The sequence below is a fragment of the Haliotis rufescens genome, unplaced genomic scaffold (assembly GCF_023055435.1).
Source record: "Haliotis rufescens isolate VD_foot unplaced genomic scaffold, xgHalRufe1.0.p SCAF_53, whole genome shotgun sequence".
Classification (NCBI taxonomy): domain Eukaryota; kingdom Metazoa; phylum Mollusca; class Gastropoda; order Lepetellida; family Haliotidae; genus Haliotis; species Haliotis rufescens.
In genome coordinates, this window is record NW_025964257.1 from 443,628 (window position 1) to 554,943 (window position 111,316).

A 111,316-nucleotide genomic window follows, 5' to 3' on the forward strand; every position below is an offset into this window, starting at 1 on the left:
TATGATTGTGGGTTCGAATCCCGGTTCGCCCCGATTATGTTTCTAGGTTTGTCAGCACCATACCCGTGCTCGTTGGTTTCACCTTAGTGGTAATCGTCTGAGACCTGCATCACTTCGGGCTTTCCTCCCACATTAAGCTGACACACCGTGATATAACTGGAATACTGTTAAAAGCGGCGTTAAACCCAACTCACTCACTCACTCACTCAAAACAAAAAGTTCTGGGACGCTTTTGTGCAGAACCATGAATGGAAGCAAATCTCAACGAAGTTAAAATTATGGTATTTCCAAATGGATGTCCCCTCTGCATAAATGAAAAATGGTTTCTTGGAGAAGAAATAGAAATTATCCCCTAAATTGTCACGGACAAAGGCTAAACATTGTTTAGCATAACAAGCGAGAAAAGCTGTATTCTCAATTGACAACTATCAGAAACATTTTGGATATGCAAGTCATAATGCTCTTTGTAACATTGTAGATGCTCGGACGGTCGGGTAGCCTAGTGGGTAAAGCGTTCGCTCGTCGCGCCGAAAACCCGGGTTCGATTCCCGAAGTGGGTACAAAGTGTGAAGCCCATTTCTGGTGTCCCCCGCCGTGATATTGCTTGAATATTGCTAAGTGCGGCGTAAAAACAAACTCACTCAGTCACTGTTAATGCTATCATCACAACTATTCTGTGCTATTGGTCCTACGTATGTGGAACCGCTTATTGTAACATGAGAGAGAGTGTGCACACGAGATTCTTTAAATCATTTCTGAGAGTTTACAAGTATACAATGCAATATCGTTATAATATATGTACATTCAGGGCAGTTAAGTACTGGCGCAGAATGACACAGGTACCACAGTATAGACTTCCCCACCAAGCATATAAAATAAATAAAACTCTTGATGATAATGGTAAACATACATTGGATCTTATATGAAAAATATTTTATTAAGATATGGTTTTGAATTTATAAAGCTCTCTCAGGACATTGGCTGCATCTCATCATTGAAAGGGGGGCACGGGTGGCCCATTCGTCGGAGGCGCCGCGATTCGCTGTGCAGAGTTGCGTCCCTTGGGCACGCCAGAAACCTATTATGGTGGGTTCGAATACCGGGTCACCCCGATTATGTTTCTGGGTTTGTCAGCACCATACCCGTGCTCGTTGGTTTCATCGAAGTGGTAAGCGTCTGAGACCTGCATCACTTCAGGCTTTCCTCCCACATTAAGCTGACACGCCGCGATATAACTGGAAAATTGTTAAAAGCGGCGTTAAACCCAACTCACTCACTCACTCACTCACTCATCATTGATAGTAATACTCAAACAGGGATTTTATGACTGATTCTTTCAATATAGGCATCAATCCCTCGACACTTCATCTAATCGTAATTATTATTCTCAGTTTGAATCTTAACTAAATGTAGGAACCTATTAATCTTGTGACCTTCTCTCTTACCAACAGAATATATTAACCATGTTTCGGTGTAATAACTTCAGACTTGCTGTTGAATGCGGCCGCCCTACAAACACTCCATAGACCACCGCCTCCGTGGTCTGATGGTAGAGCGTCCGCCCAGAGAGCGGAAGGTCCGGGGTTCAATGCCCAGCCGCGTCATACCAAAAGACGTTAAAAGATGGTACTTGTTGTTACCCTGTCTGGTGCTCGACATTAAGGGGCTTAAACAAGGATTGGTTGGCGCGGAGTCAGTATACTGTGTCTGAGTGGGGTATTCATGTTAAACTGCGGCATGGTATCTCAGTGAGCTAGCACTATAAATCTGCATCAGTCCGGACTAGTACAAACAGCCACACACACATACACATACATGCACGTCGCTATATAAGTGCAATAATCTTGGACGCGACGTTAAACCCCATTTCACCTCACCTCCATATACCGATAGCTTCTGTTTGTTCTGCCATTCAAGAGGCTTTGGTCATATTGAGGATGAATTAATGTGTTGTATACATGTGACACCTATTCCCAACTGAGAAGAGAATGTCTCGCTAATCATCTCATAAATCCACCAATAACTGAACATTTGCAAGTCTTCTGTCAGCCGATCGCGACAATATCGATAGTGTTAAATGTTTGATTGTCAAAGACTAGAGACTAGAAGCATCATATCGCTGAATGCGGCGTTAAACAACAACAAAAAAACGAACGAAAAATCCCTGCAACACAAAGTGTACTTTTCTCCAACCGTTTATTCAGCACATACATTTAATCATTTTTCCCATCTTGTTTGTATTATGGTCCTAGGGCCGAAAGAACTGAATAAAGTACATTTGTCTGAGTGAAAACAACATACCATTCTGATAACCACACACTTTCATTCAACACGCATGCGCATGCGTCCTCTTCACAACAGTTGTGTACTGCAGTTATCTCCATTACACCAATCACCTGGCAGTGGCGGGGGCTTCGTGGGGTTTGAACGTCCAACTCATGAAGTAACACATGGGCTCATGCGATTAAATAAATTACCTTCTTGATATTAAAATACTCGTGCACATGGTCAAGTGGGCACACTCACACACTGATATTGAAAAGCCTATCATGATATTGATGAACACGTGATTCTGATTGGTCATAACAGGATCTGATCCCATCGCATGCCGTTTCACATAGAGTGAGTGAGTGAGTGAGATTTAAGCTGAGAATAATGATTACGATTAGATGAAGTGTCGAGGGATTGATGCCTATATTGAAAGAATCAGTCATAAAATCCCTGTTTGAGGATTACTATCAATGATGAGTGAGTGAGTGAGTGAGTGAGTTGGGTTTAACGCCGCTTTTAACAGTATTCCAGTTATATCACGGCGTGTCAGCTTAATGTGGGAGGAAAGCCCGAAGTGATGCAGGTCTCAGACGTTTACCACTTCGGTGAAACCCACGAGCACGGGTATTGTGCTGACAAACCTAGAAACATAATCGGGGCGAACCGGGATTCGAACCCACAATCATAAGGTTTCTGGCGTGACCAAGGGACGCAACTCTGCAAAGGTGAGGTGAGGTGAAATGGGGTTTAACGTCGCGTCCAAACTCTGCAAAGCGAATCGCGGCGTCTTAGACGACTGGGCCACCCGCGCCCCCGTTTCACATAGAAACCGTATGAATACAACCAGAGACCATTTAATTATATGGTCTCTGATACAACGAAATCCATATCATACAGCGGCTGCCAACAACTCATTGGAACTGTATACGCTCGACATTGGAACAGAATCGAATGTTTTTAACGTCGATTAACTCCCCATCCCACGTCCCCCGCCTTCACAACAGCTTGGCTTTGCCTCTAGGGGGCACTCAGCCTTTCTCGTCCCGTGCGGTGTCGTCTCCACCTCTCCGCAAGACACACCAGGCTCGCTTGGGCACCACTGCTTCAGTTTCTCTACTCCGCCATCTTGCACCTGACCAGAAGAATAGGCCGGGCCAACTCTGCCCCAACAGCTTGGTGAAATCTTCCCGACCCGTCTGCATAGGGATTTGCAGCAGGTGCCCCGAATCTAAACAACCACTCCTGCTGTGGTAGCATCTATTTACCACCCATACCTTCATAACGTTCTGATCATCAAAACTGCAGATATAAACCTCCGTCGCTCAAGTCTTGACGTCCGCTTTCTTTTGATCTCATGCTGCTGCCATTTCACCTCAGTTTATGAAAAACCAGTCCTCCACCCAGGAGATCATAGGCTCTGTCATCTCCTGATCTGATTGAGAACAAAGTCAAGCTTGCTGTAGAATGTCGTGTCGTACTCCCTGTGTCCTGCCCGTTCCCGTCTGGTCTGATCATGGTACCACTCTTCCAGACACGACAGGCCAGCCGGCTGGAACCCCTCCTCGAACTTGTTGGCAAACAGATGTCTCTTCGTGATCAACTGGGCGACGTCACCCGCCCCCAGCACACAGATTTCCCTCAGGTACTTGCCCCGGCAGTCGTCTTTGTAAGCCAGCAGGCCGTGGTCCCAGTTCTTATATCGAGCAAGGAATGGTTCAAGGCGTGGAACACCTGCAAAATCAGGGAGATAGTACCATTACGTGACATTATGGGCAGTGTGTGCTGTGTGTGTGAGTGTGTGTGTGTGTGTATGTGTGTGTGTGTGTGTGGTAGATCGGTGTTTGTGGGTGGGGGAGGGTATACGTGTGTGGTTGGTGTGTGTGTTCATTCGATGCCCCTGGTATGCTCGAGGTGTAGACACTTACTCTTGAATGTCCCAGGTATGTTGAGGTCAGGGTGTAGTCACTTACCCTTGAATGTCCCTGGTATGTTGAGATCGGGATGTAGACACTTACCCTTGAATGTCCTTGGTATGTTGAGGTCGGGGTGTAGACACTTACCCTTGAATGTGTTAAACTCAAACTCCTCCTGGCTTCTATAACATTTAATCCACACCATTCAACATGACATTACACAGCCATGTGCGCTTGTCTCGTCAGCGAGAGGGACACACAGACAGCCTCGCTACGTCACAACCAAAGTTAGTTTTCACTACTCGTGATATAGGTAGTTGCGTATTTGAGTAATCTTGACAAATTCCCCTTTTCTTTTAAAATGACGAGCAAGCGCACTAATTTAAAATATGGTTATTTACAGTGACATTGATTTAAAAATACTAAAATATAGTCCACATTTTTTTCTTCTTTTCCTTTTGTTGTTATTATCACAAACATGATCAAAAATACAATTTTCACTAAATGTTCCATATTCACCAAGTCTATGTTGTTGTGATCATGAGTTGTCCACTCTTGATGGTTTCAAGGAGCTTCATGTAAGGTGCGCCTTTCTTTGTTAGGCAATCTGACAACTGGTCACAGGATTGAACCCATACTACCTTAGAGATCTCACCTCTCTGTAGCATCTGTTTGATGCCTGCTATATCTATCCGGAGACGCTTCTCACTGACGGTCTTGGTGGAGTGCACATTTTCATAAAGTGACTTATTGTCAATATAACAGTCTATTGGCACAGCATTTTTCTTAGATCCATTGTGAAGGATTTCACTCAAGAGATGGCCTAAATAACAAACAGAATCCAGACCATCCACCATGGCCAGGGCCTCGGCAGCAAGAGTACTCCTCACTACTCTTCGTATCTTTGTGGCTTTCCATGCAAGAGGACAGCATTTTCTGTCTTTTCCAATCAGAAAAATGATATATCCACCTGCACTGGATACTCCATCACTAAGATTTCCATATGAGGCATCACTGAAAACGCCAAGTCTCAGATCACATGGCATACCCATGTTTTGGAAACGTATCTTGCAGTCATCAGACTTCACCTTTTTTACAATTTTGTTGGCTTTTATCAGGTCTTCTACTGTTGGTTCTTTGATGCTTGTGCTCAGCTCCAGGGAATCAAACATGATGTCAGGCCTGGTTTGGTTAGCGATCCAACTGATCTGGCCAATAATGCTTCGCATCTGTGTAATTTCCTCATCTGTCAGATGAGCACTTTTCTGAGAGGCTCGTGCTGTGCTTACAGGAATCTTTGTCAGATTCTCTACATAGGATAGCTGGTCCATTGTAATGGTTCCTTCCTGTTGGTGAATCTCAAGTCCGATGTATCTAAATATTCCATGTGCTTGTTTGCTTATTTGAAACATCTGTCTCATTTCGTCAATCACTCTCTTCTCAAAGTATTCTGTTCCTGCCCAGATAAAGTCATCCACATGCATAAGAAATAGACCAGAAAGCTTGTCATTGTCATACCAGTAGAATAAGGCAAGGTCAATTTCTGATTGTCTGCAATCCAGTTTCTTTAATTCTTCACAAACTCTAAAATACCAGGTTCTTGAAGCATCGCTCAGACCATAAACACACTTTTCTAGTTTCCATAAGCACCCATCACCATCAGATTCTCTTGGAGGCTTCAGGAAGATTTCTCTGTCAATCTTTTTTCCCTGTAGGAAAGCAGCTTTAATGTCTATTGTTTTACACTGCCATGACATTAAGCATGCCATAGCCAAAACTGCCCTAAGTGTGTCTTTCCCAGCTGTTGGCGAATCACTCTGAATGTTTTGTTCTTCTTCAAACCCACGAGCTACCAGTCTTGCTTTCACTACTTTCTTATTTCCATCCATCTTTTCTGTCACCACCCATCTAGTGGATATAGCTGACTGCCCTTGATCAGGTACTTCTTTATACACTTTGAATTGTTTCCAGTTTTCAAGCTCCAATGCCTTGGCGCGTGTGACATACTGATCATCATGTCGGGAGGATGCAATATTAACTTCTTCAATGTTGCTATCAGTTTCTCTTTCAAACTCCTGAACCTTTTGCCACTGACTGACATCTTTTTCAAAATTCACTGATTTCATATCTGATTCACCTCTTTCACAGACATTAAACCGCCCACGGTATTTTCCAGTTGCTTTTCCTCCTCTACTAATGACTTCCGCTTCCCTCCACATATGGTCTTCCTTGAGAATATATTTCACCTTGTCATTAAGCTTTGGTAGATTTGGTAAACCATCAGCTGTGTGATTTTCAACTATCTCAGATGGGCTATTTCTCCTTGATGGACTCTGTTCATCCTCTAATAGCATGTCACTTTCCACCATCGCAGAACTGGTCCGACTACTCTTGGTCTTTTCAGTTTGAAGTGGCAATGCATCTGCAGAACTGCTGGTCTCTTTGTCAACACTGTCTTGGCTATCGGACTGTTCAAATTCTTGACCAATTTTTAACAGACGACATGTGGGGACTCTAACATAGGTACTTCCATGACGAATAAACACAGTTTTCCCATCTTGACCCAGCACCTTCCCGGGACCTTTCCAATGCTTTTCCTTCATGAAGTAAACTTTATCACCAGTTTGATATACTGACTCTGATGGCCTGATGTTATGTCGTAAAGCCCGTCTAATTCTTTCAGATGACTCAGCTTCAATGAAGGCTTTCCTTGCAGCATGTAGTGAGTTTAGGTGTTTTGCAAACATTTCACTTACAGTGGTACCTTCCAATGCAGGTGGTCTATCAACAAGAGTCGATGGCAGGTTTGGGTTAGCTCCAAATACAAGCTGGTAAGGACTCCATCCATGCACCATCTGTAATGAGTTCTTCGCATTAATCGCCCACACCAGTGCAGTTTCTAGATCAAGTCGTGGGTTGTCAGTCATAACTTTTGAGACACAGTCATCAACCACAGCATGGTTTCTTTCACAGAGCCCATTTTGCCAAGGGCTAAAGCTAGCTGTATTCATTACTTCCACATTCAGGTTTTCCGCCATGTCCCTATATTCTTCATTAGCGAATTCTCCACCATTGTCAGCTAGAAATTTCCTGGGTGTGCCTAGTCCACTCCCGACCCATAATTTCAAAATTTGATCAATGACGACCTCTGGAGTTTTCTTCCTTATGACAGCAGCCAGACTAAACCTTGTGGCCATGTCTATGAGATGAAGGAAGTAGACACCGGTCTTCCAAAACTTCAGATCCATTGCTACCACTTCGTTAAACTTTGTCGCAAGAGGGAGAGAAACAACTGGTCGAGCTGGTGTCTTCTTGAATTTGAGACAAACATCACATTCCTGAGCTACCTCATCAACCAGTGCCTGATTAGTATCGTCCTTGATCCCAGCATCCTCCAGCAGCATCAAGAGTCGTCTACTTGATGGATGCGCAAACTGTCTATGCAGTTTCAAAATCTTTTTCTTTTTTTCTTGCCTTGACTGCCTACTTTGGGAATAAAGGACCTCGAAGGTTTGATTCACGTGCATTGTAGAATGTAATATCGGGATACAGTAGTGCCCTGACGACGTACATTGCAGGTTGATTTCCTTTCCAAAAATCGAGGCTCTATCATTTTCTAAATCCAGTACAACTTTCGCCGCTTTCATGGCTGGTTTTCCAAGTAGAAGAGGAATATCACTTTGTACCACATCAGTAGTTATTGTACAGTTGACACCTGCTATCTCACATGGGAAAGTTACTTTTGCAATAGATTTGAGGAGTCTCCCTCCCCCAAACTTGAAGATAGAGTCACTTTTGGTTCTATTTACTTGTCTCACTTTGTCATCCTCAAGTGTGTCTATATAGCAGTTCATCCAAGCTTCACCTGCAACTGTAGAACTGCATGCACTGTCCAAGACTGCAGAGTTTAAAGATTCATTAACAAGAACCTGTAATTCCTCACCCTTATTACCAGTAAACAACACAAATTCTTCTTGTTTGTCTTGAAACTTTCTCTTTTCCATACTTTCATATGAGTCCGGGCAGTCCTTGATGAAGTGATAAACTGACTCACAAACCTTGCATCGAAGAGGACGTCCATCATGTCCAATTGGATTCTGTACTCGCTGGTTGTCATATGGTTCACTTCGGAATCTGCGTCCGTGATTGTTTCTTGCCTGTGGTCTGCTGGAATGGTTGTTGTTTCCTCTGCCAAAGAAACCATATCCACGTCTACCCCTTCTACTTCGAGTAAAGTAGGCAGTTTCCTCTTCCTCAACATTGGTTGTGTTGGTTGCGACATAAGTTGGTTCTGTCTTTATCTGAATAGCACCACTACCCTCAGATGGCGGCATCGCTTGCTTGCCAAAGAATTTCTTTAAGGACATGGCTGTTTGTTTAAACAATGTTGTATGATTTTCGTAGTTGACACCAGTGAGAACAAATTGTCTGTCCTTATATTCAAGGCAAGCGTTTTCTAGTAACTTGAAAGCAAGCACTGATTCTGGAAGACTCATGTTAAATTTTTTTGTTTTAATGTATAGCTTTTCAAATTCAGTGACATATAAGTCCATAGACTGATCTCTTGATCTTTTGTACCTGTCAAACTCTGTGTACACATCATATGCTTCTGAAAGTTCATCTTTCTTGTAAATATCATCCATAAAAGATATCAGTGTATTGACACCTTCCTTTTTGTTCAACATTCCAACACCCAGTTCATTGAATACCTTGTCACGTATCAAAATGACACCTTCATTCTCAGGTAATGATAGCGCTATAGCTGGCCCTTGTTTATCTTCAGGCAAGTCTGTCACTGTCTGCCACACTCTGACTTCTTCAACCCACCTCCCGTATGGCTTAGATTCCGTAAACACGGGTGGCACTCTGTAATTGCCCGACGCCATTTTCTTTTGTTTGTTTACTCACGCTGTCGCTGTAATTCTTCAAGCTTCTCTACTCACACTCTCTCGTAACCACGCTCTGCTACCATGTTAAACTCAAACTCCTCCTGGCTTCTATAACATTTAATCCACACCATTCAACATGACATTACACAGCCATGTGCGCTTGTCTCGTCAGCGAGAGGGACACACAGACAGCCTCGCTACGTCACAACCAAAGTTAGTTTTCACTACTCGTGATATCGGTAGTTGCGTATTTGAGTAATCTTGACAGAATGTCCCAGGTATGTTGAGGTCAGGGTGTAGACACTTACCCTTGAATGTCCCTGGTATGTTGAGGTGGGGTTGTAGACACTTACCCTTGAATGTCCCTGGTATGTTGAGGTCAGGGTGTAGACACTTACCCTTGAATGTCCCTGGTATGTTGAGGTCGGGGTGTAGACACTTACACTTGAATGTCCTTGGTATGTTGAGGTCGGGGTGTAGACACTTACCCTTGAATGTCCCTGGCATGTTGAGGTCGAGGTGTAGACACTTACCCTTGAATGTCCCTGGTATGTTAAGGTCGGGGTGTGACACTTACTCTTGAATGTCCCAGGTATGTTGAGGTCCGGGTGTAGACACTTACCCTTGAATGTCCCTGGTGTGTTCAGGTCGGGGTGTAAACACTTACCCTTGAATGTCCTTCGTATGTTGAGGTCAAGGTGTAAACACTTACCCTTGAATGTCCCTGGTATGTTGAGGTCGGGGTGTAGACACTTACCCTTGAATGTCCCTGGTATGTTCAGGTCGGGGTGTAGACACTTACTCTTGAATGTCCCTGGTATGTTGAGGTCGGGGTGTAGACACTTACCCTTGAATTTCCTTGGTATGTTGAGGTCGGGGTGTAAACACTTACTCTTGAATGTCCCTGGTATGTTCAGGTCTGGGTGTGACACTTACTCTTGAGTGTCCCTGGTATGTTGAGGTCGGGGTGTAGACACTTACCCTTGAATGTCCCTGGCATGTTGAGGTCGGGGTGTAGACACTTACCCTTGAATGTCCTTGGTATGTTGAGGTCAAGGTGTAAACACCTACCCTTGAATGTCCCAGGTATGTTCAGGTCGGGGTGTAAACACTTACCCTTGAATGTCCCTGGTATGCTGAGGTCGGGGTGTGACACTTACTCTTGAATGTCCTTGGTATGTTGAGGTCGGGGTGTAGACACTTACCCTTGAATGTCCCAGGTATGTTGAGATCAGGGTGTAGACACTTACCCTTGAATGTCCCTGGTATGTTGAGGTCAGGGTGTACACACTTACCCTTGAATGTCCCTGGTATGTTGAGGTCGGGGTGTAGACACTTACCCTTGAATGTCCCAGGTATGTTGAGGTCAGGGTGTAGACACTTACCCTTGAATGTCCCTGGTATGTTGAGGTCAGGGTGTAGACACTTACACTTGAATGTCCTTGGTATGTTGAGGTCGGGGTGTAGACACTTACCCTTGAATGTCCCTGGCATGTTGAGGTCGGGGTGTAGGCACTTACCCTTGAATGTCCCTGGTATGTTAAGGTCGGGGTGTGACACTTACTCCTGAATGTCCCAGGTATGTTGAGGTCCGGGTGCAGACACTTACCCTTGAATGTCCCTGGTGTGTTGAGGTTGGGGTGTAAACACTTACCCTTGAATGTCCTTCGTATGTTGAGGTCAAGGTGTAAACACTTACCCTTGAATGTCCCTGGTATGTTGAGGTCAGGGTGTAGACACTTACCCTTGAATGTCCTTGGTATGTTGAGGTCGGGGTGTAGACACTTACCCTTGAATGTCCTTGGTATGTTGAGGTCGGGGTGTAAACACTTACTCTTGAATGTCCCTGGTATGTTCAGGTCTGGGTGTGACACTTACTCTTGAGTGTCCCTGGTATGTTGAGGTCGGGGTGTAGACACTTACCCTTGAATGTCCCTGGCATGTTGAGCTCGGGGTGTAGACACTTACCCTTGAATGTCCTTTGTATGTTGAGGTCAAGGTGTAAACACCTACCCTTGAATGTCCCAGGTATGTTCAGGTCGGGGTGTAAACACTTACCCTTGAATGTCCCTGGTATGCTGAGGTCGGGGTGTGACACTTACTCTTGAATGTCCTTGGTATGTTGAGGTCAGGGTGTAGACACTTACCCTTGAATGTCCCTGGTATGTTGAGGTCAGGGTGTAGACACTTACCCATGAATGTCCCTGGTATGTTGAGGTCAGGGTGTAGACACTTACTCTTGAATGTCCCTGGTATGTTGAGGTCAAGGTGTAAACACTTACTCTTGAATGTCCTTGGTATGTTGAGGTCGGGGTGTAGACACTTACCCTTGAATGGCCCAGGCATGTTGAGGTCGGGGTGTAGACACTTACCCTTGAATGTCCTTGGTATGTTGAGGTCAGGGTGTAGACACCTACCCTTGAATGTCCTTGGTATGTTGAGGTCGGGGTGTAGACACTTACTCTTGAATGTCCTTGGTATGTTCAGGTCGGGGTGTAAACACTTACCCTTGAATGTCCCAGGCATGTTGAGGTCGGGGTGTAGACACTTACCCTTGAATGTCCTGTGTATGTTGAGGTCGGGGTGTAGACACTTACTCTTGAATGTCCTTGGTATGTTCAGGTCGGGGTGTAACCACTTACCCTTGAATGTCCCTGGCATGTTGAGGTCGGGGTGTAGACACTTACCCATGAATGTCCCTGGTATGTTGAGGTCAGGGTGTAGACACTTACCCTTGAATGTCCCTGGTATGTTGAGGTCAAGGTGTAAACACTTACTCTTGAATGTCCCTGGTATGTTGAGGTCGGGGTGTAGACACTTACCCTTGAATGGCCCAGGCATGTTGAGGTCGGGGTGTAGACACTTACCCTTGAATGTCCTTGGTATGTTGAGGTCAGGGTGTAGACACTTACCCTTGAATGTCCTTGGTATGTTGAGGTCGGGGTGTAGACACTTACTCTTGAATGTCCTTGGTATGTTCAGGTCGGGGTGTAAACACTTACCCTTGAATGTCCCAGGCATGTTGAGGTCGGGGTGTAGACACTTACCCTTGAATGTCCTTGGTATGTTGAGGTCGGGGTGTAGACACTTACTCTTGAATGTCCTTGGTATGTTCAGGTCGGGGTGTAACCACTTACCCTTGAATGTCCCAGGCATGTTGAGGTCGGGGTGTAAACACTTACCCTTGAATGTCCCAGGCATGTTGAGGTCAGGGTGTAGACACTTACCCTTGAATGTCCCTGGTATGTTGAGGTCAGGGTGTAGACACTTACCCTTGAATGTCCTTGGTATGTTGAGGTCGGGGTGTAGACACTTACCCTTAAATGTCCCTGGTATGTTGAGGTCGGGGTGTAGACACTTACCCTTGAATGTCCCTGGTATGTTGAGGTCGGGGTGTAGACACTTACCCTTGAATGTCCCAGGTATGTTGAGGTCGGGGTGTAGTCACTTACCCTTGAATGTCCCTGGTATGTTGAGGTCGGGTGTAGACACTTACCCTTGAATGTCCCAGGTATGTTGAGGTCGGGGTGTAGACACTTACCCTGTAATGTCCCTGGTATGTTGAGGTCAGGGTGTAGACACTTACCCTTGAATGTCCCAGGTATGTTGAGGTCAGGGTTGTAGTTGAGAGTTGAGAAGTAGGTTTCGTCAGGTATTTTTGTGTGTCGGAGCCACTTCTGCAGGTCTTTGGCCACAGGGTCGTGGACGGAGAAGTTGACAAAGTGTCTGTTGACGACGATGTGGACGGAACCAATGACAGGACGGAGACCATGTGGAGCACTGCCTGCGCTCCAGAAACGCCGCATGTTCTCATTGTATCTGGAACAAGTTGGATGTGTTACTGGAACAGTGATTTCACGGGGAGTCAGCAACATTCGGAACTCAAGCTCAAAAAGACATTGGTATGGTGCTGACAAGTTACGGAAAATGGTAAAGGGGAATATTGGATTTGAACCTACGATTATAAGATCCTTGCATGTCTAAGGGGCGCAACTCTCCAAAGTAGTATGTTCGTGTAAATCAACTGACAAGTTACGGAAAATGGTAAAAGGGAATATTGGATTCGAACCTACGATCATAAGATCCTTGCATGTCTAAGGGGCGCAACTCTCCAAAGAAGTATGTTCGAGTAAATTAACTCTTAGTACATCTGTGAATCACTGATTCACCGTACTGATTACTTATAATATTCTCAGATAAATAATAAACGAAAACACACACATACGTAAATGTTCCCGAGTTGAGGAATGGTGAGAGCGCTTGTGTTTTTTAACCATTGTATATGGCTTCAGACATTTAGCACTGGGGACAACATGAATTGAATTCACAAACTGCGGTCATGTTGGGAATCGAACCGCGTCTTTGCAGTGACACGCCAACCACTAGACTACCCCTTATGACGTAACATACAGACCTCGTTGCTGTTCCCGCCACGTCATTGGCTCCCCTGTAGGCCTGAAGGATCTTGACGAGCTGGTAGTTGGTTTTGAGTGGAAACTCCTGGCCCGTCAGATTGATGAAGTACCGCCACTTCCGGTGCTTCAAGAGGTCTTCCATGCATATCAGTTCCGGTTCAAGGACGGAGAATGTTCCCCACTTCACGTCCACTTGACGGGAAGACAAGAACACGTTGTCAAAACACGCCGCCAGGCGGCGCATTTCTTCCAACATGGCCGTGGACTTCCTGTCTACATGGATGCAGTACACATTGCTTGGGCGGTAGACTGCTCGGATAAGTCTCTCGGCTTGATGACTGTTCTTGTACACAAGGATGCTGAAGGCGATGGGGAACTCCATCTCTTCCTTGCTCACGTCGAGGATATACCCCTGGGTCTGTTTGAATGTTTCACAGGACGCTATGGGCGGAAGAACAGGGGGGTTCGGTGGAGCCTGAACGGATATGGCGTTGTATATCTCGGTCTTGTTGCCCTGGAATAACGCTGTACAGTTGACGTGGAACGGGTGGGGCGGGACGGGGACGAACATGAACTCAGCGCTTTGTTTCGCAGAAATGATCATGTTCCTCACCCTGTCCTCCTCCCAGTAGACGATGTAGTAGATGACGAAGGTGATGACGGCCAGCAGGAAGAGCGCCTTCCAGTGGCGCCGCATCTTCCTGTCAAACACAAGCACAGGGTGAATGGATGGACTAACGTTTAAGGTGACAGGATGGACTAAAGTAAAGGTGACTGGATGGAATTAAGTAAAGGTGACTGGACGGACTAAAGTAAAGGTGACTGGATGGACTAAAGTAAAGGTGACTGGATGGACTAAAGTAAAGGTGACTGGATGGAATTAAGTAAAGGTGACTGGATGGGTTAAAGTAATGGTGAATGGATGGACTAAAGTAAAGGTGACTGGATGGACTAAAGTTAAGGTGACTGGATGGACTAAAGTAAGGGGGACTGGATGGACTAAAGTAAAGGTGACTGGGTGGACTAAAATAAAGGTGACTGGGTGGACTTAAGTAAAGCTGACTGGATGGACTAAAGTTAAGGTGACTAGATGGACTAAACTAAAGGTGACTGGATGGACTAAAGTAAAGGTGACTGGATGGACTAAAGTAATGGTGACTAGATGGAGTAAAATAAAGGTGACTGGATGGACTAAAGTAAAGGTGACTGGGTGGACTAAAATAAACGTGACTGGATGGACTAAAGTAAAGGTGACTGGATGGACTAAAGTTAAGGTGACTAGATGGACTAAACTAAAGGTGACTGGATGGACTAAAGTAAAGGTGACTGGGTGGACTAAAGTAAAGGTGACTGGATGGACTAAAGTGAAGGTGACTGGATAGACTAAACTAAAGGTGACTGGATGGACTAAAGTAAAGGTGACTGGATGGACTAAAGTAAAGGTGACTGGATGGACTAAAGAAAATGTGACTGGATAGACTAAAGTAAAGGTGACTGGATGGACTAAACTAAAGGTGACTGGATAGACTAAAGTAAAGGTGACCGGATGGACTCAAGTAAAGGTGACTGGATAGACTAAAGTAAAGGTGACTGGATGGACTAAAGTAAAGGTGACTGGATAGACTAAAGTAAAGGTGACTGGATGGACTAAAGTAAAGGTGACTGGATGGACTAAAGTCAAGGTGACTGGATAGACTAAAGTCAAGGTGACTGGATAGACTAAAGTAAGGGTGACTGGATGGACTCAAGTAAAGGTGACTGGATAGACTAAAGTAAAGGTGACTGGATGGACTAAAGTAAAGATGACTGGATAGACTAAAGTAAGGGTGACTGGATGGACTATAGTAAAGGTGACTGGATAGACTAAAGTAAAGTTGACTGGATAGACTAAAATAAAGGTGACTGGATGGACTAAACTAAAGGTGACCGGATAGACTAAAGTAAAGGTGACTGGATAGACTAAAATAAGGGTGACTGGATTGACTAAAGTAAGGGTGACTGGATAGACTAAAGTAAGGGTGACTGGATAGACTAAAGTAAAGGTGACTGGACAGACTAAAGTAAAGGTGACTGGATGGACTAAAGTAAGGGTGACTGGATTGACTAAAGTAAGGGTGACTGGATAGACTAAAGTAAGGGTGACTGGATAGACTAAAGTAAAGGTGACTGGATTGACTAAAGTAAGGGTGACTGGATAGACTAAAGTAAGGGTGACTGGATAGACTAAAGTAAAGGTGACTGGACAGACTAAAGTAATGGTGACTGGACGGACTAAAGAATGTCCTTGTCTCGGGCTACATTGCATGGGACCCGTTGTAGCTATCTCAGCCATACGACTCGTCTGTCTTCGTTTAGGTATAAAAGAAACAATAGCCGATCGGGTCCCTATGGATACAGCTTTGCAAATTGCATTGTAGGAGTAAATGAGTGTGGTTTAACGCCCGATTTTTTATGCAATACTCCAGCAATATCACGGCGCGGGGCACCAGGAAGGGGATACACACGTTGTACCGATGTGGGGAATCAAACCCAGGCATTCGGCGTTAGGAGCAAACGCATTACCCACTGTCTACCCATACTGTGTAAGACAGCTTCACTGGACTAGATGAGAAGATGCTTCGCTCGTGGCTTTGTACGACGGCTTAGAAAGTACCATTGGCGAAACATAGTTTTTTCTCCAACATGATCAGAAAGAGGTTGCATAAAACAAGACAAAGAAAACATGATGCGAGCGGTGTACACATGTATTCTATTTGAAAGATGTGCTTAATGCAGTGACAAAATAAGTTATAGCAGGATCACTCGGGGTACGTGGGGTTTTATGCGTCCCGCGTTAGGTTTTATACAACGATCCTTCCAATGACTCGGAAAAAAGCGTGCGGCTTTTGCTTTGAAGCGGGGTATAAGGGATATATTCTGCCTCTCAGAAATCCACGTGCAGCCTGACTTGCTCGTGGCGGGGTATAAGAGATTTATTCCCCCGCTGATGAGGAGGGTCATCCCAAAACACGACAAACATCCGTTAGGGTCATTATTTTAAGGACATTAGTGCATCAAAAAACTATGACCACCCAACCCCCAACCCACATCAAGCCCACCCCTCCGTCCACACTCCAGGCATTCCACAAGTAGGAATGACAAGTTGTGCACTCTACTTTCCTTCGTATGAGTGGGGTTTACAGGATTTAGATATGCTCCTCATTCTTTGATCAACGGAAATGTGTCAAAGGCCATTTATATCACAAATTGAGGTCAATATTCAATGAGAAAACAATGTGTGAAACAGGGTATTTCTATGAGTGAGTGAGTGAGTGAGTGAGTTTGGTTTAACGCCGCTTTTAACAGTATTCCAGTTATATCACGGCGTGTCAGCTTGATGTGGGAGGAAAGCCCGAAGTGATGCAGGCCTCAGACGTTTACCACTTTGGTGAAACCCACGAGCACGGGTATGGTGCTGACAAACCTAGAAACATAATCGGGGCGAACCGGGATTCGAACCCATAAACATAGGTTTCTGGCGTGTCCAAGGGACGCAACTCTGCACAGCGAATCGCGGCGCCTAAGACGACTGGGCCACCCGTGCCCCCCGTATTTCTATGAATACATGCCACTTTTTTATGGATGGCAACTTTATTTCTTTCTTTGTACGACGTTTTAGAGTTACTCCTTGCTCCTCCATCAGGTGAATTCATTCATTCAAGGAGCAAGAAGTAGCTCTGAGACGTAGCTTAAAGAAAAAAAGAAGTTGCTATGCATAAAAACGTCTCTTGTATTCATGTTCTCCAAACTTCTAAATGGCTATAAAAGATTTCCGGCTAGTTCTACAATTATTACGTTTATTGTTCGCGTTACAGTACGCATGGGGGGCACGGGTGGCCCAGTCGTCTAAGGCGCCGCGATTCGCTGTGCAGAGTTGCGTCCCTTGGGCACGCCAGAAACCTATGATTGTGGGTTCGAATCCCGGTTCGCCCCGATTACGTTTCTAGGTTTGTCAGCACCATACCCGTGCTCGTGGGTTTCACTGAAGTGGTAAACGTCTGAGACCTGCATCACTTCGGGCTTTCCTCCCACATTAAGCTGACACGCCGTGATATAACTGGAATACTGTTAAAAGCGGCGTTAAACCCAACACACTCACTACAGTACGCACGTCATTTATTTTGTTGTAAGACTTTTCTTTGTTAAAACTATTGGCTGATCTCAGTATAACATGATGAAGTATAGTACTTACTTCGTTCTCTTCAGCGTTATCGAGCGCTCGAATTGATCACAACATTCCGATAGGTCCGACTCTGACAGCGACACTAGTTTACGAGTCATCATGGAATGTGAATGAGTCTCGGAAGATGAATTGGTGATTTCTGAGGAAGAAGTGGCCCCTTCTTGTTTGAGGTGAGGTGAGGTGAAATTGGGTTTAACGTCGCGTCCAAGATTATTGCACTTATATAGCGACGTGCATGTACGTGTGTGTGTGTGTGTGGCTGCTTGTACTAGTCCAGACTGATGCCGATTTATAGTGCTAGCACACTGAGATACCATGCCGCAGTTTAACGTGAATACCTCACTCAGACACAGAATACTGACTCCGACCCGACCTGTCCTTGTTTTAGCCCCTTAATGCTGAGCGCCAGACAGGGTAACAACAAAAACCATCTTTTAACGTCTTTTGGTATGACGCGGCCGGGGATCGAGCCCCGGACCTTCCGCTCTCCGGGCGGACGCTCTATCATTAGACCACGGAGGCGGTCCCTGCATGTTTGAACCTGTGACCAACAACATCGACGAGAACACCCAATAGGGTGCCTATCTTGGACGCATGGATTAACAGTGATTGCAAAATCAGATTGGTTCTTATGTTTAGCTTATTTCACCTGATCACAGTATCCCGTTGCAATCTTGAAATAGCACTAAAAGATGTAGCGACATGTCATAGACTCCGTGAATACATGTCACGCTGATGATTTCAAAAATAGTTCCATTAATTAATGTATACATAAACGGTGATGAGACCCCAAACATTCAGTGATGTTATGCTCATTCGACAACACTTTTTAACCAATCAGATCAGAGAACATACCTACTTTTATGTTACAATACACTATACACATGGCTGAGTGTATTATTATACCTGGGTAGGGTTTGTTTGGGTTGTTGTAAATATAGGCCTCACAACGCGTACTTTTAATTAGGCGCAAAAGCGCCACGTTTACGTTTTCACACTGTTCCTCCTCAATCGTATTTGGGGGGCACGGGGGGCCCAGTGGTCTATTCGCCTTTGCAGAGTTGCGTCCCTTGGGTAGGCCAGAAACCTATGACTGTGGGTTCGAATCCCGGTTCGCCCCGATTATGTTTCTAGGTTTGTCAGCACCATACCCGTGCTCGTGGGTTTCACCGAAAGGGTAAACGTCTGAGACCTGCATCACTTCGGGCTTTCCTCCCAGATTAAGCTGGCACGCCGTGATATAACTGGAATATTGTTAAAAGCGGCGTTAAACCCAAATCACTCACTCCATCGTATTTGGTTTAAATATATTTATTTTCACAAAAGTGTGAAACTGGATTGGTAAACAAGCGAAGCGCTTATGTTAATACCTCTCCATTACACATAGGACATATTACAATGAATACATCAATGAAGGTTAGATGTAACAAATAAATTGTACATGCCAAGCTAGATGTGTATATTGAATACATCTATTTGCAGTTTATATTAAACATTTCATTTAACTGAAAATCTGCCAGTTTTTAATATGATGTTTTGAATAGAATCTAATATTAGGATTTCCCTCCGTTCACAAATACGAATTTCCGTATAGCACTGTTTGTAAAGAATAACCATGTTGGTACAAAACATTTCATTTCGAAGAACATAGTAATTTGTAGGGCTGTTACGATTCACTCGCGTATTCGGTGAATCGAACCGTAACTATTCATGAATTGAATTCGTTATTCATGGCCACTCGAATCGAATATTTTTTAATATGCTATCATGTATATTTACATACCCTGTACCTAAAAATATTCATAACAAGTATTTGTCACAGAAGTGACGAAATGTCCCCCGCCTGTATATACACCAAAATACCAAATATGAAGACAATCCAGCGATTTGTTCTTGAGATATCGCGGCAACACCGTTTTCCAACTCCAAAAGCAGATTTGCCTGCTGTGACCTTGAAAATAGGGTCAAGGTCACCAAAACCGACTGGTGTCTGCGGAGTCTGTATATACACCATAGTTCCAAATATGAAGACAATCCAGTGTTTAGTTCTTGAGATATTGCGGCAACAAACAGGTGGGACGTACGTACGGACGTACGGACGTACGGACGTACGGACGGTCGTGAATACTATATCCCCCGCTTCGCGCTTTCGCGCGGCGGGGGACAACAACATATTATATGCATAGATTTCTTTCAGTGACAACACTCTGATAATATTTAATTTGATAGTATTGTTTTCACTGGTCATTGTCGCATTTGAACATATACTAGTACCTGGATAAGTGCAGTGTATAAATGCATAATTTAGTAATAATTAACAAACCATGTCAAATAAATTATGATGTTATTGTTTCACTGAATATAATAAATACTTCATAAACTGCTGACTTGCTATTGTAATTGTGAATTAATATTCGTATTCGTTACCCTATATTCGTGATATGAATTGTATTCGCCTCATAAGCTTTCGTTTAACACTTCACTGTTTGAAGATTAGTTTTATACCTGAAGTCATAATTTGTGTTTTCCGAAACTGTATTGGGAATAAGCTTAGGCCTACAAAGATATTCCGGGGAGAAATGGTTATTTATTTTGTAAAACATTACCAGTTTTGAATTGTATCGTCTGTCTTTTAATGACTTACAGTTTATATCGTTGTAAGTCTTATGATGACTCGTACCCCGGACAGCGCCACGTGTGGTTCTAAGAGCATCTAAGTGGTATTTTTCCAACACGTTAGCTTGTTCATTAGTACAGTTGTCCCAAATATGACAACAATAATAACAAATTGGTAAAATAAATGATTGTACATAGTTTCTAATCGTTTCCATCGAACTGTGTACATCATACTGGCTCCATAACCATGTGAGAAAAAATCTATCACTATTTTTCATGATACTTGCACTTTAAGAGCAGTAATACACAGTCGCGATCAGTCAGAAGTAGACTAACATTTAGTCTCTGAAATCTTATATTACACAATATCCTTCTTGACTCTAAAAATATAAATAAAAATTCCCTATGCTGATTTAGACTAACATTTAGTCTCTGAAATCTTATATTACACAATATCCTTCTTGACTCTAAAAATATAAATAAAAATTCCCTATGCTGATTTAGACTAACATTTAGTCTCTGAAATCTTATATTACACAATATCCTTCTTGACTCTAAAAATAAAAATATAAATTTCCTATGCTAGAACAGAGCAAGCTTGAGCTGGCTAGACTTGCTTTTGTATGCATTTCTAGATAAAAAAATTTCATAAAATAAATATATTCCACGGTCATGGTGCAGGACTAGCTAGCTTGAGCTGGCTAGACTTGCTTTTGTATACATTTCTAGAATATTTTTTTTTCATAAAATAAATATATTTCACGGTCATGTGCAGGACTAGCTAGCTTGATCTGGCTAGACTTGCTTTTGTATGCATTTCTAGATTATTTTTTTTTCATAAAATAATATTCCACGGTCATGTGCAGGACTAGCTAGCTTGAGCTGGCTAGAATTGCTTTCGTATGCATTTCTAGATTATTATTTTTTCATAAAATAATAGTCCACGGTCATGGTGCAAGTCCGAAGGTACGAAACAAGTTATGCGCCATCACTGGCCCTGTGCATGGAAGCGTGAACATTCTCCTTAATAACGTTAGTGATTAATAGAGCGAAACACCATCAACAAACATTCACTAAACCGAACTCTCTGTGGGAAAATAAACCTACAATAATGCACACTTCTAACATACTGCTTCCCGGTTGAACAGTCTCAGCCTACCTCAGCATCCAGTAGCTTGTTGACATTTCCTCTGATGGCCGTGCCGCGATTGGGAGACTTGACACTACCATGCTCAGAATCCGTAGACACCAGACGGCAGCCTTTCCGTCAGAGCCTCGATCTGAACAAGAGTGAGTGAGCGAGATTTGACCAGCGCCGCTTTGAACAGTTTTAAAGTTATATCAGGCGGGTCAACTTGGTGACAAACATAGAAATATAATCGGGGCGACCCGGGACTTGAACCCGCGATCATAGGAGTATTGTCTAGTGGGGCTTTTGTAAAAGTGGTATATTCTCTGCTGGGGCTTTTGTTAGAGTGGTATATTGTCAGCTGGGACGTTTGTTAGAGTGGTATATTGACAGCTGGGACGTTTGTTAGAGTGGTATATTGTCAGCTGCGACTTTTGTTAGAGTGGTATATTGTCAGCTGGGACGTTTGTTAGAGTGGTATATTGTCAGCTGGGACGTTTGTTAGAGTGGTATATTGTCAGCTGGGACGTTTGTTAGAGTGGTATATTGTCAGCTGGGACGTTTGTTAGAGTGGTATATTGTCAGCTAGGACTTTTGTTAGAGTGGTATATTGTCAGCTGGGACGTTTGTTAGAGTGGTATATTGTCAGCTGGGACGTTTGTGAGAGTGGTATATTGTCAGCTGGGACGTTTGTTAGAGTGGTATATTGTCAGCTGGGACGTTTGTGAGAGTGGTATATTGTCAGCTGGGACGTTTGTTAGAGTGGTATATTGTCAGCTGGGACATTTGTTAGAGAGGTATATTGTCAGCTGGGACGTTTGTTAGAGTGGTATATTGTCAGCTGGGACGTTTGTTAGAGAGTTATATTGTCAGCTGGGACTTTTGTTCGAGTGGCCTATTCTCTGCTGGGGCATTTGTTCGAGTGGGTTTTTTCCGCAGTGGCTTATTCTCACAATCTGTAAAAAAAACATGACTATTGAGGATTAGTATCCTTTTGGTTTGAATGTGATAACTTTGTAGCAGAAACATTTGTTCTAATTATACATAAATGCTGAATGTATTAAAACTAGAACATATATTGTCCATGCGATAAGTTTACACAAAACACAAACATTACCTTGATAGCGTTGATATGCATAGGTATGTAGAGGTCTGCCCATGGTGGAGCTCAGAGCACCAGGTAAACTGCGTATTTGTGCAAAATGAGCAAATTAAATCTAGATTACCCAATTAATATGGGTTAGTTTCTTACAAATAGGCATGAAGAAATCACAAACCAATTAGTAGGACAACTCTGCGTATTGCCCAACGTAGGCTTTCAGCTGGCTTTAAATTTACTCCATTCCTGTACAGATCAAGCAGACATCACGTATACGAGAACACCACAGCATCATACTTTTCATCAGATTATGGTCTGCCCCAAGTGTGAGAGCAACATCAAATCGCTACAGATAAGCAGATATTTGCGTAATCTCCCCCCCCCCACCCCCCCCAAGCCAAAAATAATATTAAAAAAATAAATAAATTTAAAAAAAATAAAATAAAAAATTTAAACGCCAATTTCTTTTAACTAATTTGCGTACAGAAACGCATACATAAAATGAAAAACTGAAATTATAAAAACAGTACACGTAAATACCCCATAAAGATTTTTTGAGCATACGTACAACGGAGCTAATTTCCAAGCACTATTACGAGCTAATTTACTTCCCAAGTCTAAAACATTATTTCATTTCTTTTAAACTTTAAAATGTTCACTCATTTTGGGAAAAGCCCATTAAGAGATGAATAGATGGACGAAAACATATTGGTTACCCAATGATAAATGTTGAAACCCAATTAATATAGAAACCCTATGGTAGAAAATCAATTGCTCATAAAGTTATCTGGAGCTCTGTCGCTACGTCTCGCGTAGTGTAACATAAATCGCTTAAGGGACTTAATGTGACAAGTGCCTTGGGGCAAACTATGAACAGATACAAATTAGAAGTCGCCTAAAACAGCATTACATGTAGAATTGACCCGAGAAGACCTGGGGTAGAATAGGTCTTCAGCAACCCACGCTTGCCGTAAAAGGCGACTATGCTTGTCGTAAGAGGCGACTAACGGGATCGGGTGGTCAGGCTCGCTGACTTGGTTGATGCATGTCATCGATCCAAATTGCGTTGATCAATGCTTATGACATTAATCACTGGATTTTCTTGGCCAGACTCGATTATTTACAGACCGCCGTCATATAGCTGGAATATTGCTGAGTGCGGCGTTAAACAACAAACCAACCAACCAACATGCAGAATTCCTTTTTTCAAAACGTCTTCTCTCCCCCAGCTAACCAACAACGTTGTTACAACGTTGCTGAAAAGTTGTGTGAAAGTGACGTTTGGAAGCAACGTCGGTTTAACATTTTTTCATGACGTTCGTCCAAAACGTCCGCCCAACGTTCTATTAAAACATTGCCTGAACAGTGTGTGGTGGTTTGGATGTAACGTTGGAATACAAACGTTATTACATCGTTGTTTGTTAATATTATTGAAATATTACTTATTACATTATGAATTATATGTCATATATTAAGACAGATAAAACAATTCTTGTTTTAAAACGTCTTCTCTCTATCGTTGGTTTTAAAATACCCCCAAACTTTGAGTAAAAATATGTAAAATATACAGAAAAATACTCAATATGTTGATAGGCGCTGAGATAGGTTCGTGGTTAAAGCGTTCGCTCGTCACACCGTAGACCCGGGTTCGATTCCCCACATGTGTACAATGTGTGAAGCCCATTTCGAGCGCTCCCCGCCGTGACACTGTAATATTTCTATAAGCGGCGTAAAGCCACACTCACTCACACGTGTGTAAATACTCAATGGCGGATAGGGAAATCTGGAGCCGTGAGAGCGTGACATTTGTGAAGTCAGTAATTTTCCTGTACACCCCGCGTACCTCTCAATCTGAGTATATACCGTTTGTACCTCTCAATCTGAGTATACACCGTGTGTTCCTCTCAATCTGAGTATATACCGTGTGTACCTCTCAATCTGAGTATACACCGTGTGTTGCTCTCAATCTGAGTATACACCGTGTGTACCTCTCAATCTGAGTATACACCGTGTGTACCTCTCAATCTGAGTATATACCGTGTGTACCTCTCAATCTGAGTATACACCGTGTGTTGCTCTCAATCTGAGTATATACCGTGTGTACCTCTCAATCTGAGTATATACCGTGTGTACCTCTCAATCTGAGTATATACCGTGTGTCCCTATCAATCTGAGTATATACCGTCTGTACATCTCAATCTGAGTATATACCGTGTGTACCTCTCAATCTGAGTATACACCGTGTGTTGCTCTCAATCTGAGTATATACCGTGTGTACCTCTCAATCTGAGTATATACCGTGTGTACCTCTCAATCTGAGTATACACCGTGTGTTGCTCTCAATCTGAGTATATACCGTGTGTACCTCTCAATCTGAGTATACACCGTGTGTTGCTCTCAATCTGAGTATATACCGTGTGTACCTCTCAATCTGAGTATATACCGTGTGTACCTCTCAATCTGAGTATACACCGTGTGTTGCTCTCAATCTGAGTATATACCGTGTGTACCTCTCAATCTGAGTATATACCGTGTGTTGCTCTCAATCTGAGTATATACCGTGTGTACCTCTCAATCTGAGTATACACCGTGTGTACCTCTCAATCTGAGTATATACCGTGTGTACCTCTCAATCTGAGTATACACCGTGTGTTGCTCTCAATCTGAGTATACACCGTGTGTACCTCTCAATCTGAGTATATACCGTGTGTACCTCTCAATCTGAGTATACACCGTCTGTACCTCTCAATCTGAGTATACACCGTCTGTACCTCTCAATCTGAGTATACACCGTCTGTACCTCTCAATCTGAGTATACACCGTCTGTACCTCTCAATCTGAGTATACACCGTCTGTACCTCTCAATCTGAGTATATACCGTGTGTACCTATCAATCTGAGTATACACCGTCTGTACCTCTCAATCTGAGTATACACCGTGTGTACCTATCAATCTGAGTATATACCGTGTGTACCTATCAATCTGAGTATATACCGTGTGTACCTATCAATCTGAGTATATACCGTCTGTACCTCTCGATCTGAGTATATACCGTGTGTACCTATCAATCTGAGTATACACCGTGTGTACCTCTCAATCTGAGTATACACCGTCTGTACCTATCAATCTGAGTATATACCGTGTGTACCTCTCAATCTGAGTATACACCGTCTGTACCTCTCAATCTGAGTATACACCGTCTGTACCTCTCAATCTGAGTATACACCGTCTGTACCTCTCAATCTGAGTATACACCGTCTGTACCTCTCAATCTGAGTATACACCGTCTGTACCTATCAATCTGAGTATACACCGTGTGTACCTATCAATCTGAGTATATACCGTGTGTCCCTATCAATCTGAGTATATACCGTGTGTACCTCTCGATCTGAGTATATACCGTGTGTACCTATCAATCTGAGTATACACCGTGTGTACCTCTCGATCTGAGTATATACCGTGTGTACCTATCAATCTGAGTATACACCGTGTGTCCCTATCAATCTGAGTATACACCGTGTGTCCCTATCAATCTGAGTATATACCGTGTGTACCTATCAATCTGAGTATATACCGTGTGTACCTATCAATCTGAGTATATACCGTGTGTCCCTATCAATCTGAGTATATACCGTCTGTACATCTCAATCTGAGTATATACCGTCTGTACATCTCAATCTGAGTATATACCGTCTGTACATCTCAATCTGAGTACAGTAAACAACGGTTATAACGAACTCAAAGGGACTATTAATTTTAGTTCGTTATAACCGTAGTTCGTTATAAGCATATATACAGTATAATACAGCAACTAGTCGGGACTATAAAGTTAGTTCGTTATATCCGTTAGTTCGTTATAAGCGTGTTCGTTATAACCGTAGTTTACTGTATATACCGTCTGTACCTCTCAATCTGAGTATATACCGTTTTGACCTCTCAATCTGTGTATATACCGCGCGTACCTCTCAATCTGAGTATACACCGTGTGTACCTCTCAACCTGAGTATACACCGCGCGTACCTCTCAATCTGAGTATACACCGTCTGTACCTCTCAATCTGAGTATATACCGTCTGTACCTCTCAATGAGAGAAATACCGCCCTATAACGAGGGTGAACAGTAGCTAGCTGACCAACGGTAAACATAGGACCTTTACGTATGTCTGATATATCCACTCTCATGTCCCGCCGTGTATCAGAATCAGACAAATTGAACACGAAACTTACAAATGAGATCAGTTATGTCTCCCGGCTACATTTAAAACGCTATAACGAGGAATACAAAACCACGCAATGATGTTGTACATCAGTGATCTAACTCCAGTTGGCTTCACGGGTAAGTAAATTCAGGTATCCAGTGTCTACCTTTGTAAATACAGGGTACAGTGAAGCGACTCGTCAGCAGCCTTGAAGCGCTTCCACAATGACTACCTTCAATACAAAAGCATGACTCTAACATCCCCGTTATAAGACCAAACCCCCCTAATATTCAGTGTCAGGGAATATTTCGCTTTTAGTTACACAACACGTGTCACTACACCCATAGAGAACTAGCGTGACCCACCTGACTGTCACGGCTCACCCCTCCCTCTGTTACATCGTCAGCAGCATCGTCCCTGTCGCATCAGCGCAGTCTGACGCTTCGAGCCTGCTGCGTTTGAGCGGCCTCTTACAGGATTTCCGGAAACCGTGTTGTTCTCGGCTAAACGTTTACAGTTGTTCAACAAACGTGAACTCAACAGTGGGAATCTCCAGGGGGAGTACGTGCTCAAACCGGTTTGGGTTACCGTTAGTTTTAGTTGTACATCATCGTTTCTTGTTTGCACAATACGAGGCCACAGGCCCAAGTGTCTTGTTTTTCATCACAATCGTCGTCATGTAGCTGGAATATTGCTGATTGCGGTGTTAAACACGCACACACACACACACACACGCACGTACGTACGTACGCACGCACGCACGCACGCACGCACGCACGCACGCACACACACAGAGGTTCGTATTGGTTTCATGTAATACAATTGTGATTTTATTTTTGTGTGAAATCGAAATATTAAAATACAGTTTGGCCCTTATTATAAACAGCTCCGTGTTGTACTCGGGTTCACACGGCAATAGGGGCGGTCGGGTAGCCTAGTGGTTTAAGCGTTCGCTCGTCACGCCGAAGACCCGGGTTCGATTACCGACATGGGTACAATGTGTGAAGCCCCGCCGTGATATTGCTGGAATATTGCTAAAAGCGGCGTAAAACAAACTCACTCACTCACTCACTCACTCACTCACTCACTCGGCAATAGTTGGCACAGTCTTAAGCATGAGCACTTTCTTGGGGAGGGGATGGGGGGAGGTGTGTATAATGTTAGATTTTCAAAATTCGGTTGGATAATCGATGGTTATGTTTCCGATACACATGCCAATATTAACTTAATTAAAGCAGTTTGATGTCACACAGCGTGACTGATAAAAACATAACGACGTCACGCAATTCATTGTCCGTGACGTCACAAATTGATAACATCAGGCACGAAGATATATGACTTAAAAAGGTTAGAGGCTTCTCGGTTTAACCTGTACCATATATAGAGCGATCTTAGCCTAAAAGAATCGTACGCCTCCACGTCATGGAGTTACGTTAGAGGTGAGGTGAAATGGGGTTTAACGTCGCGTCCAAGATTATTGCACTTATATAGCGACGTGCATGCACGTGTATGTGTGTGTGTGTGTGGCTGCTTGTACTAGTCCAGACTGATGCCGATTTATAGTGCTAGCTCATTGAGATACCATGCCGCAGTTTAACATGAATACCCCAATCAGACACAGTACACGGACTCCGAGCCGACCAGTCCTTGTTTTAGCCCCTTAATGCCGAGCGCCAGACAGGGTAACAACAAGTACCATCTTTTAACGTCCTTTGGGATGACGCGGCCGGGGATCGAACCCAGGACCTTCCGCTCTCCGGGCGGACGCTCTACTACTAGACCACGGAGGCGGTCAGTTACGTTAGACGTAGCCCCCATTGAGATCGGTTTGTGGGTATTTGTGTGTCCACTTGACCTGAGAGGAAGCCAACTTGGCCAAAGTGGAGACGTTTACCACGTTGGTGAAACCCACGAGCACGGATTTGGTGCTGACAAACAGATAATCATAATCAGAGTGAATCTGGGATTCGAACTCATGATAATATAATTCTGGGACCATAGATGACTGGGCCATATGTGCCAACGTGGGGAATCCATGCTACTTAATCTTCATAGGGATACCATCATTGTCTCGCAGTGCACCAGTATCTGAATACGAACTGATGTTCTGGGGATTCCAGGAGTTGGTACCCCGCAATCTCTGCTGGCCGTCCACTCCTACTTCTCGCACCACTCCTACCGCTCGTACCACTCCCACCCCTCCTTCCACTCCTACCCCTCGCACCACTCATACCCCTCGTACCACTCCTACCCCTCGTACCACTCCTACCCCTCGCACCTCTCCTACCCCTCGTACCTCTCCTACCCCTCGTACCACTCCTACCCCTCGCACCTCTCCTACCCCTCGTACCACTGCTACCCCTCGTACCACTCCTACCCCTCGTACCACTCCTACCCCTCGCACCTCTCCTACCCATCGTACCACTCCTACCCCTCGTACCACTCCTACCCCTCGTACCACTCCTACCCCTCGCACCTCTCCTACCCCTCGTACCACTCCTACCCCTCGTACCACTCCTACCCCTCCTTCCATTCCCACCCCTCCTTCCACTCCTACCCCTCGTACCACTCCTACCCCTCGTACCACTCCTACCCCTCCTTCCACTCCTACCCCTCCTTCCACTTCTACCCCTCGTACCACTCCTACCCCTCGCACCAATCCTACCCCTCGTACCACTCCTACCCCTCCTTCCACTCCTACCCCTCCTTCCACTCCTACCCCTCGTACCACTCCTACCCCTCGCACCAATCCTACCCCTCGTACCACTCCTACCCCTCGCACCTCTCCTACCCCTCGTACCACTCCTACCCCTCGTACCACTCCTACCCCTCGTACCACTCCTACCCCTCGTACCACTCCTACCCCTCGCACCTCTCCTACCCCTCGTACCACTCCTACCCCTCGTACCACTCCTACCCCTCCTTCCACTCCTACCCCTCGTACCACTGCTACCCCTCGTACCACTCCTACCCCTCCTTCCACTTCTACCCCTCGTACCACTCCTACCCCTCGCACCAATCCTACCCCTCGTACCACTCCTACCCCTCCTTCCACTCCTACCCCTCCTTCCACTCCTACCCCTCGTACCACTCCTACCCCTCGCACCAATCCTACCCCTCGTACTACTCCTACCCCTCCTTCCACTCCTACCCCTCGTACCCTTCTCTCGTACCCTTCTTACCACTGTTATCCCTCGTACCACTCCTAACCCCTAACTATTTGTGATGAAATCTAATTATGATATGTGTGTACTCCAAAACAAAAATGTTTAAAATAACACATGTATATAAGTATGGGTACTGCTTTGCAAAACATCTTCGACCTTCTCTTTCTGGACCTGTAAAAAACGTTTGAAGTACAAGCGTCTGTGTTAGCTGGCAGGAAGTAATATTTCCTGTCTGTCGAGGGAGTCCTGTCAATACACTTGAAGCGGTGTTATTTATACAGCCACAAGACTCCATTCAAATTGAACTGATTTACGAGAAACCTGCTTCAACTTTGAAATAACAAGATGGATACATGCAGTCAGTTAATACGCTACCTGATCTAGTGAAGGAGAGGTAATGTTAGAAAACACCAACTTCCTCATCGCAACGAACTGCAGGAAGAATTCGCCATCGGGCATAAGGTAACGTTAATCACTCATCATTCATCACTCATCACTCATCATCGCTAATGGATTCTATATTTAGTCATAGAAGTATAATTATGCATCATGCATTTGTATTATGTATCTCTGGTTGGTTGGTTGTTTTGTTGTTTAACGCCGCACTCAGCAATATTCCAGCTTTATGACGGCGGTCTGTAAATAATCGAGTCTGGACCGGACAATCCAGTGATTAATATCATGAGCATCGATCCACGCACGCAATTGGGATCGTTGACATGCATCAACCAAGCCAGCGAGCCTGACCACCCGGTCCCGTTAGTCGCCTTTTACGACAAGCATGGGTTGCTGAAGACCTATTCTACCATTTATCTCTGACTAAGTTATCTGTGACTAAGTGATGTGTCTTATTTGATTCAATTCAAAAACAGAAAAACAAACAAATTCTGGGGTTGAATGGGTACCCTGCATCACATCTTTTATTAATAATGTTTATTGTTTCAAAGTCTGGTCTTAATTATCTGTAATTATCCTGTTCGTGTCTTCCCTTGTGACATTAAGTTACAAGTCAAACATTCACGCCCTGGTGACATTAAGTTACAAGTCAAACATTCACGCCCTTGTGACATTAAGTTACAAGTCAAACATTCACGCCCTGGTGACATTAAGTTACAAGTCAAACATTCACGCCCTTGTGACATTAAGTTACAAGTCAAACATTCACGCCCTGGTGACATTAAGTTACAAGTCAAACATTCACGCCCTGGTGACATTAAGTTACAAGTCAAACATTCACGCCCTTGTGACATTAAGTTACAAGTCAAACATTCACGCCCTTGTGACATTAAGTTACAAGTCAAACATTCACGCCCTGGTGACATTAAGTTACAAGTCAAACATTCACGCCCTGGTGACATTAAGTTACAAGTCAAACATTCACGCCCTGGTGACATTAAGTTACAAGTCAAACATTCACGCCCTTGTGACATTAAGTTACAAGTCAAACATTCACGCCCTGGTGACATTAAGTTACAAGTCAAACATTCACGCCAGACAACTTGGAGATATGTTCACACTTATCTCCCTACACACGGTCACATGTCGCCTCCGGTGTCTCCCGACAACTGAGTGAGTGAGTTTGGTTTAACAACATTCCAGTTATATCACGGCGCGTCAGCTTAATGTGGGAGGAAAGCCCGAAGTGATGCAGGTCTCAGACGTTAACCACCAAGGGGTGATGGCTTTGGCGGATGCTCTCTCAAAGTCAGTCTGCAAGATTTCTGGTTGCAGGGTAAGTTTCTGTGTCTCGGCTTCACGTCTCAGATTAATACTTGCGCATACATAGATTCTGTCCATAATGGTAAACATGGGTATCTTTATGGATGTAGATGTTAGAAAATAACACTGCCTCACAGGCACAACATCACTAACACAACGTCACGAACACAATATCACTAACACAACATCACTTAAACAATATCAATAACACAATATCACTAACACTGCATCACATACACAACGTCACTGACACTGAGCTGAAATACTTTAAATGTAACTGAAACACTGTAAAATTTTACTGAAATACTGTAAAATGTAACTTAAATACTGTAAAATGTATCTTAAATACTGTAAAATGTTACGGAAATACTGTAAAATGTAACTGAAACACTGTAAAATGTTACTGAAATACTGTAAAATGTAACTTAAATACTGTAAAATTTTACTGAAACACTGTAAAATGTAACTTAAACACTGTAAAATGTTACTGAAATACTGTAAAATGTAACTTAAATACTGTAAAATGTAACTGGGATACTGTAAAATGTTACTGAAATACTGTAAAATGTTACTGAAATACTGTAAAATGTTACTGAAATACTGTAAAATGTAACTGAAACACTGTAAAATTTTACTGAAATACTGTAAAATGTAACTTAAATACTGTAAAATGTATCTTAAATACTGTAAAATGTTACGAAAATACTGTAAAATGTAACTGAAACACTGTAAAATGTTACTGAAATACTGTAAAATGTAACTTAAATACTGTAAAATTTTACTGAAACACTGTAAAATGTAACTTAAACACTGTAAAATGTTACTGAAATACTGTAAAATGTAACTTAAATACTGTAAAATGTAACTGGGATGCTGTAAAATGTTACTGAAATACTGTAAAATGTTACTGAAATACTGTAAAATGTATTTGAAACACTGTAAAATTTTACTGAAATACTGTAAAATGTAACTTAAATACTGTAAAATGTATCTTAAATACTGTAAAATGTTACGGAAATACTGTAAAATGTAACTGAAACACTGTAAAATGTTACTGAAATACTGTAAAATGTAACTTAAATACTGTAAAATTTTACTGAAACACTGTAAAATGTAACTTAAACACTGTAAAATGTTACTGAAATACTGTAAAATGTAACTTAAATACTGTAAAATGTAACTGGGATACTGTAAAATGTAACTAAGGCATTGTAAAATGTAACTGAAATACTGTTACATTTAACAGAAATACTGTAAAGTATAACTGAAATACTGTAAAATATAACTGAAACACTGTAAATCATAGAGTAGATACTTTAAAACATAGCTGTGGTAGTGTAAAGCCAACGGTTAGAACCAGTATTGGTCACTACAAATACGAGTGATGGTGGATGCAGGTGATAGAGGCCTCACGAGGAGTTAGTCACGAGCTGGTCACGTGACTGCGTGAAGTCGTGAGCGGCATGGTACATACGTGGTCGACCTGACACATCTGTTGTAGACTGGCTCCGTAGTGTAGGCTTTTAAAGTGGTGACTAAGGGAGACTGCTAGTTGCTGTTGAAAAGAATATACCACTCAACCTTTGACAGGGGTACTGAGATGAAGTTTGGTAATGGTGGGTGCATTTTTTATAACATCACATCCAAGCAATCAGTCCCAATCATTCCCACCCGGAGACCCGTGAAGATCCGGGGTAGAAAAGGTCTTCAGCAACCCATGCTTGCCGTAAAAGGTGACTATGCTTGTCGTAAGAGGCGACTAGCGGGATCGGGTGGTCAGGCTCGTTGACTTGGTTGATCAGTGTCATCGTATCCCAATTGCGTGGATCGATGCTCATGGTGTCAATCACTAGATTTTCTGGTCCAGACTCGATTATTTACAGACCGCCGTCATATAGCTGGAATATTGCTGAGTGTGGCGTTAAACAGACAAACATTCCCACCTGGACTACCAGGGATATCCCTATCAAAAGTTGAGAGATATAACATTTCCAGGTATGTTCCTATACACTGTAGACTATTAAACACCACGATTTTCGCAGGTGATATTCATAACCTAAAGAACCAAAACTAACTAAACCACCGAGGACAACTGTACTGCCTGATCATTCATTTCTGACCAATGAAGATCCGGGGTAGAATAGGTCTTCAGCAACCCATGCTTGCCATAAAAGGCGACTATGCTTGTCGTAAGAGGGGACTAACGGGATCGGGTGGTAAGGCTCGTTGACTTGGTTGATGCATGTCATCGTATCCCAATTGCGTGGATCGATGCTCATAGTGTCAATCACTAGATGTTCTGGTCCAGACTCGATTATTTACAGACCGCCGTCATATAGCTGGAATATTGCTGAGTGTGGCGTTAAACAGACAAACATTCCCACCTGGACTACCAGGGATATCCCTATCAAAAGTTGAGAGATATAACATTTCCAGGTATGTTCCTATACACTGTAGACTATTAAACACCACGATTTTCGCAGGTGATATTCATAACCTAAAGAACCAAAACTAACTAAACCACCGAGGACAACTGTACTGCCTGATCATTCATTTCTGACCAATGAAGATCCGGGGTAGAATAGGTCTTCAGCAACCCATGCTTGCCATAAAAGGCGACTATGCTTGTCGTAAGAGGGGACTAACGGGATCGGGTGGTAAGGCTCGTTGACTTGGTTGATGCATGTCATCGTATCCCAATTGCGTGGATCGATGCTCATAGTGTCAATCACTAGATGTTCTGGTCCAGACTCGATTATTTACAGACCGCCGGCATATAGCTGGAATATTGCTGAGTGTGGCGTTAAACAGACACACATTCCCACCTGGACTACCAGGGATATCCCTATCAAAAATTGAGAGATTTAACATTTCCAGGTATGTTCCTATACACTGTAGATTATTAAACACCACGATTTTCGCAGGTGATATTCATAACCTAAAGAACCAAAACTAACTAAACCACAGAGGACACCTGTACTGCCTGATCATTCATTTCTGACCCATGAAGATCCGGGGTAGAATAGGTCTTCAGCAACCCATGCTTGCCGTAAAAGGTGACTATGCTTGTCGTAAGAGGCGACTAACAAGATCGGGTGATCAGGCTCGTACTGCATGTCTTCGCATTTCAATTGCCTGGATCGATGTTCATGATGTCAATGACTGGAATGTCTGGTTCAGACTCGATCATTTTACAGACCACCGTCATATAGCTGGAATATTGCTGAGTACGGCTTTAAACAACAAACAAAACAAACATTAATTTCTTCACAGCAAACAGGCGTGTTAACAGGAACCACGACCTGTTATCATATGACTGTGAACGTATCCTTCCTAGTTCCGTGCTGAATCATTGCAGGAGAGCTTGAGTGTAAGTGATTTAGGTGTAACCCCCTTTCAAACAGTGATATGACAACGCAAGTAAGGACATGATGTATGGATGAACAACTTCATTATTGCCATTAGGAGCCACGTTTCGGTGTAGGTTCTGACACCGTCACCAAGCAAGTGATGTTCAGAGTATGGATGAGAGGCATGGATACAAGTGTGAGGCAGTGATACTGAGGGTGATATAAGGTAAAGTTCAAAGGATAAGTACTGGGTTTTATATAAGGTGAAGTAAAAAGGATAAACACTGGGGTGATATAAGGTAAAGTACAAAGGATAAACACTACTGGTCATATAAGTTAAGTACAAAGGATAAACACTGGGGGTTATATAAGTAAAGTACAAAAGATAAACACTGCAGGTCATATAAGGTAAAGTACAAAGGATAAACACCGCGGGTGATATAAGGTAAAGTACAAAGGATAAAAACTGCAGGTCATATAAGGTAAAGTACAAAGGATAACACTGCGGGTGGTATCAGGTAAAGTACAAAGGATAAACACTGGGGATGATATAAGATAAAATACAAAGGATAAACACCGCGGTCATATAAGGTAAAATACTAAGGATAAACACTGCAGGAGATATAAGGCAAATTACAAAGGATAAACACTGCAGGAGATATAAGGTAAAGTACAAAGGATAAACACTGCGGGTCATATAAGGTAAAATACTAAGGATAAACACTGCAGGAGATATAAGGTAAAGTACAAAGGATAAACACTGCAGGAGATATAAGGTAAAGTACAAAGGATAAACACTGCAGGAGATATAAGGTAAAGTACAAAGGATAAACACCGCGGGTCATATAAGGTAAAGTACTAAGGATAAACACCGCGGGTGATATAAGGTAAAGTACAAAGGATAAACACTGCAGGTGATATAACTTCAAGTACAAAGGATAAACACTCCATCGATTCAACTCTTTTTAGTCACATGATGATATATCCACACCGGAGCGCGTTCCCCCCGATATCCCCTGATAAATAGACCATTTCCAGCAGAAATATTCCGAAACCCTCGCAATGAGAACAAGATAGACATGCATTGCCTTTGTGCGAACACCTGGTGTCATCACTAGTCTTCTTTTACGCCGAATGGAATCTGTTTCGACAGATCATTCTTTGGCGTTGAGGTTTCGAATTCTTAAGAATGGCGTTTTCGGAATAAGGAATGCATAATTGGACTTCCATCAGTCTAATCACTGTTTCACAATGAATGTAATAATACTGAAAAGACGCATTCATTACATGAATACTATTTGGGCTTTATTGTAAGTTCTCGGACCTCTTAACGGTATGATGGTTAGTGAGTGAGTGAGTTGGGTTTAACGCCGCTTTTAACAATATTCCAGTTATATCACGGCGTGTCAGGTTAAAGTGGGAGGAAAGCCCGAAGTGATGCAGGTCTCAGAAGTTTACCACATCGGTGAAACCCACGAGCACGGGTATGGTGCTGACAAACCTAGAACAGAACCGGGGCGAACCGGGATTCGAACCCACAATCATAGATTTCTGGCGTGCCCAAGGGACGCAACTCTGCACAGCGAATCGCGGCACCTTAGACGACTGGGCCACCCGTGCCCCCTATGGTGGTAAGAGTGAAATAAGAACCTGATTTTGAAACGTGCTTGGTGTAAATTGAAAATACGTGAGTTACCTCCCTTCCTATAATCGATCTACTTTGTTTCTCTGACAGTTTAACTGACTGGGCGAAGATCTTAATTTTATCTCAGACTCCCAAAATATTAGATGGACGGGTCCATAAACAAATTAATTATGAATGAAGAAGCGTCATATAAGTAAATAAAATAAGGTCACTTTAACACGAACGATCATTGTTTCTACTGTGTAGTTTTTTTAAACAGAGGGTGGAGCATTGCAAGGTTGATGTATTCGCCCTTTGTTATTTCTATATGCTACATACATTCGAACACAAACTCTGGTAATAGAAATTCATCTATAACTAAACATTAAAACGGATTATGATTAAATGGACTTAACGTTTTTATGTTTCAAAATTCGTATGGTAGACATTTGTGACGCATCAAATTTATCGCATCAGTGACTAAAGTATGTGTAATGAGATTCGCTATTTTGTCTTGTACCATATGTTCACGTGTTTGGTCAGGGGAACGCTTGACTTGCCTTTGGGACCGCCTCCGTGGTCTAGTGTTAGAGCGTCCGCCCGGAGAGCGGAAGGTCCGGGGTTCGATACCAAAAGACGTTAAAAGATGGTAATTGTTGTTACCCTGTCTGGCGCTCGGCATTAAAGGGCTAAAACAAGTACTGGTCGGCTCGGAGTCAGTATACTGTGTCTGAGTGGGGTATTCATGTTAAACTGCGGCATGGTATCTCAGTGGACTAGCACTATAAATCGGCATCAGTCTAGACTAGTACAAGCAGCCACACACACACGTGCATGCACGTCGCTATATAAGTGCAATAATCTTGGACGCGACGTGAAACCCCATTTCACCTCACCACCGCACCTTGACTTGCCGTTGCGTGTGATTATGACTGTTGCCACCAGTTGGACAGGATACCTGATGTCATCACTGCTTGATAATGATTCACAGACACATGGTAGTTACACAAAAAAAGAATCGTAAAAAGAACTTATGATTTCTTATGATTATGAAAAGGATTCCGTCGCTTTTACTTAAAAATTACTTACGAATTAAAATTTTTAAAATGCACGTAATCTATTTGTGTATACAGAGCGTAATGACGAATTTACGTGTATTGTGGTCAGAAATGAAAGTCACAGTTTAATTTTTTTCTTTTTGTTCACGCTCCGTAAGTTTAAATAAAATGACACAGCTGACCATCCATATCAAAACTTGTGTAGTGTATTTATTCGATGTGAATGTACAAAAAGAACCATGTCATCTTGTACATGTATGTTACAAATAGTTTTCCGCTAGATGACGCGTACATTTACATACAGTACACGGATACTCATTGGTGGATCTCTTAGTCATTCATACTCCATCGCGTTACAACGGGGCAGGCGACAGTGACGAGATCTTTCCAGAGAGACTGCCTCATCCATAAATGCGAGTGATATACCCAGGCAGGATAAAGCGTCAGAGAGACGGAGAGCAAGTGAGGATGCATACACTATCGTACACCACTCAATAAGTGAGTACTAGCATGTTACAGCCATTATCAACGGCAAAGGCCCATGTGACAATACTTTAAATGGTTACTGCATATATACGTATTTAACACATTTATCATGTGCATGGCGTCGATGTATAAACCAACAACGTCTGACCTTTTTTACACACAAGCCAATTCTTTGTCGACCATCTAAACTATGTTTTTGGGCATATGATAACGTTAGCGTTATATGCGTTCTTGTAGTCCGCACTGGGCGCATGTATTGGTAGAGTCTGGCAAGAGCGGTTTAAATGTCCACTGTTTACACTTGAGCCGTTCAGCTAACGCCCTCGCTTGCTTCTTGTATTCTTGTGTGTGTGATGTAGGAATATTTCTGCATACGACATTGAGTAATTGTGTATACAATGCATGCATACTTGTATATGTGATGCATACATGCTTGTGCATACGATATATCTGTATATACGATATCTGAATAATTGTGTTGCAACGCATGCATACTTGTATATGTGATGCATGCATGCTTGTACCTAGATATATAATTTATATGCATACGATATCTGAATATTTGTGTATACAATGCATACATACTTGTGTATGTGATAAATCCATGCTTGTATATACGATCTATGCATACGATATTTGAATAAGTGTGTATACAACGCATGCATACTATTTATGTGATATATGCATGTTTGTGTATACGCTATATGTATACTTATACATAAGATATATACATCTTTGTGCATACGATCTGTGCAAACGTGTTTGAATGGTATATGTATAATTTGGTTTACAATATACACTTATTTGTGAATATGTGAATAATCTTATATATGGATACACGCACTTCTGATTTCTACACTTCAAGCCTTATATTCAGAGAGTCTGTCATGGTGACATACTGTTTACATGTACCGTGTACCGGGCGCCGCCTCCTCTGAGTTGCAACAGGGTCATGTATGATCTGCCCAGATCGTGTATTCATAATGACGTGAAGTGTGAGTTAGCATTTCTTGACTGAGTTCATCATTAAGGCACGCTTATGTATATCACAGTTCGGGGGCACGGGGGCCCAGTCATCTTAGACGCCACAATTCACTGTGCAGTGTTCCAATATGGTTTAAACATATTTTTATTTCAAAAGAAATCTGGATCGGTAAACAAGCAAAACTTGCTCATGTAAATACCTCTCCAGTTCCAATATAAGTTCACCCTGAGTCGCATGTTTCTAGGTTGGACAGCGCCATATATATATACCCGTGCTCGAGGGTTTCACTGAAGTAGTTAACGTCCAAGACCTGATTCATGATCACTTGCGGGTTTTCCTCCCACTTTTAGCAGACACGCTGTGATAAAACTACAAAGATTCAGATGGTGGCGGCGGGGTAGCCTTGTTGTTAAAGGGGCGGTGGGGTAGCCTAGTGGTTAAAGCGTTCGCTCGTCACGCCGAAGACCCGGGTTCGATTCCCGACATGGGTACAATGTGTGAAGCCCATTTGTGGTGTCCCCCGCCGTGATATTGCTGGAATATTGCTAAAGGCGGCATAAAACCATACTCACTCACTCACTCACTCACTTGTTGTTCAAATGTTAGCTCCACGCTCCGAAAGTCTGTGTTCGACATAGGTACAATATAGAAAGCCCTTTTCCTGGGAACCCCCGACGGGAGATTGCAAGAATATTATTAAAAGAAGCGGAGATCACTAGTTCAAAGTAACGATACTATTAGTCCAAGGTGATTATAACATTAGTTGAAGGTGAATATAATTTATATCTTAAATTATAACTACATCCAGGTGATGATATGATAGTTCCAGGTGATGATGTGTTAGTTCCAGGTGATGATGTGTTTAGGTCGCGTGATGATGTGATTAGGTCCACGTAATTAAGTGATTGTACCAGGTGATGATGTGATTGTACCAGGTGATGATGTGATTAGGTTCAGGCGATGATGTGATTGTACCAGATGATGATGTGATTAGGTCCACGTAATGATGTGATTGTACCAGGTGATGATGTGATTGTACACAGGTGATGATGTGATTAGGTTCAGGCGATGATGTGACTGTACCAGGCGATGATGTGATTGTACCAGGTGATGATGTGATTGTACCAGGTGATGATGTGATTAGGTTCAGGCGATGACGTGACTGTACCAGGTGATGATGTGATAAGGTCCAGGCGATGATGTGATTAGTTCCAGGTGATGATATGATATGATATGATATGGATTTACTACTTCTGTGACTCGATAATAGATGTAGGAACCCTAGCATATCGTGACCAGACACAGTGTCTGACATCCGTCCTTACACTCGAGCAATATTTAAAGCTTTCTTCGCACATTTACCTTCTGTTTCGGTATGTTCGTATGTTTTATACATACATACATCATTCATAGTTTAGTTCACACGTCGTTAAGGTAATTCTGGGGGCAGGGCTTGACGTGGCGAGAGTAGTTTCCCACTTCATGTTTCCGCGAGCGCTCCCCTTTGTCTTCCTCGTTGGATGTCAGATGATCAAGGTCATCTGTGTTCCGCATTGCCACGAACAGAGGCTCTTGTGGTATCTGTTGTGGGACAAGCTAGTCACGTACATATGACTGTGACAAGTATGTCAACAATGACGTCACGTAGATATAAGCCCAGCATCATGTTGACAATGACGTCACATAGATATGAGCACAGCATCATGTTAACAATGACGTCACGTAGATATGAGCACAGCATCATGTTAACAATGACATCACGTAGATATGAGCCCAGCATCATGTTAACAATGACGTCACGTAGATATGAGCCCAGCATCATGTTAACAATGACGTCACCTAGATATGTGCACAACATCATGTTAACAATGACGTAACACAGATATGTGCACAACATCATGTTAACAATGACGTCACGCAGATATGAGCCCAGCATCATGTTAACAATGACGTCACGTAGATATGTGCACAACATCATGTTAACAATGACGTAACACAGATATGTGCACAGCATCATGTTAACAATGACGTAACACAGATATGAGCCCAACATCATGTTAACAATGACGTCACCTAGATATGAGCCCAGCATCATGTTAACCATGACGTCACGCAGATATGAGCCCAGCATCATGTTAACAATGACGTCACGCAGATATGAGCCCAGCATCATGTTAACAATGACGTAACACAGATATGTGCACAACATCATGTTAACAATGACGTCACATAGATATGAGCACAGCATCATGTTAACAATGACGTCACGTAGATATGAGCACAGCATCATGTTAACAATGACATCACGTAGATATGAGCCCAGCATCATGTTAACAATGACGTCACGTAGATATGAGCCCAGCATCATGTTAACAATGACGTCACTTAGATATGTGCACAGCATCATGTTAACAATGACGTAACACAGATATGTGCACAACATCATGTTAACAATGACGTCACGCAGATATGAGCCCAGCATCATGTTAACAATGACGTCACGTAGATATGTGCACAACATCATGTTAACAATGACGTAACACAGATATGTGCACAGCATCATGTTAACAATGACGTAACACAGATATGAGCCCAACATCATGTTAACAATGACGTCACCTAGATATGAGCCCAGCATCATGTTAACCATGACGTCACGCAGATATGAGCCCAGCATCATGTTAACAATGACGTCACGCAGATATGAGCCCAGCATCATGTTAACAATGACGTAACACAGATATGTGCACAACATCATGTTAACAATGACTTCACGTAGATATGAGCCCAACATCATGTTAACAATGACGTCACGTAGATATGTGCACAACATCATGTTAACAATGACTTCAAGTAGATATGAGCCCAATATCATGTTAACAATGACGTCACGCAGATATGAGCCGAGCATCATGTTAACAATGACGTCACGTAGATATGAGCCCAGCATCATGTTAAAAATGACGTCACCTAGATATGTGCACAACATCATGTTAACAATGACGTAACACAGATAAGTGCACAGCATCATGTTAACAATGACTTCAAGTAGATATGAGCCCAACATCATGTTAACAATGACGTCACGCAGATATGAGCCCAGCATCATGTTAACAATGACGTCACGTAGATATGTGCACAACATCATGTTAACAATGACGTAACAGAGATATGTGCACAACATCATGTTAACAATGACGTCACCTAGATATGAGCCCAGCATCATGTTAACAATGACGTCACCTAGATATGTGCACAACATCATGTTAACAATGACGTTACACAGATAAGTGCACAGCATCATGTTAACAATGACTTCAAGTAGATATGAGCCCAACATCATGTTAACAATGACTTCACGTAGATATGAGCCCAGCATCATGTTAACCATGACGTCACGCAGATATGAGCCCAGCATCATGTTAACAATGACGTCACGCAGATATGAGCCCAGCATCATGTTAACAATGACGTAACACAGATATGTGCACAACATCATGTTAACAATGACTTCACGTAGATATGAGCCCAACATCATGTTAACAATGACGTCACGTAGATATGTGCACAACATCATGTTAACAATGACTTCAAGTAGATATGAGCCCAATATCATGTTAACAATGACGTCACGCAGATATGAGCCCAGCATCATGTTAACAATGACGTCACGTAGATATGAGCCCAGCATCATGTTAAAAATGACGTCACCTAGATATGTGCACAACATCATGTTAACAATGACGTAACACAGATAAGTGCACAGCATCATGTTAACAATGACTTCAAGTAGATATGAGCCCAACATCATGTTAACAATGACGTCACGCAGATATGAGCCCAGCATCATGTTAACAATGACGTCACGTAGATATGTGCACAACATCATGTTAACAATGACGTAACACAGATATGTGCACAACATCATGTTAACAATGACGTCACCTAGATATGAGCCCAGCATCATGTTAACAATGACGTCACCTAGATATGTGCACAACATCATGTTAACAATGACGTTACACAGATAAGTGCACAGCATCATGTTAACAATGACTTCAAGTAGATATGAGCCCAACATCATGTTAACAATGACGTCACGTAGATATGAGCCCAGCATCATATTAACATTGACGTCACGTAGATATTAGCTGACCATCATGTTAACAATGGCGTCACGTAGATATAAGCCCAACATCATGTTCACAATGACGTCACGTAGATATGAGCCCAGCATCATGTTAACAATGACGTCACCTAGATATGAGCCCAGCATCATGTTAACAATGACGTCACCTAGATATGTGCACAACATCATGTTAACAATGACGTAACACAGATAAGTGTACAACATCATGTTAACAATGACTTCAAGTAGATATGAGCCCAACATCATGTTAACAATGACGTCACGCAGATATGAGCCCAGCATCATGTTAACAATGACGTCACGTAGATATGAGCCCAGCATCATATTAACATTGACGTCACGTAGATATTAGCTGACCATCATGTTAAAAATGGCGTCACGTAGATATAAGCCCAACATCATGTTCACAATGACGTCACGTAGATATGAGCCCAGCATCATGTGAACAATAATGTCACGTAGATATGAGCCCAGCATCATGTTAACCATGACGTCACGCAGATATGAGCCCAGCATCATGTTAACAATGACGTCACGTAGATATGAGCACAGCATCATGTTAACAATGACGTCACGTAGATATGAGCCAAGCATCATGTTAACAATGACGTCACGTAGATATGAGCCCAGCATCATGTGAACAATGACGTCACGTAGATATGAGCCAAACATCATGTTAACAATGACGTCACGTAGATATAAGCCCAACATCATGTTTACATTGACCTCACGTAGATATGAGCACAGCATCATGTTAACAATGACGTCACGTAGATATGAGCACAGCATCATGTTAACAATGACGTCACGTAGATATGAGCCCAGCATCATGTGAACAATGACGTCACCTAGATATGAGCCAAACATCATGTTAACAATGACGTCACGTAGATATCAGCCCAACATCATGTTAACATTGACGTCACGTAGATATGAGCCCAACATCATATTAACCATGGCGTCACGTAGATATTAGCTGACCATCATGTTAACAATGGCGTCACGTAGATATAAGCCCAACATCATGTTAACAATGGCGTCACGTAGATATGAGCCGACCAACATGTTAACAATGGCGTCACGTAGATATGAACCGACAATCATGTTAACAATGACGTCACGTAGATATGAGCCCAACATCATATAAACATTGACGTCACGCAGATATAAACCCAGCATCATGTCAACAAAGACGTCACGTAGATATGAGCACAACATCTTATTAACAATGACGTCACCTATATATGAGCCCAGCATCATGTTAACAATGACGTCATGTAGATATTAGCCGACCATCACGTTAACAATGACGTCACGTAGATATGAGCACAGCATCATGTTAACAATGACGTCACGTAGATATGAGCACAGCATCATGTTAACAATGACGTCACGTAGATATGCGCCCGACATCATATAAACATTGACGTCACGCAGATATAAACCCAGCATCATGTTAACAAAGACGTCACGTAGATATGAGCACAGCATCATGTTAACAATGGCGTCACGTAGATATGAGCCCAGCATCATGTTAACAATGACGTCACGTAGATATGAGCCCAGCATCATGTGAACCATGACGTCACCTAGATATGTGCACAACATCATGTTAACAATGACTTCACGTAGATATGAGCCCAACATCATGTTAACAATGACGTCACGTAGATATGAACCCAGCATCATGTTAACCATGACGTCACCTAGATATGAGCCCAACATCATGTTAACAATGACGTCACGCAGATATGAGCCCAGCATCATGTTAACAATGACGTCACCTAGATATGAGCCCAGCATCATGTTAACAATGACGTCACCTAGATATGTGCACAACATCATGTTAACAATGACGTAACACAGATAAGTGCACAGCATCATGTTAACAATGACTTCAAGTAGATATGAGCCCAACATCATGTTAACAATGACGTCACGCAGATATGAGCCCAGCATCATGTTAACAATGACGTCACGTAGATATGAGCCCAGCATCATATTAACATTGACGTCACGTATATATTAGCTGACCATCACGTTAACAATGGCGTCACGTAGATATAAGCCCAACATCATGTTCACAATGACGTCACGTAGATATGAGCCCAGCATCATGTTAACAATGACGTCACGTAGATATGAGCCCAGCATCATGTTAACAATGACGTCACCTAGATATGTGCACAACATCATGTTAACAATGACGTAACACAGATAAGTGCACAACATCATGTTAACAATGACTTCACGTAGATATGAGCACAACATCATGTTAACAATGACGTCACGCAGATATGAGCCCAGCATCATGTTAACAATGACGTCACGTAGATATGAGCCCAGCATCATATTAACATTGACGTCACGTAGATATTAGCTGACCATCATGTTAATAATGGCGTCACGCAGATATGAGCCCAGCATCATGTTAACAATGACGTCACGTAGATATGTGCACAACATCATGTTAACAATGACGTAACACAGATATGTGCACAGCATCATGTTAACAATGACGTAACACAGATATGAGCCCAACATCATGTTAACAATGACGTCACCTAGATATGAGCCCAGCATCATGTTAACCATGACGTCACGCAGATATGAGCCCAGCATCATGTTAACAATGACTTCACGTAGATATGAGCCCAGCATCATGTTAACAATGACGTAACACAGATATGTGCACAACATCATGTTAACAATGACGTCACATAGATATGAGCACAGCATCATGTTAACAATGACGTCACGTAGATATGAGCACAGCATCATGTTAACAATGACGTCACGTAGATATGAGCCCAGCATCATGTTAACAATGACGTAACACAGATATGTGCACAACATCATGTTAACAATGACGTCACGCAGATATGAGCCCAGCATCATGTTAACAATGACGTCACGTAGATATGTGCACAACATCATGTTAACAATGACGTAACACAGATATGTGCACAGCATCATGTTAACAATGACGTAACACAGATATGAGCCCAACATCATGTTAACAATGACGTCACCTAGATATGAGCCCAGCATCATGTTAACCATGACGTCAAGCAGATATGAGCCCAGCATCATGTTAACAATGACGTCACGCAGATATGAGCCCAGCATCATGTTAACAATGACGTAACACAGATATGTGCACAACATCATGTTAACAATGACTTCACGTAGATATGAGCCCAACATCATGTTAACAATGACGTCACGTAGATATGTGCACAACATCATGTTAACAATGACTTCAAGAAGATGTGAGCCCAATATCATGTTAACAATGACGTCACGCAGATATGAGCCCAGCATCATGTTAACAATGACGTCACGTAGATATGAGCCCAGCATCATGTTAAAAATGACGTCACCTAGATATGTGCACAACATCATGTTAACAATGACGTAACACAGATAAGTGCACAGCATCATGTTAACAATGACTTCAAGTAGATATGAGCCCAACATCATGTTAACAATGACGTCACGCAGATATGAGCCCAGCATCATGTTAACAATGACGTCACGTAGATATGTGCACAACATCATGTTAACAATGACGTCACGCAGATATGAGCCCAGCATCATGTTAACAATGACGTCACCTAGATATGAGCCCAGCATCATGTTAACAATGACGTCACCTAGATATGTGCACAACATCATGTTAACAATGACGTAACACAGATAAGTGCACAGCATCATGTTAACAATGACTTCAAGTAGATATGAGCCCAGCATCATGTTAACAATGACGTCACCTAGATATGAGCCCAGCATCATATTAACATTGACGTCACGTAGATATTAGCTGACCATCACGTTAACAATGGCGTCACGTAGATATAAGCCCAACATCATGTTCACAATGACGTCACGTAGATATGAGCCCAGCATCATGTTAACAATGACCTCACGTAGATATGAGCCCAGCATCATGTTAACAATGACGTCACCTAGATATGTGCACAACATCATGTTAACAATGACGTAACACAGATAAGTGCACAACATCATGTTAACAATGACTTCACGTAGATATGAGCACAACATCATGTTAACAATGACGTCACGCAGATATGAGCCCAGCATCATGTTAACAATGACGTCACGTAGATATGAGCCCAGCATCATATTAACATTGACGTCACGTAGATATTAGCTGACCATCATGTTAATAATGGCGTCACGCAGATATGAGCCCAGCATCATGTTTACAATGACGTCACCTAGATATGTGCACAACATCATGTTAACAATGACGTTACACAGATAAGTGCACAGCATCATGTTAACAATGACTTCAAGTAGATATGAGCCCAACATCATGTTAACAATGACGTCACGTAGATATGAGCCCAGCATCATATTAACATTGACGTCACGTAGATATTAGCTGACCATCATGTTAACAATGGCGTCACGTAGATATAAGCCCAACATCATGTTCACAATGACGTCACGTAGATATGAGCCCAGCATCATGTTAACAATGACGTCACCTAGATATGAGCCCAGCATCATGTTAACAATGACGTCACCTAGATATGTGCACAACATCATGTTAACAATGACGTAACACAGATATGTGCACAGCATCATGTTAACAATGACGTAACACAGATATGAGCCCAACATCATGTTAACAATGACGTCACCTAGATATGAGCCCAGCATCATGTTAACCATGACGTCACGCAGATATGAGCCCAGCATCATGTTAACAATGACTTCACGTAGATATGAGCCCAGCATCATGTTAACAATGACGTAACACAGATATGTGCACAACATCATGTTAACAATGACGTCACATAGATATGAGCACAGCATCATGTTAACAATGACGTCACGTAGATATGAGCACAGCATCATGTTAACAATGACGTCACGTAGATATGAGCCCAGCATCATGTTAACAATGACGTAACACAGATATGTGCACAACATCATGTTAACAATGACGTCACGCAGATATGAGCCCAGCATCATGTTAACAATGACGTCACGTAGATATGTGCACAACATCATGTTAACAATGACGTAACACAGATATGTGCACAGCATCATGTTAACAATGACGTAACACAGATATGAGCCCAACATCATGTTAACAATGACGTCACCTAGATATGAGCCCAGCATCATGTTAACCATGACGTCAAGCAGATATGAGCCCAGCATCATGTTAACAATGACGTCACGCAGATATGAGCCCAGCATCATGTTAACAATGACGTAACACAGATATGTGCACAACATCATGTTAACAATGACTTCACGTAGATATGAGCCCAACATCATGTTAACAATGACGTCACGTAGATATGTGCACAACATCATGTTAACAATGACTTCAAGAAGATGTGAGCCCAATATCATGTTAACAATGACGTCACGCAGATATGAGCCCAGCATCATGTTAACAATGACGTCACGTAGATATGAGCCCAGCATCATGTTAAAAATGACGTCACCTAGATATGTGCACAACATCATGTTAACAATGACGTAACACAGATAAGTGCACAGCATCATGTTAACAATGACTTCAAGTAGATATGAGCCCAACATCATGTTAACAATGACGTCACGCAGATATGAGCCCAGCATCATGTTAACAATGACGTCACGTAGATATGTGCACAACATCATGTTAACAATGACGTCACGCAGATATGAGCCCAGCATCATGTTAACAATGACGTCACCTAGATATGAGCCCAGCATCATGTTAACAATGACGTCACCTAGATATGTGCACAACATCATGTTAACAATGACGTAACACAGATAAGTGCACAGCATCATGTTAACAATGACTTCAAGTAGATATGAGCCCAGCATCATGTTAACAATGACGTCACCTAGATATGAGCCCAGCATCATATTAACATTGACGTCACGTAGATATTAGCTGACCATCACGTTAACAATGGCGTCACGTAGATATAAGCCCAACATCATGTTCACAATGACGTCACGTAGATATGAGCCCAGCATCATGTTAACAATGACCTCACGTAGATATGAGCCCAGCATCATGTTAACAATGACGTCACCTAGATATGTGCACAACATCATGTTAACAATGACGTAACACAGATAAGTGCACAACATCATGTTAACAATGACTTCACGTAGATATGAGCACAACATCATGTTAACAATGACGTCACGCAGATATGAGCCCAGCATCATGTTAACAATGACGTCACGTAGATATGAGCCCAGCATCATATTAACATTGACGTCACGTAGATATTAGCTGACCATCATGTTAATAATGGCGTCACGCAGATATGAGCCCAGCATCATGTTTACAATGACGTCACCTAGATATGTGCACAACATCATGTTAACAATGACGTTACACAGATAAGTGCACAGCATCATGTTAACAATGACTTCAAGTAGATATGAGCCCAACATCATGTTAACAATGACGTCACGTAGATATGAGCCCAGCATCATATTAACATTGACGTCACGTAGATATTAGCTGACCATCATGTTAACAATGGCGTCACGTAGATATAAGCCCAACATCATGTTCACAATGACGTCACGTAGATATGAGCCCAGCATCATGTTAACAATGACGTCACCTAGATATGAGCCCAGCATCATGTTAACAATGACGTCACCTAGATATGTGCACAACATCATGTTAACAATGACGTAACACAGATAAGTGTACAACATCATGTTAACAATGACTTCAAGTAGATATGAGCCCAACATCATGTTAACAATGACGTCACGCAGATATGAGCCCAGCATCATGTTAACAATGACGTCACGTAGATATGAGCCCAGCATCATATTAACATTGACGTCACGTAGATATTAGCTGACCATCATGTTAAAAATGGCGTCACGTAGATATAAGCCCAACATCATGTTCACAATGACGTCACGTAGATATGAGCCCAGGATCATGTGAACAATAATGTCACGCAGATATGAGCCCAGCATCATGTTAACCATGACGTCACGCAGATATGAGCCCAGCATCATGTTAACAATGACGTCACGTAGATATGAGCACAGCATCATGTTAACCATGGCGTCACGTAGATATTAGCTGACCATCATGTTAACAATGGCGTCACGTAGATATAAGCCCAGCATCATGTTAACAATGGCGTCACGTAGATATGAGCCAAACATCATGTTAACAATGACGTCACGTAGATATAAGCCCAACATCATGTTTACATTGACCTCACGTAGATATGAGCCCAACATCATGTTAACAATGACGTCACCTAGATATGAGCCCAGCATCATGTTAACCATGACGTCAAGCAGATATGAGCCCAGCATCATGTGAACAATGACGTCACGCAGATATGAGCCCAGCATCATGTTAACAATGACGTAACACAGATATGTGCACAACATCATGTTAACAATGACTTCACGTAGATATGAGCCCAACATCATGTTAACAATGACGTCACGTAGATATGTGCACAACATCATGTTAACAATGACTTCAAGTAGATGTGAGCCCAATATCATGTTAACAATGACGTCACGCAGATATGAGCCCAGCATCATGTTAACAATGACCTCACGTAGATATGAGCCCAGCATCATGTTAAAAATGACGTCACCTAGATATGTGCACAACATCATGTTAACAATGACGTAACACAGATAAGTGCACAGCATCATGTTAACAATGACTTCAAGTAGATATGAGCCCAACATCATGTTAACAATGACGTCACGCAGATATGAGCCCAGCATCATGTTAACAATGACGTCACGTAGATATGTGCACAACATCATGTTAACAATGACGTAACACAGATATGTGCACAACATCATGTTAACAATGACGTCACCTAGATATGAGCCCAGCATCATGTTAACAATGACGTCACCTAGATATGTGCACAACATCATGTTAACAATGACGTAACACAGATAAGTGCACAGCATCATGTTAACAATGACTTCAAGTAGATATGAGCCCAACATCATGTTAACAATGACTTCACGTAGATATGAGCCCAGCATCATATTAACATTGACGTCACGTAGATATTAGCTGACCATCATGTTAACAATGGCGTCACGTAGATATAAGCCCAACATCATGTTCACAATGACGTCACGTAGATATGAGCCCAGCATCATGTTAACAATGACGTCACGTAGATATGAGCCAAGCATCATGTTAACAATGACGTCACCTAGATATGTGCACAACATCATGTTAACAATGACGTAACACAGATAAGTGTACAACATCATGTTAACAATGACTTCAAGTAGATATGAGCCCAACATCATGTTAACAATGACGTCACGCAGATATGAGCCCAGCATCATGTTAACAATGACGTCACGTAGATATGAGCCCAGCATCATATTAACATTGACGTCACGTAGATATTAGCTGACCATCATGTTAAAAATGGCGTCACGTAGATATAAGCCCAACATCATGTTCACAATGATGTCACGTAGATATGAGCCCAGCATCATGTGAACAATAATGTCACGTAGATATGAGCCCAGCATCATGTTAACCATGACGTCACGCAGATATGAGCCCAGCATCATGTTAACAATGACGTCACGTAGATATGAGCACAGCATCATGTTAACAATGACGTCACGTAGATATGAGCCAAGCATCATGTTAACAATGACGTCACGTAGATATGAGCCCAGCATCATGTGAACAATGACGTCACGTAGATATGAGCCAAACATCATGTTAACAATGACGTCACGTAGATATAAGCCCAACATCATGTTTACATTGACCTCACGTAGATATGAGCACAGCATCATGTTAACAATGACGTCACGTAGATATGAGCACAGCATCATGTTAACAATGACGTCACGTAGATATGAGCCCAGCATCATGTGAACAATGACGTCACCTAGATATGAGCCAAACATCATGTTAACAATGACGTCACGTAGATATCAGCCCAACATCATGTTAACATTGACGTCACGTAGATATGAGCCCAACATCATATTAACCATGGCGTCACGTAGATATTAGCTGACCATCATGTTAACAATGGCGTCACGTAGATATAAGCCCAACATCATGTTAACAATGGCGTCACGTAGATATGAGCCGACCAACATGTTAACAATGGCGTCACGTAGATATGAACCGACAATCATGTTAACAATGACGTCACGTAGATATGAGCCCAACATCATATAAACATTGACGTCACGCAGATATAAACCCAGCATCATGTCAACAAAGACGTCACGTAGATATGAGCACAACATCTTATTAACAATGACGTCACCTATATATGAGCCCAGCATCATGTTAACAATGACGTCATGTAGATATTAGCCGACCATCACGTTAACAATGACGTCACGTAGATATGAGCACAGCATCATGTTAACAATGACGTCACGTAGATATGAGCACAGCATCATGTTAACAATGACGTCACGTAGATATGCGCCCGACATCATATAAACATTGACGTCACGCAGATATAAACCCAGCATCATGTTAACAAAGACGTCACGTAGATATGAGCACAGCATCATGTTAACAATGGCGTCACGTAGATATGAGCCCAGCATCATGTTAACAATGACGTCACGTAGATATGAGCCCAGCATCATGTGAACCATGACGTCACCTAGATATGTGCACAACATCATGTTAACAATGACGTAACACAGATATGTGCACGACATCATGTTAACAATGACTTCACGTAGATATGAGCCCAACATCATGTTAACAATGACGTCACGTAGATATGAACCCAGCATCATGTTAACCATGACGTCACCTAGATATGAGCCCAACATCATGTTAACAATGACGTCACGCAGATATGAGCCCAGCATCATGTTAACAATGACGTCACCTAGATATGAGCCCAGCATCATGTTAACAATGACGTCACCTAGATATGTGCACAACATCATGTTAACAATGACGTAACACAGATAAGTGCACAGCATCATGTTAACAATGACTTCAAGTAGATATGAGCCCAACATCATGTTAACAATGACGTCACGCAGATATGAGCCCAGCATCATGTTAACAATGACGTCACGTAGATATGAGCCCAGCATCATATTAACATTGACGTCACGTAGATATTAGCTGACCATCACGTTAACAATGGCGTCACGTAGATATAAGCCCAACATCATGTTCACAATGACGTCACGTAGATATGAGCCCAGCATCATGTTAACAATGACCTCACGTAGATATGAGCCCAGCATCATGTTAACAATGACGTCACCTAGATATGAGCACAACATCATGTTAACAATGACGTAACACAGATAAGTGCACAACATCATGTTAACAATGACTTCACGTAGATATGAGCACAACATCATGTTAACAATGACGTCACGCAGATATGAGCCCAGCATCATGTTAACAATGACGTCACGTAGATATGAGCCCAGCATCATATTAACATTGACGTCACGTAGATATGTGCACAACATCATGTTAACAATGACGTAACACAGATATGTGCACAGCATCATGTTAACAATGACGTAACACAGATATGAGCCCAACATCATGTTAACAATGACGTCACCTAGATATGAGCCCAGCATCATGTTAACCATGACGTCACGCAGATATGAGCCCAGCATCATGTTAACAATGACTTCACGTAGATATGAGCCCAGCATCATGTTAACAATGACGTAACACAGATATGTGCACAACATCATGTTAACAATGACGTAACACAGATATGTGCACAGCATCATGTTAACAATGACGTAACACAGATATGAGCCCAACATCATGTTAACAATGACGTCACCTAGATATGAGCCCAGCATCATGTTAACCATGACGTCAAGCAGATATGAGCCCAGCATCATGTTAACAATGACGTCACGCAGATATGAGCCCAGCATCATGTTAACAATGACGTAACACAGATATGTGCACAACATCATGTTAACAATGACTTCACGTAGATATGAGCCCAACATCATGTTAACAATGACGTCACGTAGATATGTGCACAACATCATGTTAACAATGACTTCAAGTAGATATGAGCCCAATATCATGTTAACAATGACGTCACGCAGATATGAGCCCAGCATCATGTTAACAATGACGTCACGTAGATATGAGCCCAGCATCATGTTAAAAATGACGTCACCTAGATATGTGCACAACATCATGTTAACAATGACGTAACACAGATAAGTGCACAGCATCATGTTAACAATGACTTCAAGTAGATATGAGCCCAACATCATGTTAACAATGACGTCACGCAGATATGAGCCCAGCATCATGTTAACAATGACGTCACGTAGATATGTGCACAACATCATGTTAACAATGACGTAACACAGATATGTGCACAACATCATGTTAACAATGACGTCACCTAGATATGAGCCCAGCATCATGTTAACAATGACGTCACCTAGATATGTGCACAACATCATGTTAACAATGACGTAACACAGATAAGTGCACAGCATCATGTTAACAATGACTTCAAGTAGATATGAGCCCAACATCATGTTAACAATGACTTCACGTAGATATGAGCCCAGCATCATATTAACATTGACGTCACGTAGATATTAGCTGACCATCATGTTAACAATGGCGTCACGTAGATATAAGCCCAACATCATGTTCACAATGACGTCACGTAGATATGAGCCCAGCATCATGTTAACAATGACGTCACCTAGATATGAGCCCAGCATCATGTTAACAATGACGTCACCTAGATATGTGCACAACATCATGTTAACAATGACGTAACACAGATAAGTGTACAACATCATGTTAACAATGACTTCAAGTAGATATGAGCCCAACATCATGTTAACAATGACGTCACGCAGATATGAGCCCAGCATCATGTTAACAATGACGTCACGTAGATATGAGCCCAGCATCATATTAACATTGACGTCACGTAGATATTAGCTGACCATCATGTTAATAATGGCGTCACGTAGATATAAGCCCAACATCATGTTCACAATGACGTCACGTAGATATCAGCCCAACATCATGTTAACATTGACGTCACGTAGATATGAGCCCAACATCATATTAACCATGGCGTCACGTAGATATTAGCTGACCATCATGTTAACAATGGCGTCACGTAGATATAAGCCCAACATCATGTTAACAATGGCGTCACGTAGATATGAGCCGACCAACATGTTAACAATGGCGTCACGTAGATATGAACCGACAATCATGTTAACAATGACGTCACGTAGATATGAGCCCAACATCATATAAACATTGACGTCACGCAGATATAAACCCAGCATCATGTCAACAAAGACGTCACGTAGATATGAGCACAACATCTTATTAACAATGACGTCACCTATATATGAGCCCAGCATCATGTTAACAATGACGTCATGTAGATATTAGCCGACCATCACGTTAACAATGACGTCACGTAGATATGAGCACAGCATCATGTTAACAATGACGTCACGTAGATATGAGCACAGCATCATGTTAACAATGACGTCACGTAGATATGCGCCCGACATCATATAAACATTGACGTCACGCAGATATAAACCCAGCATCATGTTAACAAAGACGTCACGTAGATATGAGCACAGCATCATGTTAACAATGGCGTCACGTAGATATGAGCCCAGCATCATGTTAACAATGACGTCACGTAGATATGAGCCCAGCATCATGTGAACCATGACGTCACCTAGATATGTGCACAACATCATGTTAACAATGACGTAACACAGATATGTGCACGACATCATGTTAACAATGACTTCACGTAGATATGAGCCCAACATCATGTTAACAATGACGTCACGTAGATATGAACCCAGCATCATGTTAACCATGACGTCACCTAGATATGAGCCCAACATCATGTTAACAATGACGTCACGCAGATATGAGCCCAGCATCATGTTAACAATGACGTCACCTAGATATGAGCCCAGCATCATGTTAACAATGACGTCACCTAGATATGTGCACAACATCATGTTAACAATGACGTAACACAGATAAGTGCACAGCATCATGTTAACAATGACTTCAAGTAGATATGAGCCCAACATCATGTTAACAATGACGTCACGCAGATATGAGCCCAGCATCATGTTAACAATGACGTCACGTAGATATGAGCCCAGCATCATATTAACATTGACGTCACGTAGATATTAGCTGACCATCACGTTAACAATGGCGTCACGTAGATATAAGCCCAACATCATGTTCACAATGACGTCACGTAGATATGAGCCCAGCATCATGTTAACAATGACCTCACGTAGATATGAGCCCAGCATCATGTTAACAATGACGTCACCTAGATATGAGCACAACATCATGTTAACAATGACGTAACACAGATAAGTGCACAACATCATGTTAACAATGACTTCACGTAGATATGAGCACAACATCATGTTAACAATGACGTCACGCAGATATGAGCCCAGCATCATGTTAACAATGACGTCACGTAGATATGAGCCCAGCATCATATTAACATTGACGTCACGTAGATATGTGCACAACATCATGTTAACAATGACGTAACACAGATATGTGCACAGCATCATGTTAACAATGACGTAACACAGATATGAGCCCAACATCATGTTAACAATGACGTCACCTAGATATGAGCCCAGCATCATGTTAACCATGACGTCACGCAGATATGAGCCCAGCATCATGTTAACAATGACTTCACGTAGATATGAGCCCAGCATCATGTTAACAATGACGTAACACAGATATGTGCACAACATCATGTTAACAATGACGTAACACAGATATGTGCACAGCATCATGTTAACAATGACGTAACACAGATATGAGCCCAACATCATGTTAACAATGACGTCACCTAGATATGAGCCCAGCATCATGTTAACCATGACGTCAAGCAGATATGAGCCCAGCATCATGTTAACAATGACGTCACGCAGATATGAGCCCAGCATCATGTTAACAATGACGTAACACAGATATGTGCACAACATCATGTTAACAATGACTTCACGTAGATATGAGCCCAACATCATGTTAACAATGACGTCACGTAGATATGTGCACAACATCATGTTAACAATGACTTCAAGTAGATATGAGCCCAATATCATGTTAACAATGACGTCACGCAGATATGAGCCCAGCATCATGTTAACAATGACGTCACGTAGATATGAGCCCAGCATCATGTTAAAAATGACGTCACCTAGATATGTGCACAACATCATGTTAACAATGACGTAACACAGATAAGTGCACAGCATCATGTTAACAATGACTTCAAGTAGATATGAGCCCAACATCATGTTAACAATGACGTCACGCAGATATGAGCCCAGCATCATGTTAACAATGACGTCACGTAGATATGTGCACAACATCATGTTAACAATGACGTAACACAGATATGTGCACAACATCATGTTAACAATGACGTCACCTAGATATGAGCCCAGCATCATGTTAACAATGACGTCACCTAGATATGTGCACAACATCATGTTAACAATGACGTAACACAGATAAGTGCACAGCATCATGTTAACAATGACTTCAAGTAGATATGAGCCCAACATCATGTTAACAATGACTTCACGTAGATATGAGCCCAGCATCATATTAACATTGACGTCACGTAGATATTAGCTGACCATCATGTTAACAATGGCGTCACGTAGATATAAGCCCAACATCATGTTCACAATGACGTCACGTAGATATGAGCCCAGCATCATGTTAACAATGACGTCACCTAGATATGAGCCCAGCATCATGTTAACAATGACGTCACCTAGATATGTGCACAACATCATGTTAACAATGACGTAACACAGATAAGTGTACAACATCATGTTAACAATGACTTCAAGTAGATATGAGCCCAACATCATGTTAACAATGACGTCACGCAGATATGAGCCCAGCATCATGTTAACAATGACGTCACGTAGATATGAGCCCAGCATCATATTAACATTGACGTCACGTAGATATTAGCTGACCATCATGTTAATAATGGCGTCACGTAGATATAAGCCCAACATCATGTTCACAATGACGTCACGTAGATATGAGCCCAGCATCATGTGAACAATAATGTCACGTAGATATGAGCCCAGCATCATGTTAACCATGACGTCACGCAGATATGAGCCCAGCATCATGTTAACAATGACGTCACGTAGATATGAGCACAGCATCATGTTAACAATGACGTCACGTAGATATGAGCCAAACATCATGTTAACAATGACGTCACGTAGATATGAGCCCAGCATCATGTGAACAATGACGTCACGTAGATATGAGCCAAACATCATGTTAACAAAGACGTCACGTAGATATGAGCCCAACATCATGTTTACATTGACCTCACGTAGATATGAGCACAGCATCATGTTAACAATGACGTCACGTAGATATGAGCACAGCATCATGTTAACAATGACGTCACGTAGATATGAGCCCAGCATCATGTGAACAATGACGTCACCTAGATATGAGCCCAGCATCATGTTAACAATGACGTCACGTAGATATCAGCCCAACATCATGTTAACATTGACGTCACGTAGATATGAGCCCAGCATCATATTAACCATGGCGTCACGTAGATATTAGCTGACCATCATGTTAACAATGGCGTCACGTAGATATAAGCCCAACATCATGTTAACAATGGCGTCACGTAGATATGAGCCGACCAACATGTTAACAATGGCGTCACGTAGATATGAACCGACAATCATGTTAACAATGACGTCACGTAGATATGAGCCCAACATCATATAAACATTGACGTCACGCAGATATAAACCCAGCATCATGTCAACAAAGACATCACGTAGATATGAGCACAACATCATATTAACAATGACGTCACCTATATATGAGCCCAGCATCATGTTAACAATGACGTCATGTAGATATTAGCCGACCATCACGTTAACAATGACGTCACGTAGATATGAGCACAGCATCATGTTAACAATGACGTCACGTAGATATGAGCACAGCATCATGTTAACAATGACGTCACGTAGATATGCGCCCGACATCATATAAACATTGACGTCACGCAGATATAAACCCAGCATCATGTTAACAAAGACGTCACGTAGATATGAGCACAGCATCATGTTAACAATGACTTCAAGTGGATATGAGCCCAACATCATGTTAACAATGACGTCACGCAGATATGAGCCCAGCATCATGTTAACAATGACGTCACCTAGATATGTGCACAACATCATGTTAACAATGACGTAACACAGATAAGTGCACAGCATCATGTTAACAATGACTTCAAGTAGATATGAGCCCAACATCATGTTAACAATGACGTCACGTAGATATGAGCCCAGCATCATGTTAACAATGACGTCACGTAGATATGAGCCCAGCATCATATTAACATTGACGTCACGTAGATATTAGCTGACCATCATGTTAACAATGACGTCACCTAGATATGTGCACAACATCATGTTCACAATGACGTCTCGTAGATATGAGCCCAGCATCATGTTAACAATGACGTCACGTAGATATGAGCCCAGCATCATGTTAACAATGACGTCACCTAGATATGTGCACAACATCATGTTAACAATGACGTAACACAGATAAGTGCACAACATCATGTTAACAATGACTTCACGTAGATATGAGCACAACATCATGTTAACAATGACGTCACGTAGATATGAGCCCAGCATCATGTTAACAATGACGTCACGTAGATATGAGCCCAGCATCATATTAACATTGACGTCACGTAGATATTAGCTGACCATCATGTTAATAATGGCGTCAGGTAGATATAAGCCCAACATCATGTTCACAATGACGTCACGTAGATATGAGCCCAGCATCATGTGAACAATAACGTCACGTAGATATGAGCCCAGCATCATGTTAACCATGACGTCACGCAGATATGAGCCCAGCATCATGTTAACAATGACGTCACGTAGATATGAGCACAGCATCATGTTAACAATGACGTCACGTAGATATTAGCCGACCATCACGTTAACAATGACGTCACGTAGATATGAGCACAGCATCATGTTAACAATGACGTCACGTAGATATGAGCACAGCATCATGTTAACAATGACGTCACGTAGATATGCGCCCAACATCATATAAACATTGACGTCACGCAGATATAAACCCAGCATCATGTTAACAAAGACGTCACGTAGATATGAGCACAACATCATATTAACAATGACGTCACCTAGATATGAGCCCAGCATCATGTTAACAATGACGTCACCTAGATATTAGCCGACCATCACGTTAACAATGACGTCACGTAGATATGAGCACAGCATCATGTTAACAATGACGTCACGTAGATATGAGCCCAGCATCATGTTAACAATGACGTCACGTAGACGTATGGTTTGACCCTGGCTGAGTGCTTCAGTATCCAGGCGAATGGATCAGCCCACCGAGTGCAATTAATGTCACATGTCCACTACCCTTTTCACTACAGAAAACTCCAGAGTTTATTTAACAAAGAAGTAAAATTTGTATTTAAAAAGGAAGTTTACATAAAGCATGCGATGAAAGCATGTGACTTTCCAATATGTTAATTAATTTATAAAATATCAAGAAATCTGCATTTGGAACCTGTTTACTGAAGTACTGCCTGAACATCATGTCATCACATCGATCTGGTAAATGTTCACCCAGAACTGATGACATCAACCGTAAAGACTGCGATATATGAAAAGGTAAATGTTAAAAGTATAATATCCCTGATACAGTATTGCATTTCGGTGATGCAGTATAATGTCCCAGATAAAGTGTGACTCCTCGAATATGCTGTATATTGGTTCAGATATAGAATTACACTTAGGATATGAAATACATTACCCAAGATATAGTACCATCCCCGGATATGCAATACAATGCCTAAGATATAGAATGACAACTCGGATAAAATGCAGTATGATATCCTAGATATGGTATGACACCTCGGATATGCAGTATGATATCCTAGATATTGTATGACACCTCGGATATGCAGTATGATATCCTAGATATGGTATGACACCTCGGATATGCAGTATAAAATCCTAGATATGATATGACACCTCGGATATGCAGTATAATATCCTAGATATGGTATGACACCTCGGATATGCAGTTTGATATCCTAGATATGGTATGACACCTCGGATATGCAGTATGATATCCCAGATATAGTATGACACCTCGGATATGCAGTTTAATATCCTAGATATGGTATGACACCTCGGATATGCAATATGATATCCTAGTGAGGTATGACACCTCGGATATGCAGTATACAATCCTAGATATGGTATGACACCTCGGATATGCAGTATAATATCCTAGATATGGTATGACACCTCGGATATGCAGTATAATATCCTAGATATGGTATGACACCTCAGATATGCAGTATGATATCCCAGATATAGTATGACACCTCGGATATGCAGTATGATATCCCAGATATAGTATGACATCTCAGGTATACATGATAAAATCCCAGATATAGTATGACACCTCGGATATGCAGTTTAAAATCCCAGATATAGTATGACATCTCGGAGGTGCAGTATAATATCCCAGATATATTATGACACCTCGGATATGCAGCATAATATCCCAGATTTAGTATGACACCTCGGATATGCAGTATAATATCCCAGATATAATATGACATCTCGGAGGTGCAGAATAATATCCCATATATAGTATGACATCTCGGATATGCAGTATAATATCCCAGATATAGTATGACACCTCGTATATGCAGTATAATATCCCAGATATAGTATGACACCTCGTATATGCAGTATAATATCCCAGATATAGTATGACACCTCGGATATGCAGTATGATATCCCAGATATAGCAGGACACCTCGGATATGCAGTATGATATCCCATATATAGTATGACATCTCGGATATGCAGTATAATATCCCAGATATAGTATGACACCTCGGATATGCAATATAATATCCCAGATATAGTATGACACCTCGGATATGCAATATAATATCCCAGATATAGTATGACATCTCGGATATGCAGTATTATATCCCAGATATAGTGTGACACCTCGGATATGCAGTATAATATCCCAGATATAGTATGACATCTCGGATATGCAGTATTATATCCCAGATATAGTATGACACCTCGGATATGCAATATAATATCCCAGATATAGTATGACACCTCGGATATGCAGTATAATATCCAAGATAAAGTATGACACCTCGGATATGCAGTATCCAACAGTAGGTAGGTTATTAATACAAATAACCAACTGTATACAAGCATCTACGCATTATTTGTCCCTTGTTAAATTGATATTTAAAGTCCATCGCCAACTCCCCGGGCAATAGATAGATTTCAGTTGATTCCGTAACATTTGAATGGCTAACCAAACAATATGTTGGCGTGTTAATGTTTCCATACACCGAAAGCAATTAGGCCACGCCCCCTACTACTGTTCTGATTGGCTAAAAATAGAATGAGTTGGGTTTGTGTTGCAGTATTGGTTGGGCTGAAAGATGTCACTAATGTCGTAATGTTCCATGTGTGTGTTAATGATTAAATAAGTTGTATGTAGAGTAATTATTTTTGAAGTATTTAAATATATATTTATCATTATTTACTTCAATATGGCTTTGGGTTAATAGAGGTCTAAACGTAAAACACAAGTGTGCAGGCTACGTGTAAATACAGTGTTCACACCGTCTGTTGAACACTGTATTTACACGAAGCCTGCACACTTGTGTTTTACGTTTAGACATCATCATCATCATCATCATCATCATCATCATCATCATCATCATGAACATCATCATCATCATCATCATCATCATCATCATCATCATCATCATGAACATTATCATCATCATCACCATCATCATCATCACCATCATCATCATCATGAACATTATCATCATCATCACCATCATCATCATCATCATCACCATCATCATCATCATCATGAACATTATCATCATCATCACCATCATCATCATCATCATCAACATCATTCATGTAAGTAATCGGGACCTATACATCGTAACCAGTCTCGATTATCCCACGAACCAGATTCCATTGAGCGTAAAAGGTACAATAGCGGTAAAAATCATACGAATAGATCGCTGAAAACAGGTGTTCGCGGAAAGGATAAGCACGTCCTGCCCATCCGGTAGCACCCTCCACTGACACATTTTGCATGAAAAGGTGTGTGTTCACTGCCTGACACAGCACAGTGTTTCCTTATTTACTCATTCATTTTCAATTGCTGACAAACACCCAACGAACAGAATTTATTTTTTGTGTGTGTTCAATACTACCCATGTAAACACAAGATGATGTCGATACTGCAACGTCCATGGCATGTTATGCCGGCTTTTTGTTCTGGAGGAGAGGAAGTATTAGGTAGCTCTAGCTGATAACGAGCTGTATCTTGATGGAGCTTTAACTCCAGAACGAGGCCATGCGTCACACGGCATGATGATGATGATGGTGTTGTTGATGATGATGGGGATAATGATGATGATGATGATGGCGATGACGACGACGATGACGACGATGAGGACGACGATGATGATGATGACGACGACGACGGTGATGATGATGGTGATGATGTTGATGACGATGACGATGACGATGTCGACGACGGCGACGATGACAATGACGATGACGACGACGACGATGATGATGATGGTGATGACGACGACGACGGTGATGATGATGATGATTTTCTCCAACATTACATAGAAGGAATTGCATCATAGTGAAATATTTTGTTTCTATGATGTCATCCAGGTATATCTACAAAACCTTAAGTCAACTGGGCATATAGTTTCGCTCTGACAAACCAAGGAACTAAGCAGGGGCCTGGGACCTTTGGAAAATGGACAAACTTGAGGAACGTGCTGTGATCAAGTACTTGCAGAAGGGCTTAGCACCAAAGCCATCCATGGAGATATGTGTTCAACACTAGGGAAGTATCAAGTACTTGCAGAAGGGCTTAACACCAAAGCCATCAATGGAGATATGAGTCCAACACTAGGGAAGGATGCCCCTTCAGAGTTTAAGCGTTGCAGGGAGAGCCTTGGAGACGACGTTCGTCCTGGAATGATCCAGGGAAATCATGATAATGGTGATGGCATTTCAGCAGGCATTTCAGCAGGAAAGGGCGTATTCCATGATCACAGAAACTGTGACAATGATTAGCGTATAAGCTCGTTGGCTCCTGATATCTCATAAAAAAGCACCGGGCACAACATGTCTAGCTCTGTTTGAAGATGACCCAGAAAGGTTCTTACAACGATTTGTGACGATGGAGAACACCTGGGTTCACTATGTCTAGCCTGTGTCCAAACAATAATCAAAACAAGGGAAGCATTTGACATCACCACCAATTAAAGAAGTCAAAGAAGGAAGTCAACTGGAAGGTTAAGGCTTCCGTGTTCTGGGATGCCGAGATCTTCCAAAAGGCCACACATTTAACCAGAGGATAGTACTTGTATGCTGCACTTTTAAGGCATCGAAAGGATGAAATTAATCCTAAGAGGGGTAAGAAGCTGAGAAACGTGCTCTTCCATCTGAGCAATGCACCAGTGCACAAACCAGTGCACAAGTGTGGCGTCTAACTCCTTCAGCACCGACCTTATTCTCTTGATTTGGATCTGTCAGACTTCAACTATTCCCCAACGTGAAGAAAACAATCCATTTCGACTCGAGCGATTACGTCGTTGCAGCTGTGGACAGCGTTTTGGGCAGTCAAGACGGTGATGATGATGATGATGATGATGATGATGATGATGATGATGATGACGATGACGACGACGGTGGTGATGATGATGGTGATGATGAGGTTCGTAGGGGCGGTGGGGTAGCCTAGTGGTTAAAGCGTTCGCTCGTCACGCCGAAGACCCGGGTTCGTTTCCCGACATGGGTACAATGTGTAAAACCCATTTCTGGTTTCCACCGCCGTGATATTGCTGGAATATTGTCAAAAGCGGCGCAAAACCATACTCACTCACTCTCTTTGTGAGGTTCGAAACATATCTATCACCCTTCGTAATTTTTGTTTTTTAAGAACACGTGTAACGCTCAACTCAGACCGCTAAAGGACCCTGGTCACAACGTGACCCCTGTCCCTCGTCTCGCCCGCTGCGCACGTTAATGGGATGTTCAATTCCATTATACAAACAATCTGCCCAGCGGAGCAATTCAAACACTCTTCCCAGCGGAGCCATTCAAAAACTTGTGGGCCACTCTGGAGCCCAAATAATATAAGACTATGAGAACTCTCCTTCCTATAAGTGTAAGGCGTGTCAGTACGTGGGAGAGTGAACTAGGTTGAGATAGAGAAAGACGCTAAGTATGACATTATTATTAGCTGTACAAAAGATAGGTAGTTGACGGTTCGGTGGCCACAAACAAGATAAAAAGCTTGTATGAAGCATTGGAATGTGTTTTGCACAATAGACGCCGTTTTCGCTCCAGGGCCACACGAAAGCGTGTGTATGGTAAGAGACCACAATATCACATAACACATTACTTGAGGTATTCCTGTGTCTGGTGTGTACGTCTTCTAAGATAGAAGAGAAATATTATCATTAGGGGTGTCACGATAAATCGAAATATCGATATATTACTATTGGTAAGCACTTAAAATCAATAAATCGATTGTTAAATCAGTTTCCGATCAATAGTATCGATTTCAGTTAGGAATATCGATAGTTTCGATTTTATTTACCATATCAATAAAATACATGTACTGCTGTTCAAATTTGTTTTTCTTCTGAACATGAGTGGTAGTAATTTACTCATGGTAATGTGGTAGTTTCTTTTTCTGAAATTATTAGGGTAAAGAGAAAACAAATCAGTCATATCTCAAACTTTACTTTTATTTGTTGTTATAGTTATCACATTCAAAGGAAACGTCAGTTACAAGGTTTAATTCAACTCCAAAATCCATCTAAAATGATACACTGAAAATTATCGATATTTATCGCAATCGTTGCTTGCAATATCAATAGTTATTGCAATAGTTTCTTTCAATATCAATAGTTATTGCAATAGTGATTTCCAGACCCAATAGTCACCCCTAATTATCATCATGAAAGCTCAAGGTATACGAACCAGTACTTACACTCAATTCTTATTTATTCGGGGCGGTCGGGTAGTCTAGTGGTCAAAGCGTTCGCTCGTCACGCCGAAGACCCTGGTTCGATTTCCGACATGGGTACAATGTGTGAAGCCCATTTCTGGTGTCCCCAGCTGTGGTTTTGCGGGATTTATTGCTAAAAGCGGCGTAAAACCATACTCTCTCATGTTTATTCCACAACTATACCGCATCCGTGGTCTATTGGAAAAAACCGCTTGTCTCCGCATTGAGGGGAAAACATAGGGACTGGTCCACTCGGAGTAAGCATGCTATATCTGAGTGGGCCGGGATATCCATGTTAAACTGCAAAATGATATTTTAGTGAGATAGTTTTATAAAACCGGTTTACGTTGAGACTTGTACCAGCCACCACACACACACACACACACACACACACACGCACGCACGCACGCACGCACGCACGCACGCACGCACGCACGCACAAACACACACACACACACACACGTGCATGCACGTCGCTATATAAGTGCATTAATCTTGGACGCGACGTTAAACCCCATGTACTCCATCCCGTATCTCTACTCATATATGGGGGCACGGGTGGCCCAGTCGTCCAAGGTGACGCGATTCGCTGTGCAGAGATGTGTCCCTTCAGCACGCCAGAAACCTATGATTGTGGGTTCGAATCCCGGCTCGCTCCGATTATGTTTCTAGGTTTGTCAGCACCATACCCGTGCTCGTGGTTTCACCGAAGTGGTAAACGTCTGAGACCTGCATCACTTCGGGCTTTCCTCCCACATTGAGCTGACACGTCGCGATATAACTGGAATACTGTTAAAAGCGGCTTTGAACCCAACTCACTCACTCTACTCATATATTGACCCATCGCTACTCCCAGCAGCAGCAGCATGTAGAACGCTGTCTGTGATGAGTCAAACAATTGTGAGGGATGAGGAGAACGAAACGCCCTGCTTGGCGGATGTTAAAATGAGATGGATGACACGCGCTTCAATGTAACCTATCTATACATCAGCTTGTGTCTTGCACAATCATGTGTATATTGTGTTTATAAATGTGTCAAAATATTGTAACGAGGACGCACATGTAGACGCAGTCGTGAAGCACTCAAAGTGTCAAATTTCTGATCTTACATATATAGTTTCCCCCTGTGGGTGTAAGCTTGTCATCGCGTGACACACTCTCCGCGTTGATTCACCGACAATATTCCATCTCCTCTCTCCCCTCTTCTCTGCGATCCTCTCTCTCCTCCTCTCTCCTCTCCTCTCTCCATCTACTCTCCCCTCCTCTCTCTCCTTTCTGTCTCTCCTCTCTCTCCTCTCCTTTATACCCACCCCTCTCTCTTCCCTCCTCTCACTACTTCCTCTTCCCCTCTTCTCCCCTCCTCTCACCCTCCTTTCTCCCCTCCCCTCTCCCCACCTATCTCCCTTTAACCCTCTCTCCTCCTCTCTCTACTACTCTCTTCCTCCTCTCCCCTCCTCTCTCTCCCGCCTCTCCCTCCTCACTCTACTTCCTCTACCCCTCTCTCTCCCTCCTCTCCCTCCTCACTCTACTTCCTCTCTCCCGCCTCTCCCTCCTCTCTCACCCTCCTCGCCCCTCCTATCTCTACTTCCTCTACCCCTCTCTCTCCCTCCTCTCCCTCCTCTCAGCTCCTCTCCCCTCCTCTCTCTCCCTCCTCTCCCTCCTCACTCTACTTCCTCTCTCCCGCCTCTCCCTCCTCTCCCCTCCTCTCTCACACTCCTCGCCCCTCATCTCTCTACTTCGTCTACCCCTCTCTCTCCCTCCTTCATCTCCTCTCAGCTCCTCTGCCCTCCTCTCTCTCCCTCCTCTCTCTCCCGCCTCTCCCTCCTCACTCTTCTTCCTCTCTCCTTCCTCTCTCCTTCCTCTCACCCTCCTCTCCCCTCCTCTCTCACCCTCCTCGTCCCTCCTCTGTCTACTTCCTCTACCCCTCTCTCTCCCGCCTCTCCCTCCTCTCCCTCCTCACTCTCCTTCCTCTCTCCCGCCTCTCCCTCCTCTCCCCTCCTCTCTCACCCTCCTCGCCCCTCCTCTGTTTACTTCCTCTACCCCTCTCTCTCCCGCCTCTCCCGCCTCTCCCCTCCTCTCTCACACTCCTCGCCCCTCCTCTCTCTACTTCCTCTACCCCTCTCTCTCCCTCCTCTCCACCTCTCAGCTCCTCTCTCACCCTCCTCGCCCCTCCTCACTCTACTTCCTCTCTCCCGCCTCTCCCTCCTCTCCCCTCCTCTCTCACCCTCCTCGCCCCTCCTCTCTCTTCTTCCTCTACCCCTCTCTCTCCCGCCTCTCCCTCCTCTCCCCTCCTCTCTCACCCTCCTCGCCCCTCCTCTCTCTACTTCCTCTACCCCTCTCTCTCCCTCCTCTCTCTCCTCTCAGCTCCTCTCCCCTCATCTCTCTCCCTCCTCTCTCTCCCTCCTCTCCCTCCTCACTCTACTTCCTCTCTCCCGCCTCTCCCTCCTCTCCCCTCCTCTCTCACACTCCTCGCCCCTCATCTCTCTACTTCGTCTACCCCTCTCTCTCCCTCCTTCATCTCCTCTCAGCTCCTCTGCGCTCCTCTCTCTCCCTCCTCTCTCTCCCGCCTCTCCCTCCTCACTCTTCTTCCTCTCTCCTTTCTCTCTCCCGCCTCTTCCTCCTCTCCCCTCCTCTCTCACCCTCCTCGTCCCTCATCTCTCTACTTCCTCTACCCCTCTCTCTCCCTCCTTCATCTCCTCTCAGCTCCTCTGCCCTCCTCTCTCTCCCTCCTCTCTCTCCCGCCTCTCCCTCCTCGCCCCTCCTCTCTCACCCTCCTCGCCCCTCCTCTGTCTACTTCCTCTACCCCTCTCTCTCCCGCCTCTCCCCTCCTCTCTCACCCTCCTCGCCCCTCCTCTCGCTACTTCCTCTACCCCTCTCTCTCCCTCCTCTCTCTCCTCACTCTACTTCCTCTCTCCCGCCTCTCCCTCCTCTCCCCCCCTCTCTCTCCCTCCTCTCTCCTCCTTCATCTCCACCCTCTCTCCCTCCTCTCTCTCCCTCCTCTCCTTCCCGCCTCTCCCTCCTCTCCCCTCCTCTCTCGACCTGCCCGACCCTCTTCTCTCTACTTCCTCTACCCCTCTCTCTCCCTCCTTCATCTCCTCTCAGCTCCTCTCCCCTCCTCCTCTCTCCCTCCTCTCTCTACTTCCTCTCCCCCCTCTCTCCCTCCTCTCAGCTCCTCTCCCCTCCTCTCTCTTCCTCCTCTCTCTCCCTCCTCTGTCTCCATCCTCTACCCCTCTCTCTCCCTCCTCTCTCTCCCTCTTCTCTCTACCCCTATCTCGCCTTCCTCTCTCCCTTCTCTCTCTCCCTCCTCTCTCTACCCCTATCTCTCCCTCCTCTATCTACCCCTCTCTCTACCCCTATCTCTCCTCCTCTCTCTCCCTCCTCTCTCTCCTTCCTCTCTTTCCCTCTTCTTTCTACCCCTATCTCTCCTCCTCTCTCTCCCTCCTCTCTCTCCTTCCTCTCTTTCCCTCTTCTTTCTACCCCTCTCTCTCCCTCCTCTCTCTCCCTCCTCTCTCTCCCTCCTCTCTCTCCTTCCTCTCTTTCCCTCTTCTTTCTACCCCTATCTCTCCCTCCTCTCTCTCCCTCCTCTCTCTACCCCTATCTCTCTACCCCTTTCTCTCGCTCCTCTCTCTACCCCTATCTCTCCCTCCTCTCTCTCCCTCCTCTCTCTACCCCTATCTCTACCCCTCCTCTCTCTTCCTCCTTCTCCCTCCTCCCTCTTCCTCCTCTCTCTTCCTCCTCTCCCCTCCTCTCTCTTCCTCCTCTCCCCTCCTCTCTCTCCCTCCTCTCTCCCCTCCCCACTATCCCACCTCTTCCCCCTACCTCTCCACTCCCTCCAGTATAAGATCAATCCTTTGTAGAGCTGTTTATAGTTGCCCTATTTTAAACAGCAAACCTGAATGCATTGTATCGAAAACAGGTTATACACACATACCGGGATTCGAGGCTGGAGGAGGCTTTATCTCGATATGAGTCAACCCTCTTTTGAGCGGCACTGAGAAACCTAAAGGCACAGAATAGAAGGTCTCGCTAGAGAATGTTGTTTACGCCTCCTGAGTCGGCTATATTTACCCCCCAAAAAAACAAACAAACAAAAAAAACAAAAACAAAACAAAACAAAAACAACAACAAAAAACAAACAAAAACAAAACACACAAAAAAAACCCCAAAAAACCCCAACTTCAAATAACTAATTTCGAGTCTTGACAAGGCAAACTTCTGATTGATAGCATGAGAAACGATCAATGAAGACATCATTAGACAACGCCTACATTACATTACACGTCACACCGGATGTCACATCCCTTGGTTATCTCTCTCAGAACCTTCTAGAAAAGGTTTTCGGGAAGAGTGAGAGAGTTGGGACTCATTGTTCCTGACCACCCCCGCCCGTCCTCCCCTCTCCCCTTTCAGAACAGGTAGGGTGAATTCTTTTTTTCCCAAGTACACGACGTGAGTTTCCCGCCTTCATCATCTGATGCCCTGGCTGGTGCTCTCGTTGAAAAGCACCGTGGAATAATGAAGGGCGTCCATGTCTGTGCATACCACCATATCGTTACTGTATTTAGACAACGTGCTATGGGATAAGTCCCAGCGTGATTGTGTGTAAGTTCTCGTCTAATTATTTCATACCATCAACATGCATGCCTACTACACAACGACTACCCTTTTAATGTCTCATCGATCTTGCGATCTAATTCCGATCACTCATGGATACGAGCATCTTCCAGAGGCAAGAGTGAGTGAGTATGGTTTTACGCCGCTTTTAGCAATATTCCAGCAATATCACGGCGGGGGACACCAGAAATGGGCTTCACACATTGTACCCATGTCGGGATTCGAACCCGGGTCTTCGGCGTGACGAGCGAACGCTTTAACCACTAGACTACCCGACCGCCCCTTCCAGAGGCAAGAGGGTTAACTGACTTTAAAAGTCCAGTTTCCACCTTTGCCGAACTGGGCCGGAATCCCTGGGCTCGATCGTAGCGCCACCAGTGGTTATTACGAGTTATGTCCCTTCTGAGCCTATGGACCAATCAGATTCCACCGCTTGCACTTGTTTCAAACAAAATGGCGGCGCCCAGTCAGGACAATCTGATCGATAATCAAGATCTTTATTGTGATAAAACGGGTCTTACATCGCGAAGTGCATCAAATCACGCGAACGCCTTGATTAAAAACATGAAAAGGTTTGGAAAATATCTGTTGACAACGAGTTGGCGGTGCACATGCTTTGCAAATCCTGCCATCGATCGTAATCTGCACGACAGTTAACGAACCGGATTTCGATTTCGTTGCGAGATTTTGATTGGACTATGCATAGACTCGTTAGTCCAGTCAAAATGTAACTCCAGAATACTGCCCGATTGTGATCACTTGTCGCAACCTGGATGCGTCACAATTTTGAAGTGTTGTGCACGTACCTCTTTGAGTTTGGATTGGACATCTGCTACAGGAGCACAATGTTCAAGGCTGGTCTTATTTTCATTATGTCTAAGGGGTGGTGTGGTAGCCTTATGGTTAAAGTGTTCGCTAGCTACGCCGAATACATGTGCTCGATTCTCTTCATGTGTACAAGGTACAACATTTCTGGTGTCCCCCAGAATATTGCTGGAATATTGCAAAAAGCGGCGTAAAAACATACTCATTCCTTCCAAATGCCTAAGGGACAGTGAGGTAGCCTGGTGGTTAAAGCGCTCGCCCGTCACGCCGAAGACCCGGGTTCGATTCCCGACCTGGGTACAAGGTACACCATTTTTCTTGTCCCCCAGAATATTGCTGGAATATTGCAAAAAGCGGCGTAAAAAACATGCTCATTCATTGCAAATGCCTAAGGCACGGTGGGGTAGCCTAGTGGTTAAAGTGTTCGCTTGCCACGCCGAAGACCTGTGCTCGATTCCCCGGCATGGGTACAAGGTACACCATTTCTGTTGTCCACCAGAATATTGCTGGAATATTGCAAAAAGCATCATTCCACATGCCTAAATTGAAACCACCGGGCTATTGCCGACTCGACGATGAAGCTATTAAAAATGGGGGGCACGGGTGGCCCAGTCGTCTAAGGCGCCGCGACTCGCTGTGCAGAGTTGCGTCCCTTGGGCACGCCAGTTACCTATGATTGTGGGTTTGAATCCCGGTTCGCCCTGATTATGTTTCTAGGTTTGTCAGCACCATACCCGTGCTCGTGGGTTTCACCGAAGTGGTAAACGTCTGAGACCTGCATCACTTCGGGCTTTCCTCCTACATTAGGCTGACACGCCGTGATGTAACTGGAATACTGTTAAAAGCGGCGTTAAACTCAACTCACTCACACTATTAATAATGTACTGTGTATAATTCACACTTATCTATCTTCCATTCATGCTCTGTATGTAAAGAGGCATTGATGGGCTCGGTGGCATGGGTAAGGTAAATGGATGGAACTAAACTGTCCAGTGAATATAAACTGGAATGCATTGAATAGTCTTCAAGCTTGAGTGAAGACTTTGGTGGCGCCGTGGTTATAAGAATGGCTGTGACAGACAAGAACGGCTATGTTACTAAACATTCGATCCTGTAGGAAGACTCACTTGGTGTTTAATTCTGAGTGAATGGGCGCATTGTCAGGTACTCGTACAGATGGAGTGCAACTCGTGTCAACGAATCAGCGGACCATGCAAACAACTCGTGTGGTCCCCGCAAAGGCCACTGTATCTCAGCATTGACCATTGAGTCCCTGCATAGAACAATGGGTCCCCGTATAGAACACTGGGTCCCATCATAGAACACTGGGTCCCTGCATAGAACACTGGGTCCACGTATAGAACACACTTGGTCCCGGCATAGAACACTGGGTCCCTGCATACAACACTAGGTCCCGGCATAGAACACTGGGTCCATGCATACAACACTGGGTCCCTGCATAGAACTCTGGGTGCCTGCATAGAACACTTGGTCACTGCATAGAACACTGGGTCCCGGCATAGAACACTGGGTCCATGCATACAACACTGGGTCCCTGCATAGAACACTGGGTCCATGCATACAACACTGGGTCCCTGCATAGAACACTGGGTCCATGCATACAACACTGGGTCACTGCATAGAACACTGGGTCCCGGCATAGAACACTGGGTCCATGCATAGAACACTGGATCCCTGCATAGAACACTGGGTCCCTGCATAGAACACTGGGTCCCGGCATAGAACACTTGGTCACTGCATAGAACACTGGATCCCTGCATAGAACACTGGGTCCCTGCATAGAACACTGGGTCCCGGCATAGAACACTTGGTCACTGCATAGAACATTGGGTCCCTGTATACAACACTGGGTCACTGTATAAAACACTGGGTCACTGTATACAACACTGGGTCACTGTATACAACACTGGGTCACTGTATACAACACTGGGTCCACGCATAGAACACAGGGTCCCTGCATAAAACACTGGGTCACTGCAAAGAACACTGGGTCACTGCATAGAACACTGGGTCCATGCATAGAACAGTGGGTCCATGCATAGAACACTGGGTCCATGCATAGAACACTGGGTCCCGGCATAGAACACTGGGTCCCTGCATAGAGCACTTGGTCCCTGCATACAACACTGGGTCCATGCATAGAACACTGGGTCCCTGCATAGAACACTGGGTCCCTGCATAGAGCACTTGGTCCCTGCATACAACACTGGGTCCCTGCATAGAACACTGGGTCCCTGCATAGAACACTTGGTCCATGCATAGAACACTGGATCCCTGCATAGAACACTTGGTCCCTGCATACAACACTGGGTCCATGCATAGAACACTGGGTCCCTGCATAGAACACTTGGTCCCTGCATACAACACTGGGTCCCTGCATAGAACACTGGGTCCCTGCATAGAACACTTGGTCCCTGCATACAACACTGGGTCCCTGCATAGAACACTTGGTCCCTGCATACAACACTGGATCCCTGCATAGAACAGCTGCCAGCTCCTTTGCCCAGCATTCCCTGGTCCAATCCCAGATTCTGCCCTGATTCTCCCCTGATCCTCCCCTGATTCTCCCCTGATTCTCCCCTGATTCTCCCTAGATTCTCCCCTGATTCTCCCCAGATTCTCCCTTGATTCTCCCCAGATTCTCCCCTGATTCTCCCTAGATTCTCCCCTGATTCTCCCCAGATTCTCCCTTGATTCTCCCCAGATTCTCCCCTAATTCTCCCCAGATTCTCCCCTGATTCTCCCCTGATTCTCCCCTGATTCTCCCCAGATTCTTCCCTGATTCTCCCCTGATTCTCCCCAGACTCTCCCCAGATTCTCCCTAGATTCTCCCCTGATTCTCCCCAAATTCTCCCCTGATCCTCCCCTGATTCTCCCCAGATTCTCCCCTGATTCTCCCCTGATTCTCCCCTGATTCTCCCTAGATTCTCCCCTGATTCTCCCTAGATTCTCCCTAGATTCTCCCCTGATCCTCCCCTGATTCTCCCCTGATTCTCCCCTGATTCTCCCCTGATTCTCCCTAGATTCTCCCCTGATCCTCCCCTGATCCCCCCCTGATTCTCCCCTGATTCTCCCTAGATTCTCCCCAGATTCTCCCCAGATTCTCCCCTGATCCTCCCCTGATTCTCCCCAGACTCTCCCCTGATTCTCCCCTGATTCTCCCCTGATTCTCCCCAGATTCTCCCTAGATTCTCCCCTGATTATCCCCAAATTCTCAACTGATTCTCCCCTGATTCTCCCCTGATTCTCCCCTGATTCTCCCCTGATCCTCCCCTGATTCTCCCCAGATTCTCCCCTGATTCTCCCCTGATTCTCCCCTGATTCTCCCCTGATTCTCCCCAGATTCTCCCCTGATTCCCCCCTGATTCTCACCTGATCCTCCCCTGATTCTCCCTAGATTCTCCCCAGACTCTCCCTAGACTCTCCCCAGATTCTCCCCAAATTCTCACCTGATTCTCCCCAGATTCTCCCCTGATTCTCCCCCTGATTATCCCCAGACTCTCCCTAGATTCTCCCCTGATTCTCCCCAGATTCTCCCCAGATTCTCCCCTGATTCTCCCCTGATTATCCCCTGATCCTCCCCTGATTCTCCCTAGATTCTCCCCTGATTCTCCCCAGACTCTCCCCTGATTCTCCCCAGACTCTCCCCAGATTCTCCCCAGACTCTCCCCAGATTCTCCCTAGATTCTCCCCTGATTCTCCCCAGACTCTCCCGAGATTCCTCTAGATTCTCCCCTGATTTTCCCCTGATTCTCCCCTGATTCTCCCCTGATTCTCCCTAGATTCTCCCCTGATTCTCCCCAAATTCTCTCCTGATTCTCCCCTGATTCTCCCCTGATTCTCCCCAGATTCTACCCTGATTCGCCCCTGATCCTCCCCTGATTCTCCCCTGATTCTCCCCAGACTCTCCCCAGATTCTCCCCAGACTCTCCCCAGATTCTCCCTAGATTCTCCCCTGATTCTCCCCAGACTCTCCCGAGATTCCTCTAGATTCTCCCCTGATTTTCCCCTGATTCTCCCCTGATTCTCCCCTGATTCTCCCTAGATTCTCCCCTGATTCTCCCCAAATTCTCCCCTGATTCTCCCCTGATTCTCCCCTGATTCTCCCCAGATTCTACCCTGATTCGCCCCTGATCCTCCCCTGATTCTCCCCTGATTCTCCCCTGATTCTCCCCAGATTCTACCCTGATTCGCCCCTGATCCTCCCCTGATTCTCCCCTGATTCTCCCCTGATTCTCCCTAGATTCTCACCTGATTCTCCCCAAATTCTCCCCTGATTCTCCCCTGATTCTCCCCTGATTCTCCCCAGATTCTACCCTGATTCGCCCCTGATCCTCCCCTGATTCTCCCCTGATTCTCCCCTGATTCTCCCCAGATTCTACCCTGATTCGCCCCTGATCCTCCCCTGATTCTCCCCTGATTCTCCCCTGATTCTCCCTAGATTCTCACCTGATTCTCCCCAAATTCTCCCCTGATTCTCCCCTGATTCTACCCTGATTCTCCCCAGATTCTACCCTGATTCGCCCCTGATCCTCCCCTGATTCTCCCCTGATTCTCCCCAAATTCTCCCCTGATTCTCTCCTGATTCTCCCCGAACACCATGTCTGGGGCGGTCGGGTAGTCTACTGTTTAAAGCATTTGCTCGTCAGGCTTAAGACCCGGGTTCCATGCCCCACATGGGTACAATGCGCGAACACCATGTCTGGGGTTCCCAGTCGTAATAGTGCTGACTATGGCTAAAAGCGGCGTTAAACCATACTCAATAACTCACTCACTCGCTCGCTCACTCCATTTAGCTGAACGTGTGGCACTCAAACCAGGCTCCTTCACGTCTCTTCAGGAGAAACATGTTGCTCCTCTCTTGCCATGCACCCCACATCTAGCGTGGGCTGTTATACAACCCCCCCACCCCCCACCCCCCCAACCCCACCCCCACCCACCCCTAATCAGTGTCAGCGTCTCGCCGTGTCCTTGACACACACCTGTACAAGATGAACCCTCTACTGAGGGCCGATCTCAAGGCTACAGTATTTTTGGATGTTTGAAATGAATAGTGTGTGGGATGTGTGACTCGGGGCCGTGGTATCAACAAAGACCAGCTTGCTGAACCAGCTTGACGAGATTACATAGACACGGTATGATGACGCGACTGAAACGATACGTATATTTCTGCATTTAAGTGCTGAGATGTTCACAGAAACCGTCCAATTAAAGACGCAAGTGCATTTTCTGGCATCATAAAAGGGGCTTTGAAAAACTTTACAGTCGGCTCCAGAATACGGGGTGGGCCTGAGTTAAAGAGCCCCATGAGACGAGCACAGAAGCAGTCGCCTGTCGTGGAGACGAGCTTAACATTGAAAAACATCTTTTAATTTCACGGACCGCCTCCGTGGTCTAGTGGTAAAGCGTCCGCCCGGAGAGCGGAAGGTCCGGGGTTCGATCCCCGGCCGCGTCATACCAAAAGACGTTAACAGATGGTAATTGTTGTTACCCTGTCTGGCGCTAGGCTTTAAGGGGCTAAAACAAGGACTGGTCGGCTCGGAGTCAGTATACTGTTAAACTGTTAAACTGCGACATTGTATCTCAGTGAGCTAGCACTATAAATCAGTCCGGACTAGTACAAGCAGCCACACAAACACATACTAGTGCACGTACATGCACGTCGCTATAAAAGTGCAATTATCTTGGACGCGACGTTAAACCCAATTTCACCTCATCTCACCTCACCTCACCTCGCCTCACCTTTTATTTTCACGCATCCCGAACTTCAATACATCGCTTGAAAATATTTACATTCGACATTGATTTCATCTTCATAGCTGTCTAAGATATCCCCGACACCTGGTGAACAGAAGGGACAAGACAAACGTAAGAGCAACGAAGTAATTTCGGGATAATCGGTTCTGAGGGGTACGTTCCTAGTGAGTGAGTGGGTTAGATTTAACGCCGCTTTTAACAGTATTCCAGTTATATCGCGGCGTGTCAGCTTAATGTGGGAGGAAAGCCCGAAGTGATGCAGGTCTAAGACGTTTACCACGCCGGTGAAACCCACGAGCACGGGTATGGTGCTGACACACCTAGAAATATAATCGGGGCGAACGGGGTTCGAACCAATATTAATAGGTTTTAGATGGGCCCAAGCCTTCAAGAGGAATACCGTATTACCGGAATACCGAGTTGAGGGGGGGGGGGGGGGGGGAGAGAGAGAAGGGGGGGAGGGGGGAGGAGGGGTGTGTGTGTTATTCTATGTAATACCTTTATACTTCTTTTAGGGGCGGTCGGGTAGCCTAGTGGTTAAAGCGTTCGCTCGTCACGCCGAAGACCCGGGTTCGAATCCCGACATGGGTACAATGTGTGAAGCCCATTTGTGGTGTCCCCCGCCGTGATACTGCTGGAATATTGCTAAAAGCGGCGTAAAACCAAACTCACTCACTCACTATGCTTCTTTTGAGAAAATGTAGAAAAACGTGAGTTTACTGATCTCAGATAGAGACAGCATGACTTTTTGCAGGAATGACGTCACAAATTGTCATGACGTCATGAATAGTGGATCAGATCATCTTCATTGGAGTATGAACCTTCACAGAGTGAGGGCTAAACTGTATGAACGTCGGAGCTTGCTGTGTTAAAGATTAAAGGGTCTAAATGATCAGACAGAACGCTTCTTTATGTATTCGTGCTAAGGGTTACCCCAGGAATGTGGAAGTAGTCCGTCAGTGTTTACGTCATTTTAAGAACACGGTCTTGTGGAAAACGTATGACCGCAAATTAAGTCGTTCATACACAAATGAACGTCAATTTCGTGGTTATGTAATGACCTCTCGTCCAATGGAAAAGCCGTATATCTTTTAACTTCAAATTAAAAAAACCCTTTGTACTTGTATCGTCTAGTTCTAACGTCATCCTCCATTGGGGCGTTAGGGTAGCCTAGGGGTTAAAGCGTTCGCTCGTCACGCCGAAGATCCGGGTTGGACTCCCGACACGGGTACAATGTGTGAAGCCCATTTCTGACGTCCCCCGACGTGATATTGCTGGAATATTGCTAAAAGCAGCGTAAAACCAAACTCACTCACTCACTCACTCATCCTCCATTTTGTGTTTCAGGATAATGCAGGATGAAGTCAAGTCATGTGGCGTTTGCCGTCATCATCAGCGTTGGCACCGTCGCACTCATCGTGTTCGACGACATCCTCCGAAACGCCCTTGGAAAGGCCAAGGACGAAATGCGGACAATTCCCATGGAGTTCTCGTTTGACGATTCGCCGCTCAAGTGTAAATACCTCTTCCGTAATAATGACATAGAGATTGAGCGGGCCAGGGTTCGGATGTTAAAGGAAACCCGGATCGGACCAAGTATTGATCATGACGCCTACTCCGTCATGACACAGAACTGTGCGGATTTTAAACAGTACCGGAAGTACATCATGAACGTCACTCCGGAAGAAGAAGAGTTTCCTATAGCCTTCAGTGTGTTGATGTACAGGGACGTGGAACAGTTTGAGCGTCTGTTGCGAGCGGTATACCGACCTCATAACCACTACTGCGTGCACGTTGACAGCAAAGCCTCCACGGCTATGAGGAGGGCAGTTAGCAACATCGCCAACTGCTTTCCGAACATGTTTCTCTCGTCGAGGTCGGTGGACGTGCGGTGGGGGGAGTTCTCGGTGCTGGAACCGGAACTCGTGTGCATCCGGGACCTGCTGAAACACGGCCGGAAGTGGAAGTACTTCATCAATCTGACGGGGCAGGAGTTCCCGTTGAAGACGAACTACCAGCTGGTGAAGATACTCAAAGCATACAATGGAGCTAATGATGTTTCCGCCACAGTCTCGAGGTAGGTCATGTGATACATGGCTACATGAGTGAGTGAGTGAGTGAGTGAGTGAGTGAGTGGGTGGGTTTGGGGTGAGTGAGTGAGTTGGTTGGTAGGTTGGTTTGTTGTTTAACGCCGCACTCAGCAATATTCCAGCTATATAATGGCGGTCTGTAATTAATCGAGTCAGGACCAGACAATCCAGTGATTAATATCATGAGCATCGATCCACGCAATTGGGATCGATGACATGCATCAACCAAGTCAGCGAGCCTGACCACCCGATCTCGTTAGTCGCCTTTTACGACAAGCATAGTCACATTTTACGGCAAGCATGGGTTGCTGAAGACATATTCTACCCCGGAATCTTCACGGGTCGAGTGAGTGAGTGAGTGAGTGAGTGAGTGAGTGAGTGGGTGAGTGAGTGAGGACGAGATACTCAGGAGCTAGATCTTGCTGTGGCATCATTTCATCGCATCATATGCTGTACAATTATAACATCTCGTGTTCAGACCAGCATTCACTCAGGTAATCAAACATCGCTTTGAGCAGTATTGCCGCTATATCACGGCATGTCAGCTTCATGTGGTCGGACAGCCTGAAGTGAGGCAGGTCTTTTGACATTTACCACATCCATGGGTATGATTCTGACAAACCAAGGACCATAATCTGGGCAAATCAGCGAATAGAACCCACCATAAGCTTATCCTTGCAACGCTAAGGGAAGCAACTCTGCTTACCAAATTATGGTTACCCCCGTCCTAGCCCAGTGAGTGAGTGAGTGAGTGAGTGAGTGAGTGAGTGAGAGAGTGAGTGAGTGGGGACGAGATATTTGGAGCTGGATCTTGCTGTGGTATCATTTCATCACGTCAGCAGATATTTACTGAAGTATCCACCGTTCAAAACCATCCATATATTTAAAGAAGGGCAAGTACCAGTGTTAAGTTTTATTGATATTCAAACTTTTGTCTAATGATTGAATATGACAAGTTGTATTTTTTTGTTGATAAAATACTTCAAACTGGGAACCTGGTGAAGACATGAACTGTTATAATTGACAAATGTAGTTAGATGTCCCGCTACTGTTAGAAGCAATCTCATTAAAATCATATCTTAGTTCTCGCTATCGCAAACGACCTTTCATCCGACCAATCAATGCGTCGCTTACCAGATCGTGAAAGTGACAGTCGGAATGTGTTTTCTAATCATGCAACCTCGAAAACTTTAACGTGGGGTTAACGCGGGGTGTTCCGTACGAAAGTTACGGCCAGTACGACTGATCCCGTCAAAATCATCTCTCGCTTCCGTGGGATAAACATTTGAACGGAGGAGGCATTGCACAGTACGTAGGAAACACTGTCATACAACCGCAACCATATGTTAGACATTCCGGAATGTTCGTTTATTGTTTTCAAAATTTTATTCGAGAACTGTGTCAATATATTTTTAAAGCATAGTCTGAAATGGAAGTCGCCAGGTTGAAACGAGTGCTGTAAAGCTCGAGAAAGCTGCTTTCTAATTGGCTTCTTGTTAGTCAATTCAGTGGTCGGTCAAAGTTCGCAAAAGGTCGTTCTGACGTGACCCGTAATGGTATGTCTTAAGATCTTTGTTAAACGGCAGCGAGAACTTAGATATTATTTTGATGAGATTGTATTAGTAGTTAAATGATATAAAAGTACTACTTCAGATAAACGGGGTGTTCTAACGTTTACAGAGGCTGAACGAATTGTACTGTGCCCTTACGCGTCCGAACGTCTACTGGAAGTGTTTTAACGTGTCGGAACATTTGATCGAGCTATAAACGTGTCCTTACGTGTCTATGTGTCCGATGAAGGTGTTGACGGGTCAGAATGAGCCTTATTGGTGTTCTACCATGTCAGTACGGCGTGAGCATCAGGTGTGTGAAGACAGTCATGATCAATCTGTGCCCCTGACACGGAATCACCTGTAGTTGTCAGTTACGGGATACGAGTCATCTCATGACGACGTGGCACGAATCGCATCCCTTGCAGTGTAATGAACATGTTTTGTTTGTTTCTTTTGTTTATTTGTTGTTTAATGCCTCACTCAGCAATATTCCAGCTACATGCCGGCGGTCTGTAAATAATCGAGTCGTTGACATCATAACGAGCATCGATCCACGCATTTGGGATACGATGACATGCTTCAACCAAGTCAGCGAGTCTGACCACCCGATCCCGTTAGTCGCCTCTTACGACAAGCATGGGTTGCTGAAGACCTATTCTACCCTACAGACTGGCATTTGGTGGAGACACGGATCTGATAGATGAATTGTTGAGAAGGGGTGGGATATGTCTGTCTGAATAATATGAGTGTACTATTGCTCGTGTCAAATATACATCTGTGTTGACATGAAAATTAACTCGCCAAGCCTCTAACAGCACCACAATGACACCCCGTTGAATCGTGTCAAGCCTTTATTGAAAACGCCCACAGGTCAACATGCCTTGGTTGCTTGGTTTGTTGTTTAACGCCGCACTCAGCAATATTCCAGCTATATGACGGCGGTCTGTAGATAATCGAGTCTGGATCAGACAATCAAGTGGTTGATATCCCAACCTGCCATCAGTAAAGAGTGGGTTTTGCTATCTTGAAGGCCAACCACTCTGTCAATATGACAGCAATGTGTTCCAAGTACACTCTTCTTCCGGAAACTGCAGACGCTCATCGTCAATGTCATGTACCGCGTAACCTTCGGAGAAACCGGTTTGATGACTGCCATTCACATAAATGCCCTCGTTATAACAGAGTAAGCTTGTCGAACCTCTCACAGTCATTTTTTCCGCCTACAACATACTATATTTGGATCCGAAAAAGTTGGTGTGTGTTAGTGTGTGTGTGTGGTGGCTGGTGGTGGGGTGTGTGGGTGTGGGGTTGGGGGGGGGGGGGGGGGGGGGGGGGGGCACCTATGCAAATATGCAAATAATCGTTGATGGTACCAGTAACTTGCAATGCCGTCAGACATGTCACGTACTGTAAACACGCGTCTCCTGTCAATGCAGTCAAAGCAATGGGTACTGGGTACTCACGTTTTGCATGACGCAGATTTTCCGACTTAACAAATGCGCCAAAGAACTATACATATCGTTCATAATGGCGCATTATGGTCGCAAGGAATGTAAATAAAATATAGAGTTTAGCAGCCTGTGGTTATCTTGTGATGGTGTACTTCGCTTCAGAACTGTCCTATAAATGTTCGCGTCTGTCCAGTACAGTCATTTCTGACCACGACGTATATTGATCTTATAATCATATGATACATCCTCGCGAAATCTGACCCAATTCGAGGTGTTAATATTTCCGTGTGGACGATTTAATTTGAACTTTAGTTGGTTTATTAATTATAACTTTTACTTTAACTCTTTACCAAACTTTAGTACTTCAAACAAAATATGAGAGCAGAAAAATAAATGTCAAATAAGTGACTCCCTCTGACGATCCCTGGTACTAGGGACTGTTCTGCTACTGAATCTCATCACTTCGACAGATGGAGCTTCTATCCAGTGTTGGAAATATGCGCCTTTCCGAAGGCCCGTGGTAGGTAGATCTCGTGTCGGGCTCGTAGTTTCAAATTTGTGTGGGTGCTCATGGTCTGCGTTATTAACCTCTCGATGTATTTGTCACAATAAGCTGCCTTTTTTATAAATCAGGACGTACAGAGTTTAGTCGGGACCCGCAGCTTCTACGTCTATGGGTCTTGAAGGAGCGGTCGAGTGGCCTAGTGGTTAAAGCGTTCGTTCGTTACGCCGAAGACCCGGGTTCTATTCCCCACATTGGAACATTGTGTGAAGCCCGTTCCTGGCGTCCCCCGACGTGATATTGCTGGAATATTGCTAAAAGCGGCGTAAAACCATACTCACTCGCTCACTGTGGGTCCTGATAGCAGCCTGACAATTTATTTTATTTTTAAAACTGCTTACCCGTGGGAGGGTCCACGAACGTATAACAATACAATGGTAACCCGTGTATCGACATGGGCACGGCGGGAGAAGTCTTCACCTGTTGGTAACACCATTGTAACCGGCTGGTCGTACAGTTGATAGTTGATAAAACCAGATATATTTTATTCAATCGTGTGCGAAAGTATATGTCTTACTTGCAGGTGTTCGATACCCAAGGTGTCTGGGCACTACCCCCTGTGCCCGCTATCACGGTGTCTTTGGAGAGTGGGTGGTCATATCCCTACCATACAGGAATAGCTGTCAGTTATAAAGTGTGATACATCATTTCATCAAATGTGTTAAAAAGGCCACGCCCACTAAAATTTTGAGACAAAGTATTTCGCTCAAGGGCCTCAAATCACCTCCGTCATCATCAACGTCGTTGCCGTCGTTTTTTTGTTGACACCGTCTTTAAGATGTCGTTGTTTAAAGGGAAAATCATCATCATCATCATCATCATCATCATCACCTCCATCATCATCAACGTCGTTGCCGTCGTTTTTTATTGACACCGTCTTTAAGATGTTGTTGTATAAAGTGAAAATCATCGTCATCATCATCATCATCATCATCATCATCATCACCTCCATCATCATCAACGTCGTTGCCGTCGTTTTTTATTGACACCGTCTTTAAGATGTTGTTGTATAAAGTGAAAATCATCATCATCATCATCACCACCACCATCATCGTTGTAGTCGCCGTCCACATTGCCAAACTCATCATCCATATTCTCCTCGTCAACGTTATACAGATTTGTTTTGATAAAGCGTAAAAATGCCGTTCTGGTTTCCAGGGTTTTTGAGAATGCATATCGCTGGTGGATAGCTGGCCCCCCTCCTCTCGACATCCGACCGGTGAAGGGCGCCGTGCACATCATCGCCAACCGCCACTTCGTGGACTACGCCGTTCACCACCCGGTGGCTCAAGACCTCCTGCAGTGGGTGAAGAAGACCAAGGTGCCCGATGAGACGTTCTTCGCCACCCTCAACCACAACCCACAGCTCCGGATCCCTGGGTCATATCAGGGTAGGTAGAGGTACTCTGCTGGCAATTTGACCAAAGACTGACTGACTGACTGAGTATGGTTTTACGCCGCTTTTAGCAATATTCCAGCAATATCACGGCGGGGGACACCAGAAATGGGCTTCACACATTGTACCTATGTCGGGAATCGAACCCGGGTCTTCGGCGTGACGAGCGAACGCTTTAACCACTAGGCTACCCGACCGCCCCATTTGACCAAAGAATGCACCCTTACACTTAAACACGCCTTTGTAGATCTTAGACGTTTTCCATCTTGGTGCAGACCCGTAAAGATCCGGGTTTGAACTGGTCTTCAGAAGCCCACTAACTGGATCGGGTGGTCAGGCTCTCTGACTTGGTTGATGCATGTCATGGTATCCCAATTGCGTGGATCGATGCTCATGTTGTCAACCCACGTACTGTCTTGTCCGAACTCGATTATTTACAGACCGTCGTCATAAAGCTGGAATATTGCTGAGTGCGGTTTTAAACAACAAATAAACAAACCTTGTTTGCAGCCGATGACCACGGGTATGACCCTTGGATTCGACAAAGGGACGCAACTCTGCTCAGCTAATTGCGGTTCCTTTGACGACTCTATTTTAAGCCATGAATGTATCACTATATACTGAATTCTTACAGTTACATCCAGGCACTTGATATATTCGTACATTTGATACAATGACAGTGAACTAAACCGTTGATGTTTCATGGGTTAGACACATACGTCACCACGCGCCCCTTGCCGTAACCTGCAAGAAGTCTCGTCCCCTATCGATGAATGCATTCGTCACCACTCGCCCCTTTCCGTAACCTGCAAGAAAACTCGTCCCCTATCGATGAATGCATTCGTCACCACTCGCCCCTTTCCGTAACCTGCAAGAAAACTCGTCCCCTATCGATGAATGCATTCGTCACCACTCGCCCCTTTCCGTAACCTGCAAGAAGACTCGTCCCCTATCGATGAATGCATTCGTCACCACTCGCCCCTTTCCGTAACCTGCAAGAAGACTCGTCCCCTATCGATGAATGCATTCGTCACCACTCGCCCCTTTCCGTAACCTGCAAGAAAACTCGTCCCCTATCGATGAATGCATTCGTCACCACTCGCCCCTTTCCGTAACCTGCAAGAAGACTCGTCCCCTATCGATGAATGCATTCGTCACCACTCGCCCCTTTCCGTAACCTGCAAGAAAACTCGTCCCCTATCGATGAATGCATTCGTCACCACTCGCCCCTTTCCGTAACCTGCAAGAAGACTCGTCCCCTATCGATGAATGCATTCGTCACCACTCGCCCCTTTCCGTAACCTGCAAGAAAACTCGTCCCCTATAGATGAATGCATTCGTCACCACTCGCCCCTTTCCGTAACCTGCAAGAAGACTCGTCCCCTATCGATGAATGCATTCGTCACCACTCGCCCCTTTCCGTAACCTGCAAGAAGACTCGTCCCCTATCGATGAATGCATTCGTCACCACTCGCCCCTTTCCGTAACCTGCAAGAAGACTCGTCCCCTACCGATGAATGCATTCGTCACCACTCGCCCCTTTCCGTAACCTGCAAGAAGACTCGTCCCCTATCGATGAATGCATTCGTCACCACTCGCCCCTTTCCGTAACCTGCAAGAAGACTCGTCCCCTACCGATGAATGCATTCGTCACCACTCGCCCCTTTCCGTAACCTGCAAGAAGACTCGTCCCCTATCGATGAATGCATTCGTCACCACTCGCCCCTTTCCGTAACCTGCAAGAAAACTCGTCCCCTATCGATGAATGCATTCGTCACCACTCGCCCCTTTCCGTAACCTGCAAGAAGACTCGTCCCGCTATCGATGAATGCATTCGTCACCACTCGCCCCTTTCCGTAACCTGCAAGAAGACTCGTCCCGCTATCGATGAATGCATTCGTCACCACTCGCCCCTTTCCGTAACCCGCAAGAAGACTCGTCCCCTACCGATGAATGCATTCGTCACCACTCGCCCCTTTCCGTAACCTGCAAGAAGACTCGTCCCCTATCGATGAATGCATTCGTCACCACTCGCCCCTTTCCGTAACCTGCAAGAAAACTCGTCCCCTATCGATGAATGCATTCGTCACCACTCGCCCCTTTCCGTAACCCGCAAGAAGACTCGTCCCCTACCGATGAATGCATTCGTCACCACTCGCCCCTTTCCGTAACCCGCAAGAAGACTCGTCCCCTACCGATGAATGCATTCGTCACCACTCGCCCCTTTCCGTAACCTGCAAGAAGACTCGTCCCCCTATCGATGAATGTTATGTGCGAAAATACGACAAACCAATCAGAATGCGCGTATGACTTCAAGTTCTTCGTCAAAGAATCCCTCAGGAATAATTTTTAAATTTACATGTCTTGCATATAAAAATATACCCAAGACAAACTTAAATGTGTTCAATCATTCTGTATAATTTCGCATGTCCCGATGTGATTTAAATTGCATGTGAAATATATATAATATATGGGGAAATATATGTGAACCATTACGCAACGAGTTGACAATTGTTTTAGGTATGCCCGTTTGCGCTAAGACGAACCTCAGTCGCAAAAAATGGCCATGAGAGGGGCACGAGTCGCTATTCGGCTTGTCCCGGAATAACACGAGTTGGTCACGAATTGCACAGTATAATTTGAAATTGCATACGAATTACCTCCCTTGCAGGCGAGCCGGAGACTGACCCGATAACGAAGCCGTTCCTGGCGCGGTATAAGGTGTGGGACAAGGGGCTGTTCTTCTTCCTGGACGACTGTCAGGGCAAGTACGTCCACCACATCTGCATCTTCGGCGTGGGGGACCTGCACCGCTTCGTGCAAAGGAAGCACCTGTTCGCCAACAAGTTCCAGTTGGACTTTGAGCCAGTGGTGTTGGATTGTATGGAGGAATGGTACTTCAACATGACGCGCGACGAGAGTCTCGGGAAGTTGGACTTTGATGACCGTTACTATAGAAACCTGGGGTTTGTGAAGAACCAGGTGCCCATGTCTCCGTCAAGCTACAGAGCTGTGCTGTAGCTGCTGAGGCGTTGTCGTGCCCATCCTGTAGTCGGAGTAGTGTTGATGAATACAGACACAGAGCTACAGATAAGCAGCGTATTTACGTAAAATACCCCCCAAAATGTTCAAAACCCAATTACTTTCAATTAAGCTGCGTACAGAAACGCATGCATTCAATGAAAAACCCAAATGTATAAAAACAGCATGCGTAAATACCCAATGAAACGTTTTCAGCAGGCATACAAAGGAGCTAATTTTTGAAACACAAGTACGAGCTAATTTACTTCCGAGTCAAGCCTATATATTTTGACAAATTATATACAACTCAAACATTATTTCTTTTTTTTTAAATCTTAAAATGTTCACTTATTTTGGGAAAAAAACACTATAGTGTTGAATAGATGAGTAAAAAAATATTGGTTACACAATAAAAAATGTAATGACCTTATTACATTGAAACCGTAGTGTAAAAACTAGTGTCAAAACTCAATTGCTCAAAACGTTATCTGGCGCTCTGCAGATTATAGTACTATCAGGCTTGTGAATAGATGGGATCAAGAATATGACGGGGCACAGCATACTGGAATATTGCCGCGAGCATTTTTCGGCATTGCCCCTTGCAGTTCAAAACGCTTGTTTCATCTCTTCTCCGGGTCGGTTAGCGGTGTTTTGTAGGTTAAATCCTGGAGATCAACTTCTTGGATAACTTGATGCTTCAGTAGGTAGCAGGGGCACGACTGGCCCAGTCGTGTGAGACGCCGGATTCTTTGTGCAGAGTTGCGTCCCCCAGGACAAGAAACCCAGGTTCACCCTGAATGTTGGTTAGGACAATCCCGTGATCGTTGGTTTCACCAAAGAGGTATACATTTATGACAATCATCACCTCGGCTTTCCTCCAATTTCAAGCTGAACAGTAGTACACGCCTTGATGTAAGTGAACTAATGTCTAAAGCGCCGTGGATCGCAACTAACCCTGTAGGTAGCTATATATTTACCACATATGTTGATAACACAAGAGTCTTTTTAAACAATGGAGCGTCTTCTTGCTCTAGTCGGATTGCAGTCAAGAACTCAACCCAACAGACACTCAAGTCCTCGTGTATGTAGCGGAATAAGACGGGTAGACCCGAGCGGGCCCGAGTGACAGGATCTACTCAAAGTATCGGATCTGTCTTAGTCTGCATTTGGAACTAAACAGAAATATTGCGGAACAACTTGACATGGGTTTGTGTGATATCCCAGCGTTTGGGGGGTGGAGGTGGGTAGCCTAGTGGTTAAAGCGTTGGCTCGTCACGTCGAAGGCCCGGGTTCGATTGCCCTCATGGGTACAATTTGTGAAGCCAATTTTCCGGTGTCCCCCGCCGTGATATTGCTGGAATATTGCTCAAAGCGGCGTAAAATCCCACTCACTCACTCACACCCGAGCGTTTAGAAGGTACCATTCAGAGAACAGCGATGTCAAAACAAAATATATCTCGCATTAATAAACTATCCTGCATAGTTACTTTTTAAACAGGGACTGTTTCAGTCTGTCAATGAGGACGATATACATATATTTGATATAGGTTATTGAAGTATTTACAGATGTGTGTGGTCTTACATTCAGATTGCACAGAGACAATTCTCCAGTGCTGTGACCCCTTTATTGGGTGACCGCCTACACGGTCTAGTGGTAGAGCGTCCACCCGGAGAGCGGAAGGTCCGGGGTTCGATCCCCGGCCGCGTCATACTAAAAGACGTTAAAAGATGGTACTTGTTGTTACCCTGTCTGGCGCTCAGCATTAAGGGGCTAAAACAAGGACTGGTCGGCTCGGAGTCAGTATACTGTGTCTGAGTGGGGTATTCATGTTAAACTGCGGCATGGTATCTCAGTGAGCTAGCACTATAAATCGGCATCAGTCCGGACTAGTACAAGCAGCCACACAAACACACACACGTACATGCACGTCGCTATATAAGTGCAATAATCTTGGACGCGACGTTAAACCCAATTTCACCTCACCTCACCTTTATGAGGTCGATACTGTATCCAACTGTCCAGCTGTGAGACCCGGGCCAGAATAGGCCCCAGCATGAATTGACCTTCGTCAATGGATTGGATCGAGTAGTCAGGCCCCGCGTCCTGGTTGAGAGCTCATGCTATCAACCACTGGTTTGTCTGATCCAAACTCGATTATTTACATACCAGCTGGAATATTGCTGACTGCGGCAGTAAACAGCTGACTCTTTTCTCGCTTATACAATGTGCAATATATAATCTATGTCCGTATGACGTCACTCCCGTCGTTTCGCCAATACAGTATTTCGCCATAGTTGTAGTGTATGAAATAGGACGTTCTTCCTTATTACAATGACAGCCGATATTCCCAACCATGGCTATTGCTATGTCGTTTTGACAAGTCCCGTAGAACCCACGTCAACGTTTCATTTTTTTTTAAAATGAGGCAATAATTTCATTTTGATGCTTCGAGTCCTAATTATTCATCTTTCCGAGGCAAGATAGTTAACTGACTTTAAAAGTCCAGTTTCCACCCTTGCCGAACTAGGCTGGAATTCCTGGGCTCGATCGTAGCGCCACCAGTGGCTATTACGAGTTATGTCCCTTCTATGCCTCTCCTATGGACCAATCAGATTCCACCTCTCGTATCACTTCCATTTGCTTCAACCCAAACAGCGGCGCCCAGTTAAGGCGATCTGATCGATAATCAAGATCTATATATTGTGATAAAACGAGTCTTTCATCGTGAAGTGCATCAAATCACGAGAACACCTTGATTAAAAACGTGAAAAGACTTAGAAAATATCTGTTGACAACGAGTTAGCGGTGCACATGCTTTGCAAATCCTGCAATCGACCGAAATCTGCATGACAGTTTATGAACCGGATTTCGATTTCGGAACGCGATTTTGATTGGACTATGCATAGACTCGTTAGTCCAGCCAAAATGTAACTCCATAATACCAGTCTAGTTCGGCAAGGGAAGAAACTGGACTTTTACAGCCAGTTTACTCACATGACTCGGGAAGATGTGATTATTTGGTTCGTGGATTTTTGTTCTCAAACCACGAGGGCTGTGGTTGTCAAAACGTATTTTTTCAAAATAAATGTATTATAAATGTTATGTAGTACTGTCGGGAGAAGAGCAATAAATTAATGGGATAGTCCGTCGAAGGAGACTGTCGGTGTGGGAAAACAAGATTACCAGGGTGTCGTTGTACGAAACATCCTTAGCACTACGACTGTCGTAAGTCTATGTTAAGGTATGGGAGTTACGATCACTTTAGTGCTAAGATCGCCTTGTACAACGGCACCCAGGACTTAACGGCCTATCCGCCGAAGGGTTCGGGACTAATGGTCCTTGCTTTCCTATTACGACCTCGCTGAGAGTAATTAATTGTTCTGTTGTACCGAAATTCATTTATAAAGTGGGGCGGTCGGGAAGCCTAGTGGTTAAAGCGTTTGCTCGTCACGCCGAACACCCGGGTTCGATTCCCGACATGGGTAAAATGTGTGAAGCCCATTTCTGGTGTCCCCCGCCGTGATATTGCTGGAATATTGCTAAAAGCGGCGTAAAACCATACTCACTCACTCACTCATTTATAAAGTGTTTAATTTCACCTTTTTAAAAGAAACAATGACGAATCTTCAGTTGCGACACGAAGACGCCATGTTGTTGTCAAACAGACGAAGTCAATGTCTTCGGTGTCGACTGTATTTAGGTGACATGCGTGCAGTGAACTCTGCGGACTGATATTTCAGGAGAACGTTTTCTATGCGTGTTTATAAATATATATATATGCAAAGTGTAGGTGAAACATGCAATTATATTTAACGATGGTGAATGCATGTGAGGCGCTGTGTTGTGATTAGAAAGGCTGTGTGTACTGTTACCTTGACAACGGTGGAGGCCAATCGGTGAGACCTAGCGTAAATAGTCAGCTGCAGTTTGATTGGCTGTGCGTTGAAGCACCAATATGTTTCTGAAACGGATTTGTTTAAATAAAAATTTGTCTATTCTTATTCTGATAGGAAAGAATCTGACTTCTTACAATATTATGTAAGCCCGTAAAACCTAACGGTACCATTCTGATTTGGAATCGTCTGGGATTAACTACCATCCGGATTAACGAACCATGGAATGGGGTGTTTCCTGATTAACTGGGCTACACTGTATGCAACCGGCTCCGTGGTCTAGTGGTAGAACGTCCGCCTGGAGAGCGGAAGGTCCAGGGTTCGATCCCGGGCCGCGTCATACAAAAAGACGTTAAAAGATTGTACTTGTTGTTACCCTGTCTGGCGCTCGGCATTAAGGGGCTAAAACAAGGACTGGTCGGCTCGGAGTCAGTATACTGTGTCTGAGTGGGGTATTCATGTTAAACTGCGGCATGGTATCTCAGTGAGCTAGCAATATAAATCGGCATCAGTCCGGACTAGTACAAGCAGCCACACACACACATACACGTGCATGCACGTCGCTATATAAGTGCAATAATGTTGGACGCGACGTTAAACCCAATTTCACCTCACCTACACTGTATGCAGTGCCAACACGTAGGACATTTACCCATCACTCTGGCTTCCCGTGGCCCATGAAGCCGTTTGAAAATGACTTGTTGTGTCATCTGTTGATGTCTTTACGAAGCCGCCAGTGTTTTAAACAAACTGAAGAGTTGTTGTTTTGCGTCTTTGATTGAATGCTACCAAAGCGAACAGTCAATGTTATACTCTATGGCCAGTAACATTGCTATAACACCATCACATATAACATATACTCCCTGTATCTATTTGATACTGATGTTATAAGATATGCCCTCAATCTGTTAGATACTGATGTTATGGGATATGCCCTGTATCTGTTAGATACTGATGTTATGGGATATGCCCTGTATCTGTTAGATACTGATATTATAGGATATGCCCTGTATCTGTTAGATACTGATGTTATAGGATATTCCCTGTATCTGTTAGATACTGATGTTATGGGATATGCCCTGTATCTGTTAGATACTGATATTATAGGATATGCCCTGTATCTGTTAGATACTGATGTTATAGGATATTCCCCGTATCTGTTAGATAATGATGTTATAACAGATATGCATGTGCGTATCTATTGGAATAATCAGGCAATATTTGGATAAAATTGTCTCTGTTATAAGTCATCAATCTTGACCAATTATTTGAAGTTCAATGTCTAGATCTGTGTAGGAGATGCAAGTATCGCTGTACTCATTCTTATGAAAACCAATGTTGAACCCTACTATAAACAGAATAAGTTGTTATGTATCAATAGTTAGCCACGTGTAGAAAAAGACCAAATTTTTTCAAGTGTTTTAGTATGGGTGCTGTGATTTCCACCTTCAGTAAAGTGCCCGCGTCATGAATAACAGAGCAGATTTTTTTAAATTACAGTTGAATTTGTCTACGTTTTCATTATTAGTAATAAAGAACTATTCGAATTTCATTCTTGTTTCAACTTCAGCCTTTGTGTGTGGTCAGAATAGCATGATTGCCCAGTCAGTAGGTGGTGACAATATGTTACCTGTCAGACTGTGTGTAGTGTCGACAGAGGCGTGTTCCGTTATTTGCCTGGTCCAGATTCGCTCATGTACAGACTGCAGTGACACGGCAGAGTACAGCAGACAGCAGTTGAACCAACAGACTCATTTTGCTTCTGATAAAGCGGCTTCGGATTTCAAATAAGATCGGATCGGATCGGATCGGATCAGGACACACGGACATATTGCACGCATCAAGCATGGTCAACATTGCAAGCACGCACACACCCGAATATATATATAGGATGCCGAATACGCTAGGAAGGTAACTTAAAGCCACAAAACCCTTTCCTTAGTCATTAGAAATCGTTGTGAAAGCAGAGTCGATTAGACTATTTCGACTATACTATATGGGGGTGGTCGGGTAGCCTAGTGGTTAAAGCATTCGCTCGTCACGCCGAAGCCCTGGGTTCGATTCCCGACATGGGTACAATGTGTGAAGCCCATTTCTGGTGTCCCCCGTCGTGATATTGCTGGAATATTGCTAAAAGCGGCGTAAAACTATACTCACTCACTCACTATATCAAATGAGCACGTGTTCATGAATCACATGCACAGGCGACCCGTGAAGATCAGGGGTAGAATAGGTGTTCAGCAACCCATGCTTGTCGTAAGAGGCGACTAACGGGATCGGGTGGTCAGGCTCGCTGACTTGGTTGATGTATGTCATCGATCCCGATTGCGTGGATCGATGCTCATGATGTCAATCACTGGATTGGCTGGTCCAGACTCGATTATTTACAGACCGCCGTCATATAGCTGGAATATTGCTGAGTGCGGCGTTAAACAACAAACAAACATGCAGGAGCAAGTCAGTTGTTCGCCTGAAACAACATGGGAACATATGGTACATGTCAAAATAGGGAATTGCATCGGACTCATTTTTGTCACTGACATTAGAATCAATGTAATTGTAAGACCAATAATTTATTATGAACATTTACTCTTTACAAAACACATCATATGCCATATAATCAGCTTCATAAGAGAAACGCTACATAAAATTCAATACTTACGTTAAAATACCTAAATTTTATCGTCAAAGGTAATGTCGAGAGAATTATTGTACAATTTCATACAGCAGTAATATAGTCATATTGATATATAGCGTATTGTATCGGTACAGCTCTGCAACGTAGGTTCGCCGCGAATAGCTGCACAATTGCTGATGCGGCGTTAAGCAATATTCACTCACTCACTCACATTATGTTCAGGTCGATCAATCTGTTCGAAATTTGTCAGATTTTGATATTATTTCTAATAATGGAGAAGATGTACATATGAAGGAAACAGTTATATTCTTAAAACTTTGTCATGGTTGCTGACGAACTAATTCACATAAAAAAACTGGTCATTTAGAAAAAAGCTGACATAAACATTTTCATGACCTCATCAAACCAAAACCATTTCAGTCACCGACATCACATTGTCAGTGAATAGACACCACATTGTCAGTGAATAGACACCACATTGACAGTGAATAGACACCACATTGACAGTGAATAGACACATTGTCAGTGAATAGACACCACATTATCAGTGAATAGACACCACATTGTCAGTGAATAGACATCACATTGTCAGTGAATAGACACCACATTTTCAATGAATAGACATCACATTGTCATTGAATAGACACCACATTGTCAGTGAATAGACATCACATTGTCAGTGAATAGACACCACATTGTCAGTGAATAGACACCACATTGACAGTGAATAGACACCACATTGACAGTGAATAAACACATTGACAGTGAATAGACACCACATTGTCAGTGAACAGACACCACATTGTCAGTGAATACACATCACATTGTCAGTGAATAGACACCACATTGTCAATGAATAGACACCACATTGTCAGTGAATAGACACCACATTGTCAGTGAATAGACATCACATAATCAGTGAATAGACACCACATTGTCAATGAATAGACACCACATTGTCACTGAATAGACACCACACTGTCAGTGAATAGACACCACATTGTCAATGAATAGACACCACATTGTCACTGAACAGACATCACATTGTCAGTGAATAGACACAACATTGTCAGTCATAGAAACCCACTGTTCAGGAGTTGAAGGTCCAGGATCCGTGGGTACAAATGGATGACCTCCCTACTGTTCATGCTTGCCTTGTCTGAGGTCCATGATGAGGTCGAGAGCGAGGTCCTGCACATCCTGGTTCTTGTCAGTCGTCAACTGCTGCAGGAAGTGTTCCGGTAGCTGTGTAGGAGAAACATCAACGTTATGGGTGCTGCGGGCGACACACGTCGCCACTTTGTATCAGCGTCATGATATAACTCTACTCATTTCTGGTGTAACGCATAAATACTTTTCCTACTCGTTTAAAAAGCACACAAACAATCTGTGTAAAATTATCCTGCCGGAGAACGGAAGATCGGTGGTTCGATCGCGTCATACAAAAAGACGTTAAAAGATGGTTCTTGTTGGTACCCTCTCTGGCGCTCGGCATTAAGGGGCTAAAAGAAGGACTGATAGGCTCGGAGTCAGTATACTGTGTCTGAGTGGGGTATTCATGTTAAACTGCGGCATGGTATCTCGAAAGTGGCGGTAAACCCCATTTCACCCTACCACCTTATCTACACTGGTTTACAAGTCACCCAACCCGACCACCGATCCCCATTTGACCCCATCAAAGAAGTTCAGTATCCGAGTGGCTGAATCCAACAGTTTCGTTTTGAATAGGTGTGTACAAACAGTAAACTACGTTTATAACGAACACTCTTATAACGAACTGACCGATATAACGAACAAATGTTTTAGTACCTGCCATTTGTTGTATATATGCTGTGTATACGCCTGTAGCGAACTACGGTTATCACGAACTTAAATTAGTGGTCCTTTGGAATTCGTTTTAACCGTAGTCTACTGTATGTTGCTGTGTAAATGATGCCTTGCCATGCTGGCCTAGATTGTCCACTCCCATGCCAACATCCAAGTCTGCCTACAGTATCGCAAGTTGATATACCCACATACATTACGTTTATAACGAACACGCTTATATCAAACTTCGGATATAACGAAATGTGTTTTGATCACGTCCATTTGCTGTTTAATTGCTGTATATATGATGTATATATGCTAATAACCAACTACGGTTATAACAAAATAAAATTAGTGGTCCATTTGAGTTCGTTATAACCGTAGTTTACTGTAATGAGACAATCTAACCCCGTGCATCATTCTGCAGATCGTGAATTACAACATGGCTACTCACCGCCTCTGCCAGCTCATGCATGATAGCGGTGTTGTGTTCGTCAGCCACCAGAGAGTGTACCACACGGAGCGTGTTCAGGCGATTCTCACAGTCAGGCTCCTCTGAAAATACACTGTCAGTAAAAGGGGACTCGATTCGCCTCAATTGAATGTTGACGGGCAATATTAATGCGACCTGTAAATAATCGAACCTGGACCAGACAAACCAGTGGTTGACATTAGGAGCAACGACCCACGTCGTCGGGGTGCATACCTCGCAATCAACGGAGCCACCGAGTCCGACAATCCGCTCCCAGACTTCGGTATTGTACTTTGTCTGGTTACTCAAATTGTACTATTGTACTTGTTTAACGGGGGCACGGGTGGCCCAGTCGTCTAAGGCGCCACGGTTCGCTGTGCAGAGTTGCGTCCCTTGGGTACGCCAGAAACCTATGATTGTGGGTTCGAATCCCGCTTCGCCCCGATTGTGTTTCTAGGTTTGTCAGCACCATACCCATGCTCGTGGGTTTCACCGAAGTGGTAAACGTCTGAGACCTGCATCACTTCGGGCTTTCCTCCGACATTAAGCTGACACGCCGTGATATAACTGGAATACTGTTAAAAGAGGCGTAAAACCTAACTCATTCACTCACTCACTCACTTGTTTAACGCCGCACTCAGCATTATTCCAGCTGCATGACAGGTCTGAGTTCGGACCAGACAATCTGGTGATTGACGTCGTAAACTTGATCTACACAATTGGGATACAATGATATGCATCAACCAAGGCAGAGAGACTTACCACCCCATCCCGTTAGTCGCCTCTTACGACATGCATAGGTTGCTGAAGACCAATTCTAACCAGGATCAAATTGTAGTATATCAATCTGACAGTTAATAATTACGCTTAGGGAGCAAAACAAAAGTTAAAAGAACGACAAAAAAAAACCTCATTTGTAAAACATATCCACCACCCCAAACAAACTTGTGAATATGTTCAATCTCAAGAAAATCCGATCTAAGAGCTCGCTACTGCTACACAAATATCTAGGGACATCCCATTGCAGGTCACGTCAGAACGACCGTTCGTGGAGTTTGAGTGACCAATGAAATAACTAACAAGAAGTCGACAATAGCCAATCAGAAAGCAGTTCTCTCGAGCTTTACTGCACTGGTTCAAACTTGCTAATTACTGTTCCAGACTATGATTAAAAAACAGCGATTTAAAATTTGGGGAATATTGAACAAAAGTAAATTTGTAATGTCTTATAGATGGCCGAGTTTGTATGGCAGTATTTTCCACGGGCTATGGAAAGTATCCTCCCTTACACATGTTAATCCAATTGAAGCCAGAGATAGATGATTGTTTTACCCCAAGTGTCGTTCGGAATGGTTAATTTCTAAGTCAAATGTGAGCTGTTTAATACATTCCCATCGACAATTTGTAGATCTGTTAACGACTCGAGCACGAGCAGATGAATTGAAAGTTAAAACATTAATTTCTACAACATCGTTAGTATACCCAATAGGGGTGTCACGATAATTCAAAATATCGATATATTGCTATTGGTAAGCATCTTAAAGTCAATAAATCAATTGTTAAATCAGTTTCCGATCAATAATATCGTTTACAGTTAGGAATATCGATAGTTTCGATTGTATTTACGATATCAATAAAATACATGCACTGCTGTACAAATTTGTTTTTCTTTTGATCATGAGTGGTAGTAATTTTCACATGGTAATGTGGAAGTTTCTTTTTTTTTAAATTATTAGGGTAAAGAAAAAACAAATCAGTCATATCTCAAACTTTACTTTTTATTTGTTGTTATGGTTATCACATTCAAAGGAAACGTCGAAAATGATACACTGAAAACTATCGATATTTATCGAAATCGTTGCTTGCAATATCAATAGTTATTGCAATAGTTTCTTTCAAAATCAATAGTTATCGCAATAGTGATTTCCAGACCAATAGTCACCCCTAATACCCAAAGGGGGCGTGAAGATTACCTTGTAGGTGCCAGGCGAGAAGCCCAATGATGCCAGGCTTGGAGCAGATGTATTTGAGGGCCCTCTGGTTGATGCTCAGGTTGTATAGAGACATTAGCAGCAGGCTGCAACACAGGACGTGATGCCAGTTGTATTCAACAGTATCTAAACTATAATTAAAGACACAGAGAGAGAAAAGCAGCAGGCTGCAACACAGGACGTAATGCCAGGTGGATTCAACAGTATTTCAACTATAACTAAAGATACAGAGAGAGTGAAGCAGCAGGCTGCAACACAGGACGTAATGCCAGTTAGGATTCAACAGTATTTCAACTATAATTAAAGATACAGAGAGAGTGAAGCAGCAGGCTGCAACACAGGACGTAATGCCAGTTGGATTCAACAGTATTTCAACTATAATTAAAGATACAGAGAGAGTGAAGCAGCAGGCTGCAACACAGGACGTAATGCCAGTTGGATTCAACAGTATTTCAACTATAATTAAAGACACGGAGAGAGTGGGTGAACACTGTGGAATTATACCAGCATTAGAAATTGGCACTAGTCCTGTAGTCCTTGCCAAACTGACCAATAGTTAAGGTATCATAAGGACAAGTAGAAATTTGCCATTTTTAAGGATTTTACTATATTTTATCATTATAAGGACTAGTGGACTAAAAATGTTAGTTTCTACCACTGATTAAACCGTTTGATTTGTTTATTTTTTAACGTCACACTCAGAAACATGTCAACGTTATGCCTGTATATAATCGATTTTACATAAGGCAATCCAGTGATAGATGTTGTGAGCAACGATCCAAGTCACTGACGATCACAAGCAATCCACTAGGCCACTGAGCCTGACCACCCAATCCATTTGAGCACCTGGAATCCCCACCGGGAGGAAGAGGAACTGGCCGACGATTCTAGTCATATATAGCCGTGGCCGCTTATTGTGGGAGCAAAACCCACGAGCATGTCTCTGGTGCAGACACAGTCAAAATGACAAAACTCCGATCTGCGAACCCTGGCACAACTAAGGGACATAACTCTGTCTACAACAGCGAATCACAGCGCCATCCCTTGTTCCCAACAGTTGTGCAATCCTGGACGAGATATAATATATGGATGTTGAAATTATTACTAACAATAGTCTAACATGCAATAAGACAGGTGACCACTACAACAAAAGGTTCTTACCTTTGGGGTTGATGCACGGTCATCGATCCCAATTGCGTGGATCGATGCTCATGATATCAATCTCTGGATTGTCTGGTCCAGACTCGATTATTTTACAGACCGCCGTCATATAGCTCTAATATTGCTGAGTGCGGCGTAAATCAACAAACAAACAAACCAATCTTACTTTTTGAGCCGTGCACTTTTTTTCAATGGGGCGTCAGCGAGGAAGTTTGTGAATGTGTCGACTAGATGGCGCCCGCTGTCACGCGAGATGAGGAAGTCTCGTCCGTATGCTGAGGCGGCAACATCTACGTTATTCAACAGATATGATAACGACACTCACATTTAAGGTAGTTTTAATTGAACACTTCCAGTGTTAAGTCAATCTAAATTTTCTCGAATTCTCATCTGTACAGTCGAACGCTCAAATAGTCTGCATGAACCATCAATCCGTCAACTGTGTCTACTTTGAGATTCTACACAAATACTGCATTTTGAAAAATATACAACAGGCACAACAATTGTGTGATAACAACTCGTTCAAGTCGCTGAGCGACTATTGTTTTACGCCGCACTCAGCAATATTCCAGCTACATGGCTTGCAGATGGGCAGGTTGGCACACAATCTTGGTCACATATAGTAAGCGCCTGTCTTTAACAGTCGGTTCTTGTGACCAGCTTGGGTTGGGGTGTGCAAGTTTCCAGTTGTTAGTTACGGTTTGGTTTGGTTTGGTTTGTTGTTTTACGCCGCACTCAGCAATATTCCAGCCATATAACGGCGGTCTGTAAATAATCGAGAACATGGCCCCACACTGGGATCGATGACATCCATCAATCAAGTCAGCGAGCCTGACCACCCAATCCCGTTAGTCGCCGTTTACGTCAAGCATAGTCACCTTTTACGGCAAGCATGGGTTGCTGAAGACCTATTCTACCCCGGATCTTCACGGGTCTGTTAGTTACGGATATAAATCGGATGCTCACTCTGTTAGTTACGGAGTGAGCATGCCATTTATATCACTATACTAGCGGTAACATTGCGGAGAGGGCCAAATATGTATATATTGGCTCCATGAAAACTTACCCATGGCTAAAATCAAACACGACCTTTTGTCAAGAACAGGAATCGTTTATCAATTTCATTATTTCACTATACATTTTCAGTTTCAGTCGTGTGAGGAAGCGTTATTTAAGATTGCAAATTTCGGCCCTGAACAAAAAATTGATGTATGAAACTATAACTGCTACGGCAAATGACATCGACTATAACTTTATTTGACATCATATATACAAACTGATGAGATGTCTAAATTAAATGTCTTCAGATGTATTACAGCAATCAAATTGATTAAATACGGTTCAAATTACCGTTAGATTGGTCAGGAATCAGATAAATGAATGGGCACAAATAGCTGACACATTCAAAATCTTGCCTGTCAGGTGAACTGTCAGAGTTTAGCATTCAGGGAACACTTCAAAATTCTGATCGCCTCCCGTATTCACCACATCCTCCCGAGGCAAGGGAGATAACTTGGAACTCCAGTTTAAACACTTGCAAACTAGGCTGGAATTTGTGGATTCGATTGTAACGCCACCAGTATTTATTATGAGTTATGACTCTTCTGTGTCCCCCCTACTGGCCAATCAGATTCCACCTCTCATATCTATTGCACTTGCTCCAAACAAATGGCGGCGCCCAGTCAAGACGATTTCATCGATAATAAAGATCATTATTGCAATAAAACGTGTTTTCCCTCGCAAAGTGCATCAAATCACTTGAACACCTTGATTAAAAACAGGAAAAGATTTGAAAAATATCGGTCGACGCCCAGTTGATGGTACACATGCGATCAAACGAATTTGCAACGGCAGTTGCCATGTTGTTTACGAACCGGATGCCAATTTCGTTACGGGATTTTGATTGGACTATGCATAGACTCGTTAGTCCAGCCGTTGCAGCCTAGTTCAGCAAGGGTGGAAACTGGACTTTTAAAGTCAGTTTACTCCCTTTCCTCGGGAAGACGGACCGCTCGTTCTCCCTTGTTCAACTTACTGGTGATAATACCCACAAGTGCTAGGATGAAGCCCGACTCGTCTGACTGTTCCTGGGGCCAGTCATCTTTATAGGCAGACACGTAGCTTTCCACGGTCGACGTTACCAGGCTCAGGAAGTCGTCGATCTTTGTCTGAAACAAATGTTGAATCCCCAGAACGTATCAAAATCTGAGTGAGTGAGTCTTGTGCAACACGACTGAACTGTATTTCAAGTCTATCTCCTGCGTGTCAGCTTAATGGAGGATGGAATGATGCATTTCTTAGAGATTTACCACTCAATTACAGTCATCGTTCTAGCAAACGAGGAATCAGGGCCAATCTGGGGTTAGCACCCACGATCTTCACATTCTGGCAGACTAAGGGACGCAACTCTGCACACAATGACATTTGCAATAATGTTAGCTAAACTGTTGGAGTGTGTGAGTGAGTTTGGTTTTAAGCCGCTTTTAGCAATATTCAAGCATTATCACGGCGGGAGTCACCAGAAATGGGTTTTACACATTGTACCCATGTCGGGAATCGAACCCGGGTCTTCGGCGTGACGAGTGAACGCTTTAACCACTAGGCTACCCGACCGCCCCAAACGAACTGTTGGTTTAGCTAGGTCGATCACTACCAAACTGTTGGATGACCTATGGTCGGTAGAGATGAAAATGAAACTGGCCCAACTTAATTCTCGACTACAAGATTTTGAAGACAATGGTTGTTTACACCATTATAAACAGGTTCGATTCTTTCCATGTGGTGCTTTTAGTAAGAGGCGACTAACGGGATCTGCTGGCCAGGCTCGCTGACTTGGTTAATGCATGTCATCGATCCCATTGCGTGGATCGATGCTCATGATATCAATCACTGGATTGTCTGGTCCAATCTCGATTATTTACAGGCCGCCGTCATATAGCTGGAATATTGCTGAGTGCGGCGTTAAACAACATACCAACCATCTTTCCATGTGGGTACAGTCTGTGAAGCCCATATCTTGGTGGCCTGCCATGATATGGCTTGGATATTGCTAAAACCAACATTTACTAATTAGTGATCATAAAACCTATTTGTACATCTACTTACTTGATAGTTACTTGGTGGGAGTATGCAGTACCCAAGCTGAAAGACATTGAGTCTATATGGACTGGGATAGGTATACGCCAGATATGCATATTCTCGCAGAATACATGCCAACATTGTACCGATTTCAGACCCCCGATTTTAGCCAAGGAACAAAAGGTGTTGGTTGTGGACACTTACCCCGCTTAGTAGAGTCTGCACTGTGTCCTGGGACCGCGACACTCTCCACAGCAGTGTGCAGCACGAGGCTCCCAGGCTGGAGCTGAAGTCCGACTGCTGGCTGAGTTGCTCCGTCAGCTCCTGCACCTCACACCGGAGCTGCAGGTTGCCCTGAAACACTCACATGTGTAGCGACACCTGCATTGAGATGCGACACATCTATTGATATACGACATCCGCATTGACATGTGACACATCTATTGATATACGGCAGCTGCATTGAGATGCGACACATCTATTGATATACATCTGCATTGACATGTGACACATCCATTGATATACGGCAGCTGCAATGAGCTGTGACACATCCATTGAAATCCTGAATTGACATGTATAGACCAATGCCAAATGTGATGCAATTAATTCTCAGTCCCTAACAGGAATAAGTGTTTCCTGGGTGAGCTACCCCTGTATATCTCAATAATCTACACCATGCGTAAAGTTTTCATTTACGGCATGGAATTCGAAGTGCGTATATTGCAACAGCGCTAAATTTTTATGTCAAGCCATTCTCGAAACATCCAACTATATTTACACAAATTAAAACTACATGCACATTATCCTTATCAATCCAGTGCCATAATTATCCCTGCTTGTCTCTGCAGACTGAAAGGGGGTGCTTAAAAGACGTTACTGTTACCGTTATGCTTTCTGGTAGGCAAATTTAGAGTTCCCTGTCCTTTGTTCAAAATCCGACAAAATGTTTTGGCCTGAGCGTTACAATAGTCTTTTACCATGAATTTGGAGTTTACTCGATTCTGATTGGTCAATCAGAGGCTATTAAATCACAATAAACCCCCTCTGATTGAAACAGATGGTTTAACGGCCGCATCACCGCTGAAGCTAATATTCATAGAATAGTACTATTTTCAGTCATTGTCGGTAGGCATATTTAAATAACTATATCTACAATTACAGGTTACAAAATGCTGCTCGTTCGGTTCCAAATTCAATTTAGCGGGGTTAAATCTACAGGTAACCTAGCTCTACATTGAAAACACAGTATGTTTATCTCCTAATTAACACTTCCATAGCAACACCTGTATTAAATCTTGGATGTCAACTTCTTCAATATGAGGAACAGAACGTTTCGGAGTATATGCCTACTCCTTTATTCACCTGATGAAGGAGTACGCATATACTCCGAAACGTTGTGTTCCTCATAATGAAGAAGTTGACATCCATAAATCCTTTTCCTAACACCTGTATTGACGTCTTAATTAAGCAAACACGATGAGCCTAAATTCATTTGCTGCAATCATTCAATAGCAGTAGATAAAAGGGATTAAAGGGAACAACAACATGACTGTACCCTCTTCTCTCGCAGTAGATGTTCAAACCCGCCTCTCCATGCAGATAACCGTTTAAAGTGAACAACAACATGACTGTACCCTCTTCTCTCGCAGTAGATGTTCAAACCCGCCTCTCCAAGCAGATAACCGTTTAAAGTGAACAACAACATGACTGTACCCTCTTCTCTCGCAATAGATATTCAAACCCGCCTCTCCAAGCAGATAACTGTTTAAAGTGAACAACAACATGACTGTACCTCCTTCTCTCGCAGTAGATATTCAAACCCGCCTCTCCAAGCAGATAACTGTTTAAAGTGAACAACAACATGACTGTACCTCCTTCTCTCGCAGTAGATATTCAAACCCGCCTCTCCATGCAGATGACCGTTTAAAGTGAACAACAACATGACTGTACCCTCTTCTGTCGCAGTAGACATTCAAACCCGACTCTCCATGCAGATAACTGTTTAAAGTGAACAACAACATGACTGTACCCTCTTCTGTCGCAGTAGACATTCAAACCCGACTCTCCATGCAGATAACCGTTTAAAGTGAACAACACCATGACTGTACCCTCTTCTCTCGCAGTAGACATTCAAACCCGCCTCTCCATGCAGATAACCGTTTAAAGTGAACAACAACATGACTGTACCCTCTTCTCTCGCAGTAGACATTCAAACCCGCCTCTCCATGCAGATAACCGTTTAAAGTGAACAACAACATGACTGTACCCTCTTCTCTCGCAGTAGATATTAAAACCCGCCTCTCCATGCAGATAACCGTTTAAAGTGAACAACAACATGACTGTACCTCCTTCTCCTTCTGACACTCTGCCACTGAAGCCTCGAATCTGGTCCTCCACTGCCCCATCTCTGCCTCAGCTACAGCATCCCTCTGTCTCAGGCGCTCCACCTCTGTCAAACATGGAATTGTGATAGCTGTCATACAAACACGTACAGGATCGCTGTATAACGGGTGTACAGGTCTTTACACGACTCGAAATAGTACTGAATACGCTTGGAAAATACCGGTAAATTGCGTTTTTAAGTCGAATTAAAATTATGAATTTCAGAATGAGCAACAGATATCTCAAATCGAAAAAGCGAAACTTTTCACGACCAGCGTCCTTGACATAATGCGTTTATTACGTGGCGTTGTGACCGTTTCAACATCCAACAAAACCGAGGATGACTGCAAAGTAAGTGTTGTCTAAATACCGATCGAAGCCTTGTGTTTGGATTCATTTCGGACTGATAAAAAGAAAACTATAACAAAATCGAAGATAACATCGCAGTAACTGTGTGTAAACAATGTGACTTTTTTTGGTGAAATACGCGGGGTGAACCACACGCACATTCGGCGACGTCGTCAATTGAAAAGTCAGTCTAATGCAAGTTGGGTTATTTTCATTTAGGTTAATAACAGATGAAAGAATGCATGCAATAGATTGCGGTACGTATAGCAAAACACGAATAATTGTAACAAACCGGAATAAATAGGCCATCACTACCGACAGGAAGCAAGTCAAGCAGTAGTACAAAAAGGATTTTGTCTGTTCGCTTGTTGTTTAACGCCGCATGCACTCAGCAATATCCAAGCTAAATGACGGCGGTCTGTGAATAATTGAGTCTGGACCAGACAACCCAGTGATTACCATCATGAGCATCGATCCACGCAACTGGGAAACGATGACATGCATCAACCAAGTCAGCGAGCCTGAACCCGTTAGTCGCCTCTTACGACAAGCATAGTCGCCTTTTACGGCAAGCATGGGTTACTGAAGACCTATATTACCCCGAATCTTCACGGGGGGAGACAAGCATGGGTTGCTGAAGACCTATTTTACCCCGGATCTTCGGGGGTGGGTGGGGGGGGGGGGGGGGGGGGGGGGGGAAGACAAGCATGGTTTGCTGAAGGCCTATTCTACCCCAGATCTTCAGGGGTCAGTGCAAAGAGATATCATAAAGAAAGACTAGCGAGACGGGCACTTGTAGATACATGGATAATCAGACACTCGGTTATACAAGAACTACATACATGAATATTGCTGGACAGATAAGAGTCCAGGACGTGAGTGAGTTAAACTGTATCACATACATACACTGCAGAGCTCCAGATAAGCTGCGTAAAGTAAACAAAATAATCACCGTAGCCCAATAATGTTTGAGCTGCTAGTTTAAAAATACAAAAGTAAACAATTTGCCCAAAATAGCCTTTTCTGCTTGCATAGTCAAATATATTTACACGCCTTTATTGACTGATCGAATGCATGGGTCTCCTAATCATGGACTCAGCCGCACTGAATACTGCATTAAATGGGCAAAGTCTTGCCCACTGTATCAGGCAGGTAGTGCTAATAATGGACTAGCCAGTACTACATAGACAGTGGGTCAGGTAGTACTACAGACATACTGGACTAGCCAGTACTACATAGACAGTGAGTCAGGAAGTACTACAGACATACTGGACTAGACAGTACTACATAGACAGTGGGTCAGGTAGTACTACAGACATACTGGACTAGACAGTACTACATAGACAGTGGGTCAGGTAGTACTACAGACATACTGGACTAGCCAGTACTACATAGACAGTGAGTCAGGTAGTACTACAGACATACTGGACTAGCCAGTACTACATAGACAGTGAGTCAGGAAGTACTACAGACATACTGGACTAGCCAGTACTACATAGACAGTGGGTCAGGAAGTACTACAGACATACTGGACTAGCCAGTACTACATAGACAGTGAGTCAGGAAGTACTACAGACATACTGGACTAGACAGTACTACATAGACAGTGGGTCAGGTAGTACTACAGACATACTGGACTAGACAGTACTACATAGACAGTGGGTCAGGAAGTACTACAGACATACTGGACTAGCCAGTACTACATAGACAGTGAGTCAGGAAGTACTACAGACATACTGGACTAGACAGTACTACATAGACAGTGGGTCAGGTAGTACTACAGACATACTGGACTAGACAGTACTACATAGACAGTGAGTCAGGAAGTACTACAGACATACTGGACTAGACAGTACTACATAGACAGTGGGTCAGGAAGTACTACATACATACTGGACTAGACAGTACTACATAGACAGTGAGTCAGGAAGTACTATGGACCTACTGGACTAGCCAGTACTACATAGACAGTGAGTCAGGTAGTACTACAGACATACTGGACTAGACAGTACTACATAGACAGTGAGTCAGGAAGTTCTACAGACATACTGGACTAGCCAGTACTACATAGACAGTGAGTCAGGTAGTACTACAGACATACTGGACTAGACAGTACTACATAGACAGTGACTCAGGAAGTACTACAGACATACTGGACTAGACAGTACTACATAGACAGTGAGTCAGGAAGTACTACAGACATACTGGACTAGACAGTACTACATAAACAGTGGGCCAGCCAGTAGTACACTGACAGTGAGTCAGTCAGTACTACAGACATACTGGACTAGACAGTACTACATAGACAGTGAGTCAGGTAGTACTACACACATACTGCATTAGACAGTACTACATAGACAGTGAGTCAGGCAGTACTACAGACATACTGGACTAGCCAGTACTACATAGACAGTGGGTCAGGTAGTACTACAGACATACTGGACTAGACAGTACGACATAGACAGTGAGTCAGGTAGTACTACAGACATACTGGACTAGACAGTACGACATAGACAGTGAGTCAGGTAGTACTACAGACATACTGGACTAGACAGTACGACATAGACAGTGAGTCAGGTAGTACTACAGACATACTGGGCTAGACAGTACTACATAGACAGTGAGTCAGACAGTACTACATTGAAAGTGAGTCAGGTAGTACTACAGACATACTGGACTAGACAGTATGACATAGACAGTGAGTATGGCAGTACTACATACATACTGAACTAGACAGTACTACATAGACAGTGGGTCAGGCAGTACTACAGACATACTGGGCGAGACAGTACTACATAGACATTGAGTCAGGTAGTACTACAGACATACTGGACTAGACAGTACTACATAGACATTGGGTTAGGTAGTACTACAGACACATAATAGGCTAGACAGTACTGCATAGTCGGTGAGTCAGGTAGAGTTACAGACACATAATGGACGAGACAGTACTACATAGACAGCGAGTCAGGTAGTACTACAGACACATAATGGACAAGACAGTACTACGTAGACAGTGAGTCAGGTAGTACTACAGACACAAAATGGAGTAGACAGTGTTACATAGACAGCGAGACAGGTAGTACTACAGACACATAATGGACTAGACAGTACTACATAGACAGCGAGTCAGGTAGTACTATAGACACATAATGGAAAAAACAGTACTACGTAGACAGTGAGTCAGGTAGTACTACAGACACAAAATGGAGTAGACAGTGTTACATAGACAGTGAGTCAGGTAGTTCTACAGAAACAAAATGGACTAGACAGTACTACATAGGCAGTGAGTCAGGTAGTACTACAGACACTAAATGGACTAGACAGTACTACATAGGCAGTGGGTCAGGTAGTACTACAGACACATAATGGACTAGACAGTACTACGTAGCCAGTGAGTCAGGTAGTACTACAGACACATAATAGACTAGACAGTACTACATAGCCAGTGAGTCAGGTAGTACTACAGACACATAATAGACTAGACAGTACTACGTAGGCAGTGGGTCAGGTAGTACTACAGACACATAATGGACTAGACATTTCACAAAGACAGTGAGTCAGGAAGTACTACAGACATACAATGGACAAGACAGTACTTTTAAACAGTGAGTCAGGTAGTACTACAGACACATAATGGGCTAGACAGTACTACATAGACTGTGAGTCAGGTAGTACTACAGACACATGATGGACTAGACAGTACTACTAGACAGTGAGTCAGTTAGTACTACAGACATACAATGGACAAGACAGTATCTTTAAACAGTGAGTCAGGTAGTACTACAGACCAATAATGGGCTAGACAGTACTACATAGACAGTGAGTCAGGTAGTACTACAGACACATAATGGACTAGACAGTGCTACATAGACAGTGAGTCAGGTAGTACTACAGACATTCAATGGACAAGACAGTATCTTTAAACAGTGAGTCAGTACTACAGACATACAATGGACAAGACAGTACTTCTAAACAGTGGGTCAGTACTACAGACATACAATGGACAAGACAGTACTTCTAAACAGTGGGTAGTTATGAATACCTTCCTGCAGTGAGTCAACTCTGGTTGTGGCTGCAGACAGGCCACTGTTTATCACCTGGGGCAGGTTGACTTTCAGCTGGGAGGTTTCTGTGGCCAGCTGAGACAAGTCGTTCTTGTGAACCAGCACATAGTCCTTGGGTACCTGGGAAGGAAAGACGGGTGATTCTCTAAGGTTAAGTGGGTAGAAAATTGAAATATCTTTAATATCTTTAAAAACTATAATATTTTTACATAGCTAATTGAGTATGAGCACGTTGGAGTAAATCCTTTTCAAAATGGCATCAACATGTTTTCTAATAAGCATGGATACTTTATACAGGAACTGTTTACCATATCATAACACAATGTTAACTGGCAATCCTAGTCCCTTAGGGATCTGTCCAGAATCAAACTAGGCAGGCAAGTTAAGAAAAACATAATTTTGCTTTGTTCAAATACAATTTATCTTTAACAAATTCAGAAACTACTTTAACTTTGCATTCAAATTTCAAAATATGTTTAAAGTTGTTAAGTGTGACAGATACCATGAATACGTACATTGGCGGTTCATATACAGGGTAAGAATTTAACACAAGCCCGCTAAACCCAGGGCTTGTAAAGTTCCTGTGGTCTGGGCTAGTACAAATTTCCCACTTTTCCCATTGTTTTATAATTAACATTACAAGGGCATTTTACCAGGACTAGTAAAGCTTTTGAGTTAAGTTTTAAACTTATACATGACCTAAGTTAACGAGGTAAGATTTGTGAGGGTAACTACTGTCCTACCTGTATCGAACCTCAGACTTGGAGACTTGTTCTATTGAAGCCGAGAGCCACGATAGGGTCGGACAGTTGAGACATGGCGGTGATGCGGATCATGTCTTGGCTGTCGGAAACCCAACGAGGCGATCGGCTAGTTCTTTTGTTTAATATTTTTTTCTATGTGGAATCCTGGAGGTTCACATTCAATGAAACAGTCATTGGACCTACGTAGTTGGGGGTAAGTGATTCGGGGAGACATTGGAAGGCCACATACTCTCTGAAAATATTTTATGATTTGTAGCCAATCGAAGAGGTAGTAGACACGCTACGCAGCACATTCGCTTTTCTAACGGGTCGATCTGTAGCCCCTAGCTTTGACACATTTGACCCTCATGGTGCCTGGCCGTCAGCGGCTATGGTTATAAATTTGATTTTGCGCACTCAGTGTTTGACATCTTAATTCACGGTTGAAAAGGGACATTTTTACGGGACTGAGTGAGTAAAAATTTAACGTCACATCGGCATTTTTTCAGCAAAAGTACTATATTCAAATTCGATATACTTAGACTATAAAAACCTGTCGTCGAAGGACAGTAAAAAAACTACATTTATCACAGATTTTATGTAAACCTAGCAGATAACCATAAAAATATAACACCATACGCAACAATACAAGATAACAATGAGCTATAGATCGCCAGCCAGTAAAGGTAGATCACCAAACTAGGGTTCATGGGGACTTAGAGTACACCATCCCTTCAGTCATTGGCGGTTGTAAGTTTTACGGGACTGTAGATGGTCCCGTAGCACTTAGGGGAGGTGGAAAGGGAGGGACCAAATGTGGTTCCGTGGTACCAAGAGGGTTAGCTAACCATCACAAACATATACCTGGTCCGCCTTGAGTACTTCCTGTAGTTTATGC

General features: G+C 43.6%; 2 protein-coding genes and 1 long non-coding RNA gene across 6 annotated transcripts; 2 read left to right on the top strand and 1 right to left on the bottom strand.

Annotated features, from left to right (window-relative positions):
• The first annotated feature begins 2,923 nt into the window (after positions 1-2,923).
• LOC125374197 lies at positions 2,924-3,140 on the top strand. The gene is made up of 2 exons (XR_007218557.1): positions 2,924-2,996; positions 3,046-3,140. It is a non-coding gene; the product is annotated as an uncharacterized LOC125374197 (long non-coding RNA).
• Positions 3,037-27,260, bottom strand: LOC124119522 (beta-1,3-galactosyl-O-glycosyl-glycoprotein beta-1,6-N-acetylglucosaminyltransferase-like). 3 transcript variants are annotated; one of them, XM_048385087.1, is made up of 6 exons: positions 27,118-27,260; positions 21,486-21,606; positions 17,720-17,849; positions 13,488-14,189; positions 12,660-12,892; positions 3,037-4,002 (listed from the first exon to the last, which is right to left on the bottom strand). In XM_048385087.1, exons 3-6 carry the CDS (start codon positions 17,809-17,811, stop codon positions 3,692-3,694), a joined length of 1,338 nt encoding a protein of 445 aa, XP_048241044.1. In that variant the 5' UTR covers positions 17,812-17,849; positions 21,486-21,606; positions 27,118-27,260; the 3' UTR covers positions 3,037-3,691. The 3 variants fall into 3 exon arrangements, with proteins under 3 accessions (XP_048241044.1, XP_048241045.1, XP_048241046.1); XM_048385088.1 differs by lacking the exon at positions 17,720-17,849 and having other exon boundaries at positions 27,118-27,259; XM_048385089.1 differs by lacking the exons at positions 17,720-17,849; positions 21,486-21,606 and having other exon boundaries at positions 27,118-27,258.
• A 10,741-nt stretch (positions 27,261-38,001) lies between these two features.
• Positions 38,002-87,938, top strand: LOC124119524 (beta-1,3-galactosyl-O-glycosyl-glycoprotein beta-1,6-N-acetylglucosaminyltransferase-like). 2 transcript variants are annotated; one of them, XM_046482069.2, is made up of 4 exons: positions 38,002-38,168; positions 79,113-79,842; positions 84,580-84,812; positions 87,489-87,938. In XM_046482069.2, exons 2-4 carry the CDS (start codon positions 79,124-79,126, stop codon positions 87,836-87,838), a joined length of 1,302 nt encoding a protein of 433 aa, XP_046338025.1. In that variant the 5' UTR covers positions 38,002-38,168; positions 79,113-79,123; the 3' UTR covers positions 87,839-87,938. The 2 variants fall into 2 exon arrangements, with proteins under 2 accessions (XP_046338025.1, XP_046338026.1); XM_046482070.2 differs by lacking the exon at positions 38,002-38,168 and adding an exon at positions 70,669-70,963.
• Positions 87,939-111,316: the final 23,378 nt, after the last annotated feature.

Excerpts from the sequence above, each read along its gene's own strand:
- LOC124119524 (XM_046482069.2), top strand. The coding sequence starts at position 79,124 with ATGAAGTCAAGTCATGTGGCGTTTGCCGTCATCATCAGCGTTGGCACC. Across the intron at positions 79,843-84,579 it reads GTTTCCGCCACAGTCTCGAG|GGTTTTTGAGAATGCATATC; the intron begins GTAGGTCATGTG and ends TCTGGTTTCCAG. Across the intron at positions 84,813-87,488 it reads GATCCCTGGGTCATATCAGG|GCGAGCCGGAGACTGACCCG; the intron begins GTAGGTAGAGGT and ends CCTCCCTTGCAG.
- LOC124119522 (XM_048385087.1), bottom strand. The coding sequence starts at position 17,811 with ATGATGACTCGTAAACTAGTGTCGCTGTCAGAGTCGGACCTATCGGAA. Across the intron at positions 14,190-17,719 it reads ATAACGCTGAAGAGAACGAA|GAAGATGCGGCGCCACTGGA; the intron begins GTAAGTACTATA and ends TGTGTTTGACAG. Across the intron at positions 12,893-13,487 it reads GTGGCGGGAACAGCAACGAG|ATACAATGAGAACATGCGGC; the intron begins GTCTGTATGTTA and ends AACTTGTTCCAG.